The 144,179-nt window shown below is 44.2% G+C and overlaps 2 protein-coding genes across 2 annotated transcripts; both read right to left on the bottom strand.

The window, feature by feature from the left end:
* Nucleotides 1-22,491: 22,491 nt before the first annotated feature.
* On the bottom strand, nucleotides 22,492-36,128 carry LOC136581806 (vomeronasal type-2 receptor 26-like). The gene is made up of 5 exons (XM_066582430.1): nucleotides 36,111-36,128; nucleotides 35,746-35,910; nucleotides 33,792-34,022; nucleotides 23,935-24,058; nucleotides 22,492-23,390 (listed from the first exon to the last, which is right to left on the bottom strand). The coding sequence occupies exons 1-5, from the start codon at nucleotides 36,126-36,128 to the stop codon at nucleotides 22,492-22,494; spliced, it is 1,437 nt and encodes a 478-aa protein (XP_066438527.1).
* A 64,564-nt stretch (nucleotides 36,129-100,692) lies between these two features.
* On the bottom strand, nucleotides 100,693-115,525 carry LOC136581805 (vomeronasal type-2 receptor 26-like). The gene is made up of 3 exons (XM_066582429.1): nucleotides 115,316-115,525; nucleotides 106,845-106,968; nucleotides 100,693-101,591 (listed from the first exon to the last, which is right to left on the bottom strand). Exons 1-3 carry the CDS (start codon nucleotides 115,523-115,525, stop codon nucleotides 100,693-100,695), a joined length of 1,233 nt encoding a protein of 410 aa, XP_066438526.1.
* Nucleotides 115,526-144,179: the final 28,654 nt, after the last annotated feature.

The following is a 144,179-nucleotide window of genomic DNA, read 5'->3' as shown; positions in this document are numbered from 1 at the left end:
CCAACCCTCTCCCCTGTCCCTACCTACTTGCCCCCCTGGGCTAACCCCCAGGGCGACAACTGGGTGGCGGTCCCTACTCTGCACTGAAGTGACCCTGGGGACAGAGACAGGAGAGACTAACTAACCAGAAGACAGAAAATAACAAAAATCCAAGTCAGAACTAAGAGAGTCAATTCACCACCAAAGAACTGTCCAAGAATCCAGAGGGAGGCAAATAGGTCAGAGCAAACCGGGTCCGAGGACTGGAACGAGCAACCTGAGCGGGTGTTAGCAGCAGACAATAGCAACCACTGGCAGGGACGGACAGTGTCTGCAGAGCTAAATACCCAAAACCACGCCTAGGTCAGGGCGGAGCCTCGTGACGCGCCTGCTGGCAATGCATGAAACCCGGCCCTCCTCCGACCACGCCCCCTAAGAGGGGAACTCTGAGCCTGGCCACCGAGACCCTGCCCAGCAGCTCTGCGGACCCCGCGCCCGATGCTGGCCCGGGCGCCAACCACCCCAGGCGACCTACGGGCGACACCGCCACGCCCGTGCCACGCACCACCACCAGCGACCGCAAGTACCCTCCTGACAGCAGAATTCACTAAATCATCCCAGACAGATATTTGTCCAACCTTTGTTTGAACACTTCCATTGTAGGAGAACTCACCACCTTCCGTGGCAACCTTATCCACTCATTGATTCCCTCACTGCCTAATATCTAATCTGTGTCTCCCCCTTTCAGTTTCATCCCATTGCTTCTAGTCTTTCCTTGTGCAGATGAGAATAGGGCTGATCCCTCTGCACTGTGACAGCCCTTCAGATATTTGTAGACAGTTATTAAGTCTCCTCTCAGCCTTCTTTTTTGCAAGCTAAACATTCCCAGATCCTTTAACTGTTCCTCATAGGACATGATTTGCAGACCGCTCATCATCTTAGTAACCCTTCTCTGAACTTGCCCCAGTTTCTCTGTCTTTTTTAAATTGGGGTGCCCAGAACTGAACACAGTATACCAGATGAGGTCTGAATAAGGAAGAGTAGAGGGGAATAATGACCTCACGTGATCTAGACTCTATGCTTCTCTTAATACATCCCAGTATTGTGTTTGCCTTTCTGGCTGCTGCATCACATTGTTGACTCATGTTCAGTCTATGATCTATTAGTATACCCAAGTCTTTCTCACATGTGCTGCTGCTTAGCCCAGTTCCTCCCATTCTGCATGTGCTTTTTTCATTTTTCTTGCCCAGATGTAGGACTTTGCATTTCTCCTTGTTAAATACCATTCTGTTAGTCACTGCCCACTGTTCAAGCTTTTCTAGATGTTTCTGAATACTCTCTCTCTTCCCTAGTGTTAGCTATCCCTCCTAACTTTGTGTGGTCGGCAAATTTGATCAGTTTCCCATCAATTCCCTCCTTCAAATTATTTATAAAAATGTTGACCAACACTGGGCCAAGGACAGAGCCTTGTAGTCCCACTTGATACATTCTTATGTATTATGACCACCTCTCTAAGTACGATCACTCAGCTAGTTGTGAATCCACCTAACAGTTGCCTTGTCAATTCCATATTTGGTCATTTTTTCAATAAGTATGGTATGAGATACTTTGTCAAATGCTTTACTAAAATCAAGATATACTATATCTTGGAAATTAGATTAGTCTGGCATGACTTGTTTGTTACAAACCCATTCCGGACTGTGGTTAATTACTCCAATTTTATCCAAGTACTTGCATACATGCTGTTTAATAATTTGTTCAGAGATCTTTCGGGTATAGAAGTCAGGCTCACAGGCCTGTACTTTCATGGATCCACCTTCTTCCCTTTTTTGAAGATAGGGACAACATTTACCCTTTTGCAATCTTCTGGGACTTCTCCTGTTCTCCAGGAATTTTCAAAGATTATGGCGAGTGGTTCAGCAATTACCTCCACTGCTTTCTTCAGTATCCTAGGATGTAATTCATCTGTACCTTGAGACTTAAATTCATGTAAGTTAGCTAACTGTTTCCTCACCATCTCTCTGCTTATAGATTACCTGTATTTTTTATTCCCTCAATAGCGCAGGGAAGATCAGTTGATGTTCCATCTACTTTCTGAGAGAAAACAGATACAAAATAGGAATTTAAAAGTTCGGCCTTTTCAGCATCATTCTTAACTAATTTACCATTTTCATCTTGTAAGCATCCAATAGCATCTGTGACTTTTCTTTTGATCCCCAAAATCCTTTTTTAAAGCTTTTGGCCTCTGTTGCAAGCCTCAATTCATTATTAGCTTTATCTTTTCTGACACTTGCCCTACAGTTTCTGCAGACCGCATTATATTCTTCTTTAGATATCCCCCCCTCTTTCCATTTGATAAACATATTTTTCTTCCTTTTTAACATGTGTGCAAGTTCTGTGTTCATCCAACCGGGTCTCTTTAAATGCTTCCCATTCTTCCTTCTTTTAGGGATTGTTAACGATTGTGCTTTGAGAATCTCATTTCGCAATATCCCCCAACATTTGTGACATTAGGAACATCCAGCCATTACCTTAAGCCTTCTTACCCTCTTTCTGAGACAATTAAAATCTAAGTCTTCTCAGGTCTTCCTCCCATTGTTATCCAAAATTCAAGGATAGCATGATCACTGAGTCCTAAGGTCCCAGCCACACCTACTTTCTTAACCATTTTCTCTCTGTTAGTAAGAATTAGGTCCAAGATAGCAGATCCCTTTGTTTTATCTTCTACCTTTTGGAAGACAAAGTTGTCAGCAAGAGCGGATAAGAATTTGTTGGATCCATTACTTTTACCTGAGAGAGATTCCCAACAGATGTCTGGATAGATAAAATCTCCCATGATCACTATGTCAGGTCTCCGGTCTCTTGTTTCAGCTTGGCTGCAGTTAGCTCCACCCCTCAACCAATCAGGGAGCTTCTTTCTTCTGCTGCATGATCCTTAGGTTCTTTAACCACATACAGAGTTTCTCCCAGGTCTTTAAGCAATTGCTTTACAGTAAAAAGACTAAGTTAAATTAACCATTTGGTTCCCTATTCTATGCCCATCTTTTTATTAATTGAAATCCAGCATCATTACCCTTTGCTAAATAAGCTGCAGATAGGACAGTTGCTCTTTACTTGCAGTTAATTACTTTTATACTGTAGTGCCACACTTCGGGTCACTACAGATTCCCCCTTACTAAAATAATACCATCCTCGATGTTTCCTCTACGAGTCAAAGGCCAGTTCGGGTTGACTGCTTGATCTGGCAGCTTGATATTAAAGAATGACTGTTTGTTTTTCCCGGGACAATAGATTGAGCTAATGCAGAACTTTAGGCCTCAAATTGCTGTGGGGTCTATACATGCTACTTCTTCCCAAAAGCTACATTATGCAATTACAACATAAAATACAATCCACGTATTAACCCCTTAGTGATGGGGCTTTTTTTCCTTTTTGCTTTTTCCTGTCCACTTTAAAAAATCATGACTCCTTTATTTATCCATCAATGTAGCAGTATGAGGCCTTTTTTTTTGCAGGACGAGTTGTATTTTTCTATGGTACTATTTAATGTAACATATAATGTACTGAAAAAGTAAAAAAATTCTAAGTGTAGGATATTGGAAAAAAAATGAAATTCCGCCAAATTTCGTGGTGTCTTGTTTCTACGGCGCACAAACTGCAACAAAAATGACACAATAACTTTATTCAATGGGTCAGTATGATTACTGTGATACCAAACATATATATTTTTTGCTGTACTTCTATTTTTTTCAAAGATACCTAATTTTTAAAAATTATTTTCTGCCAACATCTTCTACACGCAATAACTTATATTTTTGTGTCTTCATTTCTGTGTTCCAGTACTTCTTCCCTATTTTCTGTCAGTGCTAGTCAGGTCCAAGGTTCCAGCGTTGGGCCACCCTTATCAGGGAGATTACCCTGCTTGTAGGCAGGGCCCCTTCCATCTCCATACTTACCATAGGGCCAGTTACACTTTTGTAGGTATGTCTGTCTGCTGGAGTTAAAACCAGGCTGGTTGGTTAGCCCAGTGGGTCCACTTCCCAAACTCCGTAACAGTATACGGAGACCATGGACCCCACTGACTCCTCCAGAGTGGGAGCTTTTGATCTGCGGAGAGAATTGGATCAACAGCGCGATTGCCAAGAACATATTCTGTCTTATATGTAGAACCTCAGCAATCACCTGAATTCCATATGTACTAATGCAGCAATACCACAGTTCCCCGCAACAGTCACAACTTCGGCTCCATTTCTGCAGTCAGGTTTTTCGACTGTATCTGGCCTTCGTTTGGCTGCTTCATGACACTGCGAGGGTGACCTCAAACAATGCTGCGGTTTCAACAAATGTTCGCTGTAGTTTGAGCTGCGGCCCCATCTGTTGCCCATGGATCATGCCATAGTGGTGTTTGTGATGTCTCACCTAAACGGTCAGGCTCTGGCCTGGATTAACCCCCTCTGGGAGAGAAACAATGCAGTGGTTAATGTTCTCACTTTGTTCGTAGAGACATTTCAGAGGGTCTTTGATAAACCAGGCTGCACTACTTCAGCCACTTACTCCCTGTTGCGTCTACATCAGCGTAGTCTCACCGTGGGGCAATACGCCATTGAGTTTAGCACCCTGGCCTCGGAGTTGGGTTGGAACAATGAGGCCTTAGGGAGGAGCGCGTGCACAGATGCTCTCAAAGACTGTGCATGTACTGTGGATCTCCGGGTCACCAGGTCGGTTCCTGCCCTCGTAAACTGGAGAACTCTCGAGCTTAGGGTCTGTAGGAGTAGCTACCCTAGGTATTAACCAGCCCCTCTAGGTTTGCATTTACCTGTGACACTGTCTGTTTCCAGATCACCATTCCCTGAGTCAGCCTGTCTGTATTCTGATTCAACAGGGAATTTTGTGCATCAGCCCTTGGTGGACCACTATCGGATTCCTGCTCGACATCTGAAGAGACCTCTGGTCATGACAATTGTGAGTGGAGTTATCCTTTCTGAGACCGTCTAGTTTGTCACAGAGCCGCTGATTCTGAAAGTAGGTCCCCACCAATCAGAAAAAAATTTCTTTGCTGGTTCTTCCAAGTTCCACCAGTGCATTGTTGCTAGGTCTGCCATGGCTCCGTCTGTATAATCCCACCTTGGAAACAAATTCCAGAAGGCGAATTCAATAACCTACGAAGAAAAGAAATGTACTGGATTTTCCACCTGGACACCATATCTCCAAGTTCTGGGGAATTTTTAGAGAGTATGTTTTTAGAAATATACGGCAAAATATTTTTAGAGTGTGTTCTTTGAGAGATATATATATACTATGTTGAGTGCTAGAGACTGCACAACATTTATATTATCTAAGTGCAAAACAGCCTGGCGCAAAACATTTATTATATGTGTCCCAAACTGCACCCGAGGACCAAGAACAGAAGAAATAGTAAAAATTGCTGCATACCTAATGAGAGGTACTTTAATTTTCTATATGTGCCTCATTTTTGTCCTACAGCAAGGACTTCCAAAAAAGTAAACTTTTTTTTGAGATTATAGAAACATAGAATGGTAGAGTTGGAAGGGACCTCCCGGGTCATCTGGTCCTCATCGGGTCCAACCCCCTGCCCAGTGCAGGGTCACTAAATCATGCCAGACAGATGTCTGTCCAGCCTTTGTTTGAACACTCCCATTGAAGGAGAACTTCCCACCTTCCATGGTAACCTGTTCCACTCATTGATCCCCCTCACTGTCTAATATCTGATCTGTGTCTCCTCCCTTTCAGTCTCATCCCATTGCTTCTAGTCTTTCCTTGTGCAGATGAGAATAGGGCTGATCCCTCTGCACTGTGACAGCCCTTCAGGTATTTGTAGACAGCTACTATGTCTCCTCTCAGCCTTCTTTTTTGCAAGCTAAACATTCCCAGATCCTTTAACCGTTCCTCATAGGACATGATTTGCAGTCTGCTCACCATCTTAGTAACTCTTCTTTGAGCTTGCTCCAGTTTGTTTATATCTTTTTTAAAGTGGGGTGCCCAGAACTGGACCCAGTATTCCAGATGAGGTTTGACTAAGAGTAGAGGGGATAATGACCGCACATGATCTAGGCTCTATGCTTCTCCTAATATATCCCAGAATTGTGTTTGCCTTTTTGGCTGCTGCATCACATTGTTGACTCATGTTCAGTCTATGATCTATTAGTATACCCAAGTCTTTTTCACATGTGCTGCTGCTTAGCCCAAGTCCTCCCATTCTGTATGTGTTTTTTTCATTTTTCTTGCCCAGATGTAGGACTTTGCATTTCTCCTTATTAAATACCACCCAAGCTTTTCTGATCTTTTTGAATACTCTCCCTCTCTTTCCTAGTGTTAGTTATCCCTCAACATCATTCTTAACCAATTTACCATTTTCATCATTTAAGCATCCAATAGCATCTTTGACTTTTCTTTTGCTTTTACTCCTAAAATCCTTTTTTTATTGCTTTGGCCTCTGTTGCAAGCCTCAATTCATTATTAGCTTTAGCTTTTCTGACACTTGCCCCACAGTTTCTGCAGACCACATTATATTCTTCTTTAGATATTCCCCCTCTTGCCATTTGATAAACATATTTTTAAAATATAATATAAAATATTAAATATTTCAGGGCCCTCATGCCATTGTAATTGCACTTTTCCTAATTGTTGAAATGTTCACAGCTACGCTCTTATTAAAAAAAAGTTGCACTGTTTAGGTTTCTATTATATTTTCTACAAAAGTGCCATCCAGCCAGACAAAATCTTTCTTCGTCAGGTCTGCTTATTTTCAATTTGTGTAAAACTGGCTCATTAGTGAGTATTCAGAGGTTTATCTGGGGAGAAGCACTTGCGAACCAAAGTTGCACCCTGACTCATAACCCTGCTGCAACTTACATGCTCCTTTGTAATCAGTGTACACTTCGCAATTGGGAATTGTGAGTAGAACAATTAGAACAATTTTGGAATGCCTACTGCAACACTATGGTCTGCATACATACAAATTGTTGCGTAACCAATTTATCACCTGACATGGAGAACCTTTGCTGCTATATAAGGAAGTCAGATGCCAAGCATGGCTTGTGTTAAAAGCAGCGAAGATTGTAGTGACCCAATACTGGCACTACTGTATGATATTAACATTGCAGGGAGACTGTGTGACCATATGCATGTATTGTACTGTATTTGATCATATGTCAGCATCTCCTGTATTTATGCCTGGCCTTAGCAACTGTGAATATCTCTTGCTGCTGGTCAGCCACTTTGTGGTACTTGAGCCCTGATTGGCTGAGGAGAGGTTGTGCTGGAGGATTCTAGAAACTTCTGGAAGGAAAGGTGATATAAGGCCCTGTACTTCTGTTATGCAGTGAGTGAATAAGTCAGTCAGGCAGTTAAAGAGATAATTCGTCAGACAGACAGAGAATGTGTAAAGTAGGGGCAGAGCAAAATGTGAAGTGTTCCCATTCCACTGACGCAGTATACAGCCCCTGAAAACTACAGGATTACTGCCATTCCTAAAGGGACCTCAGGCTGTCTTTGTTTGTTAAGACCAACAGGAATAAATCATGCCTCACTGAAGCTAAAGTTGACCCCCAAGCTTGGATAATGTACAAGTGTAATTGTGAGGAGTCATACACAAGTAATTGAGCAAAAGAGAAGCAGGGGTCTGGATGCAACAGGAAACTGGCATCACAGGCAGGGACCACAACCGCATCATCCAAAATCTATGTAGCCTGACCCAGTGGCAGCACAATTACCAAGTTACACCTCACTTCGGCATGCTGCAGACCTACATCACAAACCACAACCATCATCATACACCTTTAGTACTTTCATTTATAGCATATCAGATGGGAGTCAAAATCCCTAACCATCGTGACATTACCCAAGATGATTCCCCATTCCCCATGCTTGTATAGGTTACAGCAATGTGTGAAAGGCAGGCAATGTACAGGGGGTGGGGGCACTAAAGTGCCTAGCACAGCATAAACTTTAAATACAGCCCAGGCTCCATTGGGTGATAAGTTTGGTTTTGGGGAACTCAAGTGGTTGCACAGAGCCCTGATCTCAATTCCAACCAGAACCTTTAGGAAAAGTTGGAATGCTGATTGTGATCAGGACCTTCTCAGCATCAGCACCTGACCTCACAAAAATAGTACTAAATCCCACAAACAACCCAAAATTGGAAGAGTTGAAGCTGTTAGGACCGAAAAAGCCTAACTTTATATTAAAATTCATAGTTTTGGGATTGGATCTATCTCTTTTATCAATGGCTGGCACAACTGTAATTCTCTGCAGTGCTGATGAGAGCAGCAGTGTCAACAATGGGAGAGAAAGCTCTCTGCTCCTGGGCCAGGGAAAGCATTAGTGTTGCTATAAAGAGTGGTGTGCCTCCAATGGAGACTGAGAATGTAGCCACTATGAAGAAAAGGGGGCCTTGGGTTAAATGATCCCACATCTTGTCCCATGCCTTTGTGAGTGAAGACAAACATCTAATAGTTCTCTGTGCCCGTCGCTGTACCCTGGCGTCCTGACCTCTTCACTGGCTGGAAATGTTACAAGGTTCAGCTGCCCAATAATCAGAGAGATATTCTGTTTATTGGCCAGCTTAGACTTCTGACATAGCTGGCCAACTTCTAGAGTGCTTGGCTCTACCTTGACCTCACTTCATTGCAGCATTTACCACCTGTTCCCCCCAGCCTGCACACTGTGTCCCATGCTAAAGAAGCTCTCTCACCACAAAGCAGAGTCTGGCTGCAGCCTACTGATGTGCTGTCTGCTGACCCGGTAGTAAGAACAGTAGCACACCAAGGAGGGACCAAAAAGTAGACTGGCTAAATGAGGACACTTTTGGAGTAGTATTTAGGATGAGCCCCAATTTACTATGAGGCCCCAACAGCTGTATGTATATCTGAGGCTATGGAGGAGAGTAACTGCCCTAGGTGCAGGTGAACTGGGTACAGAACATTTGGCTAGCATCTTTTTTATGTGGGACATTGGGTGGAGTGAAAGATACAAGGGGCAAATAAGAGGATGATGATAAGTAGTGTGTATGTGGGTGCCAAGTGTAATGTAGGAAGCCCTACTGTAAGAAAAGTCACACACGAGAGAAGTGCCGAGAGGACTGTCTGCCTTAAAGAAATTTTAGAAATAACCAAACCTAGAAATAAATGGTAAAGTGAAATAGGAGATAATGTTGCCATCAGTGTTTGTCAGTCTGCATCATCTTTTACATGATCCGGAAACAGTTTTGTAGAAATCCTGCAAAGAATACAAGGAGTTAACCTTCTGCTGATCTGTTCCCTTTATGAATAGAAGTTGGTTGACTGGAGGGCTTTGCAAAGGGGCTGTGGCTTCACAAACTTTATGTCCTACAGCAGACAGGGCGATGGGGAGAGGTTCCTGCTACAGGCAGTTGTCTTACAGCCATACAAAAGACAATGATGATGATGAGGACAGGCATAGCTGAGCTCCTGGGTCTACATTATATGATATAAAATAGAATCAAAAAAAGGAGATAAAGCAAGGAAGAGCTGGGATTATTTTTTGTTCACAGAAAAATGGGCTGATAATACAGAACATAATTTTAATGTGCACAAGGGGCTGTAATCATTTTTTAAAGCAGTTGTTCCAGAATTTGAATTTCTCCTCCATCCACAGGAGAAGGGATAACTTGCTGATCAGTGGATGGCTCACCACTAAGCCCCCTGCTGATCTCAAGAACAGAACTCCCATTTTCCCCATCTTTCTCATTGTGGGATTACTGCACCCTCTACAGGGAAGACTGAATGAAGCGCTGGTCAAGCAAGTGCACCAGTGCTCTATCCCCTTTCGAGGGGACTGCCAAGATACTCAAGCAGCAGCTCACACTGAAATTAATTGAGTGCTGACCGTGCATGCTCAGTCACAGCTCTATTCACAGTGATGTCATTTTGGGGGAAAAAATGACCCTCAAAGTAAAATGCAGAATGGGACAATCTACAGTTCGGCGGGGGTCTCAGAGGTGAACCCTCCACCGATTAGCTAGTTATTGCTTATCCTGTGGAGGTTCTGTGGCTGTCTGATGGAGCGCTTACTTGACTGTCACTAATAAATCCACCCAGTTCACTTGTTTAAAATGCCCCTCACTAAAGGCATCAGTAACAGTACAATAAATAATACACAACACAATAACGCAGACAAATAGAGATGAGCGAGCGTACTCACTAAGGCAAACTACTTGAGCGAGTAGTGCCTTATGCGAGTACCTGCCCGCTCGCCTCCAAAGATTTGGGTGCTGGCGGGGGGTGGGGAGCAGCAGGGGAGAGCAGGGAGGAATGGCGGGGGGGGGGGGGAGATCTCTCTCTCACTCTCATCCTCCCCGCTACTCTCTGCTCACTCCCACAACTCACCGCTCTTCCCCACCGGCACGCGAATCTTTAGAGATGAGCAGGCAGGTACTCGCATAAGGCACTACTCGCTCGAGTTGTTTGCCTTAGCGAGTATGCTCGCTCATCTCTACAGACAAACAGAACAGGAAATGAAAATTTAGTCAAGAGTTAAAGCACACACAAAAACACAGAAATACGGAGCTGGTTTAAACTCAGCAGCAGACTTCGCGCTGTAAGGCAGACTTTAGAAATAGCACAAAGAAAAGGAACAATTTACAATTAAGAAAAAAAATAATTCTACCGGATAGGGAACAAAAATTCAGTATTGTTGAGAAGGCACTGCCACTGACTTCGCAGACGTTGTCTTTCCCCGGAAAAATCAAGAGAGAAAAAAATCTCTTACCCGGGGTTCTGCTTTTCCAAAGGGAGGAGTCCGCTGCTTCTTGTTCAGTAATCAATGTAATTCTAGCAACCTCGATGGGACCTCCAAATTCTTAAAGTAATTCCTAAAATCACCAATACCTAGTAGAATTAAAATAATCAGTAACTAGTGACAACACCCATTAACAGAGACTCCGACACAGAGTTCTGAATAACAGTCAATGAGGCTTAAAATAACAGTGCAAATACAAAGATCACACACCATTCATAATCTAAACCACTCTAGCAAACAAGTTATCAGTAACAGTGCAATTAATGATACACAACACAATAAAGCAGACAAATAGAGATGAGCGAGTGTACTCGCTAAGGCAAAATACTTGAGCGAGTAGTGTCTTATGCGAGTACCTGTCCACTCGCCTCTAAAGATTCGGGTGCTGGCGGGGGGTGGGGAGCGGTGGGGGAGAGATCTCTCTCTCACTCTCTCCCCCCGCTCCTCCCTGCTCACTCCCGCAACTCACTGCTCTCCCCCACCGGCACTCGAATCTTTAGAGATGAGCGGGCAGTTACTCGTATAAGGCATTACTCGCTCGAGTAGTTTGCATTAGCGAGTATGCCCGCTCATCTCTACAGACAAACAGAACAGGAACTGAACATTTTGGCAAGAGTTAAAGCACACACAAAAACACAGAAATACGGAGCTGGTTTAAACTCAGCAGCAGACTTAGCGCTGTAAGACAGACTTCAGAAATAGCACACAGAAAAGGAACAATTTACAATTAGGAAAAAAAATAATTCTACCTGATAGGGAAAAAAAGTTCAGTATTGCTGAGAAGGCACTGACCACTGACCCCACAGACGTTCTTTCCCCGGAAAAATCAAGAGAGAAAAAAATCTCTTACCCGGGGTTTTGCTTTTCCAAAGGGAGGAGTCTTCTGCTTCTTGTTCAGTAATCAATGTAATTCTAGCAACCTCGCTGGGGCCTCCAAATTGTTAAAGTAATTCCTAAAATCCTAAAGAATTCACCAATACCAGGTAGAAATAAAATAATCAGTCACTAGTGACAACACCCATTAACAGAGACTTCGACACAGTGTTGTGACTAACAGTCAATGATGCTTAAAATAGCAGTGCAAATACAAAGATCACACACCATTCATAATCTAAACCAGTCTAGCAAACAAGTTATCAGTAACAGTGCAATTAATGATACACAACACAATAAAGCAGACAAACAGAACAGGTAATGAACATTTTGTCAAGATTTAAAGCACACACAAAAACACAGAAATACGGAGCTGGTTTAAACTTAGCAGCAGACTTAGCGCTGTAAGACAGACTTCAGAAATAGCACAGAGAAAAGGAACAAATTTACAATTAAAAAAATAATAATTCTACCTGATAGGGAACAAAAGTTCAGTATTACTGAGAAAGCACCAACCACTGGCTCCGCAGACGTTCTCTTCCCCCAGAAAAATCAAGAGAGAAAAAAATCTTACCCGGGGTTCTGTTTTTCCAAAGGGAGGAGTCCGCTGCTTCTTGTTCAGTAATCAATGTAATTCTAGCAACCTCGCTGGGGCCTCCAAATTGTTAAAGTAATTCCTAAAATCCTAAAGAAATCACCAATACCAGGTAGAATTAAAATAATCAGTCACTAGTGACAACACCTATTAACAGAGACTCAGACACAGAGTTCTGAATAACAGTCAATGGTGGCAGGTTCTGCTGCCCCCTGCTCATTGGTGTTTTATTAAGGCATAAAAAGGGTGTTAATTATTGCACACAAGTGGGCTGCTCTAAACATGGTTACATGATTCAGGGTATATGAGAATATACATTTTTGGCTATAAAAATGTATTCTCACAGTAGAACATTTTTCTGGCAAAAACAAAATAACATCTGGAGGCACATTTTGCAATATTACACAATGTTACACAATCAGATGATAAACTCCCCCATAGTGGTCATTCTACTAAGCATCTGATATCATTTATGAAATACCTCTGGCATCCCAGACTGTCTCAACAATTCCAAGAGAAGCATGTGGTTATAATGAAGTTCAATATTGATAAATGTAAGGTTATGTACATGGGCAGGAGAAATGGATGTCACCAATATATGCTAAATAGGGTACTGCTAGGGAAAAGTTATATGGAAAAAGACCCGGGGATACTAGTGGACTGTAGATTTAACTGGAACAATCAATGCCAATCAGCTGCTGCAAAAACAACATAGGAGGATAAACAGGCTGGACTAGATGGACATTGTCTTCATTTAGCCTTACATACTATGTTAAATAAAGTCTTGGAGTGCATTAAAAGAGGTATTCAGGCAAGGGACAAGAACATTATTGTCCCACTATGTAAGGCACTTGTCAGGCCTCACATGGAATACTATGTACAGTTCTGGACCAAGTGCTCAGGATAGATGTTGCAGTGCTTGAGGGGGTTCAAATAAGGGCAACTAAATTAATAAACAAAATAGGAAGACTGGAATACTCATAGAGGCTATAAAAATTCGAACCAAATCACAGTGGTATAGAGATCTATATAAATTTAACTGAAACCCTTCACAGATATAGATTAAAATATAATGACATTTATTGAAAATTTCTAAAATTGTGGGCTCACATATAACACTTATAGACAATACGTAAAAAGGACAGGTAACATATAAGCAAAGAATAGGCCCTTATGGATATATGTAAGACAACGTATCTCTCGGATAGATTTTTAGAGATAGCTGCCGCTCATACAAATGAGAGAGGATAGAACTCCAGAAGGTGAAAGAGTGATATCCACGTCTAAGGATTATTTGTACTTAGATGTTGATATGGTACAGGAATTGGTACCTGTACTAGGGCACAGTATTCTTATGTGTACTCTTGTTGCTAGAACACTTTATTTAATAACTTTCCATTGGTAGCACAGTTATTGTGTATACAGGTGCTAAACACATGGGTGTAGAAATTTTCAATAAATGTCATTATATTTTAATCTATATCTGTGAAGGCTATAAAAATTCGGATTATTTACCCTGGAAAAAAGACAGCTATGGGGCGATCAAATAACAATGTATAAATACATTGGGGACAATATGAGGATCTCTACCATAATCTGTTTAAACCCAAGACTGTGACGGTAACAAGAGGGCATCCTCTACATCTAGAAGTAAGCAGGTTTCATCACCAACAGAAAAGGGGTTTCTTTACTATAAGAGCAGTGAGACTGTGAAACTCTCTGCCTAAGGACGTGGTGATGGCAAATTCCATAGAGGAGTTTAAGAGGGGACTATATGTCTTTCTAGAGTGCCATGATATTACAGGATGTAGACATTAGGTGATCAGCAGGGTTGTTGATAACAAATGTTGATCCAGGGATTACTCTGGCTGCCATTATGGAGTGTTAAAGTAGTTCTTAAAATTGTAAAGAAATCACTAATACCAAATAGAATTAAAATAATCAGTCACTAGTGACAACGCCCATTAACAGAGACTCAGACACAAAGATCTGAATAACAGCCAATGATGCCTAAAATAACAGTGCAAATACAAAGATCACACACCATTCATAATCTAAACCAATCTAGCAAACAAGTTATCAGTAACAGTACAATTAATGATACACAACACAATAAAGCAAACAAACAGAACAGCTAATGAACATTTTGTCAAGATTTAAAGCACACACAAAAACACAGAAATACGGAGCTGGTTTAAACTCAGCAGCTGACTTAGCGCTGTAAGACAGACTTCAGAAATAGCACAGAGAAAAGGAACAATTTACAATTAAGAAAAAAAAAACAATTCTACCTGATAGGGAACAAAAGTTCAGTATTGCTGAGAAGGCACCGACCACTGACTCCGCAGACGTTCTCTTCACCTGGAAAAATCAAGAGAGAAAAAATCTCTTACCCGGGGTTCTGCTTTTCCAAAGGGAGAAGTCCGCTGCTCCTTGTTCAGTAATCAATGTAATTCTAGCAACCTCGCTGGGGCCTCCAAATTGTTAAAGTAATTCCTAAAATCCAAAAGAAATCACCAAATACCAGGAAGAATTAAAATAATCAGTCACTAGTGACAACACCTATTAACAGAGACTCAGACACAGAGTTCTGAATAACAGTCAATGATGCTTAAAATAACAGTGCAAATACAAAGATCAAGGCATAAAAAGGGTGTTAATTAATGCACACAAGTGGGCTGCTCTAAACATGGCTACATAATTCAAGGTATACGAGAATATACATTTTTGGCTATAAAAGTGAATTCTCACAGTAGAACATTTTTCTGGCAAAAACAAAATAACATCTGGAGGCACATTTTGCAATATTACACAATGTTACACAATCAGAGGATAAACTCCCCCATAGTGGTCATTCTACTAAGCATCTGATGTGATTTCTGAAATACCTCTGGCATCCCAGACTGTCTCAACAGTTCCAAGAGAAGCATGGGGTTATAATTAACTCAAAATAGAGAGAAGATCAAGATACACTTCTCTGTGTTCTTAAAGGGATTGGTTTAACTAGCAGTCATATAAACCAAAGTAGCAAAACCATTCAAAATTTCTCTAACCGGATTCAAGAAGGAATTTTTTCCTCCAATTGAGCTAAATTGTCTGGTTGCTTTTTTTTTGCCTTTCTCTGGACCAACAAGGTGGGGGTTGAAACAGGCTGAACTGGATGGACATTGTCTTCATTCAGCGTAACATATTATGTTACTATGCTAACGAAAGGATTTGCTTCTTCACACTTCTGACACTGCTCCCATGTAAGATATCAGGGGGCGTAGCTACAGGTAGATGAGAATCCTATGACATATGCCCTATTGTAAGAGGACACTACCACTGTCAAATCACGTGATGCAGGTAGGCAGAATGTACAGTTGGAATAGTCATGGGACTTCCAATGACGTGCATGATGACATACTGATGCCCCCTCTGTTAGCTAACATGGTGCAGGGGTAGTCAGCTTAAGGTTGAACCAGCCTTTTTCATTTTTATTTTTTTACTTTTTTATAACTGCGCTCCGGTGCCTTTCCTTTCTCAGGCCTTAGTCACACGAGCGCATTGCCGCCCGTAAATGGGTGCTGATGCGCCTGTGTGACTGAGCCCTTACTGCAGGAAGAAGACGGACGCACTTCAGGATGGACGACTCCCCGCAGTGCTGAAGAAAGAACACATGACCGGCAATGAAGCCGGTCACATGTTCTTTCTTCTGGCGCTGTAGGGAGACGTCCGTCCTGAGGTGCGGCCGTCTTCTTCCTGCAGTAACACGGGCGTCGATGTGCCCGTGTGACTAAGCCCTTAATGCTAAGTTAGTCTTCAGCCATCATCTAAAGTACTAGCCGCATGGGCAGTCATTAGCAGAAGCTTCATTTGTGTATTTAAATTCAATTGCATCACACTAACAATAAGAAATATATCTGACCGAGAGGGCACCATGAGTAGTGTTTTCACCTAGCGATATTTATAACCCAGATCTATGTAGACTTCAGCAACATCATATTCATAATACAAGGGAATCAGATAGCAAATACTCATGCCAATGTCTCCGCATAGAATGGGAAGAACTGATAGTAATAAACATGTATAAATCTTCCCACTATACTCGAGTATGGTGTAGTGAATATATGTATATACCATAGATATATATGACAAATAGACTCTTAACCACTTTACGCCACAGGACATACAATTATTACCTAGGGGATTTGAGGTTTGAATGAAGCGGGATCAGAAGGCATTACGGCTCAATACAATGAATGTGTTGGCTGTCTTTGACATAGCTTTCACACAACTAGATCAGTGGAAAAATAAAAAAGTTATGGAAGTCAAAAGATGGTGGCAGAAAAGATATCTTATTTTTGAAAAGTAATACAGCAATAAAAACTATATAAATTTGGTTAAAAGAGCAAGAGCTCCTTTGGATTTGGCATGCGGAAGGCATACAGTGGATTCTGTTCTTGAGCCCATCCAGTTACCCTTCGTTTTGTGAATGACCGTGGTGGTTTACAGGCGGTCATGCACAGCAGTTGTTTTTGTTTACTTGTATCTTCCGTGCTGTCCATGCCAGCGATGACACAGGTACCTGCAGCCCATACGCAACATTATTGCATATGGGCTTCTGGTCGGATGACCTCCATTGACATCAATGGAGGCCATCCTCATAGATTCAGTGGCAAAATAGAGTGTGCTGTGATTTTTCTTCCTCTCGCGGAATTCGCAATTCATATCCATAGAGTGTACACCTGGGGTTAGGCGACCTAACCTGAAAGCCAGGCCATCACACCTATAGTCCTTGTAGACATTACACTACATCAAACAGATGTCCACAGGGGGAAAGCACAACAGGAACAAGTCCAAGATACAGCAAATATACAACTTGGGAAAGCAAAACAGAAACATGAGTTCCTGCGCTCAAAGGGTCCATCAAGATCAGTGTGGATTAAGTTATAAACAACGGGTGTTTACTTGAAGGAGGGTCGGATCTGCACCAAGACCCCACATTTCATTTATGAAAGTGATATAATAAGGTCTTTGTTGGCTTCTTAAGAATTACTGGATAGGGTTTATAAGGGTGCAAACATACATAGCATTTGTTTATAGGTAAAAATATCCACAACTAGGCGGGGGCAATGCAAGGCATTTCGGAGTAGGCTTCTCCTTTGTAAAGCAAATAAAAAAACAGCGAATACATGAAACTATATATATGAAAGTAGTTTGGGATGGCTTTTAAAGCGTCTTTAAAAATTGACACACATTTTTGTGAAGATGACGCTTAGGCATGCTTTCCAGCCACTGGATGTGACTGCGAATGCTGTAATAAAAGGCACGTTCCCCGTCGTGCAGTTTAAGGAATAATACAGGTATTTGGCATGTGTGTCACATGCCAGAAGTTGGCACTAAACAAGCTGTATAATGCTTTATACTTGTTACTGGACAAAACAAGCAATGCACTAAAAGCAATGTAAAAACATAGAAAGAATCCAAAAAATAAAAATTGAAAATGTATAAACAACCATGGCTGAAGGGAACATATTATGTAAATTATATGTGGTGAATAAGAATATGTAATTTAGAACAAAGAAGAAATATTGTGTTTAAAAAAAATGTGTGTAAAGAAAGGTGGTTCATGTGGGAGGGGTTCATACATTAGCTACATAAAAGTGAAACAAATATTAATAATGATTAAATTATGGCTACGTTAATGGAGACTGACATGCCAGGAGATGGTCCAATTACTCCTAAACTTCCTCATACTAGCTATTCATGCCCAAACTGCCAAGAACCTATTTTAGTTGTGTGTTGGCTCAAAAGAAATATTTCCTAATTGGTATGTTTTAAGGTTTCCAAATTCATTGCTTATATTGGAAGTCGAGCCAGCTTACAGATCCCATAGCATTGCATGTGATTGGAAGTCATCTGCTTATTCCATTACCAAGCAGAAGTATATATACAAAGACATTTGCATCGAGACTAGAACACGCCTCACTAGTAAAAATTATAATTTATTGTAATTAATTTATTAACATTGGTTCTTGAAACTAAAGAAGAACAGTGATGTCTTAGTTTTCAGGCAAGACTTCTCTCAGGCCATTTTCCATGGGAATTCTGTAAAATTGCCTTCTCATTTTAAACAGCTTCTGACAGCACCAGTAGTTTGTATAGTCTGATCCTCTTGTCTCAAAGTGCGGAACGTATCATATGTTCTGACCAAGCAAGAAAATACTAGATGAAATATCTGCAAAGTTCTCATCAAGAAAAATGTCAACAATATAATATGACAGGCTGAAGTATAGAAAATGGATACAAGACCTAAAGTTGATTTATATTTACTGCCCTAACAGTCACCCCTTTTGCGGTTGTTTTATAATGCTACATAGCCCCCACACTTATGACAATATGATATGCATTCTCATCTCAAAAACTTACCCAACGTCTAGGAAGATGGATATTCCTAAAAACTGTCCATGGTCCTCTGGTTACAAGCAAATAGGCAGGCCCTAGCCCATCCCAAAGGACTCTACTTTAACCCTGGGTCTAAGGGTAGGAGACTCATATTCTCTGTGTACTGGTATAGTCGTATCTGAGTTGGTTATCCTTTAATAACATAAATTACAAATCTGTGTATTAATGGACCTTTGAACCAATTATTATATAATCTAATTAGATTAGGTATGCACTGAATACAACAGCAAATGAGCATACAACTTACCACTACATCACAGAGTATATGGGAAAGTAGACAAAGCTAAGATGCATTGAACCAGGAACCGGAAAGCCACTCAAATTATCCATGGGCTTTATTTTGCCTAAGTGTCTGCATTAACTTTTTTTTTATATTTCTGAATACACTCCAAATGATCAATTTGGTTGAAACAACACATATCCTCAAATTTCTCACATCTATGATTGAATACCATCAATTGTAGCTTTGTTCTGTAGAACAGCCTTTTTAAGTACCTTATACATCCACCAGTAATAAGGCAAGAGCCTATGAAGTAGCAATAAGTGCTCTTGCCATATCTGATGCTATAACATTAGCCTCCCATTAGTTATTGCTAGTCCCGAGACCCCCACTATTGATGCTCCCAGAGCTATGTCTTCTCTATTACTCAACAGTGTGGAAGGTTTCCCACAGGATTCATTGAACTGACAGAATTCTCTTTTGACTCTAAATTGTAGTCAGGTGTTTGATGCATTCTGCCATAGATTGCTAGCATGATCCACGATATAAGTATTTGCTCACCAATATGCAAGAAGATGCTTAAAACACTGAGCAATTCAGCTGGAATAAGAGTACATCTGGAACTCATCAGATGCCATTTCAATCCGTGTGTGTCCATGGGTTTTATTACGGATTTGCCACTTTCGGAGGGTAACATGGTCATCTGTATTGTGGTTGATTGTTTCAGGAAGATGTGCCATTTTGTGGCTCTACACAGTTTCCCTAATGCTAAAACGTTGGCAAAATTGTTTGTTTCTCATATTATGAAGTCCAGTTTGTTTCTAGGTTCTGGCGGTTTGTGCGTACTTGGTCAGGAATACAACTCTCTTTTTCCTCCGAGTATCATCCTGAGACTAATGGCCAGGCAGAGAGGTGTAATCAAAGTTTGGAATAATACTTGCGATGTTATGTTTCGGGTAATCAGGAGAATTCGTCAGAGTTTTTACCTTTAACAGGGTTTGCTTGAAATAATAGATCGTTAGAGTCCACCGCACATCACCTTTCTTTTGCAATTATAGATTTCATCCATGTTTTGGTTATTTTTCCAAAACTATTTCAAAGGTTATGGAGGAGAATGAATTCTACTCTAACATTGAGGCAGCTTGTAATGAGATCCAGAAAATCCTTGGGAGGTTGGTACAAAATTACAAGCAGACTGGGACCCTCCCCCCCCCTCTCCTCCTCCCTGGCCCTACCCTCTTTCCCTACACAGTTCCTCCCCCCTCAGTTGTCTGGTTGAATGGTGCAGGAGATGCTCCCCACGCTGATGCGTGAGGGGACTGATAGTGTGCTCTATCCTATAAATAACGATGATATTCCCTCTCTTTGCTAATAACCTAACCCAACTAGGTAACAACCAAGGGGCTGTCCTTTTGGGACAGAGATACTGTGTTATTTTTTCTATAATTTGCACTTTACTTCCCACAGTTGCAGTGTGTCTTCCTAGTATGCTCTTCCCCGTGACTGTTAGACCATACGTGTTTATCTTTGGCTACTGTACCCTGCACCCTGTAACTGTTGTTGATTTACTATATGAAAAATACCAATAAAATTTGATTTACAGAAAAAAAAATTACAAGCAGATTGTGGATACCAGGTGGTCTAAGGCAGTTAATTTCTTGGTTTGAGATTTGGTCTGGTTATCAACTAAAATAATCAAACTCAAACAACAACCTTTCAAACTGGGTCTGCGTTCAATTGGTCTGGGGATGGGGATATTTAATTTGAGGTCAATTTCATTGTGGAATCTCGTGGAGTGAGGAATTTGTTAAAGTACTTAGTGCATTGATGGGGTTATGAGCCAGAAGAAAGAATATTGGTTCTGGCCGCAAGTGTCAATACAGATAATCTATTTGTGGATTTTCATAGAAATAATTCAAATAGACCTGATCATAAGGGTCTTGTGGTACTTAATAGAAGGGAAGGTACTTTTGCAGCAGGTTTCGTTTTTGTTCATGTCGGTCTAGTTTAGGGTTAGTGCTGTTTTGGATTTTTCTCTCAGCTTTCTCTAGTACTGGTGGGAGTGTATATGGCAGTGTTTCGCTACTTGTTGCACCGGCCTATCAATTAGGGAGGGCTTTTATTTCTGTCTTGGCTGTGGAACTGTGCTGATTATTCTCAGACTTCATCTGTTGGTTGTTGGAATCAGAGCTGGATTTTGATCTTCTGTGTGCTCCTGCTCATCTCAAGCCAAGTATTGTGGTTATTGGTGGAAGTTGTAATCTTACTTCGTTTATTACGTTGGTCACCGCTAGGGACAGTGAGTAGCTGAGGAACGTATGTGAGGTGCATTCTAATCCGGACAGGACATTCGCTACAGGCAGGTACAGTTTCTTATTCTGAGTCATATAGGGAAAGTTCCCCTCTCCATCTGTTATTCCCCACGTTACCTGTGGTACTTTATGATGTTTGTTCCACTGTGTAAACATAGCCCAGAAAATGTTCGGAGGACTAGTTCCAGTACATCCTGGTCAGATGTGACAGAGAGAAGACGCAGACTGAGTGTGTTCCTGAATATATGAGGTAAAGCTAAGACCGAGACAGTTATGGTTTAGATGATCCATCAACTCTGCAAAGGAGATAACCTGACCGGTCCACATAATGAAGACATTATTAATGTAACGCAACTAAAGCAAAATATTGCCCATCAATTTTTCAGAGACATCAGAAAAAACACATTTCTCTTGAGCCCAGGTGCTTATTAGCATAGGTGGGGACACACAAGCTACCTATAGCAGTACCCTAGAGCTGGTGAGCTTTTTTTCATCTGCCCAATATTTTAATATTTATTTTTAAATAAAAGTTACATTTTAATAGGGACCTCCTGAATACAGATCTATATGAAACCATATATAGATCTATATGTACCCATCTGCAAATTTATATGTACCTGTATACTATCCTCTCTTGTGGCAATTACTTTATTTGGTTTAGTATCATTTGCAAATATTGATATTTTGCTGTACAATGCTTCTACCACACCATTAATAAATATTAAAAAGAATAGGGGCCAATACTTACTATTTTCATTCTTTTATAATTAGCTTTGCCAAAACTTCCCAACTACGTCAATAATGTAAAACTCTAGGATGTAAGTGGCAGCACAGATAACACCAAGTCAGCATGAAGACTTTCTTATAATATAAGAAATAATGTAATCATCAATATCCCACAGGAATTGGAAGACATTTGAAAAAAAGAAATGCCACCTTTGGGCAAATTTGCATACTCTTTTCTCCCATTTGGTCCATTTCAGGAAAAAGTGTTGAAAAAAAATAGGACAGTTGCATCCTATCATGCTGGTTACTTCTGCCTGAGTTCTAAACCTTATGATATCCTAAGTTGTCTTGAAATTTACTTAATGTAAGCAACCACCAAAACTACAAATCCAGAACTGTTATATCAGCTTTACTATTATAACATTAGAAAGCAGGGAAACGTACATACAGTTGGGTCTAGAAATATATGGACACTGACAATTTTCATCATTTCACCTCTTTACACCATAACAAAGGATTGTAAAACCAAGTCATCAACATGTGAAGGAAGTGGAGACTGACTATCTATCTAGGATATGTTTTCTTGTATTTAGATTAGACCTGAGCAGAATGATATAACATTTTGGTAGGAATATACATCCCAGCAGTCCAGCGTTAGAAGTCAGGATGGCGAATATCTCCACGGCCACCATGTATTTGCCTTTGGTACTAAGATATGCCGGGATCATGGCTATCCAGACGCTGCAGAACACCAGCATGCTGAAGGTGATGTACTTGGCCTCATTAAAACTGTCCGGTAATGCCCTGGCCAAGAAAGCTGTAATAAAACTAACAGCGGCCAGAATCCCCATATAACCCAGGACAGAGTAGAAGCAAAGATCTGAGCCTTCATTACACTGAACGACCATCTTCTCCTTATAAGAGTGTATGTCCAGCTCCTGGAAGGGAGCAGAGAGGGTCACCCACCTCATACATAGGGCAACCTGGACGGAGGAGCAGATCAGAAGCACACAATTAGGAAGCTTTACTCCAGTCCATCTTCTCCACACACTTCTAGGCTTGGTGGCTTTGAATGCAATGCAAACCATTATGGTCTTGGCCAACAATGAGGAGATGGATACTGAGAGTAGTATTCCAGTAGAGATCTGACGTAACATGCAGGTTTCATCCACAGGATGGCCGAGAAACAAGAAGACACAGAGGAAGCTCAGCATGATGGAGAGCAGGAGGACAAAGCTCAGGTTCTTGTTATTCGCTCTCACAATCGGGGTATCACGTTTGGAGATAAAAATGGTAAGAATTAGAATAGTCAGAAGACAGAAAAAAAAGGAGAAACCGGAAAAAGCTACAGAAATAATGTCTTCAGTATAAGATAAATATTCCATCTCCTTCAGGATGCAGAATGTTCTGTTCTCATGTGACCACGCATCTTCTGGACATCTCCTACAGGTTTCACTATCTATAATACAAAGTACATGTGAGAGAGGGGTCATTACTTGTGGTTACATGAGCTGATTTATTACTTGTTCTCTTGACCTACACAAGGACTTTTCTTTCTGGTTGCAGTTGGGGATCAGAGCTCCACCCTCCTGGTTCGTGGTTGCTCTTAGTTGGATTTTCCCGCATTTGGTTATTACTGATCTGAATAGCAGCAGCTTTACTGTTAGTAATAAGTGATGAATAAAGGTGCCTCTGGCAGCTGCTGCCCCATGTGTCTTTTTGGATTGTATAGTTGTATGCTTCACCTTATGAGCCTAACAGCAATGAATTTGATCGAAATGGCTGAACAAAATGAATAGAAGAGGGCATACAAACTTCTCTGTGCCTTAGGTGGACTTAAAATGAGCCCAATTTTGGAGTGCATCTGTGATACTAAGCTCATTAGAGTTTGTCCTTGGCTAGAAACAGCTTCCGAGCCAGGATATAAGCCTCATGTCCATTATAGGAGGTTATTGATTATATTATATATTACTGGAGTAAGACAGATGTGAGATTGAATCTACCTGATATATTAGATATTTCTCCTTCCGAACATGGGACACAATCATAACAGCAGAGGTGGATACTAGAAGTTGTCACCTTCTTCTGTCCTGGTAAGCAGCTTGCTGAACATCGGAATTTTGGGACCTGCAGGAAGCAAATGAATTTTGCACTGTTTCTTTTTTTATTGCTACAGAATCTGGTTGGCTGAATGGATTTTGAATGTTTGTCATTAAATGCCAATTATAGTAAATAAGTAATAACATCACTAAAACCATGATAGGTTATAAGAGTTGTCAAGTAATTGTAACAAATGGTTCATGATGACATCACACTAATGCTATGAGGGTGAGTAAAAAAAACTATCCACACTCCAGTTATATTAAAACTTCTGTTTGCTGCAGTATGTTAACACTTTCCCTTGTAGGTCACAGTCTCCCCAGTTTCTGTTGTGTAGGTTTGAATGTGTTACATTAGTTAATTTCAGCAGAGGTAACATCACTCCTCAAGGAGAGCACCAAAAAGGTGAGAGAGGAGACCTATAAGGCCATGCATGCTCCTCTGGGAAATATGCAAATAAGGGAGATGCCACAATAACACTGCAGCACCGCCTATTGGATGGCAGCATTCCTTCAAATCAATGTTACACCATTTGACTCACGTCATATGCCTCTCACTAGCTAAGCCAAGGATTCTACTGCACACTGATGAGGGGCAAAAAAACCCAAAACACCTGTCTATATGGATTCTGGTTTGATTTCCAATTCCCAATCATTGCTCTAAAGATCTGTCTAAAGGGTCAGACATTGATTTGAAGGAATGCCCAAAAAATGGGGGTTGGGAAAAGCCAGGGCTCCCTCCTTCTTAGAGTTGCACAGTACTTCTAACCTAATATGCGGGGCTTTTTCCTTCCATATCAGTGCTTTAAGTATTCTATTAACTCTATAGAAAAAACATTGTGTAATCCAGTGAGGTAAATTGTGAAGCAGGTAAAACAACTTCGGCATCCATGTCCATTTTAATTAAATTCACCCTTCCTATAATCGACAGGGGAAGCTTACACCAAACCTCTTGCTTTTGTTTAAATTTAGCTAACACTGGATCCAAGTTCATCCTCCCATACTCTTCAGATAAAGACATTACTTTATCTCTGTAAAGTTAAACTCAAGCAATATACACAAAGGAATAAAGCTTCTAAAATCCTTGCCAATAGAATTAAGGTCAAAGAAACTAGAACTAGAATTCCTTATCTGTTAGACCCACACAAGAATACAATTATGAATCTTCGTGAAATAGCCAAAGAATTAGCTAAATGCTATAGTTTGCTATACAATCTCAAGGATGACATTAATGCTTCCCACCCCAATCCACAACTTATTCCCACATTTTTAAAAGATATTTCACTTACTGGTTTGGTTAGAATCTCAGTGGTTAAGAGGTTAATTCTTCTCAAAATCCTATATTTCTTGTGTAATGTACCTAATATGTTTGACAATTTCTTACCTTAAAAAAATCTTCAATCTCTTTTAGAAACTTTTATTTGGAGGGGAAAAAAGCCCTGAATCAAATCTAATCTACTATTCCTTTAGTGGTTTTGCTCTGCTTCTTTCAGTTGTGTGATATCCATGCCAGTATCAGCTTTGACAGTATCAGCCATCATGTCCCTTGGCTCCAGGTCTTCTTTTGCCGCTCATCTGTCCAAGCATTATAGACTTTTCTAGCGACTGATCACATTCTATCACCTCATTTGAACTTGGTCATTTTATGTAGTTGTCATAATTTAAGTCTTCTTTAAATTAAGGTAGAGGCTCATTGTTTTACTTTCAGTTTTAATCTTCCATCTCAGCTGCTTCAGACCGGCTTATGTTTCTGCGACCCCTTTACTTTTCCTTTTTATGACCTAAAGAATGGTCATGCCAAAATTCATGTTTCTACAGATGTGGTATTAGTTACATTTCATAGGGGGTCAATTATGTATGCGCTTAGAAATGAATAATCAAGTTGTGACTCCTTTACTTTTCCTATTTAGGACCTACCATGTTTCCAAAAAATAAGACATGCTCTGAAAATAAGACCTAGTAGAGGTTTTGCTGAAGTGCTAAATATAAGGCCTCCCCCAAAAGTTAGACCTAGCTCTGTCCCTGCTGTGCGAGTCTGCTGTGATGAGCTCCCCCTGGTGGCTGGAAGCTGCAATACTGTCCCTGCTGTGCAAGTGGTCCAGGACCTACTGTGGGTGATCGTTACAGTCTCCAAACAGTGTGTGAGAGCCAGGTACTTTACAGCCCTTATTTTTTGTGGCCCCGTGTGTGCCAGGCAAGACAAGAAGTACTCATTTAAGGACAGTGTTATTGCTAGATATGAGAAATTTGGGCCAATGATTCTGAAAGAAATGGATCACAAGAAATTTGCCAGGAAATTCAGGGTTTAGATTGTTATGATGCTCCAGAAGATGACATGACTGTCACTGAATAAATCTTACTTTGTGTTCATAAATATCGGGATCAGTAAGTGTTTCATAGATTGTTGTACATGGAAATAATGGTAGTAACAAGAAATTCTTGATAGGATTCAGTTTGTCTGATTCTGCTGGTTTGTGATGACAACTACTGTACAGTATATAATAAATCTTCATTTTTTTGGATCAACAATAAATGTAAAGTCTTCTTCATGGAAAAATAAGACATCCCCTGAAAATAAGACCTAGTGCATCTGCGAGCAAAAATTTATATAAGACACTGTCTTAATTTTCAGGGAAACAGGGTATTTACCTCAGTAGTATACAGAATAGCAACCAATCACACCGCATCTTTCATTTTACCTCAGCAGTATAAGAAACAGCAACCGACCACAGTACAGTAAGGGAAATGAAAGCTGAGCTCTAGTAACAAGGATTTGTATACAACACAAACAAGCAAAAAGATTTTGTTTTTTTATATATATAAGATATATATATATTTTTCACCCCTAAATATTATAGTACTCTGCTCCATCACCTTCTACTTTTATCATATATTTTACGCCATTTTAGTCACACATTTTTAATATGAGTATTATATTATTATTGTATTATCATTACAGTATTTGACTCTGATTCTTGATTATATTATGCTCCTGGTCATCACTATTATTTTTATATCATTTCTAGCATAGAAAGATTGGAATTTATTATATATTGATTTCTCTGATATTTAGCATCTTATACTAGCATTGCTTTAGTATTGTTCTAGCAAAGCTCAACACTACATTTCATACAGTGGTTTACAGACTTAATTTTTTTATATTTTTATTATACTAAAAACATTTCATTATATTTTTTCTATAACTAATAACTGATAAAATGTCATGAATGTCTTGTGTTTATTTTCCCCATCAAATGGGCAAAATTTATTGAATTTATTATTGTTCCCAACTAGGGCTCAGTCACACGGGCGCATAGGCGCCCGTGTGACTGCAGGTAGGAGACGGCCGTACTTCAAGACGGAAGTACGGCCATCTCCTACCTGCTTCATATTATGTCTAGTCGAGATCAAGGTTAATTAATATGACCAGATTAGTGCACCCAACCCACCGTCAGGGCTGGAGGCTATATCATTTTCTATCTATACTTAGCCTATTGGGGTATTGTCCCCTTCTTTGCGTCGTTGCTTAGCTCAGACTGTGCACTAATCTGGTCATATTAATTGACCTAGGTCTTGACTAGATATAATATCAAACAGATTAGACCCTGTTCTGTTTGGTAACAGGGCATGCAGGTCTAGTCTAAGATTTACCATCTCCATACTGGTTTGGAGAGAGCTATAGATGTGAGTGTGTGCAAGGAATGCAAGATGCTCTAAATAAATATATATCAGAATATCAGAATTAAGCACTACCCTCCACTGCACTCCGAAACATCTACCCAGTCTCAAGATATGAGACTTGGGAAGCAACTGTTTGGACACTAAAATATATGTCCATTATCATTTAGTCATTTACGGCTTTGTTTAGGAGTGGGGAGACATACATCAGATCTCCACCCTAATGTCTAGGAATGGGTGTCAATACACCAGACCCCCTCCTGGTCATTTCTGAAATCTCTGACCACCTGGTTCTTGAAAAGTTGTAGGTCCAACTGAAATGCATTGAACCACAATTATCTTGTTTGGAAACTATACTATCAATTTATGTTTACCAGTAGATCTCTATTTATGGGACTACTGCCTATTCAATTACATTGACATCAATACTATATTGACATCAATAAATGTTAGGGCATAACCTGTTTACCTATATAGGCTAAATTGCTTTATAGGAGTGGAGGTAGTCTATCCAGTTAATTAACCTACAGGGGGAATAAGTATCAGACTGTAAGATACTACACCAATACTGAATCGTGACAGTCAATATTCCATAAGATTTCTTAGGCTTGAATTTAGATACTGGAGACCCTCCAATCTCCCATTTTAAAAAAAAATCTTTTGTGGGAGGTTCTTACGGAAAAAATCAGTTTTGGATATAACGTACATCTGAAATCATCATTTGAACTCTGTATGAACCACCTTTTCGTGATATTGTGTGAAGGAAGAGCACACGTGTCTTGTCTATTTGTGTACGTTTTGTCTTTACTAATTGTGGATTTTTCTAAGCCCAACGTTTTTAATGCATATCAATAAAGATTATTTTAGGGTTCTTCTGTGACTAAGGCTCCAAACACCAACCAGGTAATTTTTTTCCTCCATATTTGACCAATTAGAAAATTTCAAAGAGTGGCATCTATTTTTGGGTGGAGACTTTAATGTACCCTTACAACCCTCTATAGATACCTCAAATAGTGCGTCCTCAATACCTTTCTCAAAGCTCAAAAAAATCTGAAGTCTTTTCTCGGAGTTGCATCTGGTTGATTTTTGGAGAATCTCCAATCCTGCTACCAGGGAGTATTTCTTTTATTCCACAGTGCACAAAAAATACTCTAGGATAGATTATATATGTATCCCACTCCTTGATTGGGTGAGTGACCAAGGCTGTATATGACTATCTTATACTCGGATCACGCCCCCTTTTTCCTAAACCTTGCACTCTTCCCCAAGAAAAGATGTCTAATCAATTGGAAATTAAATGATAGCCTTTTTAAAGAAAAGGAGAATATTGAAACCATTAAGCAAAGCATCCAAGCATATATTAGAGAAAATGAAATCCATGCGACAAACCCTGCACTTATGTGGGAAGCCTATTAAGCAGTCATTAGAGGCCTACTGATTCAAATTGGCTTCTGAAGAAAAAAGGAAACAAAGAGAAAGAAATGATCACCCTCGTAGAACAAATAAAAACTTTAGAACTCTGTCACAAAAAAAACCAAAACCAATATACCACTAGATAAAATGTCATGAATGTCTTGTGTTTATTTGCCCAGTCAAATGGGCAAAATTTATTGAATTTATTATTGTTCCTAATTAGGGCTCAGTCACACGGGCGCCGATGCGGCTAAGAGAACTCCTCAATCTAAAAATGGAAAAAAACACCTTTTTACACAAGATTTAAACATTACACATTGTCAGACAAATGTGGGAAAGGTCTTGCTGCCCTAATCAAAAAACAAAACTTTAAAACTTTTATCAACAAAATCAAAGATAAAAATGAACACTTACATTACAAAACAGGATATAGCAAAGATATTTAGCTTCTACTACTCAGATTTTTACAATTTAGATAAGCAAGGTAACAGCAAATTCAATAAATCGGTTGCAATTCAAAAAATCTTAGACTCCATTTCTCTCCCTCAGATCTCAGAACCCCCAAAATTTTCTCTAGCCAATCCAATCAGCTTGACTGAAATTGAAGATGCCATTAATTCCCTCCCAAAGGGTAAAAGCCCAGGCCCAGATGGATTTAGCTCTGTATATTATAAAACATACAAAGAAGTCCTATCCCCACAACTTCAGCACTACTTCAATCAGATTAGCAATACAAATCACTTCTTAAAGGAATCACTAACTGCCCATATATATCTCTTATTCCTAAAGAGGACAAAGATGAATCCCTCTGCAAAAGCTACAGACCTATTTCATTAATTAATAATGATATTAAACTGTATGCGAAAATCCTCGCTGATAGAATCAAGACTATTACCTAACCTAATTTATGCAGAACAAGTAGGTTTTATACCCCATAGAGAAGCCAAAGACAATGCAACCAGAATACTCAACATAATCCATTACGCTAAGCGTACAAAAACTCCACTGGCCCTGCTCATAACCAATGCATTCGACAGGGAAAGCTGGCTTTTTCTCAAAATGACTTTAAAAAAAATTTATTTCCCAGATATCTTTATTGATAACATTATGGCCTTATACAAGGAACCCTCAGTGAAAATCAAAATCAACGGAGAACTCTACCTCTTTTAACCCTTTCCAATCCAATTTTGGGTTCAGGGTTTCCTAAAAGGCTTTCTCTTTTTACTGTTATACAATGGTGCCATCTGCTGGCTAAAGCCAGTGTGTGCGCCAGAGAGGCTCCGACAGCAGAGTGTCTGGCAATAGATAGTAAGAATACCCTGTTAGACGTCGTCTGACATTGGAGCTGTACAAACTTTAATCAGAATGTAGGAAGACATCAGACAGTGGATTGAAAAGGATTAAAATAAACAGCACAAGACAAGGATGCCCTCTCTCCCCACTACTATTCATCCTCTCAATGGAAGTTTTCTCTGAAAGAATTAGGCAGAATAAACTCATAAAGGGCTTAATATGTGGACAGAAAGAACATAAAGCAGCATCCTTTGCAGATATTATGCTCCTTATTCTCACTTACCCCCACAAATCTCTCAAACCCCTATTTAAGGAATTTGGAAGTTTTAGCCAAATCTCCAACTTCAAACTAAATTTTACTAAATCTGAACTTATCAATATAAACATGGACAAGACAACCTGGTCATCTCTAACCAAATCATCCCCTTTTAAAAACACTCATGTTTACATTACATATCTTGGGACAAAAATATCCCCCAATATATCTAACTTATATGACCTGAATTTCGTTCTCATCCCAGGAAAAATAGAAAGTGACTTAAACCCATGGAAATCTTTGCAAATTTCATGGTTCGGCAGGAAAAACCTAAAAAAAAATGGTAATCCTCCTGAAAATCCTCTACCTTCTACAAGTACTACTTATAGATATCCCGCAAAATGTTTTCAACAAATTAAAGAGCTTGATCATTAAATTTATTTGGCAAAACAAAAAAATATACAACTCTAGTCAAGCATAGGGAACTTGGAGGTATTGGTCTACCAGACTTTGAAACTTCTAAAAATACAGTTCATCTCAACCGAATAATTGACCTAACTCATGCTCCAAAACACAAATTATGGGTTGATCTAGAACTACAGTCTTTAATGACAAAATTTCAACATCTGGTCTGGACCACCCCTTATAATAAACCCAATCTTAAAGAGACAGGAAATCCAATAACAACCCTGTCACTTAAAATATGGCAGAAATTCAACAAAAAAACTAAGATTTATCCCAAATATTAGTGGATATACACCCTTCCTAAACCTAATACCCAACAAATTTAAGCTTATTAAAAATTTGCTATCAAGTATCCCCAATTTCACCTCCACTTGCTCTCTGGAGTTATATGAAAATAATATATTTCTTTCCCAAAATATGCTTAAAAATAAACTAGGACTCCCTCATCTTAGCGACAAAGACTTTCATATTATTAAGGACTCGATCTCCCTATGCCAAGCAGATATACTTAATACTAACCATGACTTACGTTTTCATAAATTAATGTGGAAGCATTATCACACTAAGAGGAAGATCTATAAAATTTACCAAACCCTTCTGTACAACGGAGAAATACCCTCCTATATAGCTAGCTGGGAGAGAGATTTAGATATATCATTCTCTCCAGAAGAAGTGAAACAAATCCTTTAAAACTCACACTCAAGCTTAATATTTCAGAAACTAAACCACAAGATCATATCAAGATGGTACAAAACCCCCGAACTTCTTAACAAAATAGATCAAAACTACTCTTCACTCTGTTGGCGATGTCTCAAAACAAAAGGCACATATATGGTTCTCCTGACCATTACTTCAACCCTTTTGGTATGACTTGCAAACTAGGATCAATTCTATTTTAGGAACAAAAATTACTCTCACCCCACAACTACTACTATTAAATTTGAATCCAGCTATTGGCAACATGGGAAAGACAGACTTGCTTCCATTCCTCATAAACGCCACCAAAGTATTAATTCCCAGACATTGGAAAGATACAGATTCCCCAGTCATTCAAGAGTGGTACAATGAGCAGCTATGAAAAAACGAGATGCCTTCGAGATGAAAATCTGGATAGATATCTGGAGACTTGGAGTAAGTGGCTACAAAAACAGACAGAATCTCTTACCTAATAGCAGCGCATAAGCTTCCTAATGACAAACCACTCTCTCGATTTTAAGGAAAAGGGGGAGAAAGCAGGGGGAAAGGAAAAAAATTCAGCATAGATATACTTTCTATTACAATTTAAACATTGTATGCCATTGGGATAATTAAACAGAATCGTCCACTTTGAATTTGTTATGCTAATAATGCGCTGCATGTTGGCAGAGAAAAGGTTTCTTGTTTTTCTTTCCCACATGCTTTCCGGGTTTCAATCCCGATAAGTGGATTTCTCTTTTTCCTTTCTGTACGCACCCCAAAATTTATAGATAAAGAATTTATACAAAAAAAAGATGATAGAAGAATTCTGTATTTCTTCTGCTAAGCATTACACATAAAGTGCAATGAGGTGAGGAGCTTTGAAGCTAGTAAGATGAAATAAATCCACAGATTGCAAGAAAAAAACCAGAATCTTCAAGCCTTCGCCTGTGGTCAACTCTTCATCATTGTGGGTTTCATGATGCAGCAGGACACTAGCAATCTCCTAAGCTATACAAGACCTTTGAGGTGAAATAGTTTGAGCCATCGAAGATGGATTGGCAACAACAATCTGCACGTCTCAACTCTTGAAGTTCTTAGGGTGATGAGCTTCACTATAATGTCTAAAAGCCAAAACATAGGATTGCATGTGATTCTGGAATTTGCAAAAGCTTGTGAATGCTTTTATTACAGATGTATTAGATGTTTACACTATGTCCAAGCAACATTTCCGGCAGTATAGCCCTTTTTTCAAGCAACAAGAGAAAACATCAGTGTGTGGTGTAGAGTAATTGAAGTATAATGTGGAAGGGCACACCCCACCAGCATCATATGGTAGACTTAACCGTCAGGCCCTCTAAATTATACTTCAACACTCTGATGTTTTCGCTCTTTGCTTGATAATGGGCTATACTGCCTGAAACATTGCCTGGATATATTGTGAACGTCTAATGCATCTGTAGTAAAAGCTATCACAAACCTTTGCAAATTTAATAAGCTTGTGCAATCCTGTCCTTTGGATTTTTGTTACTTCTGGTGGTTAAGACGGTGCAACCTTGAGATTTTGCACCACACCAGTACCAAATAGGGTACTGCTGCCGATCTGTGTTTTAAGTGGCTTCACCATAATGTAAATGGTAAAAGGTTATGTACTTGAAGACTTTGCTTTAATGGAAAATTTTCTGATTATGGTAAGGTTTATGTATAGAACAGTAATATAAATTTCCAAAAGATGACATTTTGCACACTTTGTACATTAGAGAATACAGCACATAAGGGGATCTTCGGTAAAATATCCAAGATGTGCTCTAAAGCATGAGAGTCACGGCCTCCTTCCTCTTCACACGTGTTACAGAGAGACAGAATCAGTAAGGGGTTCATGATATAAAGTTGCATTCATTCCTCATTACTATAAGATACTAGTAGAGTACTGACCCCTGTAACCTCCGAGCTGTGAAATAAACATCCCAAGAGAACTCACTTCTTGTATGTGGTTTTTCCATCTTATGTCTTTTGTAGCAATCGTGAACTCCAGGTCACCCGTAGAGCTCAGACTGTACGATCCCACCACGTGTGACGGCACATCTTTCTTCTGTTGTAGAATGTCATTATAAATTACATAGCTGAATTCTTGGATGCCTTTGTCATCAAAACATTTCCGTTCAGACCCGGATTTAGTTGAACACGTCATCGCTTTCAAATAATGATGTACCTTTTATAGAGACGGAGATTACATCAATGATCTGTAAAAGCATCCAGAATCTATGTATGTGAGCTTTATTATTAGACAGGAGCCAATGATTAGAAATCTACTTTACAGCCTGAACTGCATTCATTGTCAAAAAACATAATACTTCCCTGAGAAGCAGTATACATATATACACATTCGTTGTCAGTAACATCCCTCCCATAGAAGTTGTCGGAACAGAATGACACTTTCTAAGAGTGATTGTAACGTTGATATAAATAAGTGATTACAATATCAGAACAAAAGGATCATTTATTGTGGAGAACTGACCCCTTGAACGGAGGCTCTAGTACCCTGTTATACTACCTCTAGCTTGGATACAAGATGTAATACGGGCGGCATGGAGGTTCTAGTACCCTGTTTGGTCACCTCTAGCTTGAAAACTAGATGTGATACGGACAAGCATGGTGGCTCTAGTACCCTGTTGTACCGCCTCTAGTTTGGATACAAGATGTGATACAGGCAGGCATGAAGGCTCTAGCACCCTGTTGTACCACCTCTAGCACCTTGTTGTACCACCTCTAGCTTGGATACAAGATGTGATACGGGGGATATAAAGGTTGTTGTACCCTGTTGTACTGCTTCTAGCTTGGATACACAATGTAATATGGGCAGGCATGGAGGCTCTAGTACCCTGTTTGTCCGCCTCTAGCTTGGATACTAGATGGAACATGGGCGGACAATGAGACATACAGGTTTTGTATGGTATCCAGTAGCATATCACTCCAAATTTGCAGTAACTGAGTGTATAAATCATAAAAACTTGTAGGTCGTCAAAGATGGCATCCCAGATAGTCCCATACATGTTCTATTCACAATAAATCTGGTGCCAGACAGGCCATGGAAGTATGGCAATGTGTGGAGGCATTCCTGTGAACCCCTTGTGTATGCGGCAGAGCATTATCCTGCTGAAAAAAGCCTCTTGGATGTCCTGCCATGAGAGGAACACATTTGGCTACAGGATGTCCTGGACATATCGCTGAGTTGCCATTGTCCCTCGTACCACTACTAGGGGTTGCTGACTGTCTTATGCAGTGGCCCCAGATCATCACACCAGCAGTGGGGGCAGGATTGAGGTTCTCACCTCAAAGTCTCCAGACACAAACACAGCCATTGTCAGTCAACTAAACCAAGATTTGTCACTGAAGAAAATCGGGTTTCACTTCGTAGCAGTCCAGCTTAATTGTTCACGATGCCACTGCAAAGAGAGACAACAAAGGGGGGATTGTCAAAGTCAGTACACGTAATGAGAGCCATGAGACCAAATGTCCTTCAGCCAAGCATCTGGAAATGTTTCTGACAGATATAGGGGCCTGTAACAATGGTGCCACCTGTCTCTAGATGGTAGACAACTAAACAGTTGAAACTGCTGATGCTTATCAGACAATCCTCTCTACTGGTAGTCTGTCATGGGTGTCCTGAGCCCAGTCACCTTGTGTGTGTGTCCCCATGCATCCCCAACACCTCCAAACAGTCTGGGGAGAATTGTCAAGATATCAATCAATACACCAACTATTTAACTTGATCTGGATGGCAGCATCTAGGGGAAAAGGATTAGACCAACTTCACCCACAAAAGATGAATTATCAGCAACTTCTAAGAACAGGGGTTGAAATATATCAATCCTCTCTCAAATAGATTAGCCAGCCCAGGAAAACACAAACCACCTAGGAGAATTTCAACATACGACTCCCAATATCACTTTATCAATGGTGGGACGTAACTGCATGCCGAGTTTTGCAGTCAAGCGACAACTTCTTCTAGGGTCTGGATTGTTTTTGACAAAGAGTATTTCAGATATGACATTTAGTATCTTTTCTACTTGTGATGGAACATGCTGTAGTTCATATTTCTGCAAATGGACAGTCCATATACTGAGGACACGGCACGTCCCTGCAGGAGTGAGAGACTCTTTGGGGTTACTCTCTGATCTGGCTAATAGATGAAGACTCTGAACAGAGGATAACCTCTATTATCTATACATAATAATCACCTTTATTTATATTGCATTTGTATATTACACAGACCTTTACATGTGGAATGTATACATACCTTTTCGTCTTTTACCATGGCTCCACTGTCCAGATATCTTTATGTTTATCTAGAACCATATGCAAATTAGTGGATGACCATCCGATGGACGGTCCACCACTGCCTGCGGTCCAGGTTCTTTTCCACCCTAGTGCTTGAAGAAACACCCTTTTCCATCCTTAGGGCACTACACTGAATAAACAGGCGCTGCGAGTCTTTCCTGGCCAGGACTGATGTCACACGCATGCACCATCATCAGTAATGAGCAAGCGTGGTGTTGCGTCTTTCTGATGCTGGATTGGAGCCATAGATGTAGTAGTCGAGCCAGTCACTGGAGAGTAGTCAGAATAGCCTGGAGTCATTATCAGGAAGTCACAGTATGCAGTACAAATGTATGAGACTGAAGCGTAGTCAATAGAAGCCAAAATCAGCAGGAGGTATCGATATGCAGTAGAGGGCCAGGAGCTTGATCACAGAGGAGGAACACAATAATCACATACTGAGGGAGTGGCAAAGCCAGGCTTTTATAGGAAGTGCAATCAGGAACAGGGGTGGGGTCAGGACCAGGAGGCAGGAACTAGGTAACCTGAGAAATACACAACAAGGCTAGGTTTCAGCAAGGCAATTGTCTAAGTGCTGGCTTAGCCTAGAGGAGAGAGCTGCCAATTGGGTTACAAGAGGTTGTGGGGTTGAGCCCTGACACATGGTGATAATGTTAAGCATGATTTCTCCAATGGATGAGATTAGAGACATCACTCAAAATGGAAAGGGGTGTTTCTTCAAAAAGTAGACAGGTGGAAAGTCTGGACCCCAGGCAGCAGTGGACTGCTGAATTAATGGTCTACTGCTAATTTACACAGGGTAAACATGAATTGTGTGATCTCAAGATAACATTTTTTTTTAAAGGATTTAAAAAAAAAAAAAAAAAAGCATACATACCTGTCTCCCCTCCCCCCTCACTAATCTATCACTAATTGGCACCCACTGATCCTTTCCTTCCTCTGTCATTGAAAGTTAGTTGACCACTGCGGACACACCTGGCATCACTGCTCACACCCTGGGCGACATGATGCTTTGGCCTCTGATTAGCCACAGCGGTCACCTGACTTCTGGTGGTGGAGGATGGGACAGCTGGAGCTGGCTAGCTGTACTTCTGTACTGCACTGCATTATCACTATTCATAGTGATTGTAGGCCATGGCAGACCAGGAGACACCGTTGCTTGTTGTCCAGTTGCCATGGCAATGCATCTGCCCTCCGCCCTAAAGACTCTTTTCACTTCTGCACCAGTACTAGTCCACCCAAATCCTGAATTACCAGTTGCTGTTGAAGTAGACACCTATGACTCTGTTGTAGGAGCTATCTTGTCTCAAAGAGTCAGGGATAATATGCAGCTGCATCCATGTGCATTTTTATCTCATACTTTGTCACCTGCAGAAAGAAACAATGACGTTGGGCATAAGGATCTTTTAGGCATCAAGAGTGCCTTCTCTGAATGGAACACAAACACGTCAGGGAGGCGTTACTCGTGATGGCCTGGATTAGTAATATGTTATGTTGTATAATACTCCTAGGGAGTATTATTATTAGAAATAATAGGATTGACTCACCCGGTGTTAGGCGAGTGCTCCTTCTTAGAAGCCTCACCAACACCTCCACTTCCACGTAGGCTTATATATCCCCCGGTGTGTCCGGTAAGCTGCTGGGCTCTTGTGTCCTACTGGATAGTAGGACCCACTTAAAAGAAACTAGGATGAAGATTGGTAGAAAAACGCCCACGCTACCCAGACCAAGCCACCAGGATCAGGCTCCACACACTTCTTATTTGGTCATCAGTTTATTTGAGGCAATTTCTGTGCAACACGTTTTGTCGTCATGCAAGGCGACTTTTTCAAGCACACTTTTTTGGGGGTAGAGTAACTGATTATTGGACATGCAGGTCCTCCACACTCCATAAATTTCACTCTGGGAGGTCTGACACTCCATAACTTTTACTCTGGGAATTCTGACAGACCTCCCAGAGTGAAATTTATGGAGTGTGGAGGACCTGCATGTCCAATAATCAGCTACTCTACCCCCAAAAAAGTGTGCTTGAAAAAGTCGCCTTGCATGACGATGAAACGCGTTGCACAGAAATTGCCTCAAATAAACTGACGACCAAATAAGAAGTGTGTGGAGCCTGATCCTGGTGGCTTGGTCTGGGTAGCGCGGGCGTTTTTCTACTAATCTTCATCCTAGTTTCTCTGAATGGAGACCACTTTTGGAAAGAGACAATCATCCTGTAATAGTCCTTACTGATCATAAGAACCTAGAATTTATCTGCACAGCTGAGAGATTGTCAGCAAGACAAGCACGATGGGCCTTGTTTTCCAGGTTCAATTTTATTATATTCTATTGGCCTGGTTCAAGAAATGGCAAAGTGGATGCTTCGTCCAAAATTTTTGCTGAACGAGAGGAGGAGTCTAATACAGACTGTACTATGCTGCTCTCCAAAAATTTCCTGGGTATTCTTGACTCAAAAGAGTTCTTAACAAGATTCAAAGAAGGTTATGAAAATGACTCCTTCCTCAATCATCCTTCTAAGGATGTGGATCTCTCTTTTAAAGAGGGGTTTGGGGTGCAGGAAAACAGACTCTGTGTTTTAGAATTCTGTTTGACTCAAAGTTTTGAAACTGGTCCATGATTCTTGCATCTTGGGGTCATGAAAACTTTGGAACTACTGCCGTGCTCATTTTGGTGGCCTAATTGCAAAAACAACGTAAAAAACCATGTTGCCTCTTGTGAAGCATGTGCATGAAACAAGACACCCACGAACTCCTCCTCTGGGACTTCTTCAACCACTTCCAGATCCATGAAGGCCTTGGGGATCAATATCAATGGACTTTATTGTGGATCTCCCCCTTTCCAAAGAAATGACTGCCATCCTTGTTGTAGTGGACCGACTCCAAATGGCCTATTTTATTCCCATCAAAGGGATTCCCACTGCTGAAGAAACTGTGGAATTAATTATCAAAAAGATATTTAGGCTACATGGGATTCCTGATAACATAGTCTCTGATAAAGGTGTTCAGTTGACATCAAGATTCTGGAAGAACTTCTGTACAGCCCTAGGAATTACTGTTAATTAGTATTCTGCCTTCCATCCTCAGTCCAATGGCCAGACTGAAAAGACTTACCAAACTCTAGAGCAATAGCTATGCTGTTTTGTGTTCCATCTCCAGGATGATTGAGTGGACTACTTACCAACAGTGGAATTTGCCTACAACAACTCCAAACACAGTTCCACAGCTCAAAGTAATTTTTTTGCTAACCTTGGTGTTACATCCACAATGACGTGCTGGACCTACACCTGCAGTTATGCACAATAATAGCCTGAAGTGCAGCAACTGAAATAAACAACACAAAATAAATGGGAAGTCTTTCCCTAAATACGTACCGATGATAGAAAGGGCCCGACCTAACATGGCAGACTGTTTGCTTCGATAGATGCGGGCCTGCACTCGTTCCTGAGACCTAAGTAACCCTACTTGGCCATCAAAATAAAAGACAAAAAAAACCACAAAAGGAAAAGAAAATGTCACGCAGCACTTAGCTGGTAATGAAGCCGCAAAACACAAAGCCGTCCTCTGTTACGTCACAGCGAATACCACGCTGTCCATGGAAGCCACTTACTGCCAGCTCAGACAGCGAGCAACTGACAATTCACATCACCTAGCTCAATATCCAGCCCAGGTAAATACCCAGCTAATTACCCACAGATGTGACGACTTTACGTCACAGCTACTGAGCTAGGTGGTGCAGAACCAAGTCTAAAACCCCCACTGGACTCCGTCAATCTGGCAGCGATCTCAGCACTGCTGCAACACTTGGCTTACACCTAGTAATTATTTCTGACCTTCCTTGAAATACTGCCATTCCTGCTGTTATTCATAGGCTGGCAACCTTATGGCACATCCAGAAAAAACTAATAGGGGTACTACATGAGGTCCAAGAAAGGTGCAAAAGAGCAGTGCAAATTCTCTCCTACAGTTCACATGGGGGATAAAGTGTGGTTATCTGCTGAAAATACATGTACCTTCTGCAAAGTTTGGCCAAAGATTTTCTGGTCATTTCAGATTGCTGTGAAGATTGTCCAGGTGGCCAAGGCAACCTGAAAATTCATATGGTGTTCCATATATCGCTATGAAAGCATTTTAAAGAAAACACCTTTTCTGGAAGAAGTCAACTTCCCCACCCCCCACCAGTAAGAGTCCAGAGTGAGGAGGAGTACCTTGTGGAAAAATTCTGGATTTCATGTTTTTTAGGCGTAGACTACAATACCTTGTTCAATGCAGGGGATATGGCCCAGAGGAGAATTCATGGGAGGCAGTCTCCAATTTGCATGCCCCCAGGCTCACAAGGGAGTTTCACTACGGGCACCTGGCTACTGGGCTGTCCAGCAGCCATCCTGGAAGGAGGGGACTGGTGTCAGGGCTTGAACCTGGGAATTACTGTGCTTTAGGCAGCAGCTCTGCCTGTTGAGCTATCCAGATTGCTAGACAGCTCCGGCTGAATCATAGCTTAGTCTTTGCTCCTGTTGATCCAATTCCTGCCTTCCTAACTTGTTCCATCCTGCCCCCTTGATTAGACATCCTATAAAAGCCTGACACATGCACTTGCCTGTGTAATTATTGTGCTCCTGATCAATAGTCAAGCTACACCTCGTCTGCTCCTCCATAATGCAAATTGTTGTTACCTATTACCAACATCAGGCTTTCCTACCAATATGCTACAGGCTTGCTCCTCTGTACCATAACAGATATTACCCATTAACAACCTCTAGCTTTTCTGCTCAGCTTACAACAGCAATCCGGTATCTGTGAAAACTATCAAGAGGAGACTTGGATCAGCTGCATCTTCAGTAGACTTGTGTGCAAAAAAGGTCTTTTAGGTTGTACATAAAAAAAGAGATTGCAATAGGTTGCAGAAAGACAAGAACTGGGCTGTAAAAAAATATTTAAAAAGTGTTAAAGTGTTGTGGACAGATGAGTCCACATTTGAGCTGCTTCAGAACAAAAACATATGTATAAATATGTACGATCCTTGGTGAATGAAAAGATAATGCCCAATTGTGTTACACCAACTATCACTGTAGAGAATCAATGGAATTCTCCAACACAAAGGCAACCACAAAATCCTCGTTCGCCACGCAGTCCCTACAGGAAGAAAACTGATCACCGGAATCCATTATGCAGCAAGATAATGACTCAAAGCACCTCAAAGCTTTCCAAGAACTACTTGGTGAAGAAAGAAAAAGAGGGAACCATGAGAATAATGGAATGCCCACCACAGTCCTTTATCCAATCAAATGTCTGTGGGAAGAACTTAAACATAAAGTGAGGAGACAGCATTAAACCTTTAAAAAAGCATCTGGAATGTATTTCAAGCCTCATGGAGACTATTCGAACCAACCTGTAGCGTCTTACCGGTGCTGGGTAGTAGCCATGGGTGTAGTAGCTGTGCAGATTTGGAGAGGTAATTAGGGATGAGCCAGAAGAAAGCAATGGGTGGCCTCAGTATGCAGTACAGATGGATGAGGCAGGTAACGTTGTCAGGAGGAAATCCATGAGTTGTCATCAGGAAGTCTTCAAGTTACTTATAGTGGAGAAGGAGGAAAGGAGCTAGATAAAGGCTGTGGAGCACAATAATCACGCAAGGAGTGGGTGGAAGGGCCAGGCTTTTATAGGAAGGCCAGGACAGAGAGGCAGGAACTAGATCAGGAGACAGGACAATGCTATGATGAGCAAAAGAGTTTGTCAGGCTATCTGGATAGCTCACTGGGAAGAGAAGCCATCCCGCGCACAGAAGGTCCCAGGTTTGATCGCCGACATAGCCATTGAAAAAAAATCTAGTCAGTAGGATGCCAAGAGGTGCTCTTGAGAACAATTAAAGACAACTAGAGGGAGGGTGATTCTGTACTTATTAACTAACAAACTGGACAGAATCAAGGGGTTACAGGTTGGGGGACACTTGGGAAATAATGACCACAATATAATTAATTCCCAGCTGTCATTGAATAGGACGCCTTATCAGGGAGCAACGAAAAAAACAAAACTTTAGTAAAACAAAATTTGATTAATTGGGACGGGCGACAAATGCGAGAAGTTTAAAAACAACCGAATTACCTCATGTTAGCAGTTCATACCCTGTAAGCAATAAAAAAAGAAGGCAGTGAAGAAGTGCTAAAAGCATACAGGTAAAAAAAATAATAATTATGTAAGGAAAATATAAAAAAGGCAAAGGAGGAGACAGAAAGACTGATTGCCAAAGAGAGCAAAAATGACCATAAACTATTTTTCAATTATATAAAAGGTAAATTGCACTGAGAGCACTGGCCCTTTAACAAATAATGCAGGAGAAATCATAGAAGATTATGGGGGAAGGTGAATCTATTAAATATTTTTTTCTCGATTGCGTTCATGAAAGAAGAAGAAATGCCACATGAGATGTAGGGGATAAAACAAACCACCCACAAAATTTCACCTGCCTAAATCAGGAGGAAGTGCAGTGTCAGTTAAAACACGTTTAAATTGACAAATCATCAGGCCCAGATGGAATACACCCAAGGGTTCTAAGGGAACTGAGTAACATAATAGACAGACCGCTATTTCTTATATTAAGGGACTGTTGTGGTATACTACCCTGGATACGCCAGCCCGGGTGCCCTAGATCTCACCTACAACCCCTGTCCCTGCCTACTTGTTTCCACTCCTGGCTAATCCCAGGCGGGCAACTGGGCGTGGTCCCTACTCTCACTAGGGACCGAAAAGGGCCGCTGGTGTACCTGAATGGAAAGGGTAGAATACCGACAAATAAGGCAGATGTAAATAACCAACATGAACAATACTAAGCAGAACTGAGGCAGATGGAAAAACCTGGCGGACAATAGCAAACAAGATGACAGAGGCAGGAGACCAACAGAGGCAGACTAGCTGGCACACTGAGGGAAACCAATAACTGGCAGCGATTGCAAGTCTCTGCCCGACCTTTAAACAAAAGCCTCCGCCCAGGCGTGGAGAGAGGGAGACAGCCAACTCCCAACAGAACAAAATAAAAGGGAGCTTGTGCACGGCAGTTGCACTCACAGGTGCGCGTGCGCACGGCGCCGCATTCCACCAGCACCACGCCGGACAGGCACCAGCGCCCCCAGCAGCTAGACAACAAGCTGGGGGGATGCGCCTCAACCACAGGACACCGCACACCGCCGCCCCGAGAGGACCAGCAACTGACGCATGGTAACATTACCCCACCCTCTGACGGGGGACCTCTGGGATCCCAGCACCATGTCCAGGCTTATCCGGAAACAGACGGTGGAAACGCCTCACCGAAGGTACAAAAGGTTTCAATAATGAAAAACCCTATGAACCCTTCAGGTAGCTGGCAAATCAAGTTCATAAGCCAGCGGATTTACTACCCGCGTGATGACAAAGGGACCCACGTAACGTGGCGCCAGTTTCAAAGTCGGAACCTTCAATTTGAGATTTCTAGAAGACAAATATACCTTCTGTCCCATCCTGTATGGTTCAGATACTGACAGACTCCTCCCACTATGCAACTGCATACAAGCCCCCGTTGGTTCCAGGTTCTTCAGTACTTCTTTCCATACCCCCTGCAGTGCATCTGTGGCGACATCAGCTGCAGGACAGGCAGACGGGGTAGAAATAGCTGTAAGAAAGTGATGTACCCCATGTAGATGAATGGTTTCTTTTACAAAAATCTTAGAAAATTTTATCGCAGAACGTAGCTTCTTTAACGCAACGAAATGTGCCATCTTTGAGAAACAGTCTACAACAACTAGGATAGTGGTGAACTTCTGAGACTCAGGTAAATCGGTGATAAAATCTACCGATAAATGCGACCATGGACGAAAAGGCACTGGTAATGGTCTCAGAAGCCCCTCTGGACGACGACTTTTACCACTTGCACAGACAGAACATCCCTTAGCAAAGTCGCGGATCTCCCGAGACATGCCTGGCTACCAGTAGTGTCTAGTACAAAGATCCAGAGTCCTCTGAGCCCCCGGATGGCCTGTGAGAACAGAGGAGTGAGACTCCTCAATGAGTCGCAAGGTCTCTGGCACAAACCATCTTCCCTCCGGCACCCCCGAGGGAGCGTCCTGCTGACAATTTTGTAGATGAGGAACAAGATCATATTCTACAGCTGCCACCACCACCCCAGGTGCCAAAATATTCTCATGAACCACTGTCTCACTTTCCAGCGAACCGAAATTCCGTGAGAGGGCATCTACCTTCACGTTCTTCTTCCCTGGAATATATGTAACAAAGAGGTTAAACCTGGCAAAAAACAATGCCCACCTGGCCTGACGAGCTGTGAGTCTCTTATGATTTACCCACGTCGTAGTTACGTTCCGCCGAACTGAACTTCCATGAGAAGAACGCACATGGACTATACCCAGGTGTCCCGCTGACTTCCTGAGACAATACAGCCCCCGCCCCCGCCTCAGACGCATCGACCTCAATAAAAAATGGTTGCCACGCGTCAGGCTGTACTAGTACCGGGGCAGCAGTAAACACCCTTTTGAGATGACTAAAAGCCTCTAGGGCCTCAGGCGACCATCTTACCAAGTCGGCACCCTTCTTGGTAAGATCGGTCAGGGGTTGAGCTATAGCAGAATAATTCTTAATCAATCTACGGTAGCGAAACCTAAAAGCCACTGAAGAGCTTTCAGGTTATCTGGTATGACCCATTGGGACATTGCTGCCACTTTATCAGACTCCATTTGAATCTCCGTGGGTGAAATCACATAACAAAGGAAAGATGCTTGTTGCAAAAATGCATTTCTCCAACTTGACGAAAAGCTGGTACTCACCCAAACGGGTCAGAACCAGCCTCAGGTGCCACACATGTGAGTCCCAGTCTGGGGAGTACACCAGAATGTTATCGAGATATATGACCAAAAATACCCCCAGGAACCCATGGAAAATCCCTGGAATACAGCGGGGGCATTATAAAGTCCGAAGGGCATGACTAGACATTCAAAATGTCCAAACGAGGTGTTGAGTGCGGTTTTCCACTCATCTCCATTTCGGATGCAAATTAAGTTGTAAGCCCCCCTTAAGTCCAATTTGGAAAACCAGTGGGCCCCTACCACCTGATTCAATGAGTCAGGAATCAGGGGCAAGGAACACTGGTTCTTCACTGCAATTTTATTCAAAGCCTGATAATCCACACAAGGCCTCAATGTCCCATCCTTCTTCTCTACAAAAAAGAGACCTACCCCAGCAGGAAACTGGGCGGCCTGATATGTCATTTGGCCAGAGACTCTGAGATATAGGACTTAAGGGCTTCGTGCTCACACCCAGACAAATTGAAAATGGCTCCCTTAGGGATGGGACTGTCGGGGATCAAAATCAATACCACAGTCCCACTCCCTATGGGGAAGCAAAGTCTCAGACAGTTTCTTGGAAAATACATCATGAAAATCGGACAAATACTCAGGAATAAGTATGGTATCTGCTGAACACATGGATATAGTAGCTAAGTGACTATGACAGGACTACCCCCAATGTGTCAATTCCCGAGTGGACCCATCAAATCGGGGATTGTGCAGTGCCAACCAGGGCATACCAAGCACTACATCAACATACTTCCTATCCATTACCAAAAACGACAGATTCTCAGAATGGAAAAGACCCACAGTGAACTGTAACATGAGAGTCCTCCATTGTACAACTCCTGCAGACAGAGGGGTAGAATTAATACTAGTGAAGCATATGGGAATTTTTAACGCTGAGAATTCAGTCAATAGAGGTCTGACAAAACTTAAACTAATCAAATTGGCAGCAGCATCCGAATCAATAAAAGCTTGACCGGACCGAGTGAAATTCCAGTAGCCAATCTGACAAGGCACCAACAACTTAGGGAGTACCTGTAATCTAGGCGATCCGCCCAAAGATCACCAAGGATCTAAAGTTTTCTGCCGGTTCAGACTGATGTTGTAGACGCTTCTGGGGACAGGTCGCTACACGTTGTCCGGCTTTAGAGGCAGAGGTGATGAGTCATACAGAACCGTCGCCGTTCCTCGGGACTTAGCTGATCCACTTCCATAGGCTCAGCACCAGATGTTGGCATGGGAGAAGGGGGAGCGGGTCTGCCGGATTCCCTAGCCTTATGGGCCTGATATTCCTCTTTTCTAGATCTCAGCCTCCTGTCAGCTTTGACCGCCAATTCCATCCCATCATTGAGTGTCACAGGAGCGGGATGAGAAATGAGTAGATCCTTGACAGCTTCAGAAAGACCCAACAAGAACACATCTTTAAGGGCACTAATGTTCTAGGAGGTTTCACCTGCATAAAGTCTAAATTTAGAGCAATAGTCCCCTACCCACTGCTGCCCCTGATGTAGAGACATGAGAGGAGATACCGCCAACCCCGCACGGTCCGACTCATCAAAAATACCTCCAAGTTCCTGAAAAAACAAATCAACTGACTGCAGGCAAGCCAAACTCTCGGGCAAGGAGTAGGGAGCTCGTGCACGGCAGCTGCACTCACAGGAGTGTGCACGGACAGCACCGCTCGTTACCAGCACCGCACCGCCTACGCCAGCCAGGCACCTGCACCGGACAACAAGCCGGGGGGACGCGCCCCAACCACAGGACCCCACACACCGCCGCCCCAGGAGGACCAGCAACCGCCGCATGGTAACAGGGACACTATCGAGACTGGGGTTGTACCACTGGATTGGCATATTGCCAATGTGGATCAATACACAAAAATTGGTCTAAAAAGGAGCCTGGTAACTACAGGCTGGTAAGTCTCACTTCAATAATTGGAAAAAATATTTGAGGGATTTCTGAGAGATGCCATCCTAGAATACCTCAAGGAAAAGATCAGTATAACCTCTCATCAACATGGGTTCATGAGGGGGTTGATCATGTCAGACCAATGTCAGCTTCTACAATGAAGTAAGTTCTAGCTGGATCTGGGAGAGTCAATTGATCTTGTATATCTGGATTTCTCTAAAGCTTTTGACACCGTGCCGCATACTAAGTTAATATATAAAATGAGACAGCTTGGTCTGGGCGAAAACACGTGCAGCTGAGATAGAAAGCAGAGGGTAGTAATCAATGGATCATACTCTGACTGGGCCATGGTGTCTAGTGGGGTACTACAGGGTTCAGTATTAGACCCCACTCTGTTCAATATATTTATCAACGACCTGATAGAGGGGCTGCACAGTAAAATATTGATATTTGCAGATGATACAAAATTATACAAGGTAATTAATGCAACAGAAGACAATGTACGGTTTCAAATGGACCGAGATAAGCCGGGGGCTTGGGTAGAAAAATGGCAAATGAAGTTTAATATTGATAAATGTAAGATTATGCACATGGGCAGTAGAAACAGATGTCACCAATATACACTAAATGTTGTACTGCTAGGGAAAAGTGATATGGAAAAAGACCTGGGGGTACTAGTGGACTGTAGACTAAACTGGAGCGATCAATGCCAGTCAGCTGCTGCAAAAGCTAATAGAGTCTTGGGGTGCATTAAAAGACGTATAGGGGCGAGGGACGAGAACATTATTCTTCCACTATATAAGGCACTTGTCAGGCCCCACATGGAATATGATATTACAGGATATAGACATTAAATAACCAGCGGGGTTGTTGATCCAGGTCTTGGAGTCAAGAAGGAAATTCAAAACGTTGCTCCAGGGATTATTCTGACTGCTGTTATTGAGTTAGGAAGGAAGTTTTTCCCCCAAATGGGCTAACTTGGCTACTGCCTCATTGTTTTTTTTTGCCTTTCTCTGAATGAAGAAGGGGCGGTGGGGGGGGGGGGTGGAAACAGGCTGAACTAGATGGACATTGTCTCCCTTCAGCCCAACATACTTTGTTACTAGGAGTGTTTTACAGGCTAAGAGCTCATTCACACAAGCATATTTGTGCAGCGTATAATGTGCATAGAATTTGCAAAATATGCGACATGACCCATCTTGTGCGTATTTGCACACTGCAAGAGACCAATGAAATCAATGTGTAAGTGTACATGACAGATGCAGAAAACGCATCAATTCACAATGCATATACGCACAAAACCAATGTGGCAAACTCGTGGTGCTTTTTTTGCACACAAAAATATACCCCGGAGCAGGAGAAATACAAGGATGAAAGCGCTTGTTTGCGTGGCCAAAATGTGCTTACACCTGTGTGAACAAGCCTTAAAGGTGGTTTCTGGGTTCAAAAGAAAAGAATGCTTGATTTTGTCCAATTGTAAAAGTCCCAAATCTTCTTGTTTCGTTTCTTAGACTCTATGAATAAATAAAATGTTTTCTTTTGTGTTGACTGAATATCCGTGTTCTTCCTAGATGTTTTGCCTAGAAACCGTAAGTGTTCCTGCTGTCCAAAGACTTTTGACCTGTAGTGTATATTGTATATGTTTTGTAGGAATTCTCATCTACAATCTCTATAGACTCACCTTATATGGCCAATAATATATCTGATGGTCTGCAGACTGATGGTCATGAGACATGTACATATTGTGTAAGGCCTCAGCCAGGGACTGCACAGACACATACATTTGGAAAGTGTGTGCAGGAGATAAAAACATAAGAGAATGTTCCAGTCGTTCCTTTCCATTACATTCATGAAGAGACATTTTAAAAAAATGATAATAAAACTCATCCTTTCTAAGTTTTCCTGTTGAACAACTAAACCATAAAATCCAGAGATTTTCCAGGATCATGTCTTTAGGATTCTTTGAGGGATGGAATGTCTTGAAGTAACTTTCCATGTCTGGCATTTTTTCTCGATGAAGATCAAATACAAAACTAAGATTGAATATCTGCTGGTGAGCCCGTACATTTACAATGTAAGGAGATAAGGCGGGATGGACGATTAAGGTCTTGTTATGTATCAGACGACCAACATAAGAAAGAAAAACCTGCATCCCGGTAGAGAATGTTCCACATATGATAATAATCTGGGCAGATGACTCCTGGATTTTATCAATATAATTTGTGCTCTTGAAAAATGTCCATTCATTTTTTAATACAAACTCCACACAGATGCCATAAGTGGAGAGAAGGTTTGTCAGTAAGCGAGTTTCTTTGTCTCCAGTGTCATCATCAGAGGTGATGATTCCAACCCAGGTCCATCCAAAGTAGCTCAAAAAATGAGATATGACGGAATAAGTTGTGTAGTCATCGGGGACAGACCGGAAAAAGGTCGGGAATAGATATCGGTCACTTAGTAGCATGTCTGTTGCTCCGTAACTAATCTGTATAGAAGGAAACAGGAAAGTGTTGGTTATGATGCTTATCTGCCAGATACAATGTAAACACACTGAGGTCCAAGTCTATAATATTGCACACTGGCTATATATTTGTACAGTGTCTAGTTGACAGATTTTTAGGGTTCTCTTTTGCCCAGCAGTTTTTAGTTTGACGACCATGTACAGTTGACAGGCTCAAATGTATGGCAATAGAACTCCTTTACATCTCCCACGAGGTAATCGTGCCCCAATTGAGCCTCAAGTGTCCCCTTTGTGGTGCTACAAATTAATATCCCCTTTGTGCCACTTCCCAAGCAATAATGACTAGGTGCAACTAGATGGATTCGCTATGTACAGCGCCCTCTGGAGGAACCCTAAATTGCCAGAGTTCCTTTTTAGTTGCATGGATTTTCACTGTGGCAGAAGAGGGGTTAATCTTTGTGGAACAGATACATTCTGGGGGTCTTTTTTGTGGTTTTGAACAATTTAAAGAGCTTAATGATGTCCTCCATAGTTATTGTATTCAGTTCCTTTAGTTACAACATGAATTTGCTGCTCAGCCCCAGTCAATATCTGTGCTTACGTTGCAACACCTTGTGGTGAATTTTTTTTGGCGGTTCTGGAGCTATAAAGAGTGTAATATCTTAAATATATAGACCGATGGTTTCATACTATTTTCAGCAATTCCCAATAAAGGTAAAAGAAAAATGGGAAAAAGCTTAGGCCCCATTAGTGAAGATAAATGGACCTCAGTGCTGCGTATGAGGCCAATGATATCTCTATTTGAAGGTCAATGGGTATCACAATTGTTTTTAGTGCATGGAGTTTATTGTACTCCATTAAAGTTATTTAACATAAGTATTAGATTAAACTCAGACTGTCCGAAACGTTACATGGATGGTGCAGATGTAATGCACATGGTCGGGGATTGTGTAAAATTGTGTGAATTGCGGTGCTAGAGAAAATTAATAAAATCTATCTATTGGTAGAGATGAGCGAGCGTACTCGGAAAAGCACTACTCGCTCAAGTAATTTGCTTTATCCGAGTATCGCTGTGCTCGGGTCTGAAGATTCGGGTGCCGGCACGGAGCGGGAAGCTGCAGGGGAGAGCGGGGAGGAACGGAGGTAAGATCTTTCTCTCCCTCTCTCCCGCCCGCTCTCCCCTGCTCCCCGCTGCGACTCACCTGTCAGCAGCGGAGCGTCCCGAATCTTCAGACCCGAGCACAGCGATACTCGGATAAAGCACATTACTCGAGCGAGTAGTGCTTTTCTGAGTACGCTCGCTCATCTCTATCTATTGGTCTTATTCCCAGAACTTGTATATTGGGTATTGTTGATATGTATACTGTTCAGGGAATTCAGAAAGCACTGTATCAGGTGCGGATGCTGATTACTGCCCGTTGGATGCAGTCCGCCTTCCCAACAGTAGGGATATATCAAAAAGAGGTTGTTTGACTAAGTTTTAGGAAGTTTGGGGAAGATGGTCTGATATAAATATAGATAATTCACATCAAGTGCTAGTTGCCTTGAGGTATCGTAGAAAAACTTATGGAAATTGGACAAATATACTTATCAGCGACTCATTTGAAGAAAAATTGTTGAAAATGGTGAATTCATGGTGTACACTCACCTGGTGCTCGGTGGACTTCTCTGGGAGGAGAATCCACCTGCACCTGGTATCCACGATCTCTTATCATCCACCTCTGGTTCCAAGTTCCAGCTCCCTGGAGAGTCATCCTGCAGACCAGTGCAGGCTGAAATGAACAGAACTTGCAAATTGAAAAAATCCCCGCTCTGGAACACAGAAAGATCAGCCGTAGACCCGTTAGTTTGTAGGGTTGATTTATAAATGCAACGTGTTTCGGCAATAAAGTTGCCTTTCTCAAGCATATGGTATGTCAAACACACAAAACACCTCTATATTTATATAAAAATTAAAATCCACTTACATTTCCCTTGCTCGTGGTGGATGCCGCTGCCGGGGCAGTCATGGCATCATCAAGCGGGAAGTACTTCCTACTCAGGTGACTGAATACGTCACTCTTTTTTCTTGGTGGAACGCAACATGCATTTCATTTCTATTTTCATTCATAAAACGGCTTTTACTCCAGTGGAGTATTTGCTATCATTGTGCTTCTAAACGTCGTGATGTCACTGCACCGAGTTACACAGCTTTTCTCATATAACAATTAAAGGGGTTGTCTCGCGAAAGCAAGTGGGGTTCAGCACTTCTGTATGGCCATATTAATGCACTTTGTAATATACATCGTGCATTAAATATGAGTAGTTCCGTACTCGGGCAAAAAGATTCGGGGGGCGCCGTGGGTGAGTGGGGGTTTGCAGCGGGGAGTGGGGGGGAGAGGGAGAGAGAGAGGGCTCCCCCCTGTTCCCCGCTGCTACCCCCCACACCGCCACGCCTCCCCCCGCCCCCCGGCGCACCCCGAATCTTTTCACCCGAGTATGGAAGTACTCAAAAATCGCGGTGCTCGATCGAGTAATTACTCGAAATGAGTATATTTGCTCATCTCTAATATTTTAACATTTGATGGGGTTAGATGAATTTAAATTATTTACATGTGAGTTACACAGGTTTTAGATTGCATTAAAGGGGTTGTCTCGCGAAAGCAAGTGGGGTTCAGCACTTCTGTATGGCCATATTAATGCACTTTGTAATATACATCGTGCATTAAATATGAGCCATACAGAAGTTATTCACTTACCTTCCTTGCTCTGGCGTCCCCGTCTCCATGGCTCCGTCTAACTTCAGCGTCTAATCGCCCGATTAGACGCGCTTGCGCAGAAGGGTCTTCTGCCTTCGGGTCTGTCCGGCAGCAGCAGCGTTCTGGCTCCGCCCCGACACGTGTGCCGATTCCAGCCAATCAGGAGGCACACGTGATGGGGCGGAGCTACGCGATGACGCGTAGAAGGGGGTGGAGCCAGAACGCCGCTGCTGCCGGACAGACCCGAAGTAATTACTCGATCGAGCACCGCGATTTTTGAGTACTTCCATACTCGGGTGAAAAGATTCGGGGGGCGCCGGGGGGCGGGGGAGGCGTGGCGGAGTGGGGGGTAGCAGCGGGGAACAGGGGGGAGCCCTCTCTCTCTCCCTCTCCCCCCCACTCCCCGCTGCAACCCCCCACTCACCCACGGCGCCCCCCGAATCTTTTTGCCCGAGTACGGAACTACTCAAAAATCGTGGCGCTCGGGCGAAAAAGGGGTGTGGCCGAGTAGGCTCGCTCATCTCTATAAAATATCATTAAACAATTACATTTTGCATAAAGTCATTCTAATCAACTATCCACAAAAAATATAATTGTGATTTTAAAATCCTCTTAAAGATACATATTTATGTCTCATTATTAATTCATAATTAGAGGTTAATTTGAATCCACTCCTGTGGTACCTTTGGGGAATATATATAGTATAACATCTCATTATGGAATACTTCATAAACCATATGTAAAAATTCCCTGAAGCCTATAGTTAGTTCTAATGACTTTCTTCAGAATGCGTTTATATGCATATTTCATATCAAAACCATAATATTTAAATATCCCCCAGACATTAGATTTTTTCTAGTACCTTGTTCAGACCCAACGGGGTTAGGGTCTTCAGTCTGCAGATCCAGAACATCCCCTTTTTTCTTAACTGGCTAATAGATTGTGATTGGATATGTTCTAGTGGTGTAACAAAAAAATATTCAGTTTGGCAGTTATGAGATTCCAAAAAATTACAAGATATACTGCGTTTGAGAAATCCCCTTCTTATAATAAATTTGTGGTTAGCGATACGAGACTGAAGTGCATTTTGGGTTCTACCTACATATTTTTTTACCGCATGTGCATTCTAGTAGATATATGACAAATCTACTTTCACAGTTTGATCTATATTTATGTTTTAATTCTATTGATTCGCCCCATTTCAATGCATTTCCTACCATATTTAATATGTTGGCAGCACTTACATTTAGTTTTATTACTTTTATAGATTCCTGGTTTCAGTGTAGTGAAGGTACTTTCTTTCTTCTTTTTCCTTTTTCTTTCTTCGGGTCGGGAGGGAGCTATAATGTTTTGTATGGTCATATTTTTCCTAAAATTTAGGAAATTATATAATATTTAGGAAAAATTTAGAAAATTATATAATATTAAGAAAAATTATGAACGCTCTCTGAAAAAAGTCATTAGAACTAACTATAGGCGTCAGGGAATTTTTACATATGGTTTATGAAGTATTCCATAATGAGATGTTATACTATATATATTCCCCAAAGGTACCACAGGAGTGGATTCAAATTAACCTCTAATTGTGAATTAATAATGAGACATAAATAGGTATCTTTAAGAGGATTTTAAAATCACAATTATATTTTTTGTGGACAGTTGATTAGAATGATTTTATGCAAAATGTAATTGTTTCATGATATTTTAACATTTGATGAGGTTAGATGAATTTAAATTATTTATATGTGAGTTACACAGGTTTTAGATTGCATTGATTCTTATATGAGAAAAGCTGCGTAACTCGGTGCAGTGACATCACGACGTTTAGAAGCACAATGATAGCAAATACTCCGCTGGAGTAAAAGCCGTTTTATGAATGAAAATAGAAATGAAATGCATGTTGCGTTCCACCAAGAAAAAAGAGTGACGTATTCAGTCACCTGAGTAGGAAGTACTTCCCGCTTGATGACGCCATGACTGCCCCGGCAGCGGCATCCACCACAAGCAAGGGAAATGTAAGTGGATTTTAATTTTTATATAAATATAGAGGTGTTTTGTGTGTTTGATATATCATATGCTTGAAAAAAGGCAACTTTATTCCCGAAACGCGTTGTATTAAAGGGGTTGTCCCGCGCCGAAACGTTTTTATTTTTTCAATAGGCCCCCCGTTCGGCGGGAGACAAACCCAATGCATGTGTTAAAAAAAAAAAACCGTTTAGTACTTACCCGAATCCCCGCACTGCGGTGACTTCTTCCTTACCTTAGCAAGATGGCCGCCGGGATCTTCACCCACGATGCACCGCGGTTCTTCTCCCATGGTGCACCGTGGACTCTGTGCGGTCCATTGCCGATTCCAGCCTCCTGATTGGCTGGAATCGGCACACGTGACGGGGCGGAGCTACGAGGACCAGCTCTCCGGCACGAGCGGCCCCATTCACCATGGAGAAGACCGGCTGCGCAAGCGCGTCTAATCGGGCGATTAGACGCTGAAATTAGACGGCACCATGGCGACGGGGACGCTAGCAACGGAGCAGGTAAGTGAATAACTTCTGTATGGCTCATAATTAATGCACGATGTACATTACAAAGTGCATTAATATGGCCATACAGAAGTGTATAACCCCACTTGCTTTCGCGGGACAACCCCTTTAATTAATCAACCCTACGAACTAACGGGTCTATGGCTGAACTTTCTGAGTTCCAGAGTGGGGATTTTTGCCATATGCAAGTTTTATGGAAATTGGAGGGGTGAGAGGACAGGTTAAAAGGTAACTGCTGGCCCTTGCATATGAGTGGATTGCTCATGGCCGGCCTTGGGGGAGGGCTGAGGTGGATTTCCATCTCACCCCTACTCCTCCTTTCTTTATTTCCCTAATCAAAGTGCACTACAACTTTGCTAGCACAGCTTCTTGGGTTCCCTGTCTCCTTCCTTCGCTACGGACTTGCAACAGACTGGTTGTTTGGCATGTGGCAGGGGCGGGACACGGGTAGATTTCCAGCAAACACTTTCCCTCTCACCACCACTTTTGATATAATGCAGTAAGACTATAACTGAACACCTACTTCAGCCCACAATATTCCTCAGAATTTGCAGTAAAAAATGGTGTGCAGGATGTGGACCATACACTTACAGCCTCACTCCCCTATATGGGACTGCTGTGTATTTTCAGAACCTGGCCCTTATGTAACAACACTGTAATGGTGAGTTACTTATGCAATACACCCCGACCTTCCCCTAAAAGATGCTTCATATGGCATACACATATGATGCTCAAAGCTACTATAAGGCAATACATATCACTAGGTAGATCTTATTAGTAGAACTAAACACAAACCTACAATCATTCCGCATCGAACAAGACCTTTAAATATAGAAGACCACTATCTACTTTGATCTAATGAGAGAATACAAACATAAAACCAGCTGATAAGCCCTGCCACACATGCCACCATCAAAGTGATAAGAGAGCTACGTAAAAAAGGTACTGAATCTGGAAAACTCTCTTCCCTCACACTGGCTTCTCTAATACCCCTCATGATTAGCAAAAACTCTTCACCCTCCCCCAACGTCTGGAACAGAAAGTCCAGGACTATATATGAAAGCCTAAAGAGGCCCAAAAATAACTAAATTGGAACAAATTGAGCCTCTCATCCCTAACTACAAACCCAATTTCTTGGAAGCATTAAATCTTTATAAAGTGCTCACAAAAGTTTATGATCTATAGCATAATACATTAAGAGACCCACTATGGCTGGAAACCTACCTATCGCTCCCAAAACTTTGCAAAAAATGAATCTCCCAGCTTCATAAGGGAGTGATCCTAGACTTAGCCCCACACAAACCAAGCTTCTTAAGGGAATGGGAAAAAGAATTAAACATTACCCTGTTTAAAGAAAATGCAGACAAAATCCTAAGCAACTCTCATGGTTTTTGAAGATGCATCTACAGCGTGCCGGACCAGACTTAATGGGGAGCAGCGGAACAGAGGCTGTTTGCCACGCTGGCACCGCTGCTCCTTTCCACTAGAAAAAGAGCATTTCTGGTGCACTTCTTACAGGTGAAAAGGGCAATTGCCAAGTTTGTGACACCAGTCTGTATACTGGCCAAGATCTGTGCCGGACAAAATAATAATATAAAAATAAAACATTTTTTTCCCCTGAAGTGTAGTGCGGTACCTCAGTGCAGATGTTAAATGGTGGAAAGGGACTTCAGGAGTCAGAATCAATGGTGAAAACATTAAACCATTTATTACTTTAGAAAAACAGGAATCTTCAGCTTTTTCAGGCAGTTTCTAGAATTACTTTGCAATACTTAGTACAATTCAGAGTTACATTTCTCTAACCCATTAAGGACCATACACGGTAAATATATGGTGCTTGGTTCCAGGCTTAAAGCCCCGCCAATAGTAAAATTACGGCAGGGATTGAAGCCTCCTGCGACTGCAATCAAACAAAAGCAGGACAGGTTGTCAGCTGTTAGTCACAGCTGATAACCAGTAAGAGGAGGGAAAAGTGGGTGGTTTTAACCCTTTCTGTTTACTTCTTTGTTTAGTACACCGCTCAAGGAGCGATATATACTAAAAAGTGAATGTGGAAGTGTTTCTTCCACTACGCGAGATCGGAGGTCCCGTGACCGTTCAGGTTCCCTGCTACAGCAGAGCTGCAGGTCGTAGTAGACCTAGATCAGCTCTGCCAGTGAATATTTTCACTACACAGGATGTTTCTCCCTGTAACTAAGGCTCCTATGGATGCCCCAGCTGCAGTGGGAAAGTATCAGAAAAACAAAAACATGTGAATGTCCCCCAGAGGGCGTATATGACGACATGAGGGACATAGACAGAAAAACAATAATTAAATAGATAAGTAAAAAAAAATACAGAATAAAACAACAATATATACATAAGAAAGAAAATAACCCAAAGCCGACACCAACCAATGCCATCTCCGTATGCGCCCCGCAATAATCCCAAACCATACATTTTATATATTGAAACATCCGAAAGAAAATAAGGAATCTGTTCCCATACTTTATTTTAGTGTAGATATACTAATTTTAAAAAAAACTATAAATGTTAAAAAAATATATTTTTATTTAGCTTTTTACCCCTAATAAAACAAAACAAAAAAAAAACGGGAAAAAAAGCCAGTGAAAAAGATATTTAAAAAATAGTCCGATATGTCACGGGTGAAAAAAATGCAGGAAAAATAATTTTAGCAGCTGAAGGGAAAAAAAGGGCATTAAAGCTACCACATGGCTAAAATCCCTAAGAATTGTTAGGGATAAGGTACAAAACAGCCTGGTCCTAAAGGGGTTAAAGTGCATTTTACTGTTTCCTTTACTTAGAGGTAGTAACAATATAATTAGCACGTTTGCAGGCGCAGCCTTTCTATCTGGACAACAAACGAGCTCTCTGAGAGTAATAAAGCATGGGATTTCTTTCTCTCCTCTATGCTTTACCCTCTTGCTTTTCTCCTTCTAGTTTCTTCTGTTCCTCTGAACATTTAATTTCTTTAATCCTGTACACTACACAGCCGCATTCAAGAATATTCATTTCAACTTCTAACAAGATGTTACAAAACACCCCACCTATTCAAACTGAGCTTAACACCCTCTGATAGCTGTTCGAGGGAGCACCCTCCTCCTCCACATTTGGTTGAGCTGCCCAGAGATAGTTCCATATTGGAAACAAATATTTTCCCAAATCAACAAAATCTGCTCGACCTCATTAAGCTTGTCAACTGTGGAGGTATTACTGTGGCAACCATCTAAGGACTTCACACCAAGGAAAGACACCCTGCCAACAATCTTATTATCCTCCGCCAAGTTACTCATCCCCCTAATGTGGCGAAACAGCAACCCCCCCCCATCTCTAACGCAAAGGGAAAACAAAATACATCAAACATTCCCCTTTCAGGAAGTCATAAGGTGGGAGAACGGCACCAGAACTAAATTCCTAAACACATGGTGACCATGGATTGAAAATAAAAAACAACTGGTCGGTTATACTAATATTAATCTGGATAACCCACCTCTGCTTGACTTCAAACACACCTCCCTCATCCATTCAAGCCTCAGAAACAGGCAATAAAGATACATCACATAAATAGCCAAATAGCAAGTCTCCAGACCAGAAACTAAGAACTGGCTTAGACGGCTCCGTCTGCCGCACCCAGTTTATTGGTTTATAGGTTGTTTCATGTTAAAGTGGTTGTCTCATGAAAGCAAGTGGGGTTCAGCACTTCTGTATGGCCATATTAATGCACTTTGTAATATACATCGTGCATTAAATATGAGCCATACAGAAGTTATTCACTTACCTGCTCCATTGCTGGCGTCCTCGTCTCCATGGATTCGTCTAAAATCGCCTCTTCTGGCGATTTTAGACGTGCTTGCGCTGTGCGGTCTTCTGCCTTCTGAATGGGGCCGCTCGTGCCGGAGAGCTGCTCCTTGTAGCTCCGCCCCGTCACGTGTGCCGATTCCAGCCAATCAGGAGGCTGGAATCGGCAATTGGCCTCACAGTGAAGATCCCGGCGGCCATCTTACTAAGGTAAGTAAGAAGAAGGAAGAAGTAGCCGCAGCGCGGGGATTCGGTTAAGTACTACCCGGTTTTTTTTTTTAACACATGCATTGGGTTTGTCTCGCGCCGAACGGGGGGCCTATTGAATAAAAAAAAAAAACCGTTTCGGCGTGAGACAACCCCTTTAAATGACAAGCAGCAATGTGTTATGATGAAGTTACAAGACATAATCCGTAGGGCTAAGTCAGATGAGCGTTCTTTTGGGTGCCTATGAGCGCAAAAAACCCCACATCTGATAGAACCATTGGTTTCCTATGGTGTGTTCATATGTCCATCTTTTACAGGCGCAAAATAATCGTACCTGCAAAAGATAGGACATCCGTTCGCCAGGAAGGTCCATGCTGCATGTAAAAAGTCCCAGCGGATAGTCCCCTCATCAGTAAACACTGTGACAGCACTGTTCAGAGACATGGGACTTCCTTGCTGTAGAAAAAAAACCTCACCCAGCAGTGTTGTCCGGGGCTCCAGGGCTTCTTTTCTCCGTCCCCAGCAGTTTTCATCTCTCTTCTGGTGGCTAGGTATTGAAAAATCCCCGACTCCAGAAAGCGTTGCCTCTGGTTGGTAACAGTGCTGTGACCAATCAGAGGCAGCTCTCAGCTATTGAATGACAGCTGAGCGCTGCCTGTGATTGGTCACAGCGCTCAGCCAATCAGAGGCAGTGCTCAGCCATTCATTGAATTCATAATACCTCTTTGGTACCCCTATGTCAAAATACTGCTACTTAGTGCACCCAAATGGTAATACTGCACCCTTATCAGTGGCGTAGCAAGATGGGTGCAGGAGGTGTGGAACACCCTGGGTGCTATCAGTGAGGGGGGTGACAGCTCAGCAAGGCAGCTGTGGTCTGTCCTGGTGCACAACAACTTGGCAGCGGCAGGTGGAGGACCTACTATTGGAGTCTGCCAGAGGCCCCTCACAGAGCCTGCATTGCCCCTAAGCACCGGTAAATCCTCCCCCGGCAGTCCTGTCATGAAGGGACACACAGACCTGCAGAGCCAGCAGCTTTCAGGACCTGTGTGATGTTACCGTCATGTGATCACCGGTGTGGGAGGAGTCAGGGATCACCTGACCACGAAGTTGCTCAGTAAATGTAGGACTCTGCTGTGCTGTGTGTGTTGGAGCTGTGGGGGTTAGGATAGATGGATGGAGTGAGTGGAGCTGTGGGGACCTTTATAGGTTCCATGTAGTAGAGCTATGTGTGATGTCTGAGGAAAAGGATGTATGTAGTGGAGCTGTGTGTGTGATGTCTAAGAATCAGGATGGATGGAGTAGAGCGGTGAATGTGATGTTTGGGGATCAGGATGGATGGAGTAGAGCGGTGTATGTGATGTCTGAGGATCAGGATGGATGGAGTAGAGCGGTGTATGGGATGTCTGGGGGTCAGGATGGATGTAGTGGAGCTGTGTGTGTGATTTCTGGGGATCAGAATGGATGGAGCGGATCTGTGTGTGATGTGAGAGGATCAGGATGGATGGAGTAGAGCAGTGTATGTGATGTCTGGGGGTCAGGATGGATGTAGTGGAGCTGTGTGTGTGATGTCTGGGGATCAGGATGGATGAAGTGGAATTGTGTGTGTGTGATGTCTGGGGATCAGGATGGATGTAGGAAACCTGTGTGTGTGATGTCTGGTTCGGGATGGATGTAGCAGAGCTGGGTGTTTGATGCTTGGGGATCAGGATGGATTTAGCGGAGCTGTGTGTGTGATGCTTGGGGATCAGGATGGATGGAGCGGAGCTGTGTGTATGTTGTCTGGGTATCAGGATGCATGTAGTAGAGCTGTGTGTATGATGTGTGGAGATCAGGATGGATGTAACACAGCTGTGTGTATGATGTCTGGGGATCAGAATACATGTAGCAGGGCTGTGTATGGGATATTTGAGTATCAGGATGCATGTAGTAGAGCTGTGTGTATGATGTGTGGAGATCAGGATGGATGTAAGAGTGCTGTGTGTATGATGTCTGGGGATCAGAATAGATGTACCAGAGCTGTGTATGTGATGTTTGGGTATCAGGATGGTTGTAGCAGAGCTGTGTGTGTGATGTTTGGGTATCAGGATGGATGTAGCGGAGCTGTCTGTGTGATGTCTGGGGATCAGGATGGATGTAGCAGAGCTTTGTGTCTGATGTCTGGGGATCAGAATAGATGTAGCAGAGCTGTGTATGTGATGTTTGGGTATCAGGATGAATGTAGCGGAGGTATGTGTGTGATGTTTGGGGATCAGGATGGATGTAGCGAAGCTGTGTGTGTTCTGTCTGGGGGTCAGGATGGATGGAGTGGAGCCATGTGTGTGCTGTCTGGGGGTCAGGATGGATGTAGTGGACCTGTGTGTGTGATGTCTGGGGATCAGGATGTATGTAGCGGAGCTGTGTGTGTGATGTCTAGGGATCAGGATGGATGTGGCTGATCTGGGTGTGTGATGTCTGGGGATCAGGATGGATGTAGTGGAGCTGTGTGTATGAGGTTTGGGGGTCAGAATTGATGTAGCGTAGCTGTGTCTATGATGCTTGGGAATCAGGATGGATGTAGCGAAGCCGTGTGCGTCATGTCTTGGGATCAGGATGGATGGAGTAATGCGGTGTGTGTGCTGTCTGGGGTTTAGGATGGATGTAGTGTAGCTGTGCGTGTGATGTCTGTGGGTCAGGATGGATGTAGCAGAGCTGTGTGCGTGATGTCTGGGGATCAGAATAGATGTAGCAGAGCTGTGCGTGTGATGCTTGGGCAGTAGGATAAAGTAGAGTGGTGTGTGTGATGTGTGGAGATCAGGATGGATTTAACAGAGCTGTGTGTATTATGTCTGGGGATAAGGATGGATGTAGCGGAGCTGTGTGTGATGCTCGGGGATCAGGATGGATGTAGCTGAGCTGTGTGTGATGTCTGGGGATCAGGTTGGATGTAGTAATGCGGTGTGTGTGCTGTCTGGGGGTCAGGATGGATGTAGTGGAGCTGTGTGTGTGATGTCTGAGGTTCAGGATGGAAGTAGCGGAGCTGTGTATGTGATGTCTGGGGGTAAGGGTGGATGTAGTTGAGCTATGTGTGTGATGCCTGGGGATCAGGATGGATGGAGTATTGCGCTGTGTGTGCTGTCTGGGTTAGGATGGATGTAGTGGAGCTGTGTGTGTGATGTCTGGGGATCAGAATGGATGTAGCGGATCTGTGTGTGTGATGTCAGGGGATCAGGATGGATGTAGCGGAGCTGTGTGTGTGATGTCTGGGGGTCAGGATGGATGTGGCGGATCTGTATGTGTGAACTCTGGGTATCAGGATGGATGGAGTAGAGCGGTGTGTGTGAAGTCTGGGGATCAGAATGGATGTGGCAGATCTGTGTGTGTGATGTCTGGAAATCAGGATGGATGGAGTGGAGCGGTGTGTGTGATGTCTGGGGGTCAGAATGGATGTAGCAGAGCTGTGTGTGTGATGTTTGGGGATCACAATGGATGTAGCGGAGCTGTGTGTGTCATGTTTGGGGTTCAGGATGCATGTAGCAGAGCTGTGTGTGTGATGTGTGGAGATCAGGATGGATGTAACATAGCTGTGAGTGGGGTGTCTGGGGATCAGGATGGATGTAGTAGAGCTGTGTGTGATGTCAGAGTATCAGCATGGATGGAGTAGACCGGTGTATGTAATGTCTGGGGAGCAGGATGGATGTAGTGGAACTGTGTGTGTGATGTCTGGGGATAAGGATGGATGTAGCGGAGCTGTGTGTGATGCTCGGGGATCAGGATGGATGTAGCTGAGCTGTGTGTGATGTCTGGGGATCAGGTTGGATGTAGTAATGCGGTGTGTGTGCTGTCTGGGGGTCAGGATGGATGTTGTGGAGCTGTGTGTGTGATGTCTGAGGTTCAGGATGGAAGTAGCGGAGCTGTGTATGTGATGTCTGGGGGTAAGGGTAGATGTAGTTGAGCTATGTGTGTGATGCCTGGGGATCAGGATGGATGGAGTATTGCGCTGTGTGTGCTGTCTGGGTTAGGATGGATGTAGTGGAGCTGTGTGTGTGATGTCTGGGGATCAGAATGGATGTAGCGGATCTGTGTGTGTGATGTCAGGGGATCAGGATGGATGTAGCGGAGCTGTGTGTGTGATGTCTGGGGGTCAGGATGGATGTGGCGGATCTGTATGTGTGAACTCTGGGTATCAGGTTGGATGGAGTAGAGCGGTGTGTGTGAAGTCTGGGGATCAGAATGGATGTGGCAGATCTGTGTGTGTGATGTCTGGAAATCAGGATGGATGGAGTGGAGCGGTGTGTGTGATGTCTGGGGGTCAGAATGAATGTAGCAGAGCTGTGTGTGTGATGTTTGGGGATCACAATGGATGTAGCGGAGCTGTGTGTGTCATGTTTGGGGTTCAGGATGCATGTAGCAGAGCTGTGTGTGTGATGTGTGGAGATCAGGATGGATGTAACATAGCTGTGAGTGGGGTGTCTGGGGATCAGGATGGATGTAGTAGAGCTGTGTGTGATGTCAGAGTATCAGCATGGATGGAGTAGACCGGTGTATGTAATGTCTGGGGGTCAGGATGGATGTAGTGAAGCTGTGTGTGTGATGTCTGGGGAGCAGGATGGATGTAGTGGAACTGTGTGTGTGATGTCTGGGGATAAGGATGGATGTAGCAGAGCTGTGTGTGAAGTCTGGGGATCAGGATGGATGTAGTGGAGCTGTGTGTGTGATGTCTGGGCATCATGATAGATGTGGCGGATCTGTGTGTGTAATGTCTTGGGGTCAGGATGGATGTAGCGGAGCTGTGTGTGTGATGTTTCGGGATCAGAATAGATGTAGCGGAGCTGTGTTTTTGATGCTTGGGGATCAGGATTAATGTAGCGAAGCTGTGTGTGTGATGTCTGGGGGTCAGGATGGATGTGGCGGATCTGTGTGTGTGAACTCCGGGTATCAGGATGGATGGAGTAGAGCAGTGTGTGTGGTGTCTGGGGGTCAGGATGGATGTGGCGGATCTGTGTGTGTGAACTCTGGGTATCAGGATGGATGGAGTAGAGCAGTGTGTGCGATGTCTGGGGGTCAGGATGGATGTAGCAGAGCTGTGTGTGAAGTCTGGGGATCAGGATGGATGTAGTGGAGCTGTGTGTGTGATGTCTGGGCATCATGATAGATGTGGTGGATCTGTGTGTGTGATGTCTGGGGGTCAGGGTGGATGTAGCGGAGCTGTGTGTGTGATGTTTCGGAATCAGAATAGATGTAGCGGAGCTGTGTTTGTGATGCTTGTGGATCAGGATTAATGTAGCGAAGCTGTGTGTGTGATTTCTGGGGGTCAGGATGGATGTGGCAGATCTGTGTGTGTGAACTCTGGGTATCAGGATGGATGGAGTAGAGTGGTGTGTGGGATGTCTGGGGGTCAGGATGGATGTGGCGGATCTGTGTGTGTGAACTCTGGGTATCAGGATGGATGGAGTAGAGCAGTGTGTGTGATGTCTGGGGGTCAGGATGGATGTAGTGGAGCTATGTGTGTGATGTTTGGTGATCAGGATGCATGTAGCAGAGCTGTGTGTGTGATGTGTGAGGATTAGGATGGATGGGGCGGATCTGTGTGTGTGATGTCTGGGGATGAGGATGGATGTAGCGGAGCAGTGTGTGTGATGTCTGGGGTTCAGGATGGATGTAGCGGAGCTTTGTGTGTGAAGTCTGGGGATCAGGATGAATGTGGCAGATCTGTGTGTGTGATGTCTGGGGGTCAGGATGGATGTGGCGGATCTGTGTGTGTGAACTCTGGGTATCAGGATGGATGGAGTAGAGCGGTGTGTGTGATGTCTGGGGGTCAGGATGGATGTGGCGGATCTGTGTGTGTGAACTCTGGGTATCAGGATGGATGGAGTAGAGCAGTGTGTGTGATGTCTGGGGGTCAGGATGGATGTAGTGGAGCTGTGTGTGATGTCTGGGGATAAGGATGGATGGAGTATTGCGGTGTGTGTGATTTCTGGGGGTCAGGATGTATGTTGCGGATCTGTGTGTGTGAACTCTGGGTATCAGGATGGATGGAGTAGAGCAGTGTGTGTGATGTCTGGGGGTCAGGATGGATGTAGCGGAGCAGTGTGTGTGATGTCTAGGGATCAGGATGGATGTAGCGGAGCTTTGTGTGTGATGTTTGGGGCTCAGAATAGATGTAGTGGAACTGTGTGTGTGTCATACTTGGGCATTAGGATCGATTTAGCGGAGCTCTGTATGTGAAGTCTGGGGATCAGGATGGATGTGGCAGATCTGTGTGTGTGATGCTTGGGGATCAGGACAGATGTAGCGGAGCTGTATATGATGTCTGGGGATCAGGATGGATGGAGTATTGCGGTGTGTGTGCTGTCTGGGGATCAGGATGCATGTAGCAGAGCTGTGTGTGTAATGTGTGGAGATCAGGATGGATGTAACATAGCTGCGTGTGTGATGTGTGGGGTTCAGGATGGATGTAGCGGAGCTGTGTGTATGATGTCTGGGGATCAGGATGGATGTAGTAGATATGTATGTGATGTCTGAGTATCAGGATGGATGGAGTAGACCAGTGTATGTAATGTGTGGGGGTCAGGGTGGATCTAGTGGAGCTGTGTGCGTGATGTCTGGGGATCAGGATGGATGTAACGGAACTGTGTTTGTGATGTGTGGGGGTCAGGATGGATGGAGTAGACCGGTGTATGTGATGTGTGAGGGTCAGGATGGATGTAGCATAGCTGTATGTGTGATGTCTGGGGAGCAGGATAGATGTAGCGGAGCTGTGTGTGTAATGTCTGGGGATCAGGGTGGATGTGGCGCATCTGTGTGTGTGATGTCTGGGGTCAGGATGGATGTAGCGGAGCTGTGTGTGTGATGTTTAGGGATCAGAATGGATGTAGCGGAGCTATGTGTGTGTGTGCTGTCTGGGGGTCAGGATGGATGTAGTGGAGCTGTGTGTGATGTCTGGGGATCAGGGTGGATGTGGCGGATCTGTGTGTGTGATGTCTGGGGGTCAGGATGGATGTAGCGGAGCAGTGTATGTGATGTCTAGGGTTCAGGATGGATGTAGCGGAGCTTTGTGTGTGATGTTTGGGGCTCAGAATAGATGTAGTGGAACTGTGTGTGTGTCATACTTGGGCATTAGGATCGATTTAGCGGAGCTCTGTATGTGAAGTCTGGGGATCAGGATGGATGTGGCAGATCTGTGTGTGTGATGCTTGGGGATCAGGACAGATGTAGCGGAGCTGTATATGATGTCTGGGGATCAGGATGGATGGAGTATTGCGGTGTGTGTGCTGTCTGGGGATCAGGATGCATGTAGCAGAGCTGTGTGTGTGATGTTTAGGGATCAGAATGGATGTAGCGGAGCTATGTGTGTTGCTTGGGGATCAGGATGGATGTAGCAAAGCCGTGTGTGTGTGTGCTGTCTGGGGGTCAGGATGGATGTAGTGGAGCTGTGTGTGATGTGTGGAGATCAGGATGGATGTAACATAGCTGCGTGTGTGATGTGTGGGGTTCAGGATGGATGTAGCGGAGCTGTGTGTCTGATGTCTGGGGATCAGGATGGATGTAGTAGATATGTATGTGATGTCTGAGTATCAGGATGGATGGAGTAGACCAGTGTATGTAATGTGTGGGGGTCAGGGTGGATCTAGTGGAGCTATGTGCGTGATGTCTGGGGATCAGGATGGATGTAACGGAACTGTGTTTGTGATGTGTGGGGTTCGGGATGGATGTAGTGAAGCTGTGTGTGTGATGTCTGGGGATCAGGATGGATGTAGCATAGCTGTGTGTGTGATGTCTGGGGAGCAGGATGGATGTAGCAGAGCTGTGTGTGTGATGTCTGGGGATCAGGGTGGATGTGGCGGATCTGTGTGTGTGATGTCTGGGGTCAGGATGGATGTAGCGGAGCTGTGTGTGTGATGTTTAGGGATCAGAATGGATGTAGCGGAGCTATGTGTGTGTGTGCTGTCTGGGGGTCAGGATGGATGTAGTGGAGCTGTGTGTGATGTCTGGGGATCAGGGTGGATGTGGCGGATCTGTGTGTGTGATGTCTGGGGGTCAGGATGGATGTAGCGGAGCAGTGTGTGTGATGTCTAGGGATCAGGATGGATGTAGCGGAGCTTTGTGTGTGATGTTTGGGGATCACAATGGATGTAGCGGAGCTGTGTGTGTCATGTTTGGGGTTCAGGATGCATGTAGCAGAGCTGTGTGTGTGATGTGTGGAGATCAGGATGGATGTAACATAGCTGTGAGTGGGGTGTCTGGGGATCAGGATGGATGTAGTAGAGCTGTGTGTGATGTCAGAGTATCAGCATGGATGGAGTAGACCGGTGTATGTAATGTCTGGGGGTCAGGATGGATGTAGTGAAGCTGTGTGTGTGATGTCTGGGGAGCAGGATGGATGTAGTGGAACTGTGTGTGTGATGTCTGGGGATAAGGATGGATGTAGCAGAGCTGTGTGTGAAGTCTGGGGATCAGGATGGATGTAGTGGAGCTGTGTGTGTGATGTCTGGGCATCATGATAGATGTGGCGGATCTGTGTGTGTAATGTCTTGGGGTCAGGATGGATGTAGCGGAGCTGTGTGTGTGATGTTTCGGGATCAGAATAGATGTAGCGGAGCTGTGTTTTTGATGCTTGGGGATCAGGATTAATGTAGCGAAGCTGTGTGTGTGATGTCTGGGGGTCAGGATGGATGTGGCGGATCTGTGTGTGTGAACTCCGGGTATCAGGATGGATGGAGTAGAGCAGTGTGTGTGATGTCTGGGGGTCAGGATGGATGTGGCGGATCTGTGTGTGTGAACTCCGGGTATCAGGATGGATGGAGTAGAGCAGTGTGTGCGATGTCTGGGGGTCAGGATGGATGTAGCAGAGCTGTGTGTGAAGTCTGGGGATCAGGATGGATGTAGTGGAGCTATGTGTGTGATGTCTGGGCATCATGATAGATGTGGTGGATCTGTGTGTGTGATGTCTGGGGGTCAGGGTGGATGTAGCAGAGCTGTGTGTGTGATGTTTCGGAATCAGAATAGATGTAGCGGAGCTGTGTTTGTGATGCTTGTGGATCAGGATTAATGTAGCGAAGCTGTGTGTGTGATTTCTGGGGGTCAGGATGGATGTGGCAGATCTGTGTGTGTGAACTCTGGGTATCAGGATGGATGGAGTAGAGCAGTGTGTGGGATGTCTGGGGGTCAGGATGGATGTGGCGGATCTGTGTGTGTGAACTCTGGGTATCAGGATGGATGGAGTAGAGCAGTGTGTGTGATGTCTGGGGGTCAGGATGGATGTAGTGGAGCTATGTGTGTGATGTTTGGTGATCAGGATGCATGTAGCAGAGCTGTGTGTGTGATGTGTGAGGATTAGGATGGATGGGGCGGATCTGTGTGTGTGATGTCTGGGGATGAGGATGGATGTAGCGGAGCAGTGTGTGTGATGTCTGGGGTTCAGGATGGATGTAGCGGAGCTTTGTGTGTGAAGTCTGGGGATCAGGATGAATGTGGCAGATCTGTGTGTGTGATGTCTGGGGGTCAGGATGGATGTGGCGGATCTGTGTGTGTGAACTCTGGGTATCAGGATGGATGGAGTAGAGCGGTGTGTGTGATGTCTGGGGGTCAGGATGGATGTGGCGGATCTGTGTGTGTGAACTCTGGGTATCAGGATGGATGGAGTACAGCAGTGTGTGTGATGTCTGGGGGTCAGGATGGATGTAGTGGAGCTGTGTGTGATGTCTGGGGATAAGGATGGATGGAGTATTGCGGTGTGTGTGATGTCTGGGGGTCAGGATGGATGTTGCGGATCTGTGTGTGTGAACTCTGGGTATCAGGATGGATGGAGTAGAGCAGTGTGTGTGATGTCTGGGGGTCAGGATGGATGTAGCGGAGCTTTGTGTGTGAAGTCTGGGGATCAGGATGGATGTGGCAGATCTGTGTGTGTGATGCTTGGGGATCGGGACGGATGTAGCGGAGCTGTGTGTGATGTCTGGGGATCAGGATGGATGGAGTATTGCGGTGTGTGTGCTGTCTGGGGATCAGGATGCATGTAGCAGAGCTGTGTGTGTAATGTGTGGAGATCAGGATGGATGTAACATAGCTGCGTGTGTGATGTGTGGGGTTCAGGATGGATGTAGCGGAGCTGTGTGTATGATGTCTGGGGATCAGGATGGATGTAGTAGATATGTATGTGATGTCTGAGTATCAGGATGGATGGAGTAGACCAGTGTATGTAATGTGTGGGGGTCAGGGTGGATCTAGTGGAGCTGTGTGCGTGATGTCTGGGGATCAGGATGGATGTAACGGAACTGTGTTTGTGATGTGTGGGGGTCAGGATGGATGGAGTAGACCAGTGTATGTGATGTGTGAGGGTCAGGATGGATGTAGCATAGCTGTATGTGTGATGTCTGGGGAGCAGGATAGATGTAGCGGAGCTGTGTGTGTAATGTCTGGGGATCAGGGTGGATGTGGCGCATCTGTGTGTGTGATGTCTGGGGTCAGGATGGATGTAGCGGAGCTGTGTGTGTGATGTTTAGGGATCAGAATGGATGTAGCGGAGCTATGTGTGTGTGTGCTGTCTGGGGGTCAGGATGGATGTAGTGGAGCTGTGTGTGATGTCTGGGGATCAGGGTGGATGTGGCAGATCTGTGTGTGTGATGTCTGGGGGTCAGGATGGATGTAGCGGAGCAGTGTATGTGATGTCTAGGGTTCAGGATGGATGTAGCGGAGCTTTGTGTGTGATGTTTGGGGCTCAGAATAGATGTAGTGGAACTGTGTGTGTGTCATACTTGGGCATTAGGATCGATTTAGCGGAGCTCTGTATGTGAAGTCTGGGGATCAGGATGGATATGGCAGATCTGTGTGTGTGATGCTTGGGGATCAGGACAGATGTAGCGGAGCTGTATATGATGTCTGGGGATCAGGATGGATGGAGTATTGCGGTGTGTGTGCTGTCTGGGGATCAGGATGCATGTAGCAGAGCTGTGTGTGTGATGTTTAGGGATCAGAATGGATGTAGCGGAGCTATGTGTGTTGCTTGGGGATCAGGATGGATGTAGCAAAGCCGTGTGTGTGTGTGCTGTCTGGGGGTCAGGATGGATGTAGTGGAGCTGTGTGTGATGTGTGGAGATCAGGATGGATGTAACATAGCTGCGTGTGTGATGTGTGGGGTTCAGGATGGATGTAGCGGAGCTGTGTGTCTGATGTCTGGGGATCAGGATGGATGTAGTAGACATGTATGTGATGTCTGAGTATCAGGATGGATGGAGTAGACCAGTGTATGTAATGTGTGGGGGTCAGGGTGGATCTAGTGGAGCTATGTGCGTGATGTCTGGGGATCAGGATGGATGTAACGGAACTGTGTTTGTGATGTGTGGGGTTCGGGATGGATGTAGTGAAGCTGTGTGTGTGATGTCTGGGGATCAGGATGGATGTAGCATAGCTGTGTGTGTGATGTCTGGGGAGCAGGATGGATGTAGCAGAGCTGTGTGTGTGATGTCTGGGGATCAGGGTGGATGTGGCGGATCTGTGTGTGTGATGTCTGGGGTCAGGATGGATGTAGCGGAGCTGTGTGTGTGATGTTTAGGGATCAGAATGGATGTAGCGGAGCTATGTGTGTGTGTGCTGTCTGGGGGTCAGGATGGATGTAGTGGAGCTGTGTGTGATGTCTGGGGATCAGGGTGGATGTGGCAGATCTGTGTGTGTGATGTCTGGGGGTCAGGATGGATGTAGCGGAGCAGTGTGTGTGATGTCTAGGGATCAGGATGGATGTAGCGGAGCTTTGTGTGTGATGTTTGGGGCTCAGAATAGATGTAGTGGAACTGTGTGTGTGTCATACTTGGGCATTAGGATCGATTTAGCGGAGCTCTGTATGTGAAGTCTGGGGATCAGGATGGATGTGGCAGATCTGTGTGTGTGATGCTTGGGGATCAGGACACATGTAGCGGAGCTGTATATGATGTCTGGGGATCAGGATGGATGGAGTATTGCGGTGTGTGTGCTGTCTGGGGATCAGGATGCATGTAGCAGAGCTGTGTGTGTGATGTTTAGGGATCAGAATGGATGTAGCAGAGCTATGTGTGTTGCTTGGGGATCAGGATGGATGTAGCAAAGCCGTGTGTGTGTGTGCTGTCTGGGGTTCAGGATAGATGTAGCGGAGCTGTGTGTATGATGTCTGGGGATCAGGATGGATGTAGTAGATATGTATGTGATGTCTGAGTAGCAGGATGGATGGAGTAGACCAGTGTATGTAATGTGTGGGGGTCAGGGTGGATCTAGTGGAGCTATGTGCGTGATGTCTGGGGATCAGGATGGATGTAACGGAACTGTGTTTGTGATGTGTGGGGGTCAGGATGGATGGAGTAGACCGGTGTATGTGATGTGTGAGGGTCAGGATGGATGTAGTGAAGCTGTGTGTGTGATGTCTGGGGATCAGGATGGATGTAGCATAGCTGTGTGTGTGATGTCTGGGGAGCAGGATGGATGTAGCAGAGCTGTGTGTGTGATGTCTGGGGATCAGGGTGGATGTGGCGGATCTGTGTGTGTGATGTCTGGGGGTCAGGATGGATGTAGCGGAGCTGTGTGTGTGATGTTTAGGGATCAGAATGGATGTAGCAGAGCTATGTATATTGCTTGGGGATCAGGATGGATGTAGCGAAGCCGTGTGTGTGTGTGCTGTCTGGGGGTCAGGATGGATGTAGAGGAGCTGTGTGTGATGTCTGGGGTCAGAATGGATGTAGCGGAGCTGTGTGTGTGATGTTTAGGGATCAGAATGGATGTAGCGGAGCTATGTGTGTTGCTTGGGGATCAGGATGGATGTAGCGAAACCGTGTGTGTGTGTGTGCTGTCTGGGGGTCAGGATAGATGTAGAGGAGCTGTGTGTGATGTCTGGGGATCAGGATGGATGTAGCGGATCTGTGTGTGTGATGTCTGGGGACCAGGATGGATGTAGCGGAGCTGTGTGTGTGATGTCTGGGGATCAGGGTGGATGTGGCGGATCTGTGTGTGTGATGTCTGGGGGTCAGGATGGATGTAGCGGAGCTGTGTGTGTGATGTTTAGGGATCTGAATGGATGTAGCAGAGCTATGTATATTGCTTGGCGATCAGGATGGATGTAGCGAAACCGTGTGTGTGTGCTGTCTGGGGGTAAGGATGGATGTAGTGGAGCTGTGTGTGATGTCTGGGGATCAGGATGGATGTAGCAGAGTTGTGTGTGCGATGTCTAGGGATCAGGATGGATGTGGCTGATCTGGGTGTGTGATGTCTGGGGATCAAGATGGATGTGGCGGATCTGTGTTTGTGATGTCTGGAGATCAGGATGGATGTATCGGAGCTGTGTGTGTGATGTATGGGGTTCGGGATGGATGTAGTGGAGCTGTGTGTGTGATGTTTCAGGATCAGGATGGATGTGGCGGATCTGTGTGTTATGTCTGGGGATCAGGATGAATGGAGTAGAGCAGTATGTGTAATGTCTGGGGATCATGATGGATTTCGCAGAGCCCTCTGTGTGATGTCTGGGGATCTGGATGGATTGGCAGATCTGTGTGTGTGATGTCTGGGGATCAGGATGGATGAAGCGGAGCTGTGTGTGTGATGTTCGGCGGTCAGAATGGATGCAGCGGAGCTGTGTTAGTGATGTTTGGGGTTCACAATGGATGTAGCGGAGCTGTGTGTGTGATGCTTGGGGATCAGGATAGATGGATGTAGCGTAGCTATGTATGTTATGTCTGGGGATCAGGATGGATGGATCAATGCGGTGTGTGTGCTGTCTTGGGGTCAGGATGGATGTAGCAGAGCTGTGTGTGTGATGTCTGGGAATCAGAATGGATGTAGCAGAGATGTGTGTGTGATGCTTGGGGATCAGCATGGATGGAGTAATGCGGTGTGTGTGTTGTCTGGGGATCAGGATGCATGTAGCAGAGCTGCGTGTGTGATGTGTAGAGATCAGGATGGATGTAACAGAGCTGTGTGTATGATGTTTGGTGATCAGGATGGATGTAGCGTAGCTGTGTGTGTGATGTTTGGCTATCAGGATGGATGTAGCCTAGCTGTGTGTGTGATGTCTGGGGTTCAGGATGGATGTAGCGGAGCTGTGTGTGTGATGTCTGGGGATCAGGACGGATGTAGACGAGCTGTTTGTGATGTCTGGGGATCAGGATGGATGTAGCAGAGCTGTGTTCATGATGTATGGGGTTCAGGATGGATGGAGTACTGTGGTGTGTGTGATGTCTTAGGGTCAGGATGGATGTAGCGGAGCTGTATGTATGATGTTGGGGATCAGGATGGATGTAGCAGAGCTGTGTGTGATGTGAGGGGATCAGGCTGGATGTAACGGAGTTGTGTGTGTGATGTGTGTGGGTCAGAGTGGATTTAGCGGAGCTATGTGTATGATGTCTGAGGATCAGGATGGATATAGCAGAGCTGTGTGTATGATGTCTGGGGATCGGGATGGATGTGACACAGCTGTGCAAGTGATGTCTGCAGATTAGGATGGATGTAGCAGAGTTGTATTTCGTGATGTCAGGGGATCAGGATGGATGTAACAGAGTTGTATGTGTGGGGGTAAGGATTGGTGTGTGGCTGGCCCTGTAGTGACAGTGTTGTGACCTGAGGATGAGAGCAGAGGAACAGTAAATGTGGTACAATGAGGTATGTACCATGTACTGCATGTAATCTTGTATGTTTAGTTGGTATACGTTATACCATCTGTACATTTATTTTGTACAGGACATATCCAGGTTACATCAGCATCACTATATACAGGGGATTTATATCCCCTGTATATAGTGATATGGAGCATGCTGGGGTAACCTGCGTATCTCCTGTATATAAATATATATGTACTACTGGTAAAAGCTAGACATCCCCTGTATATAGTGATATGGAGCATGCTAGTATAACCTGGGTTACCCCTCTATATAATTATACATGTACAGCTGGTATAAGCTATACATCCCCTGTATATAGTGATATGGAGCATGCTGGTATAACCTGGGTATCTCCTGTATATAATTATATATATACAGCTGGTAAAAGCTATACATCCCCTGTATATAGTGATATGGAGCATGCTGGTATAACCTGGGTATCTCCTGTATATAATTATATATATACAGCTGGTAAAAGCTATACATCCCCTGTATATAGTGATATGGAGCATGCTGGTATAACCTGGTATATCACTATATACAGCAGCTGTACATACATAATAATATACCGGAGATACCCAGGTTAGGGCTCCTTCCCAAGGGCAAGCGCGATATGTGAATCACGGCCCAATATCGTGCTCCTCACCATGTGAACGCGCCGTGTTTGCTAGGAGTTTTCATGTGAAAACAGCCCTGCATCACTGCAGGGATGGAGGGAATCCCCGCCCGGCTGTCACAGCTGCAGCAGAGGATCACGGGCTTAGGTGCAAGTCAGCAGGGAAACATTAAACATGATACAAATAGCACATCTTTCACTTGTGTTTTTTGGGTCGGTGTCTATTTTTTGGCTTATTTTTAGATGTTTTTGCTTAGACTTCTCCATGAATAATGGCAGAAAAAATGCATGCTAAACATAAGTAAATAATCACCACCAAAAAACACCTTGTGTTTTTAAAAAAAATGTTGGCATTTTTTAAATCCATTTTTTTTCGGGGGGGGGGGGGGGGGGGGGAATCCCCCAAAATTTGATGGTACAGGGAGGCCTTAAAAGGAAATGTATCATCTGTATTCTTTTCACTAAGGAAAACCAGATAGTGAAACATATTCTAGTTTTCTCTTCTTTTCCCCCCCTCTTTTTAGAGAGATGATTTACTGCAGAACTCATGGGCCTTTCACACAGTGGACAGAAGCTCATCTATTATTTCTACAGGAGACTATTCCAGCAGCACTGTGACCTGTGCAGGAAGGGGGAGGAGGTGAGCTGTGACTATCACTTTAGCCTTAAGATTCTTGTTAACGTTATGTGTTTCAGTTGCATCGTGTAAGAGGAGATTTTCAAAACTAATATTAATCAAGAGCTCTCTTTGTTCCACTGTGAGTCTGGCTCGGCTCTCTGGCTTAGCAATCTTGTCAATTGAAAACAAAGTAGCGAAAGAAATTGATTTTGATGATGCGATTTCAAAATTTTCAGAGAACAGTTAGGAGATAAAGGATTTAAAGGGGTTGTCCCGCGCCGAAACGGTTTTTTTTTTTTTTCAATAGCCCCCCTGTTCGGCGCGAGACAAACCCGATGCCGGGATAAAAAAAAAAAAACGGGTAGTACTTACCCGAATCCCCGCGCTCCGGTGACTTCTTACTTACCTTGTGAAGATAGCCGCCGGGATCTTCACCCTCGGTGGACCGCAGGTCTTCTGTGCGGTCCATTGCCGATTCCAGCCTCCTGATTGGCTGGAATCGGCACACGTGACGGGGCGGAGCTACGAGGAGCCGCTCTCTGGCACGAGCGGCCCCATTCAGAAGGGAGAAGACCGGACTGCGCAAGCGTCTAATCGGGCGATTAGACGCTGAAGATTAGACGGCACCATGGAGACGGGGACGCCAGCAACGGAACAGGTAAGTGAATAACTTCGGTATGGCTCATAATTAATGCACAATGTACATTACAAAGTGCAATAATATGGCCATACAGAAGTGTATAGACCCACTTTGTTTCGCGGGACAACCCCTTTAAGTGTTTATGCCCACAATGTTAGGTAAATAAACCAGAAAATTACACTTGCAACTGTAAGTATTTTGTCTTTCCTTCCTTTAATAAGCTCAAATTTGGGGCGGGAGGGGGGTGACAAAAACACTTTCCACACCGTGTACCACCTGACCTTGCTGTGCCACTGACCCTTATTGCTGTTTTATGCTACACTAGGTCAAAGTGCCCTTTATGTGCGCCCACAAAGACTTAATGCTGCCACAGTATTACTTCTGCTTTCCCTGGATGTACTGTTAAATACTAAACACCCAGTTTGTTCCTCACTCCAATCTGAGCAGTGCAGTACAAGTGTGTAAATCGTCAATCATTCTCCTCTGTCTCGTGACTCCAACAGGTAAAAGGATATGAGAGAGAATGATTGATGAGTAATGAAAACAAAGGTTTGGTACCGTGGGGCCAAAAAAAAAGTCTCATTGGACACCCCCTCATGGCCGCAACTCCACTTTGGATAAATATGTAGACTCCTTTAGAAATGTGGTGCAATCTACTATACTGAACAAGTATGGAAGGGAAGCATTTAATATCAATATGCAGGAAAGAAGGGCAATCTATGCACTTAAGAGCATCATTAAGCCGGCAGCTAAGGGTGGTGCTATAGTCCTCATGAAAACATCGGATTACAAGAAAGAAGCAGACAGACAGCAGACAGACACCAGATACTACACCAAACTGGATCAAGACCCAACTCAAAAATATATGAGGGAATTAAGAGGGTCATTAGAAGCCTGTCTGTGGGCTCCATATAACTTCTGAACTTGATACCCGAGAACCCCAGGGTTGGAACATTCTACATGCTTCCAAAACTACACAAAGCTGGCAACCCAGGGAGGCCGATTATCTCAGGTGTGGGAACCCTCACTGAAGGAATCTCAGGATGGGTAGAAAGTGTCCTCAAACCACTGGTGAGAAACACAAACAGCTACTTGCAAGACACCACAGACCTACTGGACAAACTATCAACCATAGGTCCCCTCCCAGATGGCACCTCCTGGCCACTATTGATGTGGACCAATGTAAGAATTAGAGATGGCAGCATACGTGGTGCAGTAAAAACTATTCTTCTTTTATTCCTCCAGAGTAAAACCACAACGTTTCAACTTGCGTCTTTTTCAAGTGACATCACTGAATGGCTGTGATTGTTTTCTCGAGCGCCGGCTGTGATTGGCCGGTGCTCGATCTAATCACAGCACTTCCTCACACAGCGCTGACGGCGGGGTTATTGAAAACCGAGCCAGAGCATCGCGCCAGGGACACAGACGCCGGCTGAGAGGTGAATATTGCATTTTTTTTTACGTCACTCAAGTATAAGCCGAGGGGGGCTTTTTCAGCACTTTTTTTGTGCTAAAAAGCTTAGATTATGCTCAAGTATATACGATATATATATATATTTGCTGTACTACTTTTATTTTTTCCAAAGATATTTAATTTTTTAAAATTATTTTCTGCCATTTTCTGGCAGCCCTAAGTTTTTTATTTTCCCATCGACATAGTTTTGCGTGGGCTGAATTTTTGCGGAACATCCTGTAGTTTCTATTGGTTGCATTTTGGGGTAAATATCTTTTTCTGATCACTTTTCATTAAAGTTTTTCTTGGAGAGTGACCAAGAGAGCGCAATTCTGGCGTTGTCCAATTATGTTTTTTTAAAATCGCTCCTGCCGTATGATGTAATGCCATAGCATCTGACAGGCAATCTATAAAGCCATGGCACAGCTTCATATGCAATCTGCAATGACAGCCCTGGAGCCTTTCAGATCTTATCGCGGGTAGGGGGTAGGCAGCGCTGGACCGCTGGACATTGATTGGGGCATTTAAATACTGCTGTCGGAATTAACTGTGGTATTTAAAGGGTTAACAGTTCCGATGAGTGTGGTGGCTTATCGGAGCAGTTGCGGGCTGTTTCTTACAGCGCCATCCGCATTGTATGGAGCAGGACTGAACCGCAATGCCCCTCCATACACACCCCGAACTGTATGCCCTGTAGGGATAAGGGGTTAATGTGATGATAATTTTCACTATTGTCACAGATGGAAAAAATAACCACAGACCTCTTGGATTGCACTTAATATTTAAAACATCTAAGTTTTTGAAAATTGTGAAGTAAATAAACATTTTTTCTACATTTTAGTGGAGTTCAATGCCATCAAAATAATAATTTTTTAAAGGAGAAGTATCAGGGGACAAAGAAAGGTACGGGGCTGGTAATTTAGGATTTCTGGTTCTTCCTATTTTGTGGTTTAACCCCAACACACATTTACGTCCTAGAGGATCGGGGTTTGTATGGAGTGGTATCAGGAGTCAATCCCATTCCATACAATGTGGGTGTTGGCTGTCTTTGAAAAGAATGGGGTTCATATTTGTGCGTCTTGCAAAAAAAACAACTTGTATGATAGAACCATTGCTTTCCTATGCGGTGTTCACATGTCCGTTTTTTTACAGGCACAAAATCCTTGCACCTACAAAAGATAGGACATGTGTGCACCGGCAAGGTCCATGCTGTGCGTATTGCATCCCCGCAGGGAATCCCCTCATCACTGATCACTGTGACAGCACTGTCACAGTGTTCAGTGATGACCGGAATCCCCGCAAGGACGAAAGAATCCCCTGCCACAGCTCTCACAGCAGGATCGTGAGGTTCTCCCATTGCTTGCAGGCAAACCCTGCAGTGATTTTTGGGGAGAGGCTTGAAAGATTAGCCCTTCCCTGAAAATCATCCATGGCTGCTGTAAAAAATAAAAAAAATATCCATCACGTCTCCACCACTCGCTGGCTCTCCTACATTGCTCTGAAGCTCTTTCTGCTGGCCAGGGATGTAAAAATCCCTGCCTTCTAAAAGTGCTGGATCTTATTGGCTGAGCGCTCAGCCTATCACAGACAATGCTCAGCCATTCATTGAATGACAGCTGAGCGCTGTCTGTGATTGGTCACAGCACTCAGCCAATCAGAGGCAGCGCTCAGCCATTCATTGAATTCAATGTGCTTTAGTTCAGTCCTGGGATTGCAGAGAGAAGACGCACTGGAGCTCGGACAGCGCTGCTAGGTGAGTAACGTTTTGTTTTTATTTTTTTTTCTACACCTAGGGATGATTTTCAGGGAATGGCTTATATTTTAAGCCCTTCCCCAAAAATCCCTACAGGGGTTGCCTGTATCCCTTTGCTTTTAATGGGGCTGAGGCTGGGGCTGGTGGCAGCAGCGCTGGCCCCATTGAAAGCAATGAGCATGGAGCTACGGTCATTTTGATAATGTGTGGTGCGCTTTTTTTGCGCACATAGGTGCACAAAAAAAGCCTGCTGATCTGACTAGTACAGCAAAAAACCCTCTTTAAATTTGGTATCGTCAGAATCGTACCGATAAACACAATACAGTTATCATGTCATTTTTGCCACAGGGTGAGCACCATTAAAATAAGACGCCCAAAAATGGTGGAATTGCATTTTTTCCCATTTTACTGCACAGAATGTTTTTTTAAGCCTTCAGTACATTATATGGTACATTAAATAGATTCACTGTAAAATAAAACTCGCTCTGCAAAAAACAACAGATATCTACATGAATGGATAAATAATAAAGTCACTATTAAATTGCTCGTTTGTGTCGGTTTTCTCTTCATGATCCGAAAATCATTCTAATGAGTTGAATTACTTCCTATGAATTTGACCCTGTGTGTGCGGAATATGGTGACGCTATATAACAGACTAATCCTGAAACCTTCCACATTTGCTAGATTCCATAAACATCTAGATTTTGGTAAACCTTATGGACTAAGAGAAAAGAGTTCATCTCTAATAGGACATAAATATAATTAGCTCCTCATTATACCATGTGGCCCCAATGTGACTGACCTGTGAGTACGGATAGATCCCCAGGAGTCGCGCTATAGGTAGACTGGTCGATGAGAAATGATCTCCAATAAACCCAACAACCTTCTTCCGACTGCAGGAGTAATTAGGGACCATGTGTCCGGGTCCAGATAAAATCTGTAAGATGCTCCTTATGGCCTTCATGGGATGTGAACAGGGGTCATATACGTGATATCCTAGAGTCGTGTTCGGCAGAATATGAGGATTTCTATTGATTTTATCAACAGAGTAAAAGAAAGCCAATAGATTCTTGTAGAAAATAATGCTAGGACTGTAATGATAAAGAGATTGATTTACAGACATCATCTGATTAATGACTTAAAGGGCCACTACAATTTTTTTCTTCATTCATTATGTAGCTATTCTGGAATTCCTGGCCTCTTTCTCCTCAGATGGTCACATGATCTCAGTTTTGACAAGCTCAGATCTTCTTGGGGTTATGTGTTCAGTTTTTAGTCAGTTTCTTAGTTTGTGTGATACTGTTACATGCACTCTACTTAAAAACTGTCTAGAGGGGGATGCAGACTTTCAATGCCTGTAAAATGAATTTTTTGTGTGTGTGTTAGGGGGGGGCAGGTTACACTTCGCATCAGCATAAGGGCTTGGGGCACCCCTGGTTACAGTGAATGATGATCACACAGGTATAATACAAAATATTATTTCAGTTCATTCTCCTGACTGTATGTTTATGGTTTGTAGCTTATTTAGGTGAATATAGGAAGGTAATGATAATTTAACTGTCTCTGCATTAGACAGAAATGGTATTACATCTATCAAATACTATGCTGATGTGAAAGTGAAACCAAAAACTCTCACCACCAAGATAGTTCCTGATTAGAGATGAGCGAGTATACTCATTTCGAGTAATTACTCGATCGAGCACCGTGATTTTCGAGTACTTCAGTACTCGGGTGAAAAGATTCGGGGGGCGGGGGGGGGGGGGGCGGGGGGAGGCGTGGCGGCGCGGGGGTAGCAGCAGGGAACAGGGGGGAGCCCTCTCTTTCTCCCTCTCCCCCCCCCCCCACTCCCCACTGCAACCCCCACTCACCCACGGCGCCCCCGGAATCTTTTCACCCGAGTACGGAAGTACTCGAAAATCGCGGTGCTCGGGCGAAAAAGAGGTGTGTCCGAGTAGGCTCGCTCATCTTTATTCTTGATAAACATCAGACAGGGGGCTACACTGCATGGTAGTAACTGAAATATGTGTATATATATATGACCTCCAGAGTGTAACAGACAATCAAAATGTGTTTTTGCCAGAGTCAACCTTTAAAGGGAAGCAGTCACCACCAATGACCACCATCAACTAGGTTATGCTGCTCATAGGGACAGGTCCGGAGGAGTTGGGGGATGTTCTTTTTATACTCATCTGGCTCAGGCTTCCTGTGCTGTCACCCATGGAAGTCGGCATATGGACAGTACAGTGGAGTTAGCCATGCAAGTTGTATGCACGCATCCCTTTGTTTTCAATCAGAGTGTGCACCCCCAGTATGCAGAGGTAAGTCTGCTGCACTGTCCATGTGCCAACTTCCATGGGTGACAGAGTTTACACGATGAACCAGATAAGTATGCAAAGCACATCCCTGGACTACTCGGGACCTGCCCTATGAGCACCATAACTCAGCTTACGTGGTCATTTGTGGTGACGGGTTCCCTGCAAAGAAATCACAGATCAAATTGAAATTCAAAGACTACAAGTCGAAAGTATCAGTCTGGAGTTCGAACTGTTTATCTTACAGAGGATTATCTAGACACCACTGGATACCATTGTAAGAAACCTTTAGCTGTAAGAAGTATTAGATTTGTATGCCTGCGGCAGCAGATCTGTGATTTGGTGACCATTTTGTGGATAATTGGGAGAAGCTCTCTTAGCCTTTTCCAACATATCCCAAATGTGTTCAATAGGGGTACAGTCTGCTGAGTTTGGGGGCCAAGGCAGTGAGCAGAATTAATTTTCGTATTCCACCAACCACCCCCTAGTGATCTAAGCTCGGTGACATGGAACATTGTCCTGCTGAAAGATGGCTGTGTAGTCAATAAAGACTTTTAGAAGATATGGGTACAGATGGTTAGATAATTAGCTAATTAACTGAAACTTGCAGAATAAGTGTATTCCAGAAATCTTGGTAGTGGTACACCACGCGTGGACCTAGTGGAACTTCTTAGGTCTGTGGGTAACGCTGGTAATCTTCTTCTTCTGGGAGTTGGTGATACTGTTGGAGAAGCTGGTGGGGAGTTGGACGAATTGGATGAAGTGGAAGAACTTGGGGTTAAAGAATTTGATGGTGAAAGACTTGAAGCTGGGGGACTTGGTGATGTTTCTGTGGAATTGGGTAGTGGTGCTTGGTATACCAGGCAGGAGAATGAATTCAAATACCAGAGCAATTGATTTTCCAGGCTAAATGGAGATGGGCATTCTTGGACTGCTTGGGGAGTAGATTTGCTGATTTCTTCTTCCTCTTCTGAATCTGTAGGTGAAGAAGGTTGAGCACGTCAAATTTGAACCCCTTCTGCCCAGGGGTTGCCCGTTTAAATGGTAGCATGTTCGAATATCATGTCCATTTTGGCAGCAGTGCTCACAAAATGAGCACAATGAGGGTCGTGGATAACCTTCTGCCGGCCGATGCAGTCCCAGTGGTAACCGGCGCTTGGGCAGTAATGGCTGGAGCATTGGACGTGGGCTTTCTAGCTTGCTGACTTTCTGACACAGCGTGGCAATGCTGCGGGTTAGCTCCGTCATCTGCTTCTGCATTTTTAACAGTGGAGCAGACATATCCGTGCCAGATTGCTCCGCCTGCCGATACACATCACTCTTCCAGAGGTAGGACAAGCTCTCTTAACACAACACATTCTTTCCCATCTTAGGCTCCTCTCCCTCAGCGGTCTGCTGCTCCATTCCCAAAATAGTAATGGCCTGTTCTTTGAATTGCACATTGGTTGCCAGCAGGTTTATCTAGAGCAATTGACATCTTGATTTTATGGCTGTAGGGCGCAGAAGGAACTACACTGTTCATAGATGCCAAGATTTGGGGGTTGTAATGCCCCAATAACTCCCTGAAGGTATGGCTGGTGGCCTAGACTTTGACACAGTGACGCCACACTCTAGTTGGACACTCCGGATGATGACACAGAAATAACCGAGACAAGTCCAGTTTAGTTTAGTAATCTGAGAGTGAGCAGATTCACTAACTTTGGTATTTGCATCAAATGGGTAACTTTACAATACTTTGAAAATGTATTTGTAGCAGGAATCAAGAATGCAGTACTAAAAAAGCAGAATACAGTAAGGTAGAATTGATGTTACTCTCACCTTAACGCTCTTTCTCTATTTTCCTGAAGATTGATTTACTGTACAATGTCTCCACTAGTGAACTTAGGTGAAACAATTTAGTTGTGTTTGACTGTAGAATTTTATAAAGCAGAGGGACAAGTGGCTGTATGCCTAATCCGGGCTTGAGCTTCACCGGGTCGCTATAACTCACTGTTAGATGAAGATGGGCCTCTGAAAGGATCTTTGGTATTCTCTGCTGTAAGATGTCAAGGGAGTAGGTTAATCACCACACTCGACCTTGAGAAATGATAACTGCTGAAGTACTCCTCCTTGCCGACTACAGAACTGCAACCTCTCCTTACTCACTCCTGGCTGAGTGTGACTAACTATTCTGCGTGACTTCCTTTTATAGCCTCTCTCTCTCCTGCACTCTTGCATAGGGACTTGTATGTTTGCTTTTTGCCCTTGGGCTTGCACCAGTAAGATTAAACCTGACTGTCAGCCAATGAGAAGCCAGCTGACATCAAGATTGAGCTCTAGTACTAGAGCAGAAGGGGAGACACAGTGTCTTTCCCACAGACAGCACCTTCTGGATCCAGGGAGAGCATCCAGACAGGTGAGACAGGACAGGTGTATCGTTAGTGTTCTGTAGGACCTGCTGGGCCACTACAGCTCCCCCCTACTTAAGTACACAGCTGCCCTTGACTGTACTGCGCTGCAAGGGAAGAAGGTTTGCCTACCAAGTATGTGTGACAGTACATCACTTGAAGTTTTGTTAGGTAAGTGGTTTTGATTGAGTAAGAACAGAATCCTAACTCCCAGCTTGCAATGGGGCACTTACATAGCTCTTCTTCCTAAAGGCACAAAGAAAATGCATCACATTTGATGCAATAAAGGCATAAAAAATGTACTGTATGGTAGACAACCTGTAAGGATGGGAATTTTTGAGGTTAAGCAACAAATGCGGCATCAGATTACTTTAGAGTCCTGTTCAAGGTTTAGCATGTGCATCCTGGAAGAAAACATGCAACACAACAATAGCTTAATTCTTGGCAAACCTTCTGTTGACTTGGCTATCCGTATGCTTCAGCAGAAAATGGGACTCATCACTCCAGATGACCTTCTGCTGTGTATCTAAAGTCCATTGGGGTCTTTCCTGGGCCGATGTGAGGCATTGTTCATGATGACACAAGATCATCAAGGGCACCCTTTGTCATCTCCAGCTATTGAATCGCAGTTGGCGCAGGTTATGCCACATGATCATTATGGAAATATACCTACCTTCCCCACTGTTTTACTGCTAGGTCATTTAGTCACTATGGCTCGTTGTTCCTGAGATACCTGAACTGCCAACCAACTCTCACCTTTAGGATCAACCACACGTGGCCGGCCATTGTGTGACCTACCATCAGATGTATATCTATAGCTCTACCAGTCCTGGTACATTTTATATTGCATTTCAGAAACAGACAAGTGCGATTGTTTCAGAAATACTAGCACCACACCTCCGGGCACCAACAGTCTGCCCATGGTCAAAGTCACTCAATTCACCATGCTTCCCCATGACTGCACAAAGGAGAGGATGGGAAATTACCTGAGAGCAGATCATAGTGTGGCCATCACGTGGTGCCACATTGCTGATCACAAGATGTCATGCACCTGCTGTTCCTAATGCAATGATTGTTCTGTGTATAACAGCCTCCTCCTGCATGCTATGCCTGATAACATATGCTATCATACTTACTAAAAACACTTCAAATCTCTATTAGCAACTGCATGCATATATAGCATACGACTGTGGACAGAGACAACACCTCCAATCATAATATCTCCATCCTGTACATATTCATAATCTTCATTCATCCTCACTAACTGAAGCCTACAGGCCGGTGCTGGAGTCAGACCTGTGGATATACAAAGCATCACACACAGGAATAACACACATAATAACACTTTTAGTGTGAAAGAAGATGATAGAACTGAAGAAAATGATGAGAAGTTTAAAGTAAGACATCCTAGAATGAGCAGGGATAACAGCAGGCTCTCAGCACCCAGTAACATAATGACAGGCAGCACCTTCTGCAGCATCTCAGTGCCAATACAGCCGCAGCAAATCCAGCCACCTTTTATAGAGAGTCCTGCTTACTAGAACAAAGCATCTTATATTTACTCAGCAGTCAGGTATCTAATTGTGGTGAATGTATTCTTCACTTATTTACAAGTAGATTTAGAACATAAAATTATGAAACAGAAAATAAAGTGACTGAAAGATTTCATTAACACTTGGAGAGATGAAATGGGTGGCAGGTGCAGAATATGACTCCGTCAGGGCTTTACATGGGGCTACCAAATAAACCATATTATACTGAACATGTGATAATGAAATTACTAATAGGATCGCTGGTATTCAAACAGCTTTATATTGAATTTATGTATTGTACAGCAGTTGGATACTCCATAATAGACTGCGGATTCTGATGTGATGTATTAAATGTAACTGATTCTTTAAAAATGATGTTGGTCTACCACACTTTACTTAGACCGTCACAGCCTGGTCAGAGGGCTCTAGTCAGACAACAAGAAAGACCATCTAGAATAGGGAGATAGATCCTGCAGCTGGATTGGTGGAGTCTTGGGGGGGTCTGTAGTCAGTGCTACAGAGGAGACACAGAAGGTTGCTAGACAGAGAAAGACAGAGACAAACGCAGCCAACCAGTGGGGTGGGAAGCAAAGCAAGTGTGAGTACCTAAATGTATGAAAAAAACCTACTAAGGAAGTCAGGAGAGAGAAGAGCAGTTAAACTTCAGCAAAGACCTAAGATATTTGTAATTACCACAAATGGCCGCCTACTACTTGGAGAAATAAAAAATAATCAAGACCTAAAAGAGAATGTAAGCTACTAGAAAAGAGACTATTCAAGTGGAAGCAAAGGAAACTTGATATGAGAATGGAAGAAAGAGAGTGAAGCAGGAGGGCAAAGCATAGAGGAAAGAAAAAGATCTTGTGCTTAGTCATTAGTAAAGAGTCAGTTAGTACTCAGATAGCAAGTCTGTACTACATGCCTGCAATTGTTCTGATTGTACTGAGAAATTGTCTGGAAGGTATGTACCTTAAAATTGCTCCAATTTGTACTAAGAAAGCTGAAATATGTTGTCATTTTGAAGTACTAAATAGTTCTTTCTTTTCACTGTTAATTCTCGCTCCTGGAATTCCTTCCCACCATTCACCATCTGCACGGAGGTACCGCACTACACTTCAGGGGAAAAAAAATGTTTTATTTTTCTTTTTTTTATATTATTATTATTTTGTCCAGCACAGGACTCGGCCTGTGTGGGTGCAAAAAATCATTTCCCTAGGCTTTATGGTTTCTGAGAGCAAAACTATCTCGTATATCGCGGTTTGTTGTGGATTTTGTCGCTTCTTAAGGATGTTTGTGGCCAATTTCAAGTTTGTAAGACATCAGGAAGTTAGAGAATTAATGGTGTGTCAGTCAGTCAGTGAGGGTTTTCACTTTTATAGAAATGAGGTAAATTCTCCTCAGTATATACACATAAGGCCGCTTTCACATGAACGAGAAAATCGCTCAAGATTTGTGCGTTGCCAGATACAAATCTCGCACAAATATGAACCTCATTCTTTTGAATGGGGTCGTACACATGAGTGATTTTTTTTCCGCATCGTAGTGTGGGAAAAAAGCTGCAGCATGTCCTATCTTTGGGTGGAAGCCTCACTGATTGTTTTCAAAGGAGCCGAGAAAAACATTGCACGGTGTGCAAGGTTTTCTATTGAAAGGATCGCTACTGCCCTGAAGTGATGCAAGGAGTTTTTGCCACAAAAAGCGTCTCCCATCCGTGAGGACATCGCACGTTCCTGAGCGCAATATCAGGCCTGTGTCAAATTAGTATAAAGGGGAGTTATATTCTTTTCAGCATATACACAGATAGGTAAGTTAGATTCTCCTCAGTATGTACACATTAGGGCTTCTTCACATGGGCGTAATTTAGTCCTGTTATAATCACAGCCACTTAATGGGACGCAACAAAACCATTGATTTCCATGATTTTGTGTTCATTAGCGGTATTCTCACCTGTTGAGATCTCGGGCAAGAAAAATAGGACTTGCCCTCTCTTTTCCACATGTAGTATTAACTTTATGTGGGAAACATAGTGCAGGACCTCTTTTACCGCTGTTTTATTCAAACTCACATGCTATTGCGCAGAGTTTGAATACTCAGGAAAAAAAAACATTAATGAGCAACCATGCTCTGTAGTGGCTAGCATAACTGCGCATATGCCCAAATGTTGTTTCCCTAAAGGAGGTGAGGTAGATAATCAAGTTGCGACCCCTTTACTTTCCTTATTTATATACCGAATTTCCAAGATCCACATTTTGATCACAAATTATCGTGGTTGGATAATTACCTTCTCAAAAAGGCCTGCTTAGTACACCTCCACAAGCTGCAGGAAATGTGGGTGCAAAAAATCTCATGCACTGTGGTTTTTCACTGATTTTCACACTTTTAGAATTGAATAATCAAGTTGCAGACCCTTTACTTTTCTTATTTAAGACCTTCAGAGTGTTCATGGTAAGTTTTAAGTTTGTACGATGCCGGGATGTTAGAGAATTAGTGGCGAGTCAGTCGTTGAGTGAGGGTTTTCAGATTTATCTATATACTAGCTGATATACTCGGCCTCGCACGAGTTAATTTGATACAGGTGTTTACGTGTTGTTTGCAAGTAAAATTTTATGAAGTCCAGGTTACTTTAGAGTAACTGAGGAATAAAATATGTATACATATAGAGGAGCGTTGGATTCTCCTCAGGCTGCATGTACTCATGTCCCACTGCAGAATGTGCCACCCCTTTCACTCTCCTCATTTAGGACCTAAAGAATGCTCGTGCCAACTTTCATGCTTGTATGACTACGAGAAGTTACATTACATAGGGGTGCACTTACTTTTGCAATTAGCATTGAATAATCGAGTTGTGACCCCTTTGCTTTTCCTGTTTAGGACCTAAAGAATGGGCACGCCACATTTTATGTTTGCATGGCATCAAGAAGTTAGAGAATAAGATTAGGTACATTACATAGGGGTGCCAATATGTTTGCACTTAGCATTGAATAATTAAGTTGTGACCCCTTTACTTTTCCTATTTAGGACCTAAAGAATGATCATTAGAGATGAGCGAGCACACTCGTCCGAGCTTGATGCTTGTTCGAGTATTAGGGTACTTGAGATGCTCGTTACTCGAGACAAACACCACGCGGTACTCGAGTCAATTGCATTTCCTTCCCCGCAAGTTTAGCGCCATTTTGTAGCCAATAGACATGCGGGGAAGGCATTACCACTTCCTGCTGTGACGTGCCAGCCCTATCCCACCCCACAGTAGTGAGTGGCTGGGCCGATCAGGTGACCGCTGAGTACTTAAAGTGGTCCAGCCCGTGGCTCGCCTCAGACTCATGCTGGCAGGAGTTAGGGAAAGTGCTGCTGCTGATATAGGGAAAGTGTTAGAGTAGGATCCAGTTTTCAAGAACCCCAACGATCCTTCTTAGGGCTACTCACTCTTCATAGTGTGTATTACTGTTGTGGCTGGCTGGGAGCAGTAGTGCACCAATTTTTTTTTTCATCTCGGGCTGTGCAGGCCATTTCAGCTATAGTGTTCTCAGTCTGCAGTCTGTATTATGCAGAGTTTAGGGAAAGAGCTGCTGCTGATATAGGGAAAGTGTTAGAGTAGGATCCTGTCTTCAAGAACCCCAATGGTCCTTCTTAGGGCTACATCTGACCGTGTGCATTATAGTTGTGGCTTGCTGGGAGTTGTAGTGCATCAATTTTTGTATTACGCACCTAGGCCTGTTGCCAGTCTTTAAGTAATAACGTTCTCAGCTTCCAGAGCTGTACAACCAGCTCTCACTGTGAAACTGCTCTCTAACATTTCCTAGTCTACTGCAAGCGACGTCATTTATACCGTTCTGTGTCTGCAGTGAATTAGACACAGAGTGTTGGAGCACAGCCACTTCTATAGGGAAAGTTATACACTATACAGTCCTGATCCTCCGTGCAAAAACCCCAAAGCTCCTTCTTAAGGCTACATCTGACCATGTGCATTATAGTTGTGGCTTGCTGGGAGTAGTAGTGCATCAATTTTTGTATTACACATCTAGGCCAGTTCCCAGCCTGTCAGTAATAGCGTTCTCAGGCTGCAGTGCCGTACAACCGGCTCTCACCGTGAAATTGCTCTCTAATATTTCCTAGCTTACTGCAAGCGATTTCATTTATACTGTTCTGTGTCTGCAGTGCATTCGACAGAGGTCTCACCGCTAAACAGTACTGTAATATTACCTGGGCCACTGCAAAGTATTTCAGCTCTGCCGCTGTGCAGAGCGTCTCACAATATCCTTTTCTTGGTGGGGTTGAGATAGCCGCAGTTACCAGCACTATCCACTGGCTTTAGAGTCTTCTCCCACTCCACACAGCCTCTATAATATACAAGTCTCTGCGCGCGGTAAATGACCCCTAGGTATCAGCGCAAGACAGCGGGTTAATTTTTTCAAAGCACAGCAAAGAGCTTCCGCTATCTACAAGTCTCTGTGTGCGGTCAATTAAGCCACAGTTGTCAGTGCTGTACAGTGGGGTAATTTATTTGGGCCCTGCTCTATTCTTAATCCACCATCATGAGGAGAAGGGGTAAGGGTCGAGGATGTGAACGCGGAAGTCCAAGTGAGGGTGTGGGCACAGGCCGAGTTCCTGGTCATGGTGAATCACAGCCGGCTACTGCGGGATTAGGAGAGAGGCAAGTTTCTGGGTTCAGCTTCATATCACAGTTTATGGGTCCGCGTGGTAGACCTTTATTACAAACAGAGCAGTGTGAGCAGGTCCTGTCGTGGATGGCAGAAAATGTGTCCACTACTCCCGGCCTAGGGACTGCAACTCTGAATCCTCTGGCTGCTCCTTCTTCCTCCGAGCCTCCTCACTCCATGAAAATGACAACAATCTGATGAGCAGGCAGACTCCCAGGAACTGCTCTCAGGCCCCTGCCATGAGTGGGAAAAAATGGTTCCTCTCTCACCTGAGGAGTTTGTCGTGACCGATGCCCAACCTTTGGAAAGTTCCTGAGGTCCGAGGGATGAGGCTGGGGACTTCCAGAAATTCTCAAGAGCCTTTTGTGGGTGAGGATGATGATGAGACACAGTTGTCTGTCAATGAGGTAGTAGTAAGGGCAGTAAGTCCGAGGGAGGAGCGCACAGAGGATTCGGAGGAAGAGCAGCTGGACGATGAGGTGACTGACCCCACCTGGTTTGCTAAGCCTACTGAGGACAGGGCTTTAGATGGGGAGGCAAGTGCAGCAGCAAGACAGGTTGGAAGAGACAGTGGGGTGGCCAGGGGTAGAGGCAGGGCCAGACCGAATAATCCACCAACTGTTTCCAAAGCACCCCCTCGCAGCAAGCCTCCGTGCAAAGGGCTAGCTGTTCAAAGGTGTGGCTGTTTTTTAGTGAGAGCGCAGACGACCGCCGAACAGTGGTGTGTAACCTATGTCGCACCAAGATCAGCCGGGGAGCCACCACTACCAGCCTCACCAGCACCAGCATGCGCAGGCATATGATGGCCAAGCACTCCACAAGTTGGGACAAATGCCATTCACCGCCTCCGGGTCACACCACTGCCTCTTCCCCTGTGCCCCAACCTGCCACACAGATCCAATCCCCCTCCCAGGACACAGGCATGAGCGCCTCCCGGCCTACACCCACACCCTCACCTCCACTGTCCTCCACTCCATCCAGCAATGTCTCTCAGCGCCGAGTTCAGCTGTTGCTAACACAAGCGTTGGAGCAAAAGCACAAATACGCCTCCACCCACCAGCACGCACAAGCTTTAAACGTGCACATTGCCAAATTAATCAGGCTGAAGATGCTGCCGTACAGGCTTGTGGAAACGGAGGCTTTCAAAAATATGATGACAGCGGCGGTCCCGCGCTACTCGGTCCCCAGTCCCCACCCTACACCAGCACGTCTCCCGCAACATAAATCGTGCCCTCACAAACGCGGTTACTGGGAAGGTCCACTTAACCACGGACACGTGGACAAGTACTGGTGGGCAGGGCCACTATATCTCCCTGACGGCACATTGGGTAAACTTGGTGGAGGCTGGGACCGAGTCAGAGCCTGGGACCGCTGACGTTCTACCCACACCCAGAATGGCGGGTCCTACCTTGGTGCTGGTATTTGTGGCGTTTTATGCCACCGCCTCCAAACCCTCCCCGTCCTCCTCCTCCACCACCTCTACCTGTCAATTAAGAAGTGTGAGCATGTCGCCAGCAGTCGTTAGCGCGCGGCATAGCAGCACAGCGGTGGGCAAGCGTCAGCAAGCCGTGCTGAAACTACTCAGCTTAGGTGAAAAGAGGCACACGGCCCCGACCTCTGCTTTCGCTGCTGAGCCTCCAACCGGGCATGGTCGTGTGTGACAACAGCCATAACCTGGTGGCGGGTCTGCAGCTCGGCAGCCTCACATACGTGCCATGCCTGACCCACGTCTTCAATCTGGTGGTTCAGCGGTTTTTGAAAAACTACCCCCACTTGACTGACCTGCTGGGCAAGGTGCGCCGCGTCTGCACACATTTCCACAAATCCACCACGGACGCTGCCACCCTGAGGACCCTGAAACATTGGTTTCAGCTGCCAGAGCACCGACTGCTGTGCCCACACACTGGAATTCTACGCTGAACATGTTGGCCAGGCTCCAAGAGCAGCGTAGAGCAATAGCAGCTGCAACATGGGCGGCGGAATGGTAGTCAGCCTCCGCAATTCTTTACTGAGGAGTTAGCATGGATGGCTGATATCTGCCAGGTCCTTGGAAACTTTGAGGAGTCTACCCAGATGGTGAGCGACGATGCGGCAATCATTAGCGTTACCATCCCGCTGCTTTGCCTGCTGAGAAGTTTGCTGCAAAGCATAAAGGCCGACGCTTTGCGGTTGGAACAGGAGACGGGGGACGACAGTATGTTGCTTGATAGCCAGACCACCCTCATGTCTATATTTCAGCACGTTTTGGAGGAGGAGGAGGGGGGGAGGAGCAGGAGGAGGAGGGGGAAGAGACAGCTGGCCACACTGCAGAGGGTACCCATGCTGCTTGCCTTTCATCTGTTCAGCGTGTATGGGCTGTAGAGGAGGAGGAGGAGGAGGATGCTGAAAGTCATCTTCCTAGTGAGAACAGCGATGTGCTGCATACTGGTACCCTGGCACACATGGCTGACTTCATGTTAGGCTGCCTTTCCCGTGACCATCGCGTTAGACGCATTCTGGCCAACGCGGATTACTGGGTGTACACCCTTCTCGACTCACGGTATAAGGAGAACCTTTCCACTCTCATTCCAGAAGAGGAAAGGGGTATGAGAGTGATGCAATACCACAGGGCCCTGGTGGTAAAAGTGATGCTAAACTTCCCATCTGACAGCGTTAGTGGCAGAAGATGCAGTTCCGAGGGCCAACTAGCAGGGGAGTCATGAGGATCAGAAAGCATGTCAAGCGCAGGCAGGGGAACACTCTCCAAGGCCTTTGCCAGCTTTATGGCTCCCCAGCAAGACTGTGTCACCACTTCCCAGTCAAGGCTGAGTCGGAGGGAGCACTGTAAAAAGATGGAGAGGGAGTATGTAGCTGATTGTACGACTGTCCTCCGTGATTCCTCTGCTCCATACAACTATTGGTTTTTGAAAGCTGGACACGTGGCACAAACTAGCGCTGTACGCCCTGGAGGTGCTGGCCTGCCCTGCCGGTAGCATCTTGTCAGAGAGGGTGTTTAGTGCAGCTGGGTGAATCATCACGGATAAGCGTACCCACCTGTCAACTTCCAGTGCCGACATGCTTACACTCATAAAGATGAACAAAGGCTGGATTTCACCAGACTTCTCTTCTACACCGGCGGAGAGCAGTGGAACCTAAAGATTCTTTTCGCTGCAACCGGAGAAAAAAGCATTCTCTATCACTGGAAAAAAGGGGGAATTAGTTTTGTCAATTATTCTCGGATATTATTACTCCTTCTACTTCTCCTCCTAAAACAGCATGTCATCATGCTGAACTGCCAATTTTTCTGCGGCCCAAAAGGCTCTGCTTACAATTTTTTTTACAAAGTTTCAAAAGTATTGTATTGATACTTTAGCAGTCAGAAACCAATTTTTTTCACAGGGCTGCCTCCAGGCTCTGTTACAAATTTAGCACCAGCGAGCTGTATCTTTAAAAAATGTTTATGGGTTTCACCTGCCCTCGTGGTTGAGCAATTTTTCAGGGGTACAGTTGTACTCTTGGTACACGAATTTTTCTGGCCCTCGCCTATACTGTTATCTAACTAATTTTTCCGGCCTTTGCCTAAACTCATGGTACACCAATGTTTCAGGGGTTTGCCTATACTCTTGCTACAGAAATGTTACTGGGGTCTGTCTATACCTTTGCTACAGAAATGTTACTGTGGTCCGTCTATACTTTTACTACAGAAATGTACCTCCAGGATGGGACATTGGCGTGGGTGAGGGTCGGGGAGTCCCGCGCCATTTGTACCTGTGCACACTACTAGTACTGTAACATAATAACTGACCGAAAAAATATTTTCCTGCATTTTTTTTGAGGTGGTATTCACGGTGTGAATAGAGTCCTACAACACGATTACCAGTCAGATTCGTGAACTGGCCGGGATGGTTCAGGACCTGTTAGGCCACAGAGAAGGGCCTCAGTCATGAGCCTATTCTTTACCGGCTAATTCCGCTTGTTTGCAGTCGGTAGACTCTTTTTTTCATTGAGCTCGGGAATATTTTTGGAAAGATGTACAAAAATATTTTAGGCGCTCTAAAGGACCATACATATTTAGATATAAATGCAGGAAATTCCTGCTAAATTTATTTCAAGATACCTAAAATCGTGGCAGAAAACAAAGTGCCAATAGCAAATTATGCAAATATGCAACGCGTTTCGTCGTCCCTATGGCGACTTTCTCAAGCATAATTTGCTATTGGCACTTTGTTTTCTGCCACGATTTTTGGTATCTTGAAATAAATTTAGCAGGAATTTCCTGCATTTATATCTAAATATGTATGGTCCTTTAGAGCGCCTAAAATATTTTTGTACATCTTTCCATTTGTGTTCCTTTTGAGGAGTTGCATCCCCTTGTTTTTTGGGGGGTACAACAAATTTGGGCAAGCTCCTCCCCGGTTCTACGGGGGGTTATTGAAGGAATACATTATTTGTTTCATTGGATCCTGCTGATGCTCGTCCTCTGATTCTACGTGCCGACCAGGACTTGGAGGTGTGGAGTGAAGGGTTCTCCCCGCAAGGGAAGCACCCTCCACCTACACCGGGTAAGTCATTTCTAATCTTCACTTCACCATATTTCTTGGTTCTTTTGGATATTCGTAAGAGGGGCGCTGTCCTTATTGCTTTCTATCGGGAATATTTTTTATGAACGTGATCGTGCAGGTTATGCAGTCAGTAAGTTGTTCGCCCTACACCAGGGGCGCCAGTCGGCAGAAGAATATTGTTCTAGTTTCAGGCAGTATTCAGGTGAATCTGCATGGAACGACTGTGCGCTCAAAGATTTGTTTTTGGTAGACCTGCCTGAGGCAGTAAAAGATCTATTGCTGTCCTATCCGTCACCCTCTACTTTGAATCAGGCTATGGAATTGGCAGTCAGAGCTGATCGTAGACTCAGGTCTAGAAGGGAAGCTAGAGTACCGTCAATAACGTGGTGCTAAGTCTCTGGCGACTTCTACAACCTGTAACCCATTGTACTTCTACAGCCTGTACCCTATTGTCAACCCCTGGAGCTGATGGTATGGAGGTGGACTGGTTGAATCCTGAAGAACGGAGGCGGTTTCGGGTTTCAAACCAACTCTGTTTCTACTGCAGCAAGGCTGGTCATCGCATTGCGTCCTGCCAGGAAAGGCAGATACGGAAGCAGCAGGAAAACTGCTAGGTGACTGTCAGGAGGGTTATCTAGGAGGTCAGGTACTCCCTAAATTATTGGTGCCTTGTAGTGTGTCTTACAAGGCTTTTCACAGGGTGGGACAGGCATTTATTGATTCTGGGTCGGCCACGAAACGTATCCATTTGCAGTTCGTAAAACCACCGTTATCAAGTTTTACCACGTTAGGTTTGCTGATCCACTTTACCAATATCGATGCAACCCCTCTGTCCTCAGGGATAGTGCATTGGAGGACACCAGAACTTCGGTTCATGGTGGGCACATTACATTCGGAGATTATCTCATTTCTGGTCATGGAAAAAATGTCCGGGAATATCGTTCTGGGATTGCCGTGGCTAAGGACGCACGATCCTCAGTTTAATTGGACTACTCTGGAGCTAGTTTGGTGGGGAGGGTGCTGTCAGCATCATCTAGTGCCTGTTACATTGTGCTCCACCGATACTATTAGTATTACGGACTATTTTTGAGATTTTCAAGATGTGTTCTCTAAGAAGCTTTCTGAGGAATTACCCCCACACTATGAATGGGATTGTAGGATTGATCTGGGGCCATATTTAATCTGTCGGGTCGGGAGCATGAGGCTCTTAAATCCTATATTTCAGAGGCTTTAGCCAAGGAACATATCAAACCATCAAAGTCCCCAGCTGGAGCAGGCCTATTTATTATTGAAAAGAAGGATGGGTCTTTGTGGCCTTGTAAAAATTAAAAATCAGTGCTCACTCCCTCTGATCCCTGATCTGTTGAATCAGGTAGTGGGAGCACACTGGTTCTTTAAGCTTGACCTTCGGGGGGCTTACAATCTTATACGTATTAAGTCTGGTGATTAGTGGATGACTGCGTTCAACATCCCGTTGGGGCACTTCGAGTGTCTGGTTATGCCCTTCAGATTATGCAACGCCCCTGCAGCTTTTCAGGGGCTTATGAATGTGATTTTCCACAATTATCTAGGGTTTTTTATGGTTGTCTATTTGGACGACATTTTGGTGTACTTGTCGGATTGGGACACGCATGTCAGACATCTCCATTTAGTGTTAGAGCATCTATGGGAGTACCAATTGCATGTTAAATTGGAGAAGTGCTCATTTGGGGTCAAACGCATGTCATTTCCAGGGTATATCGTTACTACAACTGATGTGTGTATGGAGTCAGACAAGGTTGTGGCAATCGCACAATGGGCTAAACCAGATAATTTGAAAGCTCTTCAGCGCTTTCTTGGGTTTGCCAACTTTTACAGAAAATGTATCAAAAATTTTTCAGTGATTGCACAACCGCTGACTGATCTCACGAAAAAGAAGCGGACGTGATGTCGTGGTCTCCAGAAGCTTCAGAAGCGTTTGAGCAACTGAAGAGGGCTTTTTCTACCGTGCCGGTGCTTGCTCAGCCTGACCCTCGGAAGCCCTTTTGCGTGGAGATAGATGCTTCGGAGGTTGGGGTGGGGGTAGTCCTCTCCCAGGAATTGGGGGGCCATTCAGGGTATAGTCCGTGTGCCTTCTTTTCCCATAAATTCAGTAGCACCAAGCGCAACTACGATGTTGGGAACAGGGAACTGTTGGCAATAAAATGGGCATTTGAGGAATGGCGTCATCTTCTGGAGGGGGCTCGACACCAGGTGACAGTCTTCACCAATCACAAGAACTTAGTGTATCTTGAGAGTGATAAGTGTCCTAATGCGCGGCAAGCCAGGTGGGCGTTTTTCTTCTCGAGATTCAATTTTACAGTTACGTACCTGCAGGGAGATAAAAATGTGAAAGCTGATGCCCTTTCCACAGTTTCGGGAATCCGGAGGTTAAGGACTCTTCTCTGAAAGGCATCCTCCCACCCGATGTCGTGGTGGCAGCGCTAACACGGAACCTTCCAGCTCATCTTCAGGAATATCAACAAGAAGCCCCGGAGGGGGTTCCGGCAGGGAAGTTATTTGTACGGATGTCTCTGTGGTTGTTGGTTCTGGAAGAGTCTCATTCCTCCATTTTTGAAGGGCATCCAGGGGTCCAGGGGACTCTGGAGCTATGTTCCCGATTCTACTGGTGGCCCGGCATGGTACGGGAGGTCGGGGAGTTCGTAAATCGATGTTAAGCTTGTGCACATGGTAAGAGTCGCCGTAAGAGCCATGAGGGACCGTTAATGCCACTGTCAGTACCTGGTAGTCCATGGTCGCACGTGTCCATGGATTTTGTCACTTAACTGCCTCTGTTACAAGGTTGTTCCACCATTTTGGTAGTTGTTGATAGGTTCTCGAAAATGGCTCATTTTGTTGCTTTGGAAAAATTGCCGTCTGCCACTGAATTAGTAAAGATTTTCATTAGAGAGATTATAAGATTGCACGGAATACCGGTCAATATAGTTTCAGATCAGAGGGTGCAATTCATGGCCGAATTTTGGAGGGCCTTCTGTAAAAACTTGGGAACACCTCTGTCTTTCATCCGTTTCATCCACAGATGAATGAGCAAACGACACGTAAAACTCAAGACCTAGTACAATACTTGCCATAAATAATCATATCAGTTCTGCGACGGGGGTGTCACCTTTTTTCTGTGTATTCGGTCATCATCCCCGGTTCCTGGCTTCCATTCCAGTACCTACAGCTTGTCCCGCTGTTGATGTTGTTACTAGTCAGTTGCGGGAGGTCTGGAATGGTGTGCACAAGAATCTGGAGGAAGCAAATGGTCATATGCAACTACATAGTTGTGAAAGGTCCACTGTGTCGGAACCATTTGAGGTCAATCAGAAGGTCTATCTGTCCATGAAGAATTTAAAATTGAAGCTCCCCTCTGTAAAGCTTGCGCCGAGTTTTATCTGTCCCTTTGCCATAACGTGAGTCATTAATCTGCTAGTTTATGAGTTGGAATTATCGAGTTCTTGGAGGGTGTATAGGGTGTTTCATAAATCCCTTTTGAAGTTGTTTATCCCTCCATTAGTTTACAAGCTCACCTTTATTGATTGTGCACAGGAAAAACACTTTAAAAATCTGTAGGAGATGGCTGTGACTAGAGATGAGCGAGCGTACTTGGAAAAGCACTACTCGCTCGAGTAATTTGCTTTATCTGAGTATCGCTGTGCTCGGGTCTGAAGATTCGGGTGCCGGCACGGAGCGGGGAGCTGCAGGGGAGAGCGGGGAGGAACGGAGGTAAGATCTTTCTCTCCCTCTCTCCCGCCCGCTCTCCCTTGCTCCCCGCTGCGACTCACCTGTCAGCCGCAGCGGCACCCGAATCTTCAGACCCGAGCACAGCGATACTCGGATAAAGCACATTACTCGAGCGAGTAGTGCTTTTCCGAGTACGCTCGCTCATCTCTAGCTGTGACTGATAGCCGGCCTTCCTCTGCAACAGTGGGGATCAGTTACCAACCCTCACTTGTTAACCTTCTGCATGCCACGATCAATGTACCTGCAGATATCAAATTATGAGAGTTCTGGCGGGATTAGATGAACGATTTTGTCACCGAAGGCCCTAAAAGTAGTTCTCCCCTTGGTGTATAAAGGAACTTTCACAGAAGAACAATTGATTTTTTACACAGGACAATCATTGTTTGATTTTTATACCTACAGAAAATCAACAGCAAACACATCCTTCTTCATTGTGGGATCATGCCAGTATTTATACTGAACGATTATTGTTTAGATTCTTGTGAAACACTAAGAATCTTGCTAGTGATCAGCCCATGTAAAATTTTCCTCACCTTCCTGCCACTACTCCTAATGAACCGGTCAGTAATCCTCCCTAATAGTACTAGTGTCCCCCTGTTGCCTCACAATAGCACTGGTGCCCCCCTGTGGCCCTCCATAGCATTGGTGCCCCCCTGTACTACCAAAGCAAAGTACTGATGTTGCCCTTCCACTGAACATCCAACTACAAAAGTGTCACTTCCATTCAGCTGCTCTCTATCCATGCACAGGCCACTCCTCCCTCTCGGCAGTACTAACATTATATAGGTTGAAAAAAAGCCCCATGTCCATCCAGTTCACCTTATTACTCCCTATATTGATCCAGAGGGCAGCAAAAAAAACCTCAATGAGTTAAAAGTCAAAATTTCTAGCCAACTCCAGTCTAGCAATTAGAATAATCCCAAGATCACGACCCATCTAAAGTAATCAGTGACTATAAGGCCGGTTTCACTCAGACATACTTGCTAGCATGATCCACGATATAAGTATTTGCTCACCAATATGCAAGAAGATGCTTAAAACACTGAGCAATTCAGCTGGAATAAGAGTACATCTGGAACTCATCAGATGCCATTTCAATCCGTGTGTGTCCATGGGTTTTATTACGGATTTGCCACTTTCGGAGGGTAACACGGTCATCTGTGTTGTGGTTGATTGTTTCAGGAAGATGTGCCATTTTGTGGCTCTACACAGTCTCCCTAATGCTAAAACGTTGGCAAAATTGTTTGTTTCCCATATCATGGAGTCCAGTTTGTTTCTAGGTTCTGGCGGTTTGTGCGTACTTGGTCAGGAATACAACTCTTTTTCCTCCGAGTATCATCCTGAGGCTAATGGCCAGGCAGAGAGGTGTAATCAAAGTTTGGAATAATACTTGCGATGTTATGTTTCGGATAATCAGGAGAATTCGTCAGAGTTTTTACCTTTAACAGGGTTTGCTTGAAATAATAGATCGCTAGAGTCCACAGCACATCACCTTTCTTTTGAAATTATAGATTTCATCCATGTTTTGCTTCTTTTTCCAAAACTATTTCAAAAGTTATGGAGGAGAATGAATTCTACTCTAACATTGAGGCAGCTTGGAATGAGATCCAGAAAATCCTTGGGAGGTTGGTAAAAAATTACAAGCAGATTGTGGTCTAAGGCAGGTCTAAGGCAGTTAATTTCTAGGTTTGAGATTTGGGCTGGTTATCAACTAAAAACATCAAACTCAAACAACAGCCTTTTTAAACTGGGTCTGCGTTCAATTGGTCTTTTCATTGACTCTTATCCTCCTGCCCTGGTGAAATATGATGGGATATTTAATTTGAGGTCAGTCTCATTGTGGAATGTCGTGGAGTGAGGAATTCGTTAAAGTACTTAGTGCATTGATGGGGTTATGGGCCAGAAGAAAGAACATTGGTTCTGGCCGCAAGTGTCAATACAGATAATCTATTTGTGGATTTTCATAGAAATAATTCAAATAGACCTGATCATAAGGGATCTTGTGGTCCTTAGTAGAAGGGAAGGTACTTTTGCAGGCAGGTTTTGGTTTTTGTTCATGTAGGTCTAGTTTAGGGTTAGTGCTGTTTTGGATTTTTCTCTCAGCTTTCTCTAGTACTGGTGGGAGTGTTCTGCTACTTGTTGCACCTGCCTATCAATTAGGGAGGGCTTTTATTTCTGTCTTGGCTGTGGAACTGTGCTGATTATTCTCAGACTTCATCTGTTGGTTGTTGGAATCAGAGCTGGATTTTGATCTCCTGTGTGCTCCTGCTCATCTCAAGCTAAGTATTGTGGTTATTGGTGGAAGTTGTAATCTTGTTTCGTTTATTACATTTGTCACCGCTAGGGACAGTGAGTGGCTGAGGAACGTTGGTCAGATGCATTCTAATCGTGACAGAACATTCGCTATAGGCAAGTGCAGCTTCTTATTCTGAGTCATATAGGGAAAGTTCCCCTCTCCATCTGTTATTCCCCACATTACCTGTGGTAGTTTATGATGTTTGTTCCACTGTGTAAACATAGCCCAGAAAATGTTCGGAGGACTAGTTCCAGTACATCCTGGTCAGATGTGACAGAGAGAAGACTCAGACTGAGTGTGTTCCTGAATATATGATGTAAAGCGAAGACCGAGAGAATTATGGTTTAGATGAATCATCAACTCTGCAAAGGAGATAACCTGACCTGTCCACATAATGAAGACATTATCAATGTAACGCAACTAAAGCAAAATATTGCCCATCAATTTTTCAGAGGCATCAGAAAAAACACATTTCTCTTGAGCCCAGCTGGCTTATTAGCATAGGTGGGGACACACAAGCTACCCATAGCAGTACTCTAGAGCTGGTGAGCTTTTTTCATCTGCCCAATATTTTAATATTCATTTTTAAATAAAAGTTAAGTTTTAATAGGGACCTCCTGAATCTATATGAAACCATATATAGATCTATATGTACCCATCTGCAAATTTATACATACCTAAGTGGACTTGAAATTTACTTAACGCAAGCAACGACCAAAACTACAAATCCAGAACTGTTATATCAGCTTTACTATTATAACATTAGCAAGCAGGGAAACGTACATACAGTTGGGTCTAGAAATATATGGACACTGACAATTTTCATCATTTCACCTCTTTACACCATAACAAAGGATTGTAAAACCAAGTCATCAACATGTGAAGGAAGTGGAGACTGACTATCTATCTAGGATATGTTTTCTTGTATTTAGATTAGGCCTGAGCAGAATGATATAACATTTTGGTAGGAATATACATCCCAGCAGTCCAGCGTTAGAAGTCAGGATGGCGAATATCTCCACGGCCACCATGTATTTGCCTTTGGTACTGAGATATGCCGGGATCATGGCTATCCAGACGCTGCAGAACACCAGCATGCTGAAGGTGATGTACTTGGCCTCATTAAAACTGTCCGGTAATGCCCTGGCCAAGAAAGCTGTAATAAAACTAACAGCGGCCAGAATCCCCATATAACCCAGGACAGAGTAGAAGCAAAGATCTGAGCCTTCATTACACTGAACGACCATCTTCTCCTTATAAGAGTGTATGTCCAGCTCCTGGAAGGGAGCAGAGAGGGTCACCCAACTCATACAGAGGGCAACCTGGATGGAGGAGCAGATCAGGAGCACACAATTAGGAAGCTTTACTCCAATCCATCTTCTCCACACATTTCCAGGCTTGGTGGCTTTAAATGCGATGCAAACCATTATGGTCTTGGCCAACAATGAGGAGATGGATAGGGAGAGTAGTATTCCAGTAGAGACCTGACGTAACATGCAGGTTCCATCCACAGGACGGCCGAGGAACAAGAAGACACAGAGGAAGCTCAGCATGATGGAGAGCAGGAGGACAAAGCTCAGGTTCTTGTTATTCGCTCTCACAATCGGGGTATCACGTTTGTAGATAAAAATAGAAAGAATTAGAATAGTCAGAAGACAGAAAAAAGTGGATAAAGAGGAAAAAACTGCAGAAATAATGTCTTCAGTATAAGATAAATATTCAATCTCCTTCAGGATGCAGAATGTTCTGTTCTCATGTGACCACGCATCTTCTGGACATCTCCTGCAGGTTTCACTATCTGTAATACAAAGTACATGTGAGAGTCGGTCATTACTTGTGGTTACATGAGCTGCTTTACTACTTGTTCTCTTTACCTACACAGGGACTTTTTTTCTCTGCAGACAGGGATCAGAGCTCATCCTCCTGGCTAATCGTTGCTCTTATTGGGACTTTGGTTCCTACTGATCTGAATAGCAACAGCTCTACTGATAGTAACAGGTGATGAATTACGGTGCCTCTGACAGATGCCACCCCATGTGTCTTTTTGGATTGTATGGTTGTATGCTTCAGCTTATGAGGATCAGGACCGGGGACTCTCGGGGCCTCTGTGCCCACACTGCTGGTCCTGCTACATAGGTTGCAGGAGTGCGGCACAGGGGAGTCCTGGTTCTAGTGATCCCCCCTGGCCGCCCTAACTCTGGTTGCCGCTGGGTTGCTAGGGATGCAGCGGGTGCCGCACCACGTCCCTGTTTCCATGATTACCAGGCGTGCTTCCTCGGCATCCGTCTGCTCAGCAAGGCTGGGGGCAGTGTTCCCAGCATCTCCTTGATTGGGTTCTGCTGCAGTCAGGCTCCCTGCTCCAATCAGCTGCAGGGGCGGGAGTTCTGACAGCATTTAACCGTGTCTGTTTCCTTCTAGCATTGCTAGTGTTTGTCTTTTCTTCTGCAGCACTTGCGTTCCTTGTTTTGACTGACTTCCTGATTTGACTACTGTGTGTATCCTGAACTTGCCTTCGCCTGACTCCTTGTACTGTGTACCCTCCTGTTGCCGACCTGGGATTTCTTGACTAGCCTTTGTGTTGTTTGTCTATGTGATTGTTTGTTCCACTCCTGCCCCACATCCCTAGAGGAGTGTAGGGACCGTCGCTCAGTGGTCGCCCTGGGGGTTAGCCCAGGGGGACAAGTAGGTAGGGACAGAGGTTGTGGGCAGTTCTCCTAGGGACTTCCCGTACCTGGACCCCAGTCCCTTGACAGTAGCACTGGCCCAAAAAAGGTCAGATTTCTAATCTGACCTTCCACGTTCACTCCTCCTATGGAGACTGTGTCGATTTTGGCCAACCAGGTCCAGAACCTGACAAGCCTGGTGCATGACCTGACCACCTGCCTGCAGCAACAGGAACAGGCTTTGTCTACACCTCAGGCTCAGCCGCCTGTGATCCCAGTGACTGTTTTTGAGCCTCGGGCTACATTGCCTGACTATTTCTCAGGTGAAGACTGTTTTTTGCCTTTTAGGAAGGCTGTAGGCTGTATTTTGACCTGCGACCCCACTCTTCGGGCACCGAGCACCAGCAGGTGGGAAACGTGATTTCCCGCCTGAGAGGGGACCCTCAAAATTGGGCTTTCTCCCTACCTTCTGATTCCGCAACTCAACAGTCGCTGGATGCCTTTTTTTGGCTCTGGGTCAGATCCATGACAAACCCAACCGGACTGTGTACACTGTCTCAAAACTGTTGTCCTTGCGCCACGAGTAGAGGTTGGCAGAGGACTATTGCTCCCACTTCAGAGAATACTGCACGGAGTCGGGGTGGAATGATACTGCCCTCAAAGATTTGCTCTTGACTGGTCTGTCCAAAGGCCTAAAGGATCTGCTGGTTGTGCATCCAGAGCCAAGAACCCTTGAGCAAGCTATGTCACTAGCCATTCAAGCTAATCGTTGGCTAAGGGCCAGGCGATCAGCTAGGTCCAGTCCGGTCCGACTGGCCACCTCGTCTGAGGATAAGACTACTTCACCTCTCCCTGCTGAACCTATGGAATTAGGTACTATGTCACCTCAGCAACGAAGGGAGTACCGTCTCAAGAAAAATCTCTGTTTGTACTGTGGAGAGTGTGGTCATCGGGTTGCTAACTGCGGAAGGAAGCCTCGGCAGGAAAAACTTCTGCTCCTTGTCAGTTGTCCGGAGGACTGTCTAGGAGCTAAGGTACTCCCGATGGTGTCTAAGATGTTTTTGTCCTGCACTTTAGAGTTCCGTTCTTTCTCTCATGCAGGGCAAGCCTTTGTTGATTCCGGGCAGCTGTGAATTTTGTAGATTTTGATTTTGTGGGTCAGATCTCTGGTTTGTTGATACGCATTAATCCTCCTATTTAGGTCTCCCGGATAGACTCCACGCCTTTGCAGGTTGGTCTCGTCGAGTTAGTTACCCCGGAGTTAAGGCTTTCTATAGGAGCATTGTATACAGAGTTGTGCACCTTCCTTGTCATGAAGGATTTGTCAGTGGACATAGTCTTGGGGCTCCCTTGGTTGAGGGAACACAATGCCATTATTTATTGGGACACACTGTAGTTGATCAGGTGGGGTTCCCGGTGTACCAATTACTTTAGGCCGGTGAATTTGGCTACTTCTGCTGTGGAGGGTGTTTAGTAACCAGACTATATTTCTGACTTTGCTGACGTGTTTTCCAAATAATTATCTGAAGAGTTGCCTCCCCATGGAGAATTTGATTGTAAGATTGATTTGATCCCAGGTGCCAAACTTCCTAAGGGTCGAATCTAGAGATGAGCGAGCATGCTTGTCTGAGCTTGATGCTCGTTCGAGCATTAACATACTCGAAGGCACTCATTACTCGAGCGAGCACCACATGGTGCTCAAGAAAATTTCACCCTCTCCTCCCCAGTGGCTTTTTTTAGCCAATGAACATGCAGAGAAGGCTTTGGCACCTCCTGCTATGATGTGCCAACCCTGTGCACATCTATAGCAGTGACTGGCTGGCCGATCAGGTGATCTACGACTATAAAAACTCAGGTCACCTGATGCTCGCCTCACACGCAGGCTGGATTAGCTGAGGGACAGAGCTGCGGTCAATGAGGGAGAGTGGTAGTGTAGGTTAAAGAAGCATTTAGGCAGGGATCCATTCCCCAAGAACCCAACAGTCCTGTTTAGAACTACAACTCCATTTTTGTGCATCAGCCTTTTGGCTGGTTGGGATCAGTAGTGTGCGCAAAGTATTCACAAGAATCCCAGCTGTATACTGCATACTGTTACCGCATCTATACAGTATACTGCTACTTGTGTACACAGATTAGATAGGAAGTAACAAAACTCCTCTCAATTTGCATTTTTTAATTTTTTTTTTGCTTAAAGCGTACGCCAAATCCCCCTGTGTGTGTCCTGTCGATCCACACTATCTAACAAGACTATATGCAGTTTACAGTGTCTATTTTGGGCTTAAAGCATACGCCAAATTCCCCCTGTGTGTGTCCTGTCCATCCACACTATCTAACAAGACTATACACAGTTTACAGTGTCTATTTTGGGCTTAAGCATACGCCGAATCCCTTTTGTGTGTCCTGTTGATCCACACTATCTAACAAGACTATACGCTGTTTACAGTGTCTATTTTGGACTTAAAACATATGCCAAATCCCCCTGTGTGTATCCTGTCAATCCACACTATCTAACAAAACTATACGCAGTTTGCAGAGCATTTTGACGCAGTGCATTATACAAGACTAGGGGTAAGGGTCGAGGACGAGGACATGGATTTGGGCGTCCGAATGAGGGTGTGGGCAGAGGCCAAGGTCCTGGGCGGGGTGAAACAGTGCTTACTGCTGGGGCAGAAGTAGAACGCTGCATATCTACGCTCCTTAACTTCATCTCACAGTTTGCAGGTCCGCTTTGGAGACCATCATTAAAAGCACAACAGTGCGATCAGGTGATGACGTGGATAGCATCCATTAATTTATTCACCAACCAGTCTTCCAAGCAGTCCACTCATGCTAGCCAAGGGACTGGACCTGTGAATCCTCAGGCTGATCCTCCTTCCTCCCAGCCTGGTCACTCTAGGAAAAGGAGAGATTCAGAACAGGCATACTCACAGGAACTGTTCTTGGGTTCCTTCCCTGAGTCGGAAAAAGACTGTTTATGAGCCACCTGAGGAGTTTGTTGTGACTGATGCCCAAAATTTGGACCTTTCACAGTCTCTGGGTGATGAGGGTGGGGACTTCAAAATAGTGTCTCAAGAGGTATTTGTTGTTGATGATGATGATGACACACAGTTGTCTGTCAGTAAGGTTGTTGTTAGGGCAGTAAGTTGAGGGAGGAGCAGACTGAGGATTCAGAGTAAGAGCTGGTGGATGATGAGGTGACTGACCCCACCTGGGTTGGTAAGCTTACTGAAGACAGCGCTTCTGCTCCATACAACTATTGGGTGTCAAAGCTGGACACGGGGCATGAACTTGCGCTGTACGCCTTGGAGGTGCTGGCCTGCCTTGCCACTAATATTTTATCAGAGAGGGTGTTTAGTGCTGCTGGGGGGATTATCACAAATAAGCGTACCCGCCTGTCACTTGACAGCGCCAACAGGCTTACACTTATTAAGATGAACAAAGCCTGGATTTCCCCAGACTTCTCTTTACCACCAGTGGAATGCAGCTTAACATAAAGTATCTTTAAGTTGGAATTGGAGAACCATGCACCTTCTATCACCTCAAAAAAGGGTATAAGTAGCTTGGTCTATCCTTCTCTGATCTTCCTCCTCCTGCTCCTCCTCCTAAACCAGCATGTCAGCACGCTGAACAGCCAATTCTACAGAGGGCCAAAAGGCTCTGTAAAAACTATTTTTTTGGAGGGCTGCCTCCAGGTTCTGTCAAAATAATTTTTCTGAGGGCTGCCTCCAGGTTCTCGCCCCCAATTTTGAAGAGGTTCACCATTAGAGTTAAGCAAACGTGCTGGTTCCAGCTTCATACGCCCACAGAGTCCACAAATGTATCCCGGTGCAGCGTCCAGCTATCTGACACCGAGACAGAATGAATTATCCTGGTTTGGCCACTCTAATTTCTTCATAATACATGCTGTCTTTCCCTGGGGCACTGGTTAAAAAGACCCTCAGGGAGAGGCAGGGTCTGGGACAGGCGGTAGCTTGCCTGTCGGTGGACCGCCACCTGCATCCTATTAAGGAAGTACGAGCTCTATGCTAAAAAAATATTTCAGGGGTTCAACTGCATTCTGGGTAAACAAATCTTTCAAGGGTACACCTATACTCTTGGTACACGAATGTTTCAGGGGTTCGCCTATACTCTTGGTAAGCAAATCTTTCAGGGGCTCACCTATAGTCTTGGTAAACAAATACCTTGCACTCTCGCTCAGAAACTCCTTCAGGCTCTCACCTGCAATCTTGGTAACAAAAATGTTTTTATTTTTCGCAGTAAATTGCGATCGCGATTTTAACATTACAAGTCCCATAGACCCCTGCAGAAAAAAAAAATGCTGCAAATTTTGCTGTGAAAAAAAACTGTAGTGGGTAGTCACCCTTAGACGGATGTGAGATAGAATCTACCTGATATATTAGATATTTCTCCCTCCGAACATGGAACACAATCATAACAGCACAAGTGGATACTAGAAGTTATCACCTTCCTCTGTCCTGGTAAGCAGCTTGGTGAGCATCGGAATTTGGGGACCTGCAGGAAACAAATGAATTTTTCACTTTAGGGTTTTTTTATTGCTACAGAATCTGGTTGGCTGAATGGATTTTGAATGTTTGTCATTAAATGCCAATTATAGAAAATGAGTAGAGATGAGCGAGTACACTCGCCCGAGCTTGATGCTCATTCGAGTATTAGGGTACTCGGGATGCTCGTTACTCGAGACGAGCACCACGCGGTACTCCAGTCAATTTCATTTCCCTTCCCTGCATGTTTAGCACCATTTTGTAGCCAATAAACATGCGGGGAAGGCATTACCAAATCCTGCTGTAACGTGCCAGCCCCCTGCCCGCCAACAGCAGTGAGTGGCTGGCGGGATCAGGTGACCGCCGAGTACTTAAACTGGTCCTGCCCGCGGCTCGCCTCAGATGCATGCTGGCAGAGGTTAGGGAAAGTGCTGATGCTTATACAGGGAAAGTGTTAGAGTAGGAGCCTGTCTTCAAGAACCTCAATGGTCCTTCTTAGGGCTACTCCTCATCGTGTGCAGTTGTGGCTGGCTGGGAGCAGTAGTGCAATCTTTTTTTTCCTAAAGCATGTAGGCCTGTGCAGAGCATTACAGCTATAGCATTATCAGTCTGCAGTCATTAGGCAGAGTTTAGGGAAAGAGCTGCTAAGATAGGGAAAGTGTTACAGTCAGGATCCTCTCTTCAAGTAAAGGGTACTGTAATATTTCCTCGACCACTGAGACCATATCAGCTATACCGTTCTATATGTGCTGTCTATTAGGCACAGCTCTCATCACGAAATAGAATGCAAATATTTCCTTGGCCGCTGCAGAACAGCATTTCTGTTATACCATTCCATGTGTGCAATGCATTAGGTCTCATCGCTAAATACTTCGCTAATATTTCCTGGGCGACTGCAGAACAGCATCTCACACATACCATTCTCTGTGTTGGGTGAAGTAGCCGCAGTTATTAGCACTGTCCACTGGCTGTATAGCTTTCTGCCCCTGTGCAGAGCATCTCACAATACCCTTTCCTTGGGGGGGTTGAGATAGCCGCAGTTACCAGCACTATCCACTGGCTTTAGAATTTTCTCCCACTCCATACAGCCTCTCTTATCTACAAGTCTCTGTGAGACTTGTAAATGACCCCTAGGTATCAGTGCAAGACAGCGGGTTAATTTTTTCTAGTCACAGCATAGAGCCTCCGCTATCTACAAGTCTCTGTGTGTGGTGAATTAGCCACAGTTCTCAGCGCTATACAGTGGGGTAATTTATTTGGGCCCTGCACTATCCTTAACCCCACATGATGAGGAGCAGGGGTAAGGGTCGGGGGCGTGGCCTCGACGCGGTTGTCCAAGTGAGGCTGTGGGCACAGGCCGAGGTCCTGGGTGGAGTGAATCACAGCTGGCTGCTGAGGGATTAAGAGAGCGCCAAGTCCATACGGTCCCCAGATTCATATCACAATTTGTGGGTCCGCGTGGTAGACCTTTATTACAAGCAGAGCAGTGTGAACAGGTCCTTTCATGGATGGCAGAAAATGCCTCCAGCAATGAATCGACCCTCAGTCTTCTACGCAGTCCACTACTCTCGGCCTAGGGACAGCAACTCTGAATCCTCTGGCTGCTCCTCCTTCCTCCTAGCCTCCTCACTCAATGAAAATGACATATTCTGAGCAGGCAGACTCCCAGGAACTGTTCTCGGGTCCCTGCCCAGAGTGAGAAAAAACGGTTCCTCTCTCACCTGAGAAGTTTGTGGTGAACGATGCCCAACATTTGGAAAGTTCCCAGAGTCCAGGTGATGAGGCTGGGACTGTCTCAAGAGCTTTTTGCCGATGAGGATGATGGGACACAGTTGTTTGTCGTTGAAGTAGTATTAAGGGCAGTAAGTCCAAGGGAGGAGCGCACAGAGGATTCGGAGGAAGAGTTGCTGGACGATGAGGTGACTGACCTTGAGGTGACTGGCTTGCTTCAGAGGGGAAGGCAAGTGCAGCAGCAGGACAGGTTGGAAGAGGCAGTGGGGTGGCCAGGGGGAGAGTCAGGGCCAGAGCAAAGAATCCCCCAACTGTTTCCAACAGCACCCCCTCCGTGCAGAGGGCTAGGTGTTCAAAGGTGTGTTTTTTTTTTGTGAGAGCGCGGACGACCGACGAACAGTGGTGTGCACCTGTGCCGCACCAAGATCAGCTGGGGAGCCACCACTACCAGCCTCACCATCAGCAGCATGCGCAGGCATATGATGGCCAAGCACCCCACAAGGTGCGACAAAGGCCATTCACCGCCTCCGAGTGCAATGTCCGCGATCTCTTCCCCTGTGCCCTAACCTGGCACACAGATCCAATCCCCATCCCAGGACGCAGGCACGAGCGCCTCCCAGCCTGCACCCACACCCTCACCTCCACCGTCCTCCACTCCATCCAGCAATGTCTCTTAGCACAGCGTTCAGCTGTCGCTAACACAAGCATTGGAGCGAAAGTGGAAATACGCCTCCACCCACACGCATAAGCTTTAAACAGGCACATTGCCAAATTAATCAGCCTGGAGATGCTGCCGAACAGGCTTGTAAAAACGGAGGCTTTTAAAAACATGATGGCGGCGGTCCCACGCTACTCGATCCCCAGTAGCCACTATCTTTCCCGGTGTGCGGTCCCCGCCCTACACCAGCACGTCTCCCGCAACATTAACTGTGCCCCCACCAACGAGTTACTGGGAAAGTCGACTTAACAACGGACACGTGGACAAGTACTGGCAGGCAGGGCCACTATATCTCCCTGACGAAACATCGGGTGAACCTGGTGGAAGCTGGGACCGAGTCAGAGCCTGGGACCGCTCATGTGCTACCCACACCCAGAATAGCGGGTCCTACCTCGGTGCTGGTATCTGCAGCGTATTATGCCACCTCCTCCAAAACCCCTCCCCCTCCTCCTCCGCCACCTCCACCACTCAATTAAAAAGTGTGAGCACGTCGCCAGCAGTCGGTAGTGTGCGACGCAGCAGCACATCGTTGGGCAAGCATTAGCAAGCTGTGCTAAAACTAATCAGCTTAGGTAACAAGAGGCACACGGCCCCCGAACTGTTGCAGGGTCTGACAGAGCAGACTGACCTCTGGCTTTCACCCCTGAGCCTCCAACCAGGCATGGTCATGTGTGACAACGACCGTAACCTGGTGGCGGCTCTGCAGCTTGGCAGCCTCACACACGTGCCATGCCTGGCCCACATCTTCAATCTGGTGGTTCAGAGGTTTCTGAAAGACTACCCCCACTTGTGTGACCTGCTTGGCAAGGTTCGCAGCGTCTACGCACATTTCCACAAGTCCACCATGGATGCTGCCACCCTCAGGACACTGCAACATCGGTTTCAGCTGCCAGAGCACCGACTGCTGTGCCCATGCGCTGGAATTCTACACTGCACATGTTGGCTAGGCTGTACGAGCAGCGTAGAGCAATTGTGGGACACCAGCTGCAACATGGGTGGAGTGGTAATCAGCCTCCGCAGTTCTTTACTGAGGAGGGGGCATGCTTGGCAGACATCTGCCAGGTCCTCGAAAAATTTGAGGAGTCTACCCAAATGGTGAGCGGCGATGCGGCCATCATTAGCTTTACCATCCCGCTACTTTGCCTGCTGAGAAGTTCCCTGCAAAGCATAAAGGCCGACGCTTTGCGGTTAAAAAATGAGACGAGGATGACAGTATGTCGCTTGATAGCCAGACCACCCTCACATCTATATCTCAGCGTGTTTTGGAGGAGGAGTGTGAAGAAACAGCTTGCCACACTGCAGAGGGTACCCATGCTGCTTGCCTCTCACCTGTTCAACGTGTATGGGCTGAAGAGGAGGAGGATCCTGAAAGTCATCCTCCTAGTGCGGACAGCGATGTGTTGCATACTGGGACTCTGGCACACATGGCTGACTTCATGTTAAGCTGCCTTTCCCATGACCCTCGTGTTAGATGTATTCTGGCAAAAACGAATTACTGGGCGTACACCCTTCTCAATCCACAGTATAAGGAGAACCTTTCCCCTCTCATTTCCGAAGAAGAAAGAGGTACGAGAGTGATGCAATACCATAGGGCCCTGGTGGGAAAAGTGATGCTAAAGTTCCCATCTGACAGCGCTAGCAGCAGAAGAAGCAGTTTAGAGGGCCAACTAGCAGGGTAGGCCCGGGGATCAAGCAGCATGTCCAGCGCAGGCAGAGGAACACTTTCCAAGTCCTTTGCCAGTTTTAGGGCACCCCAGCCAGATTATGTCACCACTCCCCAGTCTAGGCTGAGTCGGGGGGAGCACTGTAAAAAGATGGTGAGGGAGTACCAATGTCCTCCGTGATCCCTCTGCTCCATACAACTATTGGGTGTCAAAGCTGGACATGTGACACGAACTTGCGCTGTACGCCTTGTAGGGGTTGGCCTGCCCTGCCGCTAGCGTGTTATCAGAGAGGGTGTTTAGTGCTGCTGGGGGATTATCACGGATAAGCGTACCCGCCTGTCAACTGACAGCACCGACAGGCTTACACTTATTAAGATGAACAAAGCCTGGATTTCCCCAGACTTCTCTTCTCCACCAGTGGAAAGCAGCAGAACATAAAGATTCTTTCAGCTGGAACTGGAGAACCATGCACCCTCTATCACCCCAAAAAAGGGTAGAAGTAGCTTGGTCTATCCTTCTCTGATCTTCCTCCTTCTCCTCCTCCTCCTAAACGAGCATGTCAGCATGCTGAACAGCCAATTCTTCAGAGGGCCAAAAGGCTCTGTAAAATTTTTTTTTTTCGGAGGGCTATCTCCAGGTTCTCGCCCCCATTTTTGAAGAGGTTCACTACTATAGTTCAGCAAACATGCTGGTTCCAGCTTCATACGCCCACAGAGTCCACAATAGTATCCCAGCTCAGTGTCCAGCTATCTGACACCGAGACAGAATGAATTGTCCTGGTTTCGCCACTCTAATTTCTTCATAGTACATGCTGTCTTTCCCTGGGGCACTGGTTAAAAAGTCCCTCGGGGAAAAGGCAGGGGCTGGGACAGGCAGGAGTTATATGTCGGTGGACTGCCACCTGGATGCCATTAAGCAAGTACGAGCTCTATGTTAAAAAATTATTTCAGGGGTTCACCTGCACTCTGGGTAAACAAATCTTCCATGGGTACGCCTATACTCTTGGTACACAAATGTTTCAGGGGCTCGCCTATATTCTTGGTAAACAAATCTTTCAGGGGTTCACCTACACTCTGGGTAAAAAAATAATTTGTTTTAGAATGGGTTGTTGAATTGTGGAGATGAGTAGAAGTACTGGCATCTGAGTCTCCTATCGCTCACAATTTCAAAGAGGGTCACTGCCAGGCCCTACCAACCCTCTGCAGTGTGTGTCTCCAGTTCCTCCTCATCCAATATGCACTAATAAATAGACATGAGGGTGGTGTGGCTATCAAGCGACCGTGTGGCATGAGGGCAGCTGAACGCTGTACAGGAAAAATTACAGTATGCTGTGGCCTACTGAGTAGGCGAAGGGGTGCGCCTTACCCTGTCTGGGATGGGGACAGCTGGACGCTGCGCTTGGAAAAATTTCAGTACGCTGTGGACTACTGAGTAGGCGAAGGGGTGTGCCTTACCCTGTCTGGGATGGGGACAGCTGGATTCTGCGCTGGGAAAAATTTCAGTACAATGTGGATGCAGGCGGGGGATTGGACAGCAATACCAGCATGTAACACAGGAGAAGAGGTTGTAGTGTCATATGGAGGCGGTGATTGGCCTTCGTTTAACCTTGTGTGGTGCTTAGCTAAGATATGACAGCACGTGTGCCTTGCTGATTATGGTTTGTCCCAAGTAAATTGTTAGGGGGTGACCGCCAGGCTCTTGCCTACAATTTGGCTTAATAGTGCGACCTGGGAGCTTCAGATGCATCCATGCATGCTGCCCCTGCTCTTCTCTTTCTGATGTTTTCAGGTGAATCACACACCCTCCCCTATGCAGAGCATGGGTCACCTTGAAAAATGCTCGAGTCTCCCATTGACTTCAGTGGGGTTTGTAACTTGAAAAGATCTCTCGAATGTTACAAAAAGTTCGGCTCGAGTAACGAGCACCTGAGCATTTTGGTGCTCGTTCATCTCTAGTAGAGGTCCTTTTTTTTTACTTTCAGATTTAATCTTCCATCTCAACTCCTTCAGACCGGCTTCTGTTTCTGCGACCCTTTACTTTTCCGTTTTATGACCTAAAGAATGGTTGTGCCAAAATTCATGTTTGCACGGTACAGATGTGTTATTAGTTACATTACATAGGGGGTCAACTAAGTATGTGCTTAGAATTGAATAATCAAGTTGCGAAGGCTTTACTTTTCCCATTTAGGACTTATTTACCTCAGCAGTATAAGAAACAGCGACCAATCATAGTGCAGCTTTCTTTTTTTACCTCAGCAGTATAAGAAATGAAAGCTGAGCTGTGATTGGTTGCTAATGGCAACAAAAATTACAGGGGAAGTCGGTGAATTTTGAATTTTTAGCTATACCATTATTCATCGCCTGCTGCTGAAGAACGCTCGTGCAAAATTTCAGTCAAATGAGACTAGAACTGTGGATTTGTATACGACACAAACAAGCAAACAGATTTTGTATTTTATAAATATTATGGTACTCTAGTCCGTCACTTTCTAGTTTTATCATGTATTTTGCACCATTTTTGTCACACATTTTTAAATAAAAATGTATTGAATTTATTGTTGTTCCTAATTATTGCTTTTACTTTTGGCTCTTGATGTTTTAAGTTATTGTTCTTTCTACCTTTTGCTATTCATTTGTTTTACTAGGACTCTTTCCAGCTATCTCTGAAGAAGGGGCTGCGCCCTCGAAACATATTAATGTGCTGGCTATTATCTAACTAAAAAAGATTTGGGTTAACCCCTTCGCTTTAATGTCCTTAACATTACAAGGGTAGTGTCTATGGTCCTTCATTTTCTCCTCTTTTGATTAAACATTCCAGTACCCGGTTAGCTCGCCTGCTCTGCAACACTTTTCCGGCGCTAGCATCTCCCTTGTTGGTCACACAGCTCTGGTGTTTCTGTCAGAATGCTACAGGAGACACATAGTGGCCAAATAACACTGGACTCCGCACCCCCTGCATAGGGGTGTTATCTGGCCGGTAAGTCATCAGCTTGGCCGGTAATTAAGTCCAAAGTCCCAGTATTTATGTTTAACTGGCCATATTATAATTTGAGATGTTCTGGATCAAAGAGATGAAGAAATTTGAGGTGTAGAGTGAATTGAAAGATGATAGAAGAATTCTGTATTTCTTCTGCTAAGCATTACACATAAAGTGCAATGAGATGAGGAGCTTCGAAAGCTAGTAAGATAAAATATATGCACAAATTGCAAAAAATAATCAACCAGAACCTTCAAGCCTTCGCCTGTGGTCAACTCTTCATCATTGTGGGTTTCATGATGCAGCAGGACAATAGCAATCTCCTAAGCTATACAAGACCTTTGAGGTGAAATAGCTTGAATTGGATTGGCAAGAACAATCAGCACGTCTTAACTCTTGAAGTTCTTAGGGTGATGAGCTTCACTATAATGTCTAAAAGCCAAAACATAGGATTGCATGTGATTCTGGAATTTGCAAAAGCTTGTGAATGCTTTTATTACAGATGTATTAGATGTTTACACTATGTCCAAGCAACATTTCCGGCAGTATAGCCCTTTTTCAAGCAAAGAGAGAAAACCTCAGTATGTGGTGTAGAGTACCTGAAGTATAATTTGGAAGGGCACACCCCACCAGCATCATATGGTAGACTCAACCATCAGCCCCTCTAAATTATACTTCGATTGCTCTACACCACACTTTCGCTCTTTGCTTGATAATGGGCTATACTGCCTGAAACGTTGCTTGGATATACTGTGAACATCTGATGCATCTGTAATCAAAGCATTCACAAACCTTTGCAAATTTAATAAGCTTGTGCAATCCTGTCCTTTGGATTTTTGTTACTTCTGGTGGTTAAGACGGTGCAACCTTGAGATTTTGCACCACACCAGTACCAAATAGGGTACTGCTGCCGATCTGTGTTAAAATGTTATGTACTTAAAGACTTTGTTTTGCTGGAAAATTCTCAGATTATGGTAAGGGTTTATGTATAGTACAGTAATATAAATTTCAAAAAGACTATGACATTTTGCACACTTTGTACATTAGAGAATACAGCACATAAGGGGATCATTGGTGAAATATCCAAGATGTGCTCTAAAGCATGAGAGTCACGGCCTCCTTCCTCTTCACATGTGTTACAAAGAGACAGAATCAGTAAGGGGTTCATGATATAAAGTTGCATTCATTCCTAATTACAATAAGATACTAGTGGAGTACTGACCCCTGTAACCTCCGAGCTGTGAAATAAACATCCCAACAGTACTCACTTCTTGTATGTGGTTTTTCCATTTTATGTCTTTTGTAGCAATCGCGAACTCCAGATCACCCGTAGAGCTCAGACTGTACGATCCCACCACGTGTGACGGCACATCTTTCTTCTGTTGTAGAATGTCATTATAAATTACATAGCTGAATTCTTGGATGCCTTTGTCATCAAAACATTTCCGTTCAGACCCGGATTTAGTTGAACACGTCATCGCTTTCAAATAATGATGTACCTTTTATAGAGACGGAGATTACATCAATGATCTGTAAAAGCATCCAGAATCTATGTAGGTGAGCTTTATTATTAGACAGGAGCCAATGATTAGAAATCTACTTTACAGCCTGAACTGCATTCATTGTCAAAAAACATAATACTTCCCTGAGAAGCAGTATACATATATACACATTCGTTGTCAGTAACATCCCTCCCATAGAAGTTGTCGGAACAGAATGACACTTTCTAAGAGTGATTGTAACGTTGATATAAATAAGTGATTACAATATCAGAGCAAAAGGATTATTTATTGTGGAGAACTGACCCCTTGAAGGGAGGCTCTAGTACCCTGTTATACTACCTCTAGCTTGGATACTAGATGTGATACAGGCAGGCATTGAGGCACCAGTATCCTGTTGTACCACCTCTAGCTTGGATACTAGATATGATACAGGCAGGCATTGAGGCACCAGTATCCTGTTGTACCGCCTCTAGCTTGGACACAAGATGTTATACAGGTGGGCATGGAGAGGGTGCAATAGTACAGGAATCCCCAGTTGTAAATATATCATCCAGAGAACTTAGTCCGGTTGAATCTCAAGTGCTCTCAAAAGGACTTTCTTTTTGTTCAACCCCACAAACCAATTGGTTCAAATATGACCTGGATTTGCGCAGATTCTATAGGACTCTAAAATTGAAGGTTTATTTTTCAGCATCTCAAGATCAAAGGGATATGTTCGTGGATTCGTACGAGGCGGACTTTTCAGCAAAACGATTGGGTTTAAGAAATCGCAGCTCATTTCAACCAACAGCTACCTTTCATGGAGTGGATACGTTTGCGGACATTGTTTCTAAAGAGATCCGTAAATTAAGGTATAGTGAATATAGACACTCATGTAAAAATAATGTTACCAAATTGGAAATAGAGGCAATTAGAGTGTTAAGTGAAGACCAATCCATCACCATCAGGCCCGCGGACAAAGGCGGAGCCGTGGTGGTGATGGATTCGGTATATTACCATACAAAATTGTTATAACAATTGACCAATCGGGACACATATGAACCTCTTGCCAAAGACCCGACAGAAGGGTACCAAAAAGATCTTAAAGTGTATCTAGAGGAGGCTCATCTATCAGGGATTATAGATGCTAAGTTGAAGGCTTTTTTGTTTGTATCGTACCCACTTGTGCCAGTCATATATACTATACCCAAAATCCACAAGAATCTTAGTGAACCCCCTGGCCGCCCCATCGTTTCTGGCAGGGGGTCACTTATGAATAATGTCTCACGTTTTTTGGATAGAGTCTTGATTCTACCACATCTTACATACGGGACACCTCCGACTTCTTGCTCAAAATTCAGGAGGTGGAGGTATCAGAAACATCGGTGCTTGGATCATTCGATGTTACATCCCTATACACAAATATCCAACATGATAAAGGGCTAGAGGCTGTCAACTACCACCTTATACGTTCCAATTTCAGTAACAGAAAAATCATATTCCTCCTTATATTGTTAGAGATGGTTCTAAACAGAAATTTTTTTCTGTATGCTGATAACTTCTATAAGCAATGCCGCGGAACGGCAATGGGTACCAACGTTGCGCCAACGTACGCCAATCTTTTCATGGCGTATGTTGAGGAGGTATTTATTTACAACCTAAATCTATGGAACAAAATGAGGATGTGGGTACATTATATAGACGATGTTTTTATTATCTAAGAGGGCACGCAACAGGAGCTTCACGAGTTGCATGTTGAATTTAACAACTTGGTTGCAGGTTTACAATTCACCCTCACATCGTCTATAGAATCAGTCCAATTTCTAGATGTCCTAGTGTATAAACAGGCAGGACGTTTGAGCACTGATTTATTTACAAAAGTCACGGATAGAAACAATCTACTTGCGTATGACAGTTTCCATCCTCCAAAGATGAAGGATTCCCTCCCCTGGAGTCAGCTGCTCAGGGTCCGACGTGTCGTTTGTGATGAACATATTGATCAACGCTTGGAACAAATGTGTTCTAAGTTTCTGATGCGCGGATACCCTGAGCAGCTGACGTCCAAATTATGTGACAAGGCGCGACAGATAGACCGTGAGTCTCTTCTTTCACCCAAAATTAATCAAGACGATAAGAAACGTCTGCCATTTGTCTCATATTTTGGACCTATGAGCAAACGTGTAGGCCAGATTATCAAACGACACTGGCCATTATTGACAAGGTGTTATGAAGAGATTCCGGAATTCAGAGCTCCTCCCATTTTTGCGTATCGACGTGGAGCCAATCTTAGAGATAGGCTGGTACACACAGTGGGTAAACCCAGAGACCACACAGGACAGATGACGTTGGCCCCGCAGATTAAAGGTAACTTTCCTTGCCTTAACTGTGCTAGCTGCAGTAACATGGTGCGCGGCAGCACATTTACGCATCCGCGTACAGGCAGGAGCTATAATATTAATGGCAGATATACATGCAGTACCTCGTTTGTGGTCTACGTCATTTCTTGCCCGTGCGGGTTGTTGTATGTTGGAGAGACGACTCTTGAATGTAGGAGTCGCATCTTCAAGCACAAGAGCACAATCCGCATGGGCAAGAAGGATGTTCCTGTGGCCAAGCATTTTCATGAGGCACGACACAACATTAGTCAACTCAGATACCAGATTATAGATGCCATCCCCATTAGTTTGCGTGGGGGTGATAGAGAGAAAAGACTCAAATTTCTCAAAGCACAATGGATCTTCAAGCTTGACTCTCTGGCCCCTTATGGGTTAAATCTTGATTATAACCGCTTACCATTTGTAGATTGATCCTATTGAACATATAATTGTAATGTTTGTATTATAAATTTTAAAGTTCATTTTGTAATGTATGTATATGTTGCACTGTGATGTATATATTGATTTTAATTTTGTGTCTCTATTGTTGCTCCCTGCAGGTGCCTTACAGAGTTGGGGTCCATTATATGGTGGCATCCATTGTTGGCATTAACCTAAAAATTTTGGGGGATTCCAGTCTGAATATGTTTTTTCATCATGACATTCAGTATATACAGGTCTTGTCTAGCGTAAACACATTGGTGTCCATGGTTCTTTTGAAAAGTTGATGTACACATTATCAATAAAGGATGTTTTGTTATGCAGCAGATATGATTCATGTATATTTATTGAGTAAAAAAAATTTTTGGGTACTGTATTGTGCCTTATTATGACGTAACCTTTACAAAAGTGGCTGCTATGATTGTGCCCCGTACTTGGATACAATATATGTTGCGCCCTTTTTTATATATGAGTCAAAATATACATAACAATAGACTACTGTTTGGGTGTGAAAGGCTTTATTAACTTCTAATATCTAGAGGATGGTTTTGAACGACTTTGAACTTAAAGAAGTAAACTGGATATGGTAGATGACATACATGGACGTTAGTATCTATGGGCAAACGTAGTAACGTGTTAACGCAGACTGCGCAGGCCCAACCCACTACAGTGGCCTGCGGGTACCTTTAGTTACTGCCGGACGCTTGGGATCCCTTGCGCATGCGCAATGGAGGCGTTTGCGCGATGACATGGGACGTAGTGACGTCGTGGCGACGCCAATCAGTTAGCACGGCGTCGACGTGGTGACGTGGGACGTAATGACGTCACAAAGACGCCGTCCAGGTGGCGCGAGGATTAATTGTAATATCCTTTGCCGTTGGATGCCTCCTTTCTGTGTTGGATCTGACAGGTGAGTGCCTTGCACATATGTACCATATTTATGTTAATTGCTGGTTGTATGGTGATTGGTAGACGTATACTACATATACTATTGTGTGAAGTGGATTGATAGCTTGACAAAGGCCCAATTGTAGGGCCGATACGTGGCTGCCTGCTACAGCCACCATTTTTTAATGGTTTAAATAAAGGAACATTTTTTACTATCTTGTGATGCTGCCTGGATTCAACAGATTTTCAAGTGGATATTTGTGGACCTAGGGAGTCAGGTCCCTTTTACTGGGCTTTGCATCATCTGTTTATGCTTCATGCTTAAAGCAAATAACAAGTGAGTGCTGCTGCTACTTTGTACTATTTTTATTGAATGGTGCCAAGTCTGCCAGAGTAGCATATGGGTATGGGTACTTTTCATAATAAAAGGCCCTTATTTTACTAAAGGTAGCGTCATGTGTGCTTGTGGTAACAAAATCTACATAGAAGAGGGCTTTCTGAAGCAATTAAAATATAAATATATAGTTCTGTATGATCAGTAAATTCTTCCTGTTATATACATATCGATCATTGTGTGTACATTGCACCAGGTGGTATTTGTATATAGAAGAGAACATACATACGTTACTATATACTGTTGGTATCTACACTGCCGGTCAAAAGTTTTTGGACACCATGAGCATTCAGAGTATCAGGGTGAATACTGAAGACTAGAACACAAGGACATTGTCTAAGAAGAGATAACAGTACTGTGTGTCAGTCACCGCTACATATCACATCTGAAAGTAAGCATACAGCTGTTACCAGGGAACAATTTACATCCCGCTCAGCACTGTGTCATTGTTCATGGGTTTACACCCTTCACCCTTGTTATCGGACCACACTGGTACCGATCTGATGACCTCGTTGCCAGGTGCCAAATTGGTAGATATGGAAGCCCGTGATGAGGAGATTTGCTAGCAATTATCTATCAATAGCATGAAATCACTCCATGTTATGTCAAGACACTTCTCCATGAGAATCAATGAATTCTACTTTATTATCAACATTGCCAACTCTTATACAGAAAGAATGGGCGTATCCAAATGTTGCCTGGTACAGATTAGTGTTACGTAAGATTAGTGTTACGTAGTTTACTGTTACAAAGGTGAAAATACTTATTGATCATAAGGCTTATTGACATCTACTAAATATTTTCAAAGCTCTTAAGGCCGGTCTCAGACATACAAATTACCTAAGTCAGGATATTGCTCTTGCATTAGACAATAGTTCTGCTATCGCTGTGTGTCTTCTCTGTTAACATAGCTCAGCCTTATTTAATTTGTCTGTTGACTTCTTATCTTAAAATCCCAGTTACCGGCACTACAAGCATAGGTTTTAGTCTTCTATTTAAGGGTCAATAGTCCAATACAAGGTAAGAAACATAGACTTATTGCACTCTGAAACTTAACACTTTATATTCCATGACACCCTCCAAGCAGGATATGTTCTTTGCTGTGGGGTCCCCAAGCCATTCCTCATCCAGAGAGTCTCGGTAGTATGGCTGCTGACACTGCATCGGGCCGAGGCGCGGTACCTGAAGGCCTGAAGGAGTCTTGCAGGAATGCAGGTATAGTTAGGACTGGCAACACAGGTGCATTTACAAGGCTGAAGGTCAGGACAGACAGCAAGCAATAAGAAAGACCAGAATACAGAGCCACGGTCAGTGAACACAGGAGTCAGAATAGTCAGAGTCAGGGTCAGAACCAGAATATACATTAGCAGGGGCTTTGCCTCGATTGGCATTATAAGACCAAAGTGAATATATCCTTCATGAGGGTAGGATGCCTTATATAGCAGAAGGTGGCTGGTGATTCATGGAGGCTGGATTAGTGAGCAAACACAAGCCCTTTAAGAAATGGGGTGGGGGCAGGTGTGAATCCTATGGGCAGGAAACTGGGAGCAAGCAGAGGTGTGGTGTGCAGCATGTGACAGGCGGCATCCAACTGCAACCACAGGAGCAGATAAGTGGGATGAGCAGCAGTGATGTGCGGGGCCACAAGGTAATTATCATTACTATTGATATCATGTGGTCATTAAGAACAAAATTGTAGCAAATGATTTCCCGGCTGTGAGCAAATGTAGGCTGAGAGTTGAGGGCTGACCAATGCATACTACCACAGAGCTGTTCTTTCCATTCATACCACTGCCTCAAAACTGAGGATCCCCAGGACCACTGCTGCATACACCATGAGTCATTTCCATGAAATTAGGACCAAGAAAGATCAACCACAAAGTGCAAGGCTACCGGTGACTGCAGAAACCCATCATGCTGCTGTCATAGCTCGGCAGCAGCGACAGGGTCATGCCACAATGACTGTGGTGGCATAATGGCACTTTCTTTTATCATATTTCTATAATACCTTAAGGTTCTCCTGTCATTGCTAAAATGTCATTGGGAGTTGTATGTTGAGATTCTCTTAGATGTCTTCCCTGACTGGCCAATCTATTAGGTTGGGGGTATATATATTCCAGCCCCTACTCTTACCAGTTGCTGATCATTGGTATATTTGTATGTTGCCATCTGTTCTTCCACAGAGGGTAAGTGCAGGTGGACCCTAATTTGCAGCATTGGGCCGTCGTCCCCCTTTAGGCAGAGATTTTTTTTCTTCTGGCTATTAGGGCTAGATTCCCATTCCCCCCCCCCCCCCTTGTTTGTGTTTGGGTGGTGGTTTTGGTATTTTATGTATTTGTACTGTGTGAACATTGACTTGCATCCGGACTAGGCATGGTGCATTAACACTTAGCATGGATGTAACAGCTGCTCCTTAAATAAAATAGATGGCTCCTGTCAGGACTCGAACCTGGGAACTCCTATGCTCCAGGTGGCAGTTCTGCCTGTTGACCTCCCCTACTGTCCTATAAAAGCCTAGCCCTGTCACTTCCTCACTGCATGATTATTGTATTCCTGTTCAATAGTCAAGCTTCACCTCTGGCCTGCTTCTCCATACAGTGAATTGTTATTACCTGTTACAGACCTCTGGATTTCCTCCTACTACGCTACATGTCTGCTCCTTTGAACCGCAACAAATATTACCCATTACGACCTCTTACTTTCCTCTGACTATGCAGCATCCGAGGAGAGGGCCCTCACCTAGGAGACAGCAGGGATAGAGTAGTTCACTTGTCACGGTGGCTCTACCGTCTCCCACCCGAAGGGTAACCAGGGACACGTCCAAGGGGCGAGGGCGGACTATTCACATAGGGAAACCCACTAGTGGTTTACCTTAGTCATTTTCTCATGGATGATGCTGCCATTCCTTCCTCTGTAGTTAAACTGAAGTGTGTAATAAAGTCCACACACTGGTAGTAGTGAAATGCACAATGGCCGGGAACGGTCAGTATCTGCAACTTTACTTGAATATGCGAGGATAGGTACAGGATACAACAGCTTGATGGAGTTTCAACGTAACACACTAGTGCAGGCAGAATTATTGGTGAAGACAGGGAGGCAAACACAGGATGACACTGGGCCCACAGTCCAAGTTATCTGTGCAGCACCGCTGCTGGAAAATACTCTTTAGTAAAGCACAATCTCTACCGGTCACTCACTCAATCAGTTCTGGGGCCTCAACTCTGCACAGTGAACTCCACACTTCACTTTGGGTTAGGGGTCCTAAGGAAAGCTTTTAGACCACCGCACTGCTTTTTAAATCTTCACCACATGCAGGTTAAAGGTACCTGCATGTGGGCAGCACTCCAACCGAACAGAACTCCACTCTACCAAAACCAATAGCAAAAGCCCAACAACAACAACTTAATCATGCACCCCGCAGACATATATATATATATATATATATATACATATATAACATGGTCACATGACTTACTAGAGATAGATTTCCAGACATGACCCAGACAGTAACCTATTCAGTGCTGCAGCTAGGCAATACACTTCATATTCATGCAACATAAAACGTACTGACAATACACATAAGCACGAGACTACATAGATCACTCAGAACAATGTATACTATCTGTCCACTCAGGTTACAGCGGAAAAGATCCAAACCCGTGTCAGGCACGCTACAGAGTACTCACGCCCAAATATTTAGTGCGCTGTGACCACCTCGTGGAAACAGGTTGCTAAACTCCAGGAATTTTGTGCCACCTACCAGGGAAGGTTGCTGACCTGCAATGGAGATCACTGGTTTACAGGGACAACTTCTGGAGTTGTGCCATTTTGATTCTGCTGTTCACATGCCATTGTCAGCAAAGTTTGGTGGGGATTGTCTCCAGTACTGAGTGTTCCTCAACCAGTGCTGTATCTACTTTTCAGATGCAATCCATGCAATTTACCATTAACAGAAATAAGGTATTATTTTTCTTCAACCTAATCACAGATGAGGCAATTGCATGGGCCTCGCTGTATGTGCAAACCAACAGTAACCTCCACAGCAGTCTCAATTCTGACAAACCAGCAAAAGATGAGCTTGCTAGAGTCGAGACCCCGGACAATTTGGAGGTCTTTATTCGGTCGTGTATGCAAATGGATCAGAGACTTACAGAACATAAGAAGGACAAGTGTTGGTTTTGGGTAATCGCCCTGCCTAGTCTTTCAGTCAACCATCATTTAACACTCACCAAGGAACTGGGCCATCCCTGAACCAATGCAGATTGACATAATCTGTAAACGACTTTCCTTAGCAGAGAAGTAAAAGAGGCGCCATACAGAAAATCTATGTCTCTAGTGTTGGGGCTTGGGACATTAAGCTTTTAATTTACCCAACAAGTTCCAAAAGACTATTGCTTTTGCAGTGCTAAGACCATAGGCAAATCTGAAATTCCCAAGCCCCGGGTTCAGCATCGCAGGCCATCCCATCGATCATGCAAGATACGGATGAGATGCATACTCTTTTTTTCACTTTGTCACTCCCATACAGTTTCTAATTGGGGAGCAAAAATGTCAATGCTCTGCTATATTAGATTCTGGAACTGGAGAAGACTTTATGGACTGTAAATACAACACTATCTCAAATAGTACCAAAGCCATACTGATTGAGATGGAAACCGTGGATGGATCATCGTGGTCTTCAGGGCTTATAACTCATGAGACAATCAAACTAGGAATCATTTTTGAACCTGATCACCATGAAACGATTAGTTTCCATCATATTTCTTCTTCCAAGTTTCCAGTTATTCTAGAAATCCCTTGGTTTCCTATCCATAATCCTTCCATTAACTGGGACTTAAGGACCATCTGAGTACTGTAAAGATGTAAAATGTCACTACCCATCTTCGAACATACCTAAACCTTGGAAGGTTTCCAGCAGAATTCTAATATGTTGCAACCTTAGAACCATCAATTTAATGACGTCTGTAGCAAAAAATCCATCCAAATACCCCAACATCAGCCATATGATTGTCTAATAGAATTGCTCTCTAGAAATTTACAATCTTTCCAGACCAGAATTAAAGGTACTCAGAAAATGTCTGAATAAAAATTTATCACAAGTGACGCATTTTTTAGTTATTTATGGGTTAAAAAAATGTCACTTTTATATTAGCAATTTAAATTCTATGACTCTTTTTGAACTTGGGAGTGTAATGTTTTTAAAAATATTTAGTATACTTTAGGAGATTTGATGCTACAGCTGCCTGCCCCACTGAAAGCAATGGGATGGAGGCAACCCCAGCAGTGATTTTTAGGAAAGGGCTTGAAATATAAGCCGCTCCCTGAAAATCATCCCTAGCTTGTCTAAAAAATGAAAAAAAAAATATACTCACCTCTCCAAATGGTACCCTTAAAATCCTCTGTAGCTTGTGGAAAAATTCTGTTTTTCATGGCTTTTCGGGGTAGACCGCAATACCTCATTCAATGCATATGGTCCAGAGGAGAATTCATGGAAGCTGGTCTCCAATGTTCGTGTCCCCAGGCTCAAGGGAGTTTCATTGCAGGCACCTGGCTCCTGGGATGTCCGGCAGTTATCCTGGAAAGAGGGGACTGGTGTCAGGACTTGAACCTGAGAAATGCTGTGCTCCAGGTGGCAGCTCTGCCTGTAGAGCTATCCAGATTGCTAGACATCTCCCCTGCTGAATCATAGCTTAGTCTTTTCTCCTGTTGATCACATTCCTACCTTCCTGACTTGCTCTACCCTGCCCCCTTGATTGGACATCCTATAAAAACCTGGCTCATCCACTTTCTCCCTGCATGATTATTGCGCTCCTGATCAATAGTCAAGCTTCACCTCCTGCCTGCTCCTCCATACTGCAAATTGTTGTTACCTATTACCAACATCTGGCTTTCCTTCAACTATGCTATGTGTCTGCTCCTTTGTACGATAACAGATATTCCCCTCTACAACCTCTAGCTTTCCCACTCAAGTTACAACAAAAAGGTTGAAATTCAAGCAACTTGAACCACAACAAGCTGATATCTGTGAAAACTATCAAGAGGAGACTTGGATCAGCTGCATACTTAGTAGACTTGTTGTGCGCAAAAAAGGTCTTCTATGCTGTACATAAGAAGAAGAGATTGCAATGGGTTGCAGAAAGACAAGAACTGGACCGTAAAAAATATTTTAAAAGTGTTAAAGTGTTGTGGACAGATGAGTCCACATTTAAGCTGCTTCAGAACAAAAACATATGTATAAATATGTACGATCCTTGGCGAATGAAAAGACGATGCCCAACTGTGTTACACCAACTATCACTGTATAGATCAATGGAATTCTCCAACACAAGGGCGATTTTTGTGCGATGCGATTTTAACATTAGAAAGTCCCATTGACATTTGCATTAAAAAAAACAGCAATAATAAATGCTAGTGGGTAGGAGCCCTTAGTAAAGCAAAATTTGATCAGCTTAGAACTACTATCGGCAACATTAATTGGGACAGGGGACAAATGGGAGAAGTTTAAAAACATCCTAATTACCTCATGTGAGCAGTTCATACCCTTTAAAAATAAAAGAACTACAAGAAAAAGAAAAGCAATGTGGCTCAACAAGACTTTACGCGATAAAAAGAAAACATTTAAATTAATAAATCAAGAAGGCAGTGAAGAAGCACTAAAAATATACAGGGAAAAAACACGTCTTTTAGGAAAAAGATAAAAAAGCAAAGGAGGACACAGACGGATTGCCAAAGAGAGCAAAAATAACCCTAAACTATTTTTTAATTATATTAACGGTAAAAGGATTTGCACTGAGAGCACTGGCCCTTTAACAAATAATGCAGGAGAAACCATAAAAGACGGGGGGGGAAGGCGAATCTATTAAATTGTTTTTTCTCAATTGCAGTCACGAAGGAAAAAGAATGCCACACGAGATGCAAGGGGATAAAAGAACCACCCGCAAAATATCACCTATAACTAGGGAGAAAGTGCAGTGTCAGTTAAAAAAGATTTAAATCGACAAATCACCGGGCCCAGATGGAATACATCCAAGGGTTCTAAGGGAACTCAGTGATGTGATAGACAGACTGCTATTTCTTATAATAAGGAACACTATCGAGACTGGAGTTGTACCACTGCATTGGCGTATTGCCAACGTGGATCAATACACAAAAAGGGATCTAAAAGGGAGCCTGGTAACTACAGGCCGGTAAGTCTCACTTCAATAATTGGAAAAATACTCAAGGGGTTTCTAAGAGATGCCATCCTAGAATACCTCAGGGAAAAGATCAGTATAACTTCTCATCAGCATGGGTTCATGAGGGGGGTCGATCATGTCAGACCAATTTGATCAGCTTGTACAATGAAGTAAGCTCTAGGCTGGATCTGGGAGAGTCTGTTGATCTCGTATATCTGGATTTTAATATATAAAATGAGACAGCTTGGTCAGGGCGAAAACATGTGCAGCTGAGATAGAAAGCAGAGGGTACTAATCAATGGATTATACTCTGATTGGGCCATGGTCACTAGTGGGGTACTACAGGGTTCAGTATTAGGCCCCATTCTGTTCAATATATTTATAAATGACCCGATAGAGGGACTGCACAGTAAAATATTGATATTTGCAAACGATACAAAATTATACAAAGTAATTAATACAACAAAGGACAATGTACGGCTACAAATAGACCGAGATAAGCTGGGGGCTTAGGTAGAAAAATGGCAAATTAAGTTTAATATTGATAAATGTAAGGTTCTGCACATGGGCAGGAGAAACGAATGTCACCAATATACACTAAATGGGGTACAGCTAGGGAAAAGTGATATGGAAAAAGATCTGGGGGTACAAGTGGACTGTCGACTTAACTGGAGCAATCAATGCCAGTCAGCTGCTGCAAAAGCAAATAAAGTCTTGGGGTGCAATAAAAGAGGTATAGGGGCGAGAACATTATCCTCCCACTATATAAGGCACTTGTCAGGCCTCACATGGAATACTGCACACAGTTTTGGACACCGGTGCTCAGGAAGGATGTTGAAGTGCTTAAAGGGTACAAAGAAGGGCATCTAAATTAATAAATGGAATGGGAGGACTGGAATACCCAGAGAGGCATCAAAACTGGGATTATTCACCATGGAAAAAAGATGGCAAAGTGGCGACCAAATAACTCTGTATAAAGCCATGAGGGGACGACACAAGGATCTCTCCCATGATCTGTTTATACCCAGAACTGCGACGGTAACAAGAGGACATCCGCTACGTCTAGAGGAAAGCAGGTTTCATTACCAACACAGAAGGGGGTTCTCTACTGTAAGAGCAGTGAGACTGTGGAACTCTCTGCCTGAGGACGTGGTGATGGCAAAAACGACAGAGGAGTTTCAGAGGGGACTAAACGTCTTTCTAGAGCACTATGATAATACAGGATCTTGACATTAAATAACCAGTGGGGTTGTTGATCCGGGTCTTGGAGTCAGGAAGGAAACTCAAAACGTTGCTCCAGGGATTATTCTGACCACCATTATGGAGTCAGAAGGGAATTTCTTCCCCCAAACGGGCTAACTTGGCTACTGCCTCATTGGTTTTTTTATTGCCTTCCTCTGGATCAACAAGGGGGGGGGGGGGTGGAAACAGGCTGAACTAGATGGACATGGTCTCCCTGCAGCCCAACATACTATGTTACTAGGAGTGTTTTTCAGGCTAAGAGCTCATTCACACAAGCATATTTCCGCAGCGTATTATGTGCATAGAATTTGCAATGTAATGCACAGTAAATGAAACCCATTAATTTCAATGAGCGTTTCTTTTCACGCGATGTGCGATCGTGTAAAACAATATGCGACATGACCCATCTTGTGCGTATTTGCACACTGCAGGAGACGGATAAAATCAATGTCTAAGTGCCCATGACATACGCAAAAAATGTGTGAATTCACAATGCATATACGCACAAAATCAATGTGATATTGTGTGTATTTATTTGTGTGTGGCAAACAGGTGGTGATTTTTTTGCAGGGATTCTCATCTACAATCTCTATAGACTCACCTTGTGTGGACGATAATATATCTGATGGTCTGCAGACTGATGGTCATGAGACATGTACATATTGTGTAAGGCCTCAGCCAGGGACTGCACAGACACATACATTTGGAAAGTGTGTGCAGGAAATAAAAACATAAGACAATCTTCCAGTCGTTCCGTTCCATCACATTTATGAAGAGACATGTTAAAAACAAAAGAAAAAAACTCATCCTTTATGATTTTTCCTGATGAACAACTAAACCATACCATCCAGAGATCTTCCAGGATCATGTCTTTAGGATTCTTTGAGGGATGGAATGTCTTGAAGTAACTTTCCATGTCTGGCATGTTTTTTCGATGAAGATCAAATACAAAACTAAGATTGAATATCTGATGGTGATTCTCTACATTTACAATGTAAGGAGATAAGGCGGGATGGACGATTAAGGTCTTGTTATGTATCAGATGATCAACATGAGAAAGAAAAGCCTGCATCACGGTAGAGAAAGTTCCACATGTCATAATAATCTGGGCAGATGAATCACGGATTCTATCACTATAATTTTTGCTTTCGATAAAATACCTTTCAACTTTTAATACAAACTCCACACAGATGCCATAAGTGGAGAGAAGGTTTGTCAGTAAGCGAGTTTCTTTGTCTCCAGTGTCATCATCGGAGGTGATGATTCCAACCCAGGTCCATCCAAAAAAGCTCAAAAAATGAGATATGATAAAATAAGTTGTGTAGTCATCGGGGACAGACCGGAAAAAAGTCGGGAATAGATATCGGTCACTTAATAGCATGTCTGTTGCTCCATAACTAATCTGTATAGAAGGAAACATGGGTATTAGATTAAACTCAGACTGTCCGAAACGTTACATGGATGGTGCAGATGTAATGCACATGATCAGGGATTGTGTAAAATTGTGTGAATTGCGGTACTAGAGAAAATTAATAAAATCTATCTATCGGTCTTATTCCCAGAACTTGTATATTGAGTATTGTTGATATGTATACTTTTCTGGGAATTCAGAGAACACTATCAGGTGCGGACGCTGATTACTGCCCATTGGATACAGTCTGCCTACCAGACAGTAGGAGATTTTGTCACAAAGGTAAAAGGGATATATATCAAAAAGAGGATGTTTGACTAAGTTTTAGGAAATTTGGGGAAGATGGTCTGATATAAATATAGATAATTCACATCAAGTGCTAGTTGCCTTGAGGTATCATAGAAAAACTGATAGAATTTGGAGGGATGGGGGGACAGGTTAAAAGGTAACTGTTGGCCCTTGTATATGAGTGGATTGCTCATGGCCGGCTTTGAGGGAGGGCCGGGATGGATTCCCATCTCACCCCTACTGTCCCCTTCATTATTTCCCTAAACAAAGTGCACTACAACTTTGTTAGCACAACTTCTGGGAATCCCCATCTCCTTCTTTCGCTACGGACTTGCCACAAACTGGTTGCTTGGCATGTGGCAGGTGCGGGACCAAGGTAGATTTTCAGAAAACCTTTCCCCTTCCCCCCACTTTTGATACAATGCACTATAACTATTGCTGAACACCTACTTCAGTCCACAATACTCCTCAGATTTTGCAGTAAAAAATGGTGTGCAGGATGTGGACCATACACTTACAGCCTCACTCCCCTATATGGGATTGCTGTGTATTTTCAGAACCTGGCCCTTATGTAACAACACTGTAATGGTGAGTTACTTATGCAATACACCCCGACCTTCATATGGCATACACATATGATGCTCAAAGCTACTATAAGGCAATACATATCACTAGGTAGATCTTATTAGTAGAACTGAACACAAACCTGCAATCATTCCGCATCGAACAAGACCTTTAAATATAGAAGACCACTATCTACTTTGATCTAATGAGAGAATACAAACATAAAACAAGCTGATAAGCCCTGCCACACATGCCACCATCAAAGTGATAAGAGAGCTACGTCAAAAAGGTACTGAATCTGGAAAACTCTCTTCCCTCACACCGGCTTCTCTAATACCCCTCATGATTAGCAAAAACTCTTCACCCTCCCCCAACGTCTGGACAGAGAGTCCAGGACAATACATGAAAGCCTAAAGAGGCCCAAAAATTACTAAATTAGAACAAATTGAACGTCTCATCCCTAACTACAAACCCAATTTCTTGGAAGCATTAAATCTTTATAAAGTGCTCACAAAATTTTATGATCTATACCATAATACATTAAGAGACCCACTATGGCTGGAAACCTACCTATCGCTCCCAAAACCTTGCAAAAAATGAATCTCCCAGCTTCATAAGGGAGTGATCCTAGACTTAGGGCTCATGTCCACGGGCAAAATGTGATTTAAAATCCGCAGCGGATCTCCCGCGCGCGGATCCGCACCCCATAGGGATGCATTGACCACCCGCGGGTAGATAAATACCCGCGGATCGTCAATAAAAGGCATTTAAAAAAAAATGGAGCATGAAAAAATCTGGACCATGCTCCATTTTCATGCGGGTCTCCCGCGGGGACGGCTCCCGTGGGCTTCTATTGAAGCCTATGGAAGCCGTCCGGATCCGCGGGAGACCTAAAATAGGAATTAAAAGCATTTACTCACCCGCAGCGGACCGCGAAGCTCTGCTCTTCCTCACGGCCGCATCTCCCTTGCTTCGGCTCGGCGGATGTGCCCGGCGCATGCGCGCGGCACGTCAACGACGTGCCGCCGGCGTCAGGAATTCATCCGCCGGCCGAAAATGAAGATCCGGCCGTGAGGAACAGCTGACCTTCGCCGCCCGCTACGGAAAGGTAAATGCTTTTAAATTTCTATTTTCAGCGCTCATGTCCGCGGGGCAGGAGGGACCCGCTGCAGATTCTCCATGTAGAATCTGCAGCGGATCTGATTTTCCCCGTGGACATGAGGCCTTAGCCCCACACAAACCAAGCTTCTTAAGGGAATGGAAAAAAGAAGTGCTCTGAGCTCCCGCCCCCCTCTCCACCCCCTCTCCACCCCTCTGCACCATTTGCAATGAGGGAAGGTGGGGAGATGGCGGAGCTAATTCACAGAACTTAGCCCCGCCCCACCTCCTCTCATTGCAAATAGTGCAGAGGGGCGGAGAGGGGATGGAGAGGAGGCAGAGAGGGGGCGGGAGCTCAGAGCACTGCTCCCGACTCTTCCAGCCTCCTCCCCCTGCAGAGAAAGACACTGTATATCAGCCGACGTGAAAACCCAGCCGATATACGGTCATCTGAAATAGCCCTAAAATTGCTTGTTTGTGTCGGTTTTCTCTTCACGCTCCAAAAATCATTCTAATTAGTTAAATTACTTCCTATGAATTTGACCCTGTGTGTGCGGAATATGGTAACGCTATATAACAGACTAATCCTGAAACCTTCCACATTTGCTAGATTCCATAAACATCTAGATTTTGGTAAACCTTATAGCCTAAGAGAAAATAGTTAATCTCTAATAGGACATAAATATAATTAGCTCCTCATTATACCATGTGCCCCAATGTGACTGACCTGTGAGTACGGATAGATCCCCAGGAGTCGCGCTATAGGTAGACTGGTCGATGAGAAATGATCTCCAATAAACCCAACAACCTTCTTCCGACTGCAGGAGTAATTAGGGACCACGTGTCCGGGTCCAGATAAAATCTGTAAGATGCTCCTTATGGCCTTCGTGGGATCTGAACAGGAGTCATATACGTGATATCCTAGAGTCGTGTTCGGCAGAATATGAGGATTTCTATTGATTTCATCAACAGAGTAAAAGAAAGCCAATAGATTCTTGTAGAGAGTAATGCTAGGACTGTAACGATTAAGAGATTGATTTACAGACATCATCTGACTAATGACTTAAAGGGCCACTACAATTTTTTCTTCATTCATTAAGTAGCTGTCCCCCCAGTATATATAAGGGAGCTAGTGTTACTGTGGTTAGTTATTCTGACACTCCTGGCCTTTTTCTCCTCAGATGGTCATGTGATCTTAGTTCTCACAAGCTCAGATCTTCTTGGGGTTATAGGTATAGTTTCTAGTCAGTTTCACAGTCTGTGTGATACTGTAACATGCACTCTACTTAAAAACTGCCTAGAGGGGGACGCAGACTCTCCTGCCACAGTCAGGGGTGCTTGCCCCTGCCATGAAGTGGTCTGAGCCTGCCATTTCAGTCTGAAGGACTTTAGAGGGGCAGCGCTAGAGGTACCACCTGGCTGGTTAGTTGTCCGGCCAGCATACTATTTTTATAAATGGCTGGTAAAAAAGAATAACCAGCTCTGAACCGGCCGGGCAGCAACCCCGACAAGCACTGAACTTGTTTCCACCGTAGCTCCCATTCAGACGGTTGCTGCCCAGTTGGAGGTTTACTACTGGGACCAATAAGAGGGACACAAACAATGTCCCACTACTGGGGGGACTATTACTCTGTCACTTCAGACAAGTCTCAATGTTTCAAATATTTGTGGACATCTTGTGTATTGCCACTTCAAAAGCTAGTAAAATGATTTTTTGTGTGGTGGTGGGGGTTCACACTTCCCCTCAGACAGCATAAGGGCTTGGGACACCCCTGGTTACAGTGAATGATGATCATACAGGTATAATACAAAAAATTACAGTTCATCCTCCTGATTGTATGCTTATGGTCTGTAGCTTATTTAGGTGAATATAGAGGGTAATAATAATTTAGCTGTCCCTCCATTAGACAGAAATGGTATAGCATCTAGCTAATACTAGGCTGATGTGAAAGTGAAACAAAAACTCTAACTATCAAGATGGTACCTGATAAACATCAGACAGGGGCTACACTGCGTGGTAGTAACTGAGATATTTATATATATTATGACCTCCAAAACGTAACAGGCAAATACCCGAGGAAGGCAGGGTGGATAAATGTGTTTTTGCCAGCGTCCTCCATTAAAGGGAAGCAGTCACCACCAATGACCACCATAAACTAAGTTATGGTGCTCATAGGGACAGGTCCCCAGGAGTCGGGGGATGTACTTTTTATACTCATCTGACTCAGGCTTCCTGTGCTGTCACCCATGGAGGTCAGCATATGGACAGTACAGTGGAGTTAGCCATGCAAGTAATATGCACGCATCCCTTTGTTTTCTATCAGAGTGTGCACCCCCAGTATGCAGAGGTAAGTCTGCTGCACTGTCCATGTGCCGACTTCCATGGGTGACAGAGTTTGCACGATGAACCAGGTAAGTATGCAAAGCACATCACTTGACTACTCGGGACCTTCTCTATGAGCACCATAACTCAGGTTACGTGGTCGTTTGTGGTGACGGGTTCCCTGCAAAGAAATCACAGATCAAATTGAAAGAGTACAAGTAAAAAGTATCAGTCTGGAGTCCAGGCTGTTTATCTTACAGAGGAGTGTCTAGACACCATTGGATACCATTGTAAGAAACCTTTAGCTGTAAGAAGTAGATTTGTATGCTGGCTGCAGCAGATCTGTGAGTTAGTGACCATTTTGTGGATAAGGGGAAGCAGATCTCATAGCCTTTTCCAGCATATCCCAAATGTGTTCAATAGGGGTACAGTCCACTGAGTTTGAGGGCCAAGGCAGTGAGCAGAATTCATTTTTGTATTCCTCCAATCACCCCCTAGAGATCCAAGCTCGATGACATGGAACATTGTCCTGCTTAAAGATGTCTATGTGGTCAATGAAGATTTGGGTCTAGATGGTTAGCTAATAGTCCCCTATAACATTCAGCATTCAAGGATTGTAATATGGTAATCAATGATCCAAGGCATGACAGGAAAACAATCCCCAGACCATTACATCACCACCACTGGCCTGTTGCAAGCGATGGTGCACCCATGGGATATGCCTTCATGTTATTTGTGTCAGATAGGGACCTTGCCATCAGTATGCTTCACAGAAAATGGGACTCGTCACTCTAGATGACTTTCTGCTGTGTGTCTAAAGTCCATTGGGGTCTTTCCTGGACTCATGTAAGGCATTGTTAATGATGACACAAGATCATCAAGCGCACCTTTGATTATCTTCAGCTATTGAACCGCAGTTGACGAAGGTTATGCCACATCATCATTATGGAAATATGCCTACCTTCCCCACAGTTTTACTGCTGGGTCATTTAGTCACTGTGGTTCGCCTTTGCTGAGATACTCGAAGTGCCAACTGACTCTCACCTCTAGGATCAACCACACGTGGCCGGCCACTGTGTGACCTACCATCAGATGTATATCTATAGCTCTACCAGTCCTGGTACACACTTTATAGTGCGGTTCAGAAACAGCTGACAAGTACGATTGTTTCAGAAATACTGGCACCACACCTCCGGGCACCAACAGTCTGCCCATCGTCAAAGTCACTCAATTCCCCATGCTTCCCAATGACTGCACAAAGGAGAGGATGGAAAATTACCTGAGAGCAGATCATAGTGTGGCCATCACGTGGTGCCACATTGCTGATCACAAGATGCCATGCACCTGCTGTTCCTAATGCAGTGATTGTTCTGTGTATAACAGCCTTCTCCTGCATGCTATGCCTGATAACATATGTTATCATACTTACAAAAAACACTTCCATTCTCTTTGACCAACTACTTTGGGATAGTCCATAAAACTGTGGACAGTGACAACACCTCCAATCATAATATCTCCATCCTGCACATATTCACAATCTTCATTCATCCTCGTTATCTGAAGCATACAGGCCGGTGCTGGAGTCAGACCTGTGGATATACAAAGCATCACACACAGGAATAACACACATAATAACACTTTTAGTGTGAAAGAAGTTGATAATATTGAAGAAAATGGTGAAAAGTATAAAGTAGCACATCCTAGAATGAGCAGGGATAACAGCAGGCTCTCAGCACCCAGTAACATAATGACAGGCAGCACCTTCTGCAGCATCTCAGTGCCAATACAGCCGCAGCAAATCCAGCCACCTTTTATAGAGAGTCCTGCTTACTAGAACAAAGCATCTTATATTTACTCAGCAGTCAGGTATCTAATTGTGGTGAATGTATTCTTCACTTATTTACAAGTAGATTTCGAAGATAAAATTATGAAACAGAAAATAAAGTGACTGAAAGATTTTATTAACACTTGGAGAGATGAAATGGGTGGCAGGTGCAGAATATGACTCCGTCAGGGCTTTACATGGGGCTACCAAATAAACCATATTATACTGAACATGTGATAATGAAATTACTTATAGGATCGCTGGTATTCAAACAGCTTTATATTGAATGAATGTATTGTACAGCAGTTGGATACTCCATAATAGACTGTGGATTCTGATGTGATGTATTAAATGTAATTGATTCTTTTAAAATGATGTTGGTGTACCAGACTTTGCTTAGACCATCACAACCTGGTAAGAGGGCTCTAGTCAGACAACAAGACAGACCATCTAGAATAGGGAGATAGATACTGCAGCTGGATTGGTGGAGAGTAGAAATGAGTAGGAGTTTGTCTAGCTCAAGAGAGAATGGTATTGTGGGATCTGTAGTCAGTGTGTGCTGTAGAGGAGACAGAGAAGGTTGCTAGAAAGAAAAGGACAGAGACGAACGCATCCAACCAGTGCAGTGGGAAGGACAGCAAGTGTGAGTACCTAAATGTACGCAAAAGCACCTAAGGAAGTCAAGAGAGAAAAGAACGGTTAAACTTCAGCAAAGACCTAAGATACTTGTAATTAACTCAAATGACCTTTTACTACTTGAAGAAATAGGAAATAATCCAGACTAGAGATGAGCAAGCACACTCATCCGAGCTTGATGCTCGTTCGAGTATTAGGGTACTCGAGATGCTCGTTACTCGAGATGAACACCACGCGGTACTCGAGTCAGTTGCATTTCCTTCCCTGCATGTTTAGCGCCATTTTCTAGGCAATAAACATGCGAGGAAGGCATTATCACTTCCTGCTGTGACGTGCCAGCCCCCCCCCCCCCCACAGTAGTGAGTGGCTGGGCCGATCAGGTGACCGCCGAGTACTTAAACTGGTCCCACTTGTGGCTCGCCTCAGACGCATGCTGGCAGAGGTTAGGGATAGTGCTGCTGCTGATATAGGGACTGTGTTAGAGTGGGATCCTGTTGTCAAGAACTCCAACGGTCCTTCTTAGGGCTCCTCCACATAGTGTGCATTACTGTTGTTGATGGCTGGGAGCAGTAGTGCACCAATTTTTTTTTAAGCATCTCGGGCTGTACAGGCCATTTCAGCTATAGCGTTCTCAGTCTGCAGTGTATTACACAGAGTTTAGGGACAGAGCTGCCTATATAGGGAAAGTTTTACAGGACTCCTGATCCTCTGTGCAAGAACCCCAATGGTCCTTCTTAGGGCTACATCTCACCGTGTGCTTTACAGTTGTGGCTGGATGGAGCAGTAGTGCACCAACTTTTGTATTACTTATCTAGGCCTGTTCCCAGTCTTTTAGTAATAGAAGGATAAAAAACAAATCTTCTGCGCTCCTGTTGTAGATCCCTATGGTTGCTAACTCCTGTTGTAGATCCCTAAATCACTATGGTTGCTAACTCAATTTCCACAAAGTAGGTTTATTAAAAATATAAAAGTGAAAGTATCATAACGTCCACTAATATGCAACGCGTTTCTGCGTCCTAATCGACGCCCTTCTCAAGCATAATATACAAACACAATAAAGTCCTTTATATAATAAATATTCGCTTACTTTGTGAAGCTCAAGATCGAGCTGCATGGCACTGGACGCTGGTCGATCCTACGCTGATGTAAACAACCAGCGCCGGGTGACCGGCTTGCCCTACTCCCGACAACACAGCGCATGTGTCTGCAGTGATGGAACGCTACTTGCATGTCACTAACTCCAGCGCATGCGCTATAGGTCATCAATCCCCACAAAACAATTCGCGGGATGCGTACCTACAATGCAAATGCAAAGTGCAATATGGGACTGCCAATCGTAGCCCCCGTCGTTCCCATCTGTAACCTGTTATGACTATCGACAAACAGATTATATTAATCTATGTAATTAATAAATACAAAAATCTATACAAAAATAGTATATTTCACCTAAATAGTATTTTATACATTGTCAACCCCATAAATTAATGTTCTTCATATAAATACCAGTCTATAAATATAATCCTAAACTCAAATATATAGCAGCTAAATATCTTTTTATGTAAAGAGTAAAGAAGTCTAAAACTAAATGTATAGGAAATAAAATTAATCACGGAAAACTAAAATGTTGTATATAGTGGATAAAAATTCTATTCACTACATGCTCCCCTTCACACAATGATGGCTACGTGTATTTATCTTAAAATTATTTAAGATAATTAGGTAGATTATTTCATTGTAAGAATTTTTAACCCTCCTCCTCCTCCTCCGCCACTTCTACCTCTCAATTAAGAAGTGTGAGCTTGTTGCCAGCAGTCGGTAGCGCGTGGCGCGGCAGCAAAGTGGTGGGCAAGTGTCAGCAAGCCGTGCTGAAACTAGTCAGCTTAGGTGACATGAGGCACACGGCCCCCGAGCTGTTGCAGGGTCTGACAGAGCAGACCGACCTCTGGCTTTCGCCGCTGAGCCTCCAACCGTGCATGGTCGTGTGTGACAATGGCCGTAACCTGGTGGCGGCTCTGCAGCTCTGCAGCATCACACACGTGCCAAGCCTGGCCCATGTCTTCAATCTGATGGTTCAGCGGTTTCTGAAAAACTACCCGCACTTATCTGACCTGCTCGGCAAGGTGCGCCGCGTCTGCGCACATTTCCGCAAGTCCACCACGGACGCTGCCACCCTGGGGACCATGCAACATCGGTTTAATCTGCCAGAGCACCGGCTGCTGTGTGACGTGCCCACACGGTGGAATTATATGCTGCACATGTTGGCCAGGCTGTACGAGTAGCGTAGAGCAATAGTGGAATACCAGCTGCAACATGGGCGGCGTAGTGATAGTCAGCCTCCGCAATTCTTTACTGAGGAGTGGGCATGGATGGCAGATATCTGCCAGGTCATCGGAAACTTTGAGGAGTCTACCCAGATGGTGAGCGGAGATGCGGACATCATTAGCGTTACCATCCCGCTGCTTTGCCTACTGAGAAGTTCGCTGCTAAGCATAAAGGCCGACGCTTTGTGGTTGGAAAAGTAGATGGGGGATGACAGTATGTCGGTTGATAGCCAGACCACCCTTATGTTTATATCTCAGCGCGTTTTGAGGAGGGGGAGGGGGAGGAGCAGGAGGAGGAGGGGGGAGAGACAGCTTGCCACGCTGCAGAGGGTACCCATGCTGCTTGCCTCTCCTCTGTTCAGCGTGTATGGGCTGAAGAGGATCCTGAAAGACATCTTCCTAGTGAAGACAGCAATGTGTTGCGTACTGGGACTCTGGCACACATGGTTGACTTCATGTTAAGCTGCCTTTCCCGTGACCCTCACATTAGACGCATTCTCGCCAACATGGATTACTGGGTGTACACCCTTCTCGACCCAACCATTTCCACTCTCATTACCGTAGAGGAATGGGGTACGAGAGTGATGCAATACCACAGGCCCTGGTGGAAAAAGTGATGCTAAAGTTCCCATCTGACAGCGCTAGTGACAGAAGAGGCAGTTCAGCGGGCCAACTAGCAGGGTAGGCGCGGGGATCAGGTAGCATGTCCAGTGCAGGCAAGGGAACACTCTCCAAGGCCTTTGCCAGATTTATGGCTCCCCAGCAAGGCTGTGTCCCCACTCCTCAGTCAAGGCTGAGTCAGAGGGAGCACTGTAAAAAGATGGTGAGGGAGTACGTAGCCAATCGTACCACCGTCCTCCGTGATGCCTTTGCTCTATATAACTATTGGGTGTTAAAGCTGGACACATGGTACGAAATTGCGCTGTACACCCTGTAGGTGCTGGCCTACCCTGCTGCTAGTGTCTTGTCAGAGAGGTTGTTTAGTGCAGCTGGGGGAATCATCACAGATAAGCGTACCCGCCTGTCAAATGACAGTGCCGACATGCTTACCCTCATAAAGATGAACAAAGGCTGGATTTCCCCAGAATTCTCTTCTCCACCTGTAGAAAGCAGCAGTTCCTAAAGAATCTTATCGCTGCAGCAGAAGAAAAATGCATCCTCTATCACTCCAAAAAAGGAGAGAATTAGCTTTGTGTAATCCTCTTGGATATTATTAGTCCTCCTCCTCCTCCTAAGGCCTCGGTCACACGGGCGTTTTTTCCCGCGATTTGCAGATTGCATGACGAATGCGCATCCGCAAATCGCGTGACCGGGGCCGAAAAATTGTCCGAAATAACTGCTCCTAGCCGCGTTTCATTAGAAACGGGCCGGAGCTGTCCAGCGCATTGAATTCAATGGAGCCGGCTATACCTTTTCTACTGAATGGTTTGAAGGGTTCGCCTATACTCTTGCTACAGAAATGTTACAGAGGTCTGCCTTTACTTCTGCTACAGAAATGTTACTAGGGTTCGCCTATACTTTTGCTACAAAAATGTTACTGGGGTCTGCCTATACTTTTGCTACAGAAATGTTACTGGGGTCTGCCTATACCTTTTCTACTGAATGGCTTGAGGGGTTCGCCTATACTCTTGCTACAGAAATGTTACAGGGGTCTGCCTATACTTTTGCTACAGAATAGTTACAGGGGTTTGCCTATATTTTTGCTACAGAAATGTTACAGGGGTTCGCCTATACTTTGGCTACAGAAATGTTACTGGGGTCTGCCTATACTTTTACTACAGAAATGTTACTTGGGTCCTCCTATACTTTTGCTACAGAAATGTTACTGGGGTCCGCCTATACTTTTGCTACAGAAATGTTAGTGGGGTCCGCCTATACTTTGGCTACTGAAATGTTACTGGAGTCTATCATACCTTTTCTACTGAATAGTTTGAGGGGTTTGCCTATACTCTTGCTACAGAAATGTTACAGGGGTCTGGCTATACTTTTGCTACAGAATAGTTACAGGGGTCCGCCTATATTTTTGCTCCAGAAATGTTACAGGGGTTCGCCTATACTTTTGCTACAGAAATGTTACTGTGGTCTGCCTATACCTTTTCTACTGAATGGCTTGAGGGGTCCGCCTATACTCTTGCTACAGAAATGTTACAGGGGTCTGCCCATACTTTTGCTACAGAATAATTACAGGGGTTTGCCTATACTCTTGCTACAGAAATGTTACAGGGGTCTGCCTATACTTTTGCTACAGAATAATTACAGGGGTTTGCCTATACTCTTGCTACAGTAATGTTACTGGTGTCTGCCTATACTTTTGCTGCAGAAATGTTACTGGGGTCCGCCTATACTTTGGCTACAGAAATGTTACTGGGGTCTGCCTAAACTTTTCCTACTGAATGGTTTGAGCAGTTTGCCTATACTCTTGCTACATAAATGTTACAGGGGTCTGCCTATACTCTTCCTACAGAAATGTTACAGGGGCCCGCCTATACTCTTGCTACATAAATGTTACTGGGGTCCACTTATACTTTTGCTACAGAAATGTTACTGGGGTCCGCCTATACTTTTACTACAGAAATGTTACTGGGCTCCACCTATACTCTTGCTACAGAAATGTTACAGGGGTCTGCCTGGCACAAATACACTGACTGACTAGGGCAGAAATGTGGGCCGAGGCTGAGGCCCTTAGCAGGGTGAAACTCTGCCATGTTTGGGCACTCTGATTTCCTCATGTGTAATACCATGTTTGACTTCCTTGGGCTCGCCTATGCTGTGGGTGCACAAAGACTTTCCATTGCGGTGTTTTTCCTGTCTGGCACAAATACACTGACTGACTAGGGCAGAAATGTGGGCCGAGGTCCTTGGTGGGATGAAACTCTGCCATGCTTGGGCACTCTGATTTCTTCCTGTGTAATACCATCTTTGTGCACCGACAGCATAGGCAAGCCCAAGGAACTCAAAGACTTCCCATTGCGGTGTTGAGCTATCTGACACCTACACAGAATGAATTGTGTGGGGACACACGGATTTCCCATTGCTATGTAACCCGCGGCACCTTGGGTCCCACAAGGTGGAGATTGGGACCGAGCCTGACCCTGGGCCCGCCCACGTGCCTCCCGCACAGAATATTGCTGCATTGTGGAGATGTGTAGAAGTGCTGGCACCTGAGTACCCTTTATGCCCACGTTTGCTGCTCCTGACAATTTTGTGATTGGAATGATGATTGTACGTCAATTTATCATCAATTCTGAACAGCATTGTGGGCTATCACCCACGCTTTCAAAGAGAGTCCCTGCCTAGCCCCGCCAACCCTCTGCAGTGTGTGCCTCCGGTTCCTCCTCATTCATTACGCACCTATAAATAGACATGAGGGTGGTGTGGCTATGAAGCGAGCGTGTGGCAAGAGGCCAACTGCACGCTGCGCAGGGAAAGTTTTGGGTGCACTGTGGACGTAGGGTCGTGCGGAGGGGTTGGACAGGAATGCCAGCATGTAACCCAGAAGAAGAGGCAGTGGTGTCACCCGCAGGCAGTGATTGTGCTTGGTTGCAGGTTGTGTCGTGCTTAGCTAAGATGTGCCAGCGCGTATGCCTTTCTAATGAGGGTTTGTCCCAAGAAAATTGTTAGGGGGGTGATGCCAGACACTTTCCCCCCATTTTGGCTTAATATTGGGACCTGGGAGCCTCATATGCAGCCATGCATGCTGCCCCTGCCCTTCCCTATCCGTTTCTGTGGAGTTTCCATTACTTTCTTATGTTTTCTGGTGTTTGAAAAGTCATCACCTATGCGGAGCATCGGTCCCATACAAAAATGCTCGAGTCGGCCATTGACTTCAATGGGGTTCGTTACTCGAAACGAGCTCTTGAGCATTATGAAAAGTTTGACTTGAGCAACGAGCACCCAAGCATTGCTCGCTCATCTCTAGAATCCATCTAAATAATAGTTGCCGATCCGTTTTTCACCTCCTCTCAGCGCATGCTGCATGACTGTGTTTTCATCAACCACTGAATAACAGGAGTTGAGTACCTTTTTTTAGCCTTGTGGTAATTATCAGAGGGCAAAATTGCTACAGGGTCCATAATATATAGCATCAGGTAGGGGGCCAACATAATTCTGGTTTTCTACAGTGTTGAAAAAGTGAGGGCAATTACCCTTTGCCCCTGAAAAATCCATATCCTGGGGTTACTTGCTAAACTTCATAGATATGAAGTTAAGCTAATCTATGAACCTCAAGTTCAGCGCAGGTACGGTCACACACAGAAGGCGGCTGCCTTGAGTGATCATTTCTATATGAATTTTTTTTAACAATACACTCCTTAACAATAAAATAAAGGTTGTATCTACCCGCATTGTGGGCAATAAAGGTGCAATCTATAAAATCTCCACTGAGAAAAAACTGAACGAAATCACGGGTGCGCGATTCACCATAAAACTTCCAAGACTTTGCACCATATCGTGCGGTGGGAAAAATAAAATTCGGAATGTGTTTGCTCATTTTCTGGCAACACTCAAAGTCGTAGAAAATATATGACGGCTCTGCCACAACAGCCTTCGGATGGTAAGGCTGCATATAACACAAGTGTTTGTCAAATTTCTCCACTCTGGCTTTGCAAATGTTACAGCGCAGACAATTGCATTCATGAGGCTCGGCGCATTTACCTACAGTACGTACTGATAACAACGACCGCAAAATACTAATGTCTTGCAAAAAGCATCATCCGCCGCAGCCACGATCTTGTGGTGGTCTAAACAATCAGATGAGCGACAAAAAACACTACAACAGAGGCATCGGAATATTGATTCTGGGCTTTTGACACACGACTTCAAGCCTTGTGAAAATACTGACACGTGTAATTATTTTTGTAGTGAAAAACAGAGCTGCAACAATCACAAAAGTAATTGGTCCCGATAAAAGCTTTTATATTCATAATCCCGCAATAATGATTATCATGGTGGAGGATGTATACAGCACCCCCACCAGATGTTTCACCTGTGTGAAAATAATGCCAATCCTCGCGGCTGTGGTAAAGAACCCGTATGGTCATGCCCAGGCCTTTCTCAAATGCCGTGATATCGCTAAAACTCACTAGCTGATTGTCGGGGATGTCCAGTTCATGATGTAATTGTCTAGCTCGTGTCAATAAAACACTATCATCAACAGAGCCCTCCTCTAACAATGCGTATAGGATGGCCGCCAAACACAGTTTAGAGTCATAATTGTCAAAGCCATACCGATACCGCTTTTTTTGTTTGATGATCTGGGTGTAAAGTACGGATGTCAAATGCCTCCGGTGTCTTCTGGACACTTCGATCGTTGCTGCAGAATTGGTTTTTGCAGGCTTCCGAGATAGGTGATAGGTCCTCCATTCTCACCCATCCGTTTTGCTGTCTTAATGGGCTGCAGAGGTGGTTGGCGACTTCCGTCGTGATTGATGCTCGTTCATGAATTATGGTTGGTTCTAGAGGATACGATGTCTGTAGATATCCATTTACATCCACAGTGTTACGTGTGCTGCTGAGACATGTTGTACTATTGCGATTCCAGCAGCACAGCACTCTCAGTGGTAATGATTGTGTGTTAGCCAATCCCCTGGATCTGTGCTCACATATAAACCCAGCTCCTGGTCAGTCTGTATGGCCCCTCAGGTGAGCAGTCATGAATGCTTGTCTGGTGAG

This window comes from Eleutherodactylus coqui, chromosome 11 (assembly GCF_035609145.1).
Source record: "Eleutherodactylus coqui strain aEleCoq1 chromosome 11, aEleCoq1.hap1, whole genome shotgun sequence".
Classification (NCBI taxonomy): Eukaryota; Metazoa; Chordata; class Amphibia; order Anura; family Eleutherodactylidae; genus Eleutherodactylus; species Eleutherodactylus coqui.
The sequence above is the reverse complement of the archived record's forward strand: the minus strand, read 5'-3'. Positions and strand labels throughout refer to the sequence as shown.

Excerpts from the sequence above, each read along its gene's own strand:
- LOC136581806 (XM_066582430.1), bottom strand. Across the intron at positions 34,023-35,745 it reads ATAAAGTGATATTGGGAGTC|GTACATCATTATTTGAAAGC; the intron begins GTATGTTGAAAT and ends TCTCTATAAAAG. Across the intron at positions 24,059-33,791 it reads GGAAAAACCACATACAAGAA|GTCCCAAAATTCCGATGTTC; the intron begins GTGAGTTCTCTT and ends TGCTTCCTGCAG.
- LOC136581805 (XM_066582429.1), bottom strand. The coding sequence starts at position 115,525 with ATGACGTGTTCAACTAAATCCGGGTCTGAACGGAAATGTTTTGATGAC. Across the intron at positions 106,969-115,315 it reads GGAAAAACCACATACAAGAA|GTCCCCAAATTCCGATGCTC; the intron begins GTGAGTACTGTT and ends TGTTTCCTGCAG. Across the intron at positions 101,592-106,844 it reads AGAAATATCTAATATATCAG|ATAGTGAAACCTGCAGGAGA; the intron begins GTAGATTCTATC and ends TTTGTATTACAG.